Source organism: Barbus barbus, assembly GCF_936440315.1.
Source record: "Barbus barbus genome assembly, chromosome: 11".
NCBI lineage: Eukaryota > Metazoa > Chordata > Actinopteri > Cypriniformes > Cyprinidae > Barbus > Barbus barbus.
In genome coordinates this window covers 8,753,007-8,883,167 of record NC_136739.1, presented here as the reverse complement: position 1 = coordinate 8,883,167, position 130,161 = coordinate 8,753,007, and the positions used below count along the sequence as shown (strand labels likewise).

At 36.9% G+C, this 130,161-nt stretch overlaps 4 protein-coding genes across 4 annotated transcripts; all 4 read right to left on the bottom strand.

Annotated features, from left to right (window-relative positions):
- Positions 1-16,973: 16,973 nt before the first annotated feature.
- Positions 16,974-78,723, bottom strand: LOC306876709 (N-chimaerin). The gene is made up of 13 exons (XM_079428064.1): positions 78,381-78,723; positions 75,620-75,658; positions 75,236-75,291; positions 57,753-57,784; positions 57,499-57,612; positions 49,902-50,190; positions 30,582-30,659; positions 27,819-27,903; positions 22,311-22,484; positions 21,508-21,585; positions 19,326-19,463; positions 18,772-18,877; positions 16,974-17,989 (listed from the first exon to the last, which is right to left on the bottom strand). Exons 1-13 carry the CDS (start codon positions 78,439-78,441, stop codon positions 17,818-17,820), a joined length of 1,422 nt encoding a protein of 473 aa, XP_079284190.1. The 5' UTR covers positions 78,442-78,723; the 3' UTR covers positions 16,974-17,817.
- Positions 78,724-83,237: 4,514 nt separating this feature from the next.
- Positions 83,238-109,255, bottom strand: LOC306876722 (cyclic AMP-dependent transcription factor ATF-2-like). The gene is made up of 7 exons (XM_079428089.1): positions 109,135-109,255; positions 106,791-106,905; positions 103,746-103,832; positions 99,451-99,618; positions 98,345-98,551; positions 90,210-90,315; positions 83,238-85,086 (listed from the first exon to the last, which is right to left on the bottom strand). The coding sequence occupies exons 2-7, from the start codon at positions 106,851-106,853 to the stop codon at positions 84,869-84,871; spliced, it is 849 nt and encodes a 282-aa protein (XP_079284215.1). The 5' UTR covers positions 106,854-106,905; positions 109,135-109,255; the 3' UTR covers positions 83,238-84,868.
- On the bottom strand, positions 107,691-112,159 carry LOC306876727 (cyclic AMP-dependent transcription factor ATF-2-like; the record flags this gene model as incomplete). Its single annotated transcript, XM_079428095.1, has 5 exons — positions 107,691-107,873; positions 109,135-109,260; positions 111,667-111,785; positions 111,871-111,967; positions 112,112-112,159. The coding sequence occupies 5 exons, from the start codon at positions 112,157-112,159 to the stop codon at positions 107,691-107,693; spliced, it is 573 nt and encodes a 190-aa protein (XP_079284221.1).
- Positions 112,160-113,367: 1,208 nt separating this feature from the next.
- On the bottom strand, positions 113,368-118,488 carry LOC306876728 (ATP synthase F(0) complex subunit C3, mitochondrial-like). The gene is made up of 5 exons (XM_079428096.1): positions 118,422-118,488; positions 118,161-118,235; positions 117,298-117,372; positions 114,462-114,652; positions 113,368-113,935 (listed from the first exon to the last, which is right to left on the bottom strand). Exons 2-5 carry the CDS (start codon positions 118,197-118,199, stop codon positions 113,821-113,823), a joined length of 420 nt encoding a protein of 139 aa, XP_079284222.1. The 5' UTR covers positions 118,200-118,235; positions 118,422-118,488; the 3' UTR covers positions 113,368-113,820.
- Between the last annotated feature and the right edge of the window lie 11,673 nt (positions 118,489-130,161).

The following is a 130,161-nucleotide window of genomic DNA, read 5'->3' as shown; positions in this document are numbered from 1 at the left end:
GAGAAATGTTGTGTAAATAAAACAGATTTACAGTGGTCTGGACACTTAAAATTCCTGAATGTCATTGAATTAGATACTAAATATCAGTGCAGGAGCTTTTCTCAGAACACTTTTCTGAGTTATTTTGCTCAGTGACTTTTAATCAGCAGGTGTTAAGTTTGCTTAATTTGGAAAAGCATGCTATAATATTTTATATCAATCTATTGAAGTTATAGCAATGTTCACACCACTGGTGTAAAGAATCACACAGCCATTATAAAGTTTGGTAAGATTTTTTTAATGTTTATTATTTGACCACAAAATACAGCAATATCTGAAATATTATTACAATTTATAATATCTAGATTCAATTTTAATTTTAAGATTAAATTTTCCGCATTATTACTCCAGTCTTCAGTGTCATATGATCCAAAATAGCAAATTTAGTATCTTTGATCATTTTTTAAGTGTGGTTTCAGTGTCTAAATCCTTTTGGGATCATGTCATGACACACTATATAATATTACAGTAATGTAATTTAAGCCCTAAACATTTATGCAGTGGCTAACCATTATACAAATACATCCCAAGTCGTCACATATTGACGCTTTGGATTTGGCGTCGCTTTTTGACGCTAAAGGTACCCCTTTATCGTCATATTTCGACGTGAAGGGAAGCGTAATTTTTCGGCGTCGATATGCTAACGCGCTATTGGGAATTTTATCTTCATAATAAGGTTGCCATTATTGCATATATGTAGAGGTGTGATTTTTGAATGTAAACAGTCAAAATAATGACTTACCCAACCCTGCCCCTAAACCTACCATCAGTGAAGAAAACGCAAGATATAGGAGGCAGATGCAAGTACTGGCATAATTTTTTTAAAAATTATTAATATACGCTAAGTGTTTCCTATTTAAAAAAATTACCTTCCCTTCACGTCAAAAAGTGACGCGAAAGGGGTACCTTGAGCGTCAAAAAGCGACGCAAAAACCAAGCGTCAATATGTGACGAGTTGGGATGAGACTATGTTACAAATCCAAAGGTGCTTCTTTAACCCTATAAAGCCTGCTGTATTATATTCGATACATTTCTAATGTCTCTAAATGATCAAGATGATCATAATTTTGCTGAAAAACTTTGTTGCAAACAATCTGCTGATTTTTATAAAATAAACGTATAACTTTGATATTGTTTGTATAATTCAAGATGAACATTTCCTGGACTGAAGCCACTTATTAATTAATTAATTAATTAAAAAAAAATTTAAAATCACTTTAAATATAAGGCTTTTGAGGAGTGTTTATTTGTACATTTCTAAATCATCATTATAATACATTGCATTATATGTTTTGCCCCACACAATAAAAACTACAGATCATAAAATAAGCATTTAAATATCATCTTACTAAGATATATTATTGGGAGATATTGGCTGACAAATGATATTTATATGCATTTTATGTAAGTAGTCTATTATACCGTTATAAAGACCTCACTGGTTTACAAGCCATCAGGATTTCATCATACTTTTGGCCATATAAATATCAGCAACTCCACTAATTGCATATTTTTTGCTCAGTTTGGGCCTCGGCACCTAGAATATGACCTCCATATTCTCCTATCAAATCATATGAGCCATATGACATGTAGTTGTAAAGTTTGGCTACTTGAATGTCTAAAGTGGGCTATCAAATTAAAGTGTTACTTCACAATCCTCTGGAGTAATCTGAGGCACAATATTGTTCATGTTGCTCAACCTTTGGTTGTAAAGCCTATTGCTTTAACTGCTACGCCACAACACCCCACTGTTCAGTGTGTGAACTGCAGATGGCAGCAGTGATCGAGATATTGCCATGAGTTGACTTGAGTTGTTCTGCTGGTATCAAAACATTCATCTAAAAATGGTTTAAAGTTAGTATGCAGTATGCAAATCTTCACTGCATGTAAAACTGTATCCTACAATGCAGTGCATTCAGTTTTACCTTCCATTTCAAGTGTGATGAATGAACAGGAAGTAACATCAAACATAACGCAAGATGTTTTCTTGACTCATTATTTAGAAAAAGGAGAAATACTACCAAAAATTGGATTTAAAAAGATAAATCACTAACATCACACCATTAAGGTTTTATTGTACACTGCATACTATTTAATATACTTTAAATTGTAAAAGTAGGCAAGTACTGAATTCTGAACCTTGCCTTCTGGATAAGAATAGAATAAGGAAGTGTAGCCTATATACGAGAAGAGACAGGATGAAAAGGAGAATGGAGACAAAATTACAGTCTGCCAGGAGCCTGGCTCAACACCACCCTCACTGCAAGCCATGCCAACCAACCAGAGAGCCACCAGCGCAGGGCTCACATGCTCAAGAGCCGTCGTCAGGGAGAAAAAGCCCAGAGTGTGTGCGCATACTGATAGAGAGACCTCAATTATCCTGATGGAGTCCTCCCATCCCATACACACCGGACAGAGCTCAACAATACTCAGCAGTGTCTGTTTATGAGATGGTGATCAAGCTTATTTGGGAAATGATCTGGTCTCCAAATCAAGTCACCAAACTCTCCCGCACTGAACTCTGGTCTTCTGGATCTGTCCACATCTTTCCACTGCAGGGATTCACATCCTCCCATTGCTGAAGGGGGCTTTTCTTTAATCACAGAAGATAATAAACACTGTTTTCGGATTTAGCTTTACAAATTCTTTAAGATGTTTACAGAATTGCTAATGCAATTCATGTCATAAAAGTCATTAGAATTATTTTCCCTGAATTTGTTTATCCAGTAGGATCTTTGTAGATTCTAAGAAGATACTTAAAAAAAAAAAAAAATCTTTTTAGAATTCATTCTTATTATTTATGACTGAAAATACACTAGAATACTTTACACATCTTTTAGGATATTTTGACAGCTGGGATAAAACTTTGTTTTGAGACATGAGCAGAAATATAATGTAAGGTTTTAAACTCTTTATTCTGATGGTCAGTAGTGTCACTGGTCAAATGTGCCTGTCAGTCCTCTGTCGTGTGTGTCATATGTTCCCGCCTCTTGTGTCCATATTTGGTTTGTTTCCTGTCCTCGTCTAGTGTGATTATTAGTTAATTCTTGTCCAGCTGTGTTTGTCTCGTTATTTATGATTAACCTGTGTATTTATAATCCTCTCTGTTCTGTTTGATTTCGTCTGGTCTACTTGTTACTCCTCGGTGTTCTTGTCTGCCCTGCCCTGATGTCATTAAAGACTGTTATTTTGAGTTCCATCCTTGTCTCCGTGTTCCTAGTTCGTCCCTGCTGTGTGTACCGTGACAGTGCCATCACAGACAGTATCTGTGGCCAAATATTTTTTCTATAAGGAAACGAAACTATAAAAGGTCAACAAATTTCCTATACAGCTCTGCCAGCCTCATATGTCTCATATACGCACTCTTTCTTTCCTCTGTCCAAAAGATATGTACACTTTGTCTTGTGTTATCTTTTAAAGGATGGTAGGCCTAATGCAAGCAAAATTTCAACTCAAATCAATATTTTGTGTCAATTTATTTATTACCCAGTAAATGCTGTGTAACTAGAGCCAATTACATAGCATTTGTTTTGGCCTATAAATACTAGAAAACAAGAAATTTTGCTCAGATGAGAGCACAGTTTGAGGAATGTGACCTCTGGTGGTAGGGAGATGCTATGACGGGCACAGAGCATCACTAATAAACCATATCAGCTGCTCAAATAGCTACTAAAACAGATGTCCAGTTTAGAAAGATTTGTTTTATGTGTGGAAATGATCAGAATTAGAAAAGTACCTGAATCACCAACTGTCACAGGGCATAACTTACTTTCACACATTTGCAGCATCAGAATTACACTCAAGCCTTTCTAATGTAGCATTATATAAATGAAAGCATGTCAAAATAATAACAGCTAGATTTTTTGTACGAACTGTAATGACTATGCTGTGTATTTTACCCAAGCAAAACAACAGCAAATGAAATTATTTCACAGTAATTTTGTACCATCATTTGGCTAAACTGTTTCATCTTTCCTTCACATGAGAAAAAGGAGGCAGAAAGGTTAACTTGTCCTCTCACACTCATTCTTTGTCATTCCTCTAGTGGCTGATCTGAGAGCAGTGCTCTGTGGACGCAGTCTGTGCCTTTTTTGATGCCAACTGCTTTGGCGCACCTGCCAGCTGCCAGCAGTCACTACAGATGAAACCGTCAAACACAGTGAGGGGCCATACCTCTATAATGTGCTCTCATTTATAGTCGTCTTCTGTCTGTTTTAGAACATTCAATATTATTACATCATACAACAGTTTATATTATACAACTGTATTGTGTCGAATATTGAATCCCTACTCGATTCTTATTTCTTGCTACCTGATTGGTCCCTTTCCTAAAGCCTACCACAGAGTATGAAAATCAGTCCTCAAATTTGAATGACTTTGTAGTTATCAAAGAGTGAAATTTCATGACAATTAATTTTTTTTATGACAATGACAATGTTTGAGAATTTCAGGCAGACTGGTTTTTTCAGTGACTTTCTGCAGGTTATATCAAAACACCAGAAGGTGGCGATAATCGAATGTCTTTGTGTGTAAGTCATTGAATCATTCACTCAACTGATTCATTCAAAACTGTTGATCTACTTATGAATGAAACTAGTTACTATGGAGGTGTATAAAATTGCATGCTCCCTAAATAGGAACTTATTTTGCATAAGTAATTAGTTCACATCCATTAAAAATATGAAGCTTGAATGTGTGTAGTATTAATTCGATAGATGCTATTTACACTAAGTGCAAATAGCGATGGATGATATTTACACTGTGTAAATAGCAATAGATGCTATTTACACTCAGTGTAAATAGCAATTAGATGTTACACTAAGCGCAAATAACGTTTTTTTAGCAATAGATACTATTTACACTAAGTGCAAATAGCAATGGATTCTATTTACACCAAGTGAAAATAGCAGTATTTTTTAAAGATATGCTTTTTACACTAAGTGCAAATAGCTATAGATTCTATTTATGTTAAAATAGCAAGATTTTCTGCTATTCATACTACTTATTGCAAATAGTGGCAATTATCTGCACCTGTCGTACTGTCGTACATTATAAAACAGTATGCAATAATAACGTATTTAGTGCAAATTATAGTTTTAATTCAAATTATTAAATGCATGCCACCTTATTGGGACAATAAAGCCCTCCCTACACTTACCCTAACCCTACCCGATACTCTTATTTTCAACTTTTTGATTATTTCCTTCATTGTTTTTTATTTAAAATAAATGCCTTTCTGAAAAAAAGTTCGGCAAAAGGTGGGTTTGAACTCGGGTCGATGCGTCAAAGAGCATGTATCTTACCATCTCTGCACCACTGAAACTGATGTTGAATTGGAATAATTTTTTTAGTGTTGACACGTTACACGTTCACACGTTAGTGGGCGGAGTTAGTGTAAATAGCCTTTGCCAACAAGACGGGCTATTTGCACTTAGTGTAAATAGACAATCCGTTAATTTAATTGTTTGTTATGCGACCTACCAGTGTCAGTTGTGTTGCTTCACTGACATTCACAAATCCTCTCCTGTGGCAACATGAGATAGTGACATGTTCATTGGATGTACACTGCAGAATCTCACCAGAAGCAGTAAGTCATCTGGGTAATGTTTCATGAATACTGTGAATTCGGACATAGGATTTCATATACTGTTTTTGGTCTACTATATAGTAGGGAATTGCTTGATTTCAGGTGCAGACACTGTCTTAATGAGTGAGTCACTGAATCATTCACTCAACCTATTCATTCAAAAACACTGATCCAGTTAGGAATGAAATATATCACTATCTTTGTGAGTGAGTCATTGACTACAGGCCTATTTAGGAATGAAAAAAAATTAAGTTATTGAATGATTTACTCAACCGATTTGTCCACCTGACTCATTTCATCACTATTGTGTTTTACAGAGATAATTAATGGTTCGTTCTGCTGTGGCATTGTTTGGAACTATTTTATTTAATTGAGACAATGCTGATTAACTGGCAGTATCGTTCCTAAAATATTAACTTAATATTACTCTTGTTATTATTATACTGTTCCATGAAAGCAATATCAAACTCATAATTAATTATACTGTATCAGACCTACATAGGTTTGTGATATTTGGAACAACAACACTCTTATTCATGGTGTGATATTATTGAAGTGACGCCTTATTGTCCCAATAAGGTGGCATTTGACAAAACGCATTTGTGATGTTACATGTTCAGATAAAGTTATGGTGTAAATAAATCTGATATAAATGCAAATCTCTTTTATTTTTAAATATGACATATTTATAAAATATATATATATGATATATATATAGATGATGGTGTGCTATGATGGTGGATCTAATCTTCATAAACCAACTTGGATTAGAGTCAGAGGTGTAAAAAGTACACAAACATTTTACTCAAGTGTAAGTAAAGATACTCAGTGAAAATTTTACTCAATTAAAAGTACAAGTACCTGGCCAAAAACCTACTTGAGTAAAAGTAAAAAAGTACAACTTTAAATTGTACTAAAGTATTCAAAAAGTAGAAGTACTTTTTTTTCTGACAGACATACAGAAGTCTGGTTAAAGGGAGAAACCGAACCAAAATGCAATGGTACAGGTCAAACACATATATCTAGTGCAGCAATAACAATTAAAATACAGCACAGCGGAACACACAAAAATTGTAGGGAAAGGGATTAAAAGGAAACTCCATCCTTTCCACCCTCATGCCATCCGATATATATGTATATGTGTGTGTGTGTGTGTGTGTGTGTGTGTGTATATATATATATATATATAATGTATATACAGTGCCCTCCAAAATATTGGAGCAGTAAGGCCAATTCCTTTATTTTTGCTGTAGACTGAAAACATTTGGGATTGACATCAAAAGATGAATATGAGATGATAGATTAACATTTCAGCTTTTATTTACAGGTATTTTCATCTGGATCTGATACACAACTTAGAAGATAGCACCTTTTGTTTGAACCCACCCATTTTTCATGTTACCAAAAGTATTGTAACAGATAGAATTAACATAGATTAAAGTGAAAAAGACTTAATATTTAGTTGCAAATCGTTTGCTTTCAATAACTGCATCAAGCCTGTGACTCATTAACATCACCAAACTTTTGCATTCTTCTTTTGTGATGCTTTTCCAGGCTTTCACCGCAGCCTCTTTCAGTTTTGGGGGGTTACTCCCTTCAGTCTCTTCTTTAGCAGGTAAAATGCATACTCTACAGGGTTTAAGTGTGGAGATTGACTTGGCCAGTCTAAAACCTTCCACTTCTTGCCCCTGATGAACTCCTTTGTTGTTTTGGCACTATGTTTTGGGTCATTATCTTGCTGCATGATGAAGGATCTCCCAATCAGTTTGGTTGCATCTTTCTGTAAATTGTCAGACAAAATATTTCTGTAGATTTCTGAGTTAATTTTGCTGCTGCCATCATGTGTTACATCATTAATGAAGATTACTGAGCCTGTCCCAGAAGAAGCACAAGCCATTACATTACTTGTGTAATGTGTACTATAATGTACACCTGTGTACACTGTTTCAGATGAGCTTGTATGTTTGGAATCATGAGCAGATCCTTTCTTTCTCCAAACTTTAGCCTTTCCATCACTTTGGTCCATAAAATCAGTCCATAAAACTGATTCTTTCACAGCTTTTATGATTTGTCTGTCATCAACTACTGTTGTTTTCTCAGTCGATCAGGTCGTTGTTGGTTGCTGGTGTTGCTGGTGTCGCTGGTGGTTTCCAAACTCTTGATTTCTCCATGCCCTTTGTTTTTGCTAGAGCTCTAACTGACTTCCTCTTTTCTTTTAGCATCCAAATTGCTTGCTTTTCTGTCAAAGTCTGCTCCCTCGTATTCATCATGGTTTGTGTGTCATCATCGAATGCAAGATTCAGAATACAGAAGTAATGGATATAACTGATACGACACATTCCCTGCTTTTAATATCTGAAGAATTAACCCTTGTGCATTAAAAAAAAAGTTACACTTAGGTCCATAGTGGAGAAAAATGTCCATGTAAAAAAAAACCGGTCATAAAAATTGGAAGCTTGGCAGCAGAGACTTAAGTGTGTTCTCATTTTAAAGAACCCATTGCAGATTATTGTTGAAGTAAAGAAAGTTTAAAAAGTGAAACCAAAAAAAAGTTATACAGGTTTAAGTTTATGAAAATGATTTATGAACAATATTTTATATTTATATTTTATATATGAAATATGTTGAACTCTAAACCTGCTAGAAAATCAAATCCATAAATCTAAACAAGCTGTGTTCCAAATTTGAGGTTGATATCTCAAAAAATTAACTTTCAGTAAAATTTTGTTTGGGCGCAGTACCACATTTTCCCCATTAGATAACAGCAAAACTCTGCTGGTGCACACAGTGCTTGGGTTTGTGATTTGCAGTAGAGTTTCTCTCTCAATTTTTACAAGAACACACACATACACACAATTTTTTATGACACACATACAAACCACACTCTGACATCCATACCAACACACCCACACAATTATAGCTGCATTGTTTATTCAATTGGCTCTATAATATGCAGAAGCAGAAAACAGGAATAAAGCAAGTATTTGCTTTATAGACCCTTTATAGACCAGAGTGAAAGCCTATTAACAAAAATTGCATCATTTTACAGTTAAACGGTACTGTGATTAAAAATAGCTGTTTTAATGGGTTTCAATGGGGACATTTTTGTCCAAAAGGCACTGTGTAACAATTTTGTGTACCTAGTGCATAAAATTTTAAGTTAAGAGTTAAGTTTGGTCTCATTTTAAAGAAGAAGACCCATGGCAGATTATCATTGAAGTAAAAAAAGTGTAAAAAATGAAACCAAAAAAAAGTTATAGAAGTTTAAGTTTATGTAAATGCTTTATGAACAATATTTTATATAAAATATATATTTTATGTTACATGTTGAACTCTAAACCTGCTAGAAAATCAAAGCCATAAATCTAAACAAGCTGTGTTCCAAATTTGAGGTTGATATCTCAAAAAATTAGCTCTCAGTAAGATTTTGTTTGGACGCAGTACCAAATTTTCCCCCATTAGATGCCAGCAAAACTCTGCTGCTGCACACAGTGCTTGGATTTGTGATTTACAGTAGAGTTTTTCTTTCTCAAATATTACAAGCACACACACTCAATTTTTTATGACACACATACAAACCACACTCTGACATCTATACCAATACACCTACACAATTATAGCTGCATTATTGATCCAATTGGCTCTATAATATGCAGAAGCAGAAAACAGGAATAAAGTGAGTATGTGCTTTATAGACCCTTTAAAGACCAAACCTGAAAAAATGGCACCGTCTGGTAAAAAAATTAATTTTGAAGCCTTGCCAACAGAATGAAAGCCTATTACCAAAAATTGCATCATTTTACAGTTAAACGGTACTGTGATTAAAAATAGCAGTTTTAATGGGTTTCAATGGGGACATTTTTGTCCAAAAGGTGCTGAGTGTAACAATTTTGTGTACCTAGTGTAAAATAGATTTATTAAAGGAAATGAGGGTGGAATATAAAAATTCCAATAAAAATACACACCTGAGCCAAAATGTATGTAGTTAGCATTAACACAGGCAAAATTATCAAAAAAAACTAACTAAAATGTACAAAAATGTCCATAAGGGTGCACAAGGGTTAATGCAACAGGACATTTAATGCAACTGATCACTTAGAAAGACCTGTGAGGCAACTGTTCCAATACTTATGATCACATCAGATAAAGGGATGAAACTCTAAAAGTGCTGAACTTCTTAGCAAGTAAAACATCTGTGCTGAATCACCCAGTAATAAAATGTGACATTCTGTAGTTTTGTCTCATATTCATCTTTTATTCATATTTGTATATGTCTTGACTCCACAGCCAACAGAGCAATTTTGTCTTTACTGTTCCAATACTTTTGGAGGGCACTGTATATATATATATAGACATTCATTTATCAGATGAACTCAAACTAAGATCTAAATCATCTAAACTAAATCATCTTTCTTCGTATAACAAGTATAGGACGTCCAAATATGACACTTCAAAAACTACACAATGTGAATATGACAGTAACTCATACAACCCCTTTTAATGAATCAGTCTCTTCTTAAGTGAAACGATAGGCATATGTAAGAAGCATACAAATACTAATATTTTAAACTTGACCGTTGTGTTCACTTTGTGTGGTTTCTGAAGTGGTCCTGTCCCCTTGCATGGACTAAAAATCTTTGCTTGTGTTCATCTGAAGAAAGTAAGACATAAACATCTGGGACGACATGAGAATCTTAATTTTTGGGTGAACTATCACTTTTAATAACAATGTGATGCAGAGGTTAGAAACATATTCCAGACAGAATGCAAGAATGGGTTGAATTAATGAGGAGAGTCATAGAATTAAAACATACAACATTAACATTTTGAAAGGCCACTTTTTTGTGTTGTCTACGTCACTGTCTAAAAGGAAAATTAATCTTTTAATTGGTCATTTGGGGCAATTTTGGGCTTTTTCTCAGCAAATATTGCTACATAATTATTTGGGGGAAAAACACAACTTTGCTTCCTCAGATTTGAAGGTGAACTTTGGAAGGCAGACATTGACCTGATGAAAGTCATAACTGAAGTATAAATGTGTGCTTGATGCGTAAAAACAATGATCACAGGTTCTCACATTAGGCACACACGTTTGAGCTTGAGTTTACCATATTTAATGTGCATAAGATAAAATAAAAATGTACTTTTGAAGTTGAAATGAAATTGTAAGGAGTAAAAAGTACTGTTTTTTCTTCAGAAATGTAATCAAGTAAAAGTACAAGTCAGTTTAAATTGTACTTGAATAAAGTAAAAATCCCCCAAAATAATACTTAAGGACAGTAATCAAGTAAAATTACTCAAGTATTTTACACCTCTGATTAGAGTAAAAATGTACACTGGTCTGTTTTCAGCACGGTTACCATAAAAATACTGTGGCATATGAATATGCTAATCATATATACACCACTACAGCACTTTTTGTAAGGGTTTTGTCTTTGTCACTGAAAATGGCTCTTGTGTGTGAATATATTTATTTGAATAGGAGTGTTTGGCATATAAATGCATTCACACACACTCACACACACAAACACAGGGCTGAAAATTGTGTATCCTATTCCATTACCTCACAAATGTGATTGACTGGATTGATTTAGATTTTCATTTTCCAGATAGCAGCGTCTAACATCCATTTCACCGTCGCCCGCCTCCAACACAACCTACCCCCACCCGCAGACCCGCTGTCCTTGCTTATACGTCTCCCAAAACCACAATATCACTGGCTGATGATCCCAGTAAATGCACAGCCCACCACTACAGACTTACATCTATTGCTTTTTACCAGCCAATCTCCACAAGGAAAGAACCACCCCCACCCCTGCGCCGTCTGAAATCCTCCCCCATCCTGCTGAGCTGCTGATGGGGCGAGCGTTCCCCGTTCCTCCCCTTCACAGGACACACTCAACACCGTGCTTCATTCATCTTACTTAGACCCGGACTGTCACATTTGGCAACCTCTGAATTAAGAGAGATCAGTACTCCACCCGCCCTTCAGCACCCCCACACGTGTCCCCCGCAAATATTAAAGCCATTCGACCTTGACCGAGAGGAGAAGGCCATTCAGAGGAGTCAAACGCAGAGCTTTCTGAAGCGCACCGGCAGAGCCCTGCGTCCCAGCAGGGGCAGACAGCATGCCCTTTTCTTAATGTGCTTTTTTACATTTGATTAAAAGGCTTGTAAAAGCTGACTCTAAACATGGGGACCATGCTGAACATCTGTTAGCCATGCTGGGAGAGTGAACTCACCCCCGTGTCCTCTTATGTCCTCAGGCTGGATTAGAGTTTTCTCTCTGGGCATTGGAGTGTAATTGGATATTTTTCATTATTGTTTGTTCTTCTGTCAACAAAGACATGCGTTAGAAAGGCTGCCTGTCAACACCGAGCACTAGGAACATTATATATACACATGTTAATGGCTAAAACCAAAGTACTTAACTGTGTAGGCTACACCAGGATATACATGCTTAGATGCTAAATGTTATAAAAATCTGTGCATTATAATACATGCAATGGGTAATTCTCAGAAAGTTATACCTTTTATGACATATTTGTGTGTTTAAGGCTTACTACTGAATTAAATACCCTCAAAATGATCTAAAATGAAAATTAAAAACTTAAAATGTACTATTAATACTATTATTAATTAGTAGTAGTAGTAATAAAAATAATGATAACATTATTATTATTAATAATAATATATAAAAAATATATTTATAAAAATAATATTATTAAATTAATCAAAATATCAACTCATGGTAATAATAATATTAATAAATAACAATGATTATTAAATAAATCAGAATATGAACTAACTTGCACGTACCCACATACAGCATATAAAATTAAAAAAAGGTTTTCTAGATTTTATTGATTTTAAAACATCAATAACAGTGCTTTCACTGTCATGATTATTTATTTTTTCTTATTTAGCAATCTGTGCATTACAGTACGTACATGGGTAATTCTCAGAAATGAACATTTTATGACACATTTGTGTCTCACTTTTGAGACACATTTGTGTCTCAAAATAATATACAATTAAAACGAATAACTAAATTTAAACTTAATATTATTGTTATTGTTAATATTATTAAACTATTCTAAAATTAATTTGTCTGTCCCCATATAGAAAATAATAATGAAATCTTCTTAAATGTGACTTTCTTTGATATGAAAACACTGTGCTTTCAAGGTCAGTGTAGTATTTTCTTTTTCTATTTCTGGATATTTGAAGAAATGATTCAAGTTTGAATTTTTCTGACACTATGTGAGGGACTAACATTATAAAAGTCTTTTTTTATCACATGATTTTTCTCTAGCAGAGAAAATCCATTTTTCATTATAGCACTTATATTGGCCTTGTCACGTTCAATATTTCCAACATTTTAAAGGAAAAAAATCAATATTTTATGGGGGGTAAAAAAAAAAAAAAAAAAAAAAAAAAAGAGTTAATAGTGGCACAATGATATTTACTGGCTAGGGCAATAATGTTATATTAGCCATAATGACCCATAACTTTCAACCCTAAGACATTTTGAACAAGTAACAGGACTAGCAACAAACATTTTCTAAAATAATGCTGTCAAAATGTGTGCTTTAGAAGGCACATATAAACTAGCGGATATGACAGGACTCTACCCAGTTATTATTATTTTTTTATTATTATTAATATATGAACTGCAAACATTCGTACTCAATAGAGTAGCCTAACAATAAATAACATACAGAAGTTTTCAAGGTTGCTACTATATGTTTAGGTTTGGAGGTAATAAAGAATTGATCATTAATTTGTTGACCACTAATGTTATTGTGGGGTGGTGGTGTAAATTTCTTTTTCTTTCTTTCTTTCTATTTCCAATGGTCCAATTACCTAGAATGGCTCATGTGTGCATGTACTGTATGTGAACCTGGACCACAAAACCAGCCATAAGGGTACATTTTTCAAAGTTGAGATTTATACATCATCTGAAAGCTGAATAAATAAGCTTTCCATTGATGCATGGTTTGTTAGGATAGGACAAGATACAACTATTTGAAAATCTGGAATTTGAGGTTGCAAAAAAAATCAAAATATTGAGAAAATCGCTTTTAAAGTTGTCCAAATGAAGTTCTTAGCAATGTATATTACTTATCAAAAATTAAGTTTTGATATATTTACAGTTGGAAATTTACAAAATATCTACATGGAACATGGTCTTTACTTAATGTCCTAATGATTTTTGGCATAAAAGAAAAATCAATCATTTTGACCCATACAATGTATTTTTGGCTATTACCAAAAAGCGACTCAAGACTGGTTTTGTGGTCCAGGGTCACGTATGTTGAAGAGTCAAAGTTGTCCTTTGAGGTTGAGCATTTGAGGTCACTCCAACACCTCAGGTTCAGTATTCATTGTTAGCATTTGCCTATTTGAGCGAGCACACCATGCGTGGAAAGTTGGAATTAACGTCAATCAGCGCACCGAGAAAGGTCACTTATTTCATGGATCACACACAAGCACAAATACATATTCCATCTAACTGTAATTTCTTTTGCAGCCGTGGCACGTCTTTTGACACATATGGAGTGTAAATCAAGCACTGTGGCATCACCTCCACAGCAGCCAGCCAGAAATCACCTTCTTATTCAGCAGACTGACTCTTTACTTAATGGAGATGGATTACTAATTTACACAATAATTCCCCCCATAAATTATACTGTTTTGGTCCATTTTATATGGAGTCAGTGGTGTGAATCAGAACTGTGAATATAATCTGTTCAAACCACAGACAGAAAATGATACAGTCAGTCTGTTATAAAGTTGGACAGTCTTGTGTCTGAATCTGACTGCAGAATAATAGGAGTCTGATCACACTCAGCTTCATAAATGCCTCTGGTTTTGGCTTTATCTGTGATAAATACCGAAATGTCATTAAATCAATTTTGTCAACTGATTCTGGAGTGATTTGGGTATTATATATTTGTTTTACTACAGTACTGTTTAAAAGTTGGGGGTTGGTAAGATTTTGTAATGTTTTTGAATGTGTTTTCAGAAAAAAATACAGTAATATTGTGAAATATTATTCCAATTTGAAATAACTGTTTTCTATGTCAATATATTTAAAAATGTAATTTATTCCTGTGATCAAAGCTGAATTTTCAGCGTCATTACTCCAGTCTTTATTGTCACATGATCCTTCAGAAATCATTCTAATATACAATTTTATTATTATCTATATAAATATTATCTATATTATCAATGATGAAAATAGTTGTGAAGCTTAATATTTTTGTGGAAATTGTGATATATGTTTTTGATTTGTTTTGGTATTATTTGTTAAACATAAATTTCAGCATTTATTTGAAATAGATTTTTTTTTTTAATAATGTAAAACTATTTACTATTATTTCAAATCAATTTAATGCAGACTTGCTAAATAAAAGTATTTAATAAATTATGAATGTTATATACTATATATTGCCTGCAGATTTAATTTTGTGTATTGTGAACATTTGTTTTTGCCCCCATTTTTCAGAAACTGAAAGATCTAAGATCACATTTTAGAGTGGCCTAAGGCACACCTGTGCAATAATCATGCCGTCTAATCAGCATGTTGATATGCCACACCTGTGAGGTGGATGGATTATCTCGGCAAAGGAGAAGTGCTCACTAACACAGATTTAGACAGATTTGTGAACAATATTTGAGAGAAATAGGCCTTTTGTGTACATAGAATAGAGTTCAGCTCATGAAAAATGGGGGCAAAAACAAAAGTGTTGCATTTATAATTTTGTACAGTGTATATATAGATATTTAAACCCTTAGTTTAACATCATAACAATGAGGGATAGTATTCAAATAAAGGTCACAGAACCCAAAAACACTGGTAGCCATCAAAGCTCGTCAAGCTTCATGTATTTCCATTCATGCGTACCAGCGAGAAGAATGGGAGATAATTTAATGGGATTTCATGGAAAATGAAGGCTCTGCAGCTGACAGAAAGGTCACGAAGGAAGGACAGCCGACCGACCTGAAACACAGGCTGTCAACTAAAGCCCTGAGCTCAACACACAACCTGCTCTGATATAATGTGATATAAATCCTGACAGCATTTTTGTTACTTCAGGGCGAAGCCATGCAAGTCTCCTCTGAAGCGATTTGCATGTACATCTAGCAATTAAAACACGGCCGTGAATGTGAAGAGGGTCCACCGCAGGACCACTCATGTCTGTGTTCATCTGTAAATAAACCAGCATGATTGAGACAGCCCTGCAGGGCTCAGGCCTCTTACATCAACCGTCACTCCACATATCACACACAAACCCTGCTGCAGCAAACTCATCTATGACTAAAAAACATACAATTACTTATAATTATTCTCAGAATATGCTGCACACAATAGGGCTCCAACATCTTAAAAAGCCATGTTTTATTTGTTCTCAGAAAAAGGCGCAGTAGAAGGAGGTGGTTTGTTCAGCATAACAAACTAAATATTATATGAGATGCTTTACTTTCTATTTCTTGAATAGTAGGAGTGCAATTTTTTTTCAAAGTTTAATTCCCATGTGGGATTATTTTCTAAAAATAAACATTAAAGATCAAAATAGAAGGAATTCAATATGAACGGGTACAGAATTTAAGTAACAGATTTATCCTAAATTAAGCATTCAGTAGTAACTATTTAGTATGCGACCAAATATTTTTTACAAAACTTTTATTTGCCATAAAAGATTTTTGCTTACAATAATTTGGGTAACTAGGTCGAGCGATTTAACTTAACAAATGCATTCAACACAATTTGTGTAAAAATTGAGAAAGTGAACTGCAGTCATCTTCCCATCATGTTGCGGACTGTCTATGATGATGTCACTTCCTGGGTGTCACAATGGAGTTCAACAGTGCCCGCCTCCTTTTTCACTGTCCTTGGATTCTGAACTATTTTTGCCATCGATTTTTTTCCATAGGGATTTTTTAAAAGTCTTTGTCAAATAGTTATAAGCCATGAACCAAACCAACCATCTATGAGGCGAATCGCATTACAAATTCGAAACAATTAAGCACTGCAAAAAATGTAGTTTTTCAAAAGAAATGCCACTGTTAAACATTATTTTATTTTTTTAAAGTATAAATAATGTAGGCTGAAGGCTTAAAGAAACACTCCATTAATTAACAAGCTCGCAGCTCACAGTAGGTCTGTCTATAAAAGTTTCTAAACTATTGTGAAAAATCAAATCCTCTATTGAGAAAATAAATGGGATTGTTTTCTTGGTTTCCTGGACTGTAGCACTCCATATGTAATCATTTTCAAATATTAATTAACATAAGATAACATTTCAATGGATAGATTTGTTAAGAATTAATTGACCCAGAACACAGTACTAAAAGTAAATTTTAATAAATTAACGTATTCATGCTGAAATCAAATACAAAAACACAGAACCAAAAAACATCAAGCAGTCATGTGAGCGTAAGAGTGTTTTCTAAAGGCAAGTCTAAGACCAAGGATCCTGAAATGTACACGGACTGTAAATATTCTTCCTGTCTACAGCAGAAGTCATTTTGACTTTCAACATGTGAAGGCAGAAGCAGAGTCAGATCAACCTGACGGAAGGAGTAAAAAACAACCAAAAATAAAAACAAATCACAGATTTTGAAAAACCCCTGCCGACACTACCTGCTGAGCCATAAATATGTCAAAGATAAACATTCATATACATGAATAGCAAACCTCTATGAATAAGTATGAATGATGACTGAGGATTGTCTGAACAAGAGTTTATATATCATGTGAAGAGATTATTATGCCTGCACAATGTCACCATCTTTATTTATGGCTCTTCAGGTAAAGTGTCTCCAAAACTGACAATATCAAATTCACAATGTTTTACAAAAACAAAACAAAGATGCCTGTTTGGAACAGAAACACGGTCTGCCGGACTCCACCGCTTATGACGCGACAGAGCGATGCCATCCCATAATAATGCTGAGGTACGTCTCACCCTTCAGCTTCAGCGACCCCCGACAAAAATGGGGAGGAAGACATGCAAGATACAGGAAAAGAACCCATCAGACAGGGAGAAGTGTTAGTAAGTACTGGTCCAAAAATGCACTATAATACAAGAGTCCTTCATATGGGAGTCCAGACTGAGTCAGAGCAGAAGAGCGCAGCGCAGAGCTGCGGTAAACAGTATGGAAGTGCATTCACGACAGTGATGCTAGAAGAGGATGTCTTCATTCTTGATGAGTAACTCCACCACCTGCCTCTGGTAGCGGATGTCGTTCAGAGCCGTCATGGCGTCCAGATCGGGCGCCCGCATCAAAGTCGGGCCGAACACGATCCCCAGATTCTCAGCGTTCATTAGGTTATCCTTCTCGTTCTGAGTTACCCTGCACACACACACACACACACACACACGAGTGTCAATAAAAATTTACTTTAACTGTACTTTCAATGGTACGACACTGTAAAAGCGCTACACTAAAAACCTATTCATTGGTCATCATCATGTTTGTGAAGGTTTGTGAATACTGTAGAAAAAAAGCGCCGTCCTGAGCGCTGTTATGAACGCGCTCAGGACAGTTGGACATTGTGGTGGATCAGAGGTAAAAAAATGATATAAATCCTGTTCAGTTTCTTGCACAGACCAATTGTTTTATGTCTTTAGACCTCAATGTATCGTCACGAGCCGCAGGGTTTAATTAGGTTTTGTCTGTATGTTTTTTTTTACTCTCATAACCGTGGGTCCCATTGACTGCCATTATATGACTGACAGACTACAACGGTTTGAGTTAAAAATCTTTGTGTTCTACTGAAGAAACAGTCACCTACATCATGGATGCCCTGGGGGGTAAGCAGATAAACATCAAATTTTCATTTTTGGGTGAACTATCCCTTTAAATTAACGTTTTTGCATTATTTTCGTGTCGTGTGTTTCCATGATAGTGCTTTTTTATTTACACGCATGACACTGTGCAGCTATTATATTAATATTTACCTACTCAGCTTGTGAAAAAGCTACTTGTTATAAAATTATTGTGAATTTAACATGTCTCTGATTTACCACCTGCATTATTATGGTGGTTATCAGTGTAATTTACAGGTACAAAACACATTTTGTTACTTCAGATGGAATATTAACATTATATTAATATAATTATATAATTCTCACCTCTTTAAATGTGCCATGAGGTATCGAAGTGTTTCGCAGTGAGCGGGAGGCATCTGCTTCAGAGCTTCATGCAGAGCTTCCAAACGCTCATCTGGGTCTGTCAGCTCTGACACAAACAATCAAACAACCAGGTCAAAAACAAAAAACAGCAAGACTTCTGGATATCAATTCTGGATATTATATGAGCTGCTTTATTTTCTGTTTACTACATTTGAGGTCTGTAGTTTTCTTTAACCCCGTACCAAAATTTGGGACAATTTTGAATTTTAAAACTCTGATGTGATTATGTTCAAAGAACAAACTTTAAATAAACATGAAAATTGTATTTACAACAATGTTTCAAAAAACTGTTCTGACAATTTTGTCATTGGCTCATCACATGGACACACAGCTGGAGGATTCATGCTGTTCTGTGTGCACAGCATAGCAAATATCTCTTACTTTTGATGAATTCAGCTTTTTTATTAAATAAAAGGAGGTGAAATATGGGGAAAGAGCCCGAATTGAGTGTCAGGCACATTGTCTAATGGAGAAATGTGGAGCGTGTGACTCACTGGCAGCCTCAATGAAGCGTGGATATGCGTCATACGTGATGATGGGGATCGGCAGGTCCCTGAAGTAGAGTTTAAGAGCACCTGTGATGACATTGATGTCTTCATAGACGTTCACGGAGATGTCTGCTTTCTCTCCATCTGAACACATTCACACACAAACACATTTCACCCTCAGCTCCAGGGAGAGTCAGTCCTCTGCTACTGGAAGCAATGCAATGGGAACTGCACTCATCCGCACTCTTGTTTGGCTCCAGGGACTGAGCATGAAGACATTTAGCTAACTTTATCTTATTCTGATCTTGTTAGAATACTTCTGTACTGTGATACTGCATGGTGCAGGTGTTATAGTGTTATTATGCAATATAACTGCTTCTGTATTCCAAGCTTCAGTGTTATTTCAGTATTATAGTGTTATTACAGCACCGGTCAAACATTTGGAGTCATTAAAATTTCTCTGAAGACTGCATTTATTTGAACAAAGGTAAATCAAGTAAAATTGTGAAAGATAATTACAATTTAAAACTTATTTTTTTCTATTTTAATATGAAAATACAATTTATTCCTATGATGCAAAGCTGAATTTTCAGCAATTATAATCTTTAATCAAGCATGTTTTATCGTGTCTCACATGATCATTCAGAAATCATTCTAATATGCTGATCTGCTCAAGAAACATTTATTATTATTATCAGTGATAAAAACAGTTGGTGCTGCACTGCTGCTTAATATTTTTGTGGAAATGGTCCTGATGGAATTCATCTTTTTAATCAAAGGAATAAAATACATTTTATTTTTAATATTATTAAAAAAGAAATTGCAATAATATTTAATAATATTACTGTTTTTATCAAATAAAGGCAGCCTCGGTGAGCAGAAGAGACGTTAAAAAAAATTAAAAAATAATCTGAATTATTCAAAATTTCGACTGGTAGTGTTTACTATTATAATATTTATTAACATTTTCGAACTTCCTTGTAAAGCTGTAATCATTTATTTATATGGTTTTATGTTTATTGTTATTTTTTTAGTTTTAGTAATTTTAGCACTTAAACTTATTTTTTTTAAAGTTTTCATCTATCTATCTATCTATCTATCTATAGATAGATGAAAACTTAAAAATATTTTTTAATGATTTGGTGCTGTCAAATGATAAATCGCATCCAAAATAAAAGTTTTTGCTTACACAATACATGTATGTGAACTGTATATATTTATTACGTATATATAAATACACACACATAAAGTAAATATTTTGAAAATGTATTTACATGTATATTATATATAGATATATTGAACATATACACACATATACATATATATTTATTATGTATATATAAATACAAACACATGCGTCTGTGTATATATATATATATATGTGTGTGTGTGTGTGTGTGTGTGTGTGTATATATATATATATATATATATATATATATATATATATATATATATATATATATATATATATATATATATATATATACACACACACACACACATATATATATATATATATATACACACAGACGCATGTGTTTGTATTTATATATACATAATAAATATACACATTATACACACATATATTATGTAAACAAAAACTTTTCATTTGGATTCGATTAATCGTTTGACAGCACTAATATATTTATATTTAATTTTATCTGAGATTTATTTCAATTAACAAAAAGCAAAAATGGAATAATTAAAAACAAAAATAGTAAAATTCATATAAAAACCCTGATGGATCAAATAAACTAATAAACAAATAACTGTCTTTATGAGAACTCTACTTGTACTGAATTTAAATAAACTGCAGCCGTCACAGCATCCAGTAGAAACCTGTAGAGATCGCATGATTTCTTTCTCTCTAGCTTGTTCATATCCTCATATCCGGAATGAGAGTCCTTATGAAACAGTAATGCATCTTAATACCAACAGATGGGCGAAAATCCTCCTACAAATGTGCCACTTTAACATTTAAGCAGCTCAGACTATTTCGCATTACATAAACTCACAGCTCTATACGCAAGACAAAGAGTGACCTAAAAAAGCAGCGGTGAGCATGTGTATGCGATTCATCAGGATTACACACACAGATACGCGTGTAGGCATGTGTGTGTGTGTGTGTTTAGGAATATGGGGTTGTGACGGATCAGTATTGTACACAATCAGACAAAACGCCACTCACCTCTGTCAAACGATAACTTCACATCTTCAATTAAGTCACTGAATCCAGAGATTCGATAGAGACCCTCCGACTTCAAACCTGAGAGACAAGACGTTTGAAGAATGTGTTATACTGTACATATATTGCTTTGCTGAAGATAATCATGTGTAGCACTGTCAAGAGCTCTGAACATTTTGCCTGTTAAACTAAAAGATTATTTAGTATTAGAAAAACACAAGATATCCTTGTGAAAACAAAAATTAAAAACACGAAACAAACAGAAAACACACAAAAAATAAATAAAAATAAAATAAAAAAACATGATCACAACACTGGCTATCTGATCTTGTGAAAACAAAAATTAAAAACATAAAACAAGCAACAAAACAAAAGAAAAAGAAAATAATAGGGGAAAAAAATAATCTAACACTAGCTATCAGCATTAGCAAGCAGTTTTTGTTTATTAGAATAACCCCTGTATATCATTGACCATGTTGTGAAAAATAAACAAAAAATAAAAACAAAACAAAAAACACAACATAAAAGAACAAAAGACAACAAAAACTTAAACAAAACTCAACATAAAATATTTATAAAATAATATAAGCCACAGGCCATAACAATGTTTATCAGTGTTATCAAGCAGTTTTTATTAGAGAAGCACAATATATCACTCACCATGTAAAACCAAACCAAACAAAAAACAAGTACACAACATAAAACACTTATAATATCAGCCATTGGCCATAACACTGGTCAACAGTACAGGCAAAGAGTTTTATATCTGCATCGGTGTTTAGTGTAAATCAGAGTGAGTGAGTTACCTCGTGATTCGATCTCTCTTATGCACATGTCCACGACCATGGGTCGTTTAGCGTTATGAGCCTTGACGAGCGTGGTGAGATCACAGCTGTAAACCTTCTTCACGTGCTTCAGGTCCGGTTTGCAGTCGTTGGGCACCATCTTAGAGCACTGCTTATGGACATTCAACCCACAATCTGAGAAACACACACAAAACACAAATACACTTCAGCCAAACAACCCATCCTAGTCTTCATTTCATCATTTCTGTCAAAACAATGGCTAAATCAATCAGTAAATCCACTGTGTTCAGTCATATGCTGAAATCACTGAATAAGTATGTTGTGTGTACAAGGTAGCGGTTTCGACACCGATATTATCGATCCTGAGGTGGATATGCTTGCTGAGCATGCTGAGCTTTCATTCTGCTTAATCAGTGACCTCTCCTGACCTCTTATCAGTGATGCCAGCGCTTCTGATTGGCTGCTGGGGATTTCAATAGTGTCACCTTGGCGATGACAGAACATGCCAGGAATACAAATGGTGCCTTATAAAATATGCATGAGCAATTCCAGGCACCTAATAGCTTCATAACCCTCAAAAGTAAATCTCTGAGAACCTGTGAAAAAATGAAATAAACAATAGCTAATTTAAGGGATGGTTACTGTAAGCTAAAAATACAAATTGTGTCATCATTTGTTGTTTCAAACTGTATGGAAGCCTGTTTCTGACACTGAATAAAAAATGTATTGTGACTTTTTCATCTCACAATTCTTAATTAATAACTCACAATTGCGAGTTTAATATCACACAATTCTGAAAAAAAAAAATCAGGATTGCGCCTTTTGAATCTCTCAATTCAGATTTTTTTTCTTCTCAGAATTGAGATATATAAAATCAGATTTGCTTGATATAAAGTCAGAGTTGTGTAATATAAACTCGTAATTCTGAGAAGAATTTTTTTTTCTCCCCTCAAAACTCGACTTTATAACTCGCAATTATGAGTTTATATTTTAATTTTGAAGAAAAAAAAAATCAGAATTGCGATATGTAAATTCACATTTGCCAGGAAAAAAAAAAAAAAAGAGTCAGATTTGTGAGATTAAAAGTCACAATTACCTTTTTTAATATTTTATTTAGTAGCGGAAACGGGCTTCCTTTCTTCCTTCTGTGGAACATAAAAGAAAATATTTTTAAGAATTTAGGTAACCAAACAGCTTCAGTGACCTTAACTTATTGTGTTTCTTGTTTGCACAATTGAAGTCAATTGAAACCAAAACTATGTAGTTACCAACATTCAAAATAAGATTTTATGTTCTGCAGAAGAAAATAAGCTCTGCAGGTTTGAAACGCCATGAAAGTGAAAAAATTATGACAATTTTAATTTCTGGTGGAACTATAAAACACTTCACCAAATATACATTTCTCCTAATACATAAATGAACGAACGAATGAACAAACAAACAAACTGTTTTAGGAAACGAAGTAATGTAGTTGTGTTTCTGTAAAAATAAGTAAACACGAAACTAAAAAGCTGAATCCATCAAACACAAGCGGAATATGTAAATTGTTACAATTTACATAAATGTGACAATTTATGCAAGAATTAATTGTATGAACATTTTACACAAGAATGAGAAATTTACATAAAAACTGTATAAGAATAAATTTATGAAAAAAAAAAGAGTTTTCAAAACACAAAACAAAACAGAAAACATGTTCGTTTATGGGACAAACAGATAGTCCCGCCCCCAACTCATGCTATTGGTTGAGCCTATGTTATGTTGAGTTTCTAAAAAAAAAACAAAGAAACAAACAGCAATACTTTTTGATAGTGTTTCACATTCTACTAGGAAATCAATTATAGCTTAAATGGTACACTATCAAAAAAAAAACTAGACAAAAAATCTTTAAATTAGTTATTTTAAACAACAAAAACTAACCAACCCCCAACTGCACCCAAGCAACCAGGCCAAACGCACACAAGAACTCGCATGACATATGTAAATTTAGGCAAATTACCTGATTAATATATAATGTGGCCTACTAAATGGGCCAGCTGCTTCAAAGCAGGTACCAGAAGACAGAAAACAGAAAAAAAAGAGGAAGAACGCAGAAAAACAGAGACAAGAAGCAGACAAGTAAAAGATGCTCAGTGAGCCACATTGAAAACAACGTAACCTGGAGGAAAGAGAGAGATATGGAGTGCTACTGCTCTTCAGATCTGTACTCAAACATAATGGTGGAGTGGGCAGTGATTGTCAGTCCCGCGGGCTTCACCAGACCTCATTTCCTGCAATAAATGGGCCAAACGCTCTGCTCCCTCTCTGACTGCCTGCAAGATTCAAACCCACAAGACTGTCATTCTGAATCACTTCATCAGCCTTTGACTGTCTACTAAAGAACAATTACAATTAAGGATGATGAAAAGCAAAAATCTTAAATCTTAAAATGCATGTGCCACTTTCTTAGAAATATAATATTCATAAATATTCATACTCCGTTTTCATACAAAAAGTTGGATTTAATGACTAAAAATGGCAAGTTACACCTTCCTTCATGAATCTTACTGTACACATCTTTACATTGAAAAGAAATAATGATTATAATTTGTTTTTTACAAAAATATTTTGGCAAGGTGCTGTAAATGACAACTGTAAATCATGAACGATGTTTTAGTGTCAAATTTCAAATTTAATTAATTTTTTTTTCTAGAAAATTCGAGATATTTTTTTCTCCCAAAAATATTTTAGAACTGCTTCATTTGACATTTTTAGACAGATTTTTTTTTTTTAAATAAAGTATCAAAGATGTTTTCTGTAAGCATGCATTTTTAGGTCATAAAGAGCTTAAGAGGGGATGCTACAAAGATGCTACAAAAATAATGCTACATCTTTGACCCCAAATTTTTATCTGTAGCTGGCGGCTGATTTCCTTTTTTACCTCAAAACAATAAGGAATAATCTCAATAATCTCCTGGAATTAGAATGAAGTCTAATTCAAACCATTGAATGCAAATAATGAATTATTCGCTGACACTTATTGTAAAGATTCTGCGGCGTGTGATTAAAAAAAGGCCCCTTGAGCGACAATGTCGTCCTGAGACTTCAGCCATGCAGAACTGTAATTATTTTGGAAAAAGAAGAGTGAGGTTTATGATAAGCGGAGGAGACAGGCGCTAATAGAGAGCACATCTCTAATGCATTCAATCCGTTAACTCTGGTCTGCAGAGGCCTTGTTCAGCAAAGTGGCGTAGAGGTGACCCCTGGGCCACATGTAGACAGATACATATCAGGACACGCATACATACAACAAACACATCTCCGCTTGAGAATGAGTGCATGTAGTTTAAGCCATTAGGACAGCTAAACTAGCCAAAAGATTTTCTTTAGAAGCACTATTAGATGAAAAACGGGTTTTATTTGAAGTCAGTATATAAAATTCAGCATAAAGATATTAAATGACATGAATGCACACCTGGGTTTGCAATGCATCCTTTGCAGGCACATTCCTTTTTAATAATTCAATGGTCCAGAGTCAATTATTCTGCTTAAACCACAGTTACAACATAGATATGTCAATATAATGCATTTATCTTAAGACATTTTCTGGTTTTATCATGCATAGGCACAGTTACATTTTTACTTGCCTATGCATGACAAAATTGTGTAAAAAAAAAAAAATTTCTACACTACAAAGAGTAAAGCATTATGCCTATGTTTAATTCATTAGGAGCATCCATAACACATTATAAAGACAGGCTTTAGTTAAAGTGTTACCCAAAGGCATTGTAGAGGCAAATATCTTGAGCTAAATTCAGACGCTGTCTTCTGAAATTCCCTCTCACACTCACTGTGTGACCCAGTGCTGCGACGAGCCCTGAATTTTAATGTGTGTGTGTGTGTCTGTGTGTGTAAAGTGGAGCTGGTTGTGAGCTCTCAGCCCCTCTTCTCATTATAAAGACATGCCAGCTTTGTTTTCAGTCTCTGCCATGATGGACTGGGCCGAGGGGGAGGGGGGCGCTTTATCCTCTCATGAGGCAATGTGGCACAACATGCCAGGGCACTGGGGCTGGCACGCTGGCAGACACCCAAAATAATAGCTCGGAGTCTCGCTCTCACAGACAAAAAGCAAAAGAAAGAAGAAAGCATGTCAGATCACAATGCTGAATGCAAATCTCTACATCAAATGAGATTTCACTGTCCTAGATTGTGCTGGCATCACAGAATGAGAGAGAGAGAGAGAGAGAGAGAGAGAGAGAGAGAGAGAATGATATGGGTAGAGGTGAGAAAAGGAGGTGGATACAAGTAGCGTAAAAAGGGTCTCAGAATAAGGGATTTTGAACACAAGCTGCTTTCAAAATAGCTTCATGCATTATTCATGAAGCCAGTTCATGAAAACGTGTGTCGCTCACTTTATCCTATAAATAAATCATTAAAATACAAACAAGCAGCCACAATATCATTCCTCAAAGAGAAAACGTGAATTAAAGAGATATTAGAACTCCTAATATGTATTTTAAAAATCCTGTTTTGCACAGAAAAACAAAAAAACAAACAAATGGACATTTTATATCTTACATGATCATGAAAACAAGGACTAATCTATAGTAGCAACAAAATAATAAAATATTAATTAAAACATGATTAAAATAAAGCACTCAAATCACTATTCATGTAAAAAATTGCAAGCACACAAAGTAAAATGATTTAATTTCTTTTAAAATAATGTATCTCTCAATAAGAAATAAAGCGTAAGTCTTCATCTGTCTGTTATCATCAAAATGTTTTCTCATTTCAGCACTCAACCGGTTTCTTGCAGTCTACGCTGCCTCCACAGGCTAATGAGCATCCACATACACAACAGCCAGAGCAACACACTGACCTATATGAGCTCTGATTGTGTGTGTGAATAAACACATATTCAACTCTGCATGAGCATCACAGCATATGCAGGAATCCTCACTTAACCCCCTTAAAAACCCCCAAATCTGTCCTACTGTCATCAGATGAAGCTATTGAACACTTCAGAAGGGGTTCAGCGGGTGGAAGTTAATAGCTTTAAATTAAATTACATTAACAAACACAAGGGTGTAACAATGTACACCATTATAATCACGGAGAACCCCCCACTTTTAGATTTTTTCACGCCAGCATCTCAATAGATTATAGAAATTGTTTCCTTTTTGAATTGTTTCCTACAGTCTTAAAAATAAAGGTTCTTTTTGGGCATCTGTATTTCCATGAAAATGTTTTTCACACCAAGAAAATTATGGTTCTTTTAAGAATTGAAAGGATGTTTGGGGTACCAAAGATGTTCTTCTGTTGCATCACTGTAAAAAAAAACCTTTAGGAACCTTTCTTTAAGAGTCTCTATGTGAATGTGTGTAAATATAAAATAATAACAATATAATAAAATAAACATGTTATAGTCAATAAAAACATAATAAGGATGTAATAACTGTAATAATCTGTACTTGGTGGAAAGCATGTTTTCTATGGTGATTTTGCATTGGGTGTGTGTTGATTTACCTGCACATTTGACTCCCTGAGCGATGAGTCCCCACATGAAGTTGGCACAGTACTCGCACCAGTGTGGCCCTCTGAAGGTGTGTACCTGCAGGACAACACGCAAAAACAATTCAACTTCTGCTCCTCTGAGCGGTTTAAACCTGCTAATAAAGATGAATGCATGATTAGAGACATGAGCAGTGTCAAATCTGGCTGCTGTTGAATCCAATCACAATTAATCAACAGCCAAAGAGAGAGAGGGGGGGGGGGGGGGGGGGGGGGGCATTAATCAGGAGGAAAGCCTTGCTCTCTTGTTCTCTCCTCTCCACCAGGTAACAGCTCATCCAATCAGACACGTATAAATGCTCCTGAGGGACGGACCCCTGGCTCTCTCAGAGCCCTTCAGGTCTAGCAGCAGGAACTGCCAGGGTTTACTATCCTAACTGCACAACCATCTTACAGTAGATGATGAAATCACTGTACATCACACTGACATCAACATGAGAAGTGCCCTATTTACATATAAAAGAGGCCTGAGGAATTTAAATGACTGAAATTCACAGAGCTGGGGGATTTAAGAGTTTATGGAAAAGAGGAAAAAGAAAAGTATGATGCTTACTGGATCATCAAAAGAAAGCCTTGCTTATTTATGAAATATATATTTATGGAATAATTTATATTACAATGGCTCTCAGTATTCTATAAAAATAATACTTTATTCTGATTGGCTAAACGTTATAACTCACTGTTGCCCATGGCAACTGATTTTAAAACTTAAATCAATATTTATTTTATTTACCCAGTAAATAAATTATATTCTATATATAAAACATGAATAAAGAGAAATTCAAATCTCACTTAATAAATTCATATATATATTTTTAAATGATCTAAATTAACAAAAAATATAATTTTCAATCAAATTGTCATTTTTTAAATATTATTATTCCTAATCAAAAATAAGAAATAATGAAACTATATAAAATTATATATTATGTAAACATTATATATACCCCTATATGTACATACACTAGTCAACATTTGAGCTGGATAAAAAAATAATAAATAATACAATTCATGAAAGATGTCCTAAAACAAGAACACATTTTAGTTTTAGGACAACTTTGATTAAATGTTTTGATCCACTTCAAATGTTGACTAGTGTATAAATATAAATTATTAATATAAAAAAAGTAGTTTTAATAAAAAAAATAAAAATTATATATACACATATATATATATATATATATATATATATATATATATATATATATATATATATATATATATATATACACACACACACACGTATAACAGCATTTTTAAATTCTGAATAAAAATAGTATTTTTAATAAAAAAAATTATTACATATAAAACTATTATAAAATTATTACATACACATAACAACCCCCACGTAGCCTTTCTTTTTTACTAAATGACATGCAAGTTGTTATTTACTGTTCATTATCCCACTATACCATGTCTAGTATGCGAATGTGTGTAAAAACAGATGGTTCTATGACTCTAACAATAATAACCTGAATCTTTAGTAATTTTCACTCTACTACTGACAAAAGCAGCCACTATCCAGTATCTGAGCATCAATTACCATACGACAACAAGGGAAAAACGCAAGCATGAGAGAAAGCTAGCAGCAAAAAGAGCTCTTTATGGAGTCAGCAGTCTTTGAGTGTTTGCGCACCTCTGTCTCTGGACTCTACAGACAAACTGAAGCTGAGAGGGGGCTGGGGGCTGGGGGGCTACTACCTGCTGATGACAGAAGCCAAATTAGGTAATGCCGTTATTTTTACCAATCCTTTATCAGTTCCTAATCTCTCCATCTGTCAACCGAAACAACCTCCTTCGTGCTCCCTTCCACTCTCATGCAAAAAGATGATGTTTTTATTTGATTTGTTTTTCAGAACCTCTGGCTGAACTGCCTCTAAATAACGTCATAAACAGACTCGCGGCTTACAGCATCTTAACTCTTCCAACGTCTCCTGAAACCTGCACTCGCTGCCACAGCAACAACACACCCCTCGGGACGTATTTAAATCACACTTGGGGAGAATTTGCATAACATGCTATGACATAGTCGCTCTGAAAGTGAGTCACAACAACACAACACAGTCGACATTTCAATGAATCATAGTAAAATTGAGACGCAAGTGAAGCCATTATGCAAAAAATTACAAAAATATAAAAATGATAAACCACAAATAATAATAATCACCAAAAAGAATTATGGGTAATATACCAAAATTATTTTTTCTAATCCCAATAGCAAATAGTTTTTGCTCTTATTTAAGCACAAATCAAAATTAATTCAGCAAGATTTATGCATGAAACAATAAATAAATCCAGTAATCATGTACCAATCATACTTCAAATGATTTGTGCAGTATTTCTTCTTTCAAGACAATTAAAATCACAAAAAATATAAAACTGACAAAACATTTCAATCAATCATGGCAAAATTGAGGCCAAATGTAATTTTTTTTTTTTGATTGACCACAAATAATAATATTACCAACATTATATACATTATACAAAGAAATATTACCAAGATTCTCAAACTCACTACAATAAGCTTTATGCATGAAACAAGAACAAAATATCCAATCAGGTTACAAAAATAAACTTTTTCGGACAATTCTGACATAAAAATTGACAAAAAAATGCAAAAGCTTGACATATTCCTTATTTCAAGTCTTTATGCAAACATAATGATTTCAAGTAAAATAATCCCATTAAAGCAGGCCATAAGCCTTTGTGGATCCTTACCTTGAAGTTGTGGACTTTCTCGTACTTGGGCGCCCATTCGCTCTCCTTCAGCGTAGCTCGACGGACCAGCGATGTGAGCTGCGAATAAGCAAAGAGTTTGAGAGGTTGCCAGAGAGTGGCCGGAGGTTTCTGGGGACTCATCTTCATCCCCAGAGCAGCGGCCACCATCCCCTGCTCCTTTCCCTCTGCCTTGGCCTTGTGCACTAGAGATTTCTCTTCCTTACGGAGAACATAGGACTCGCGAGATGGCATCTCGCACGCTTGAGGAGCTACTCCACACCAAAGACAACGACTAAAGAAAACTTAAGCACAACTCCGAGATCCCCTAACAGATTGTTCTACATCTTTTGCCAGAGATCTGAAGATACCAAAACAAATAACCAATGTGAACGTCCAATTAGTCCAAACAGAGTTTCTTCAGCGAGTGTGTGAAGCCCCTGCGCCTGGCTCTCTCTGGGCATCTATATGCAGATGAGATGAGTTGTTGAGTTAATCCCGTCCTGCCTGCGAGCAGCAGATATCCTCTCTGACACGCTGCCTCAAAGAGAGCTTGAGGAGGGTGACGGGGACGACCCAACCACAGTCACACTGAATTACATAGCTCCAATCAGCCAATCCCAGCAGAGTCTGTGAGAGAGCTCACTCCGCCCCTACAGCAACCAATCCACCGCATGAGTGGGCAGAGAGAGAGAGAGAGAGAGAGAGAGAGAGAGAGAGAGAGAGAGAGAGAGAGCAGAGCGAGAGAGAGAGAGAGAGAGAGAGAGAGAGAGAGAGAGAGAGAGAGAGAGAGAGAGAGAGAGAGAGAGAGAGAGAGAGAGAGAAGGGGGAGATAAGGAGTGGGATGGTAATGAGAGGTGAATGAGTCATGGATCAGCTCTGAGCTCATTCTCCTCTAATAAAAGCACAAAGCCACCACACCAATCCACCATAAACACAACCCACCATAAACACAACCCACACTGAGGTCTGCACGCCTTGAAAAAAGTTTCAACTGCGATTGCAAATTTGAAAAGAAATACAGGTTTGCAGCTTGTTTATAAGGCTTAAAGATTTTGTGATTATGTATCAGCTATAAAATAATCAAATAAAAATGACAATATTTGTTGTAATATTTATGGATGTCAATTTATTCTAAAATATTTCAATATTAATCATCTACAACAATAACAACAACAATAGCAGCTATTATTATTAAATAGAAAAGCGTATTTAAGAAAAATATAACTTTTTTATATAAATATTCAAGGAACAAAATAAGAAATATTACTATTGTAAATATTACTATTAGTATTCACTGTAAAATGAAAAAAAAGTGTGTTTAAGAAAATTAATATAATTTACAACTGTAAAATTGCATTAATAATTATTGATGTCCTAATTAATTTTTAAATGTCAAATATTATTTCATTTTTAGATGTAATTTTTTTTTTTTTACACAAAAACGGCTAAATAAAGACAAAATTAGAAATAGTACAATTGTAATATTTCACTGTAACAGAAAAAGAGTATTTTTTAAAAATATACTAATTAATAATATTTTTTATTTTATATTGCAAGTGTAAGATTACTATACTAATAATTACTCAATTAAATAACATTTTTCATATTTGATTCATTTTCAAATGTTCAAACATTAAACAACAACAACAATTTTTTAAATAGATTTTATTATTAATTAAAAATATAAACATGGCTATTACTAAATATTACAAATGGAACACTCAATAATAATAATAATACGAAGAAGAATACAAAGAAGGTTATTACTACTACTACTGTAAAATTACAATATTTAATACTTACCAATACCAATATATATCTTAATTTCTTCTTTTTCAAATGTTAAACTATTAAACTTCAATTTTATATACAGATGTAGAGATGGAGCTTGTGTGGAGCAGCATTTATTGTGAACTAATCCACTTTGAGCTGAAAACACTGGCGGATTTTGAGCTGCTCACGTGTAAATGAACACAGTGCTGCACTTCACACTTAACACACAGCACAGCGCATATATTCATATCATGACTGAGTTTTCATTTTAATTAACTGTGTAGCCTTACTAAGTACCTTATCACACAGCTCTCTGGAAAACGTAACTGTAAATGCTCAATTGAGTAACTGCGTCGTCAAATATTTCTGTATAATTACGCAAACCTGACCGTTGCCCACAGTAACCAATGTCCTAACTATTTCATTGCTAGTTTCAGATCTCTTTTATCACGCCAAGACATATGAAGTACACAAGAGATAGAACATTTTCCTTCACACGCAAGAATTTCAACTCAAATCAATATTTCAAGTGCCATGTATTTATTTACTGTTCATTGAAATAGGTTTGTCATAAAACATTAATAAAACACCAGAAAAAAGTGGATTGAATTTCTATATTGGACACGGGGATTCACCGGGCCTAAACCTGCTCACCGTGTGTGAAATGAAATCAACTTCCTGCTTCATACAGACGCTGACGAGTCCCTCCTCCCCATCACACACACACACGATCAGATACTGCAATCTGCCTTCATAAATCACAATGACAGCATCAGCCAAATGACTCTGGATCTTCCCCAAACAGATCAGACAGAGATTATGTCTAAACACTGTCTCTGTTTGTGTGCTATTATTAAACTGCACATTATACACTGATACACTGATATATTGGCCAGGATGATTATCTGCCTGATATTTGGAAAGGCATCGGTCAACAACTGCGCCTGTCTTAAAGGGGACCTATTATGCAAAAATCACTTTTATAAGGTGTTTGAACACAGTTGTGTGGCCGCAGTGTGTGAAAACAACCAGCCTATAAAGGCTAGTTCACACTACAGGATTTTAAGCCCGATTTGCAAGTTAACGAGCTCGCCGACAGGTCGGGCTGTAATCGGGGGAAAATCAGCGGGTGATCGGCACTCCGCAGTCTTTATGTGTGAACTACACAACGATGCATCAAAGACGCTCGCTGATGCGTCGCCGACACATACAGTGCATGACCAGATTTTCTGATAAGCAAAACAAGCCCTTTTAAATACCTCAGCTTATTGCCGTTACCGTGGCAGCCAACAACAGCACAGCTTAACCCTCCGCACATATTTATATTTAGTTATATTGAAAAAGTTTCAATTCAGTCTTTTTCACTCATGTATTTCTATGAAGACTGGGCAGCTGTCGGGAAAGATGGCAGATAGCAGCTGCAGCACATAACATACGTGTTCTGATTGGTCAGATCACCTGTCAATCAAGCTCTTTGTGAAAGGTTAATTCTCGCGCGTTTTCATGACAAAACGTGGTTTAGGGACCGAATAGAGTAGTTGGGTGACAGAGTTGTTGTTAGCTCGTGTAGTGTGTAACCCCTGATTGCGGCTCATTTACATAGAGTAATGTAGTGTGAACGCCACAACGACTAAAAGACAGACAATCAAGTCATGTAGTCTGAACAGCACAGCGATCTGCCGACGTGTAAAGTCGTGTAGTGTGAACTTGGCTTAAAGGGGCTATGTGTAGGTTTTTACTTAAAAAACTTTAAGATAGAGTTTTCATTTGTCCATTTATGAGCCAACCATAATGTAATAGGAAGAATGACACCTTGACTGTCCACCACGGTTGCCTCTATCAGCCTGTAGGCTCAGTTGTGTCTGGAGGAGTCGGGTCCGAATTGGCGCGAAAATTCACAAAATGTGACGTCATGCGCATTTCTCCTCTACAGCGGCAATCGCTAGCGGTAGTGTTTGAAATGGACTCTGAGGACAGAAAGAAACGACCAGCCTCCAGCACAACCCAGACACCCACGGAAACTCCTTGTAAGCTTAAAAAAAAAAAAAAAAAAAAAAAAAAACTCTTCTAGTGCATGAGAACGAGCATGAGACTGGCTGCAGTTCCTCTAACGGCCACTGGTGTCAGTAACTGTTAGAAATTTCAGAACTTACGCAGTGCTCCTTTAATGTTAAAAATCCACCCTCTCATTTTTTTTTTATAAAACCAATAAATCATAAACAGTCGCTCCAAAAGAGCCGTTTCAGATTATCCCTTTGTTCACGTCACCGAGGGGAAAAAGTCCCTCCCATTTGTGATGCTGCCCTGTAAGCATAGACACAGCCCTGAGTGAGAAGCTGTGGTCCACCTCCGCCATTACTGATTACTTGCTGTAGCTGCTGGAGATATGTCAGCGCCAAAGAGGCATTTCAAGTGTTGTGTTTTGGGATGCACTAACGAACACCGGAGTCTCCATAGACTCCCTCCATCTGAGCCACTGAGGATACTGTGGTCAAGTTTCATTGTCTAAGGAAATGTCCCGAAAAAAATCGGTAAGGTCCCCAATACGTGTAGGGATCAATGCCATTGCTTCGTGCGCGAACGTCTGCTCCACACAAAGTAAATATCACACGTTTGTTTTCCAAATTGCCCTTCTGAAAGAGCTTCTTGACACTCTGTAAGGCTAATGATGCTAAAGCTACCATTGTCTCTGTCTGTTTTCAATGGTGCTGCCTTCATGAATGATCGTGAATAGGAATGTGGTGGTTAAAAGTTGCATATGAAAGCATGAGTTCGCTTGAGTTTGTTGAGCTCATAATCACAAGTGGTGATAGCATGCCATCAGTGTTAATTTTGGCAGGCATTTTTGATTTAGTCTTAGTCTTTATCTTGAGACGAAAATGCTTAATAGTCTTAGTCACATTTTAGTCATTTGAGTATCATAGTTTTAGTCTAGTTTCAAAAAAGTCATTGCATTTTTGTCAACTTTTAGTCATTACTTTTAGTCAAACTGCAGTTACCAACATTTATTTTGGTAGCTATTTTATATGTAGTATTCAAACAAAAATAGTCATCAATTCTTCTCTCTTTAGACCAAATCAATTAAGCTTAGTTATGAGAAATTTGAATCAAGGATTGAATTTGGAAAAACTGGTATTTTTCAGATACAGAAAACTCTGGAGATTTCGGTTTGTGTTTTCAGGCGGCAGAGGTTGAGAATACATGCGTTTCAGTAGCTTGTGTGTAGTAAACAAAACCGCACGTCTGCGTCACTTGTTCATTCACACAGAGGCACGCAGAACATGCATGATTCACATTTAAATTGTCTTTTTGCAGCTTAATATTCACAGACATTAGTCATAAATCAAGATGCGTTTGGATTTAAGTGTACCTAGTTTTGATTTATTCATCCAAACTTTGGCCAATTCCATGACATTCCACGTTATGTTTAATACCCAATTAAAGCAATCCAAATCAGTTCTCACCAATGATCTGAAATATTAAGTATATTCAGAACAAGTCATTTCTGCAGCTAAGTTTCAATAAATGCTCTTTTCTGACTCAAGTTTTGAGCTCTGAAATGTACAGTATATGATTCATAGTACAATGAACTCTTTAATCTCAAAAAAGCAAGCGGAATTTGCATTGCCATGAAATCTACTATCACCCACTTCTCATAAACAAAAGCCTCATTTTAGCAAACCCGAACCACGCAGAAACTGGAATGAAATGTTCTGCTTATGTAAAATGTTAAATGTGCTGTTGAGTTTGCATGATAACAGTCCTGACCTCATTTCCTGTTCATCCCTCCATCCTATCACACCCTCCGCTCACTCTCTGCTTTTACTGAGCAGCATACAAATGTCAATAACATCAACATCATGAGTTTCAGTGTTTCAACAGGCTTACAATCATCTAAATGTCTTCATTCCATCAGTGCCCTGAAACACACTTGAGTTTGAGACAGTTTCTTCAGTCAGAGCTGCAGTGATGTGGGTGGTTGGTTATATAACGTTATATAAGGATGGAGTGATGCATAATCACAGTGCAGGCGATCAAACGGTGTGGCAAACACTCACAGCACCATATATGATGAATGATTGCAGACCGGAACTGGGAGGCAGGTCTCACCACGCACATCATCGTCATCATCCTCATAACACGCATAACAACAGGGATGATAAAGCTGGTACAAACACAGATACAATGCTAATATAGCATCAGAGACGGTTCATATATCACACTACTGCTCATACAAACCCCAACCTGAGCTATGAAAATAATTTTTCAGTTTCATTATAGGTTAAGCTCATTCAACAGCATTTGTGGCATAATGCTGATAGCGATAAACAAAACAATAACTGACTTACCGCTGATTTTCTTTAAAAACCTCAAAATGTAGGCTACAGTGAAACACTTCTAATGGAAATAAAGAGAGACAATTTACTTGCATTAATTCTTCAATTAAAATTGTATTTGATATGTACAGCTGTGTATATCATTGTTTTAGTGTTTATAGTACAGAGTTGACATGACATACCATTTTTGTCATGTGCGCGATTAATCGAAATCGAACCGCAATCACGATTTGAGATGTTGCGATTTACTAATCGCAAAGCCTGCGATGTGGACGCGATATTCTCTGTCCCAGATCAAACGCAAATGCATGACAGCCAGCCTTGAGTGGCAGTCTTACTAACCAATAGAGTAAGCGCACCTCCATTCTCCCCAATCAGCAATGTTCTAGCCAACTGCGTAAATGTCCACAATTTAAAAAAATAAAAAAATTATACAAAGCGCGCGTGAGTGGGATTATGGCGTCTACAAGGCCAGATCAATAGTCAGGCAAAGTCAGTGGTGGGCCGTGCATTTTATACCTAGGCCTTCAATGGCATCATGTGTTTTAAACGTGTTTTAAAGTTGACCTAACAATTTAACAAACTCCAACTGCTTTTCGTTTTCACGAGTCTCCCCGCCAGTCTGACAGCATGCTGCGGGAGGAAAATACTAGTTAGCACAGCTTTACCGGGAAAGCGAGCAAGTAACATTAAAAAAAAAATCACATTAGACAATGACGAAAAATGTACACATGTGTTTTAACCAGTGGGGATTTCTTTAAGACTGCAAGGGAAGCTCGGCTTCCCCTATAATGTCAAAAAATTAATGGTCAAACATGTACTATTGTGTTAACATTTTATTGATTAAAAATGCGTTAGAACACGTTCATCTCAGAGACGAGTTCGTTCAGAATCAGCTACATATAGCAGGTAACTCGATTTCCTTCTCATATAGTCCCGTAGCATCAGTGTATTTGCCTGTTGAAGCCCAGCGTCCATTGACTTCAATGGGGCTGCTTTGAACAGTTTTTTTCAGTGCTTCAAAACTAGACGCTCATTGGATAAATGCTGCGATTATGTCCCGCCCCCGGACGCTCAGCGTCTCTGGGGGTGAATGGAGGAGTGGGCGGGGCTGGACTCCGGGCTTCTGCGTGATGATTGGAGGGTTTGTCGAAAGACTGCATCTCCTTTTGATTGACAGCGATGGTTTCCTATAAGAAGACGCTGATGCTGAAGCTATTCAAGCCAGTGTTGCCAACTTAGCGACTTTTCAGACCACCCTAGCGACCTTTTTCCCCAAAAGTGACTAGCGACAAATCTAGCGACTTCTTTGACAAACCTTAGCGAGTCTCTGTGATCGCTGGTACTGCCGTAAGGGCGCGAGGTCAGCGCGCACGCACCTCTTTCTCTGTTCAGTGAGCGACTGAGAGGAGCGCGTTCAGTTCAAATAGATATTATGTTGCTTCTCTAATTTTACATGCAAATATAGCCGAAATCACAGCACAGGAATTGTCTTGTCTTGTCTTGTGTGTATTATTTGATTTCATCAGACGACGGCTCGATTATAAATTAGGATTGTTGTGCAGACTAACTTCTTGGGAGGGAGAGCTGGTTATGTATTCTTAAAGGGCTGCGTTTCAGTCACTATTTCATATTTATCCCGTTGACTGACAACATAAACAGTAAAATATATAAAGGAAAACAGTTTTATTGAGAATTTGGCTGCATTAAAATACAGTATGAGCACAGAGAGACAAACAAATGTAAAAGGTAATATGACGCGATGACGTAATGAATATGCTAATTAGCGCATGGCGTCATCTGGCGACATTTAGCTACTTTCCATCGAACACACTACAAAAAGGAATTTTGTAATGGTTTTAATGGAAACCATAAGAATTTCTGTGATGGTTTCTATTGTTTTTTTCAGCAGAGTAGCAATACCCATACTGTGCTGCACAGCTTGACTTTGCAAAATTAAAATCGCAATCAAATCGCAATGTGTCAAAAAAAAAATACAAACAAATAAAAAAATTAAATAAAATCGCAATAAATATTTTCCCCAAATCGCACAGCTCTATACTGAAGACTGGAGTAATGAGGCTGAAAATTCAGTTTTGATCACAGGAATAAATTACATTTTAATAATATTTCATAATATTACTTCTACTGCATTTTTGATCAAATAAACCCATTATTGGTGAACATAACAGACTTATGTTTGTTTTTTAAATCTTACGACCCCAAACATTTCAATGGTTCTGTACATTTAAGGAGGGACAACATATTATACAGTCTTTGAATGTTGTTTTTTTTTACTTGGAGCAGCAACCACTTAGAAACCAGCTAATACCACAATGCAACACCCTAAAAATATTCATAACACCTTAGCAAACCGCATAGCAGCACCCTGGCTAATATCCACAGAGTGTTTTGCATAGACAAGCACAAAAATCTTTTGACTGAATTTTCATACTTCAATTCCACGCTACAAAAGCAAAACAATAACTGCAGATTGAGTTAAAATTGAGTTATGGGTCTCTTATACTATGATAAGACAGATGGGCGTCCTGTGACAGATGGGTTCGCCTAAACTGATATCCATAACAAAATTAATGATTTGATATCAATTTCAACAATCACAATTGAACCAAAAACAATGTTTTTCTCAGTTCCAGTGTTGTCACAGCTACTGTGTTTGGCCTTCGCAGGCAGTGTTGATGTTGTTGATGCTGTACAGCAGTGAAGTGCACACTGCCCTTGAGTTTACAGCCGTTTACTGCTGAATTATGAGACACGAGCCCGGCTTCTTTATCTCCATCTCTCTCTCTCTCCTAACTTTCTTGTTCACTTCCTCTGACTGTCACACAGTGTACTGCTGATCGATTGCGTTACGCAACATTCCCATCTCCCCCGCATGACAGGAGAGCAAGGACAGACACAAACATACACTAGAGACTCGCATGGACCAGGAAAGTGTTTTTAACCCATACCTGTATCACAATGCTTGTTCTGATACAACTGTAATCCATTTGATGTAGTTGAGATTTCAGCTTTTCACAGGGACTAAATTTAGTCAAACGGACAATCTTTAAAACCTCAACCTTTTGAAATAGTCATGGGGTCTGAAAATGTTCTTCCCAACCACTAAACTTCAAAACAGTTGAATATTGTGCTGAGACTAAAGCCTATCAGTGTACAAACAAAAGCCAGCGAATGGAAATCTGATCACTTAATCACTGTATATATGTCCTGATGAGTTAAAGGATGCGCTAAATAGGTGTGAATCTTTAGTTTGAACAGTCAGATCAGATATGTCGCTGCTAATAGGGTCAAGACAATTACTACGGTAATTACTGTGAAACCTGTAAGTGCACATGAATGGCACTTAGAGAAAATGGAGCGATACGAGAGATCATTTTGCTCATGAAAACTTTATTTTAGCAAATAAAAATATGTTCTGCTTCTGAAATATGTGAAGACAGATCATTTCCAATTTTGTCGATTTTCATTATCAATAATAATCGATTTTATCGATTAGTTGTTGCAGTCCTATATAGCACATTTCATACACAGTGGTAATTCAAAGTGCTTTACATAAAAGGAAGTGAAATAGTCATTAAAATAATAATCACAGCAATAAAAACAAGGAATTAATAATAATAATAATAAAATCACAACAATAAAAAGTCAAAATTACAAGAGAAAGTCAAAGCACTGTGAGATTGAAATATTTTGAGAATAAAGTCAAAATTACCAGAACAAAGTCATAGCAATATGAGAACAAAGTCACAGAAATAACATATGAAATAAATAACTAAGACTTTATTCTCATATTAATACAACATTGTTATGGTAATTTTGACTTTATTCTCAAAATATTAGGAATTTAATCTCACAATGTGATGACTTTATTTTCGTATATTTTGACTTTATCCTTGTAATCGTATTTTTTTTCTTTTTTACATGACACTAAAATGCCATTGTACAACTGTGATATATATATATATATATATATATATATATATATATATATATATATATATATATATATATATATATATATATATATATATATATATATATATATATATATATATATATATATATACACACATACACACACACACACACACACACATATATATACATATATATATATACATATATATATTTACTTTATATGTATATAAATATACATATATATATATATATATGTATATATAAATATACATATATATGTATATATATGAGAAAAATATATAAACTTTAAATTGATGGATAAAAGTATTTTATAGTAAAGATTTTGAAACTTTGGAAAGATGTTGGCCCAATTACAGGATGTTATTAACCTCAAACAGGTCAAAAAACCCAACAGATGATTCACTCTGGCAGATATATCAGTCCATCACTAACCCACATATACAAGAGCATGCTATTTTTGTAAAACCATCAGAGGTTTGCGTTATACAGATCACGTCAAGTGTGGCGTGTGCATGTTTCCTGCACGAATGAACAGTGTTTTTCCAGACTGATGAACATCTGCGGTGATTTCTGGAAATTACAGCACTCCTAAAACACAATTCCTGCCTGAAATCATTCAACCTGTTCACACACTGAAACTATTCTTCAATCTCAAGACATACACAACTCCTACATCAGAGCCCTCTTCACTGATGCACAGTGTTTATCGGTGTTAGAGAGGATATCTAAACAAGCCAGCTTAATATAGAGCTTCATTCCTGATTCGTAAGCACACAATGGAAAATTCTAGCGCTTTAGCGCTAATATTTACTGCTGAGCGCAAAGAGGGTGAGGAGGAAAAAAATATTAATCAAACAGAATACTACAGCTACAAGTGTAACAGATAAACGGATGTCATGAAGAGCTGGTGTTATTCACATTCAAGGGAACTTCACACAAGTGTGACGTGTAAGATATGACGTGACCAACACAATATTTCACCAGAGACTATGGCTATGATTATTAGCCAAACTGGGACTTTCCATTGACACACACATAGAGACGCACTGGAGCTGCTTCTGCTTTAGCTTGATCTAATGAGCCCTGCGGCTCTCTTACTGCAGCAGTTACGCCAGTGACAAGTCAAAAATAATCATCATGGAGAGATATTCACACTCACAGACCTCATTTTGCATATGGAACCTCAGACCACCAGATCATTTTATGCAATATTATACGTCATAATGCTAGTTAGTAGATCCCTGGAGGAAAATGTAAAATATATAGTGTATAGGGCAATCTAATGTAAACAAAAAGTATTTGGATATTCAAGTCACACTTTAAGCAAAACAATTTACGAAATTATGCTTTAAAGCAGGTTTCCTAAACCCTGGTCACACAAATTGAGAACTTTTCATGCCATTTTAACTCTAATAACAATAGCCATGTAAAATAATTTGGATAAAAACTTTAAAAAAGATTAAAAAAAATTTTTAAGTAAATATGCAAAGGCCAATAAATTAAAATATTTACTTAAAATCTCATGGGGTACGTTAAGTTAACAACTTTATTAATCCCACAAGGGGCAATTCAAGTAGGGTAGTAGCACCATATAGAATACACAAAATATCACAGATGATACAAAAGATAAATAAGTAAAAAAATAGAAACACAACCCTACAACATGCTTCATAATTAAATTAAAAAAATAATAATAATAATTATTAAGACTTTGAATTGCATATCTATTTGATGAACATTTAATGCTTCTAAATCTTCTTCCAGAGGGCAGTAATTCAAAGTAAACCTTCAAGGGATGAGAGTCATCTCCCGTGATACTACGAGTTTTCCTTAGCATTTGTTGCTCGTAGAATTCTGCTAGACTCCGCAAAGGCACACCAATCATTTTTGAGCTAGTCCTAACTAAGGTCTGCAAACGATTATTGTTCCTATAAATAGTGACAAAGGAAAACTGGGCATCATACACTATGTGACTGAAGATCATACACTACCAGACTTTAAAGTTGTTCTGATCACAACGAACTCACACAGAAACGTGCGCCCTGTTGCTAGGAGACGCATGACAAATTAAATCATATGCGTTCTAAAATCGGCTGAAAATATCAAACATGTTTGATATCCTCCGACTGGATAGAATCAAAGTCTGAAGCTAAAAAAATGTGGGATTATTGTTCCTATTAGAGAGAGAGTGAGGAGTACCAGCATAAAAAAAAGAAAAACTCAAGATACTCTCAATAAAGGTAGTATAAAAAGTAAGTAAATATATAAAAAAACATCTTAATGATGGATTTGGTTTTTTTTTTACAAACACAGCTTTTCTCTTCACCTGACCTCAATTGATGGACTGGAGTGATGTGGATTATTGTGATGTTTTTATCAGCTGTTTGGACTCTCATTCTGACGGCACCCATTCACTGTAAACTAGGATCCATTGGTGAGCAAGTGATGTAATGCCAAATTTGTTCACATGAAGAAACAAACTCATCTACATGTATATATATATATATATAGTATCTGATGACCTGGGGGTGAGTATATTTATCAAATTTTCAGTTTTTGCTGAACAATTCCTTTCAATGTTAAAAGAATAAACATACTGTATACACCCACTAAAAATCACCAGCTGATTCAAAGACAAAGGATTTTAATTTTTTTTTTTTTAAATGAAGTTAGTTCTGAGAAAAGCTTTAGCAGCACTTCAACTCACATGCCACTTTGCATCTAATACAAAATTCACAAATTCAGCTTAAGTGTTGATATATCTTTTGAGGTCAGCGTTGATAAGCAAGGCCAGAGAGGTGTATTGGTTCTTTTTTTAACCATGTGATAATCTTTTAACAAGCCTAATGAGGGTGAATAGAGGATGACCGCTCGATACTGCCAAGATACACAACCCCAACCGCCATCAAACAAGCAATCTGCTCTCAGTCACTCACGCAGACTGAATGCTCGGTCTCTGTCTTATTAGCAGAATCTTACTGTCCGTTAAACAGGCCGTCTCCGTCTCTCTCTCTACAATGTGACCGTTACACTGCCAAACAAAAACAAAGCAGCTGTTTGGTTAAATTCAAACATTCTCAGCCAATCAGAAGGAACTGCAATGGCTTTGTCTGCAATGACTGAATAAATACGTCTTCAATCGCTTGCTGGGCAGTGAAGCGATGATCATTGTAACCAATCACAGTCATATCTGTTGAGCATGTGAACACATTGGCTAATCAGCAGTGTTTAAGAATCAGCTCAGTAGCGCTCAAATGTTAGCAGGAAATTGACATTTTTAAAACTTTCAGTACTGACTGGTCCTGAAGTCGGTATTTTTGACAAAACTAGCTTAAGGCTGGAATACACTACATAACTTTTAAAATCAAAACAGATTTTTAAAACATTAGGCATCATACATCAGACTTTAAAGTTGTTCTGATCACAACGAACTCACACAGAAACGTGCGCCCTGTTGCTAGGAGACGCATGACAAAAGAAATCATATGCGTTCTAAAATCGGCTGAAAATATCAAACATGTTTGATATCCTCCGACTGGATAGAATCAAAGTCTGAAGCTAAAAAAATCGTGTCTGTGACCATCGTACACTACGCGATTTTCTGTGGAATCTGTCAGCTGTAATCTGCAGACTGGCTCTGACCTTCCTCAACTAGCGTCAACTTGCTCAGTCTGTAAAATCAGGGCAAAAATCGCGTAGTGTATTCCAGGCTTTAGATGCATACAGCTGAACACAGTCTTTTAAAGCATATTCCATCTGATAGAACACGGCATGAATACAGATGTTCAATAGATGTGCACTCGAAAGTAGGGGTGTCAATCGGCACTGGTTTCACGATTCAATTCGATTACGATTATCATGTCAACGATTCGATTCAGCCAAGCTCAAATTTAAAAATAGAGAGTACATTTTTAATACTCGCATAACAGGCGTATGCGAATGACGTCAGTAGGCTATAATCAATTATGGTCTATTAATGCATCAATGCAGAATCGTTCACATCCGCATCGAGATACATCGATGCCATGATTAATTTCGACAACCCTACTCAAAAGTTTCTTTCTCTCTCGAAGTTATGACTGATAAAAATATCTTTGTACAGTGTTACCACCTCAACGTGTTGTTGCGAGCTGAGCATAAAGAGAATTCTCGGTTAGAAAATTCTGGACGTGCGCAAACTATGCTGATTAGGAGTGGGCGATATATCGGTAGACACGATTAACCAGTAGAAATTTGTCAACCGGTAGAGATTTTGGACTATAGTCTCTATTGTGGTTACAAGCTCACGTGATGTTGCTGTGTTGTGTCACGGAAAAGTATTGTTTGCCTGTGTTTTTAAGCATTGCAGTTTAAAAACAAGTGATTTTAAGCCGCTGAAATGCAATCTGAGAGCTGTCTGAGAGACACTTATGTGTGTAAAAATGCTCGTCTTTGCATGTATCCTCGGAAAAACACAGTAATTTAGGTCTTAAGTGAAAGCAAACAGCTGAGAAACTAAACAGTGTAACATTTAGAGTTGGGTATAACGCTACTTAGTAACGCGTTACTGTATTCTAATTACTTTTCCTGGTAATGCAGTAATGTAATGCGTTACATTTAAAATGTATGTAATTTGATTAGTTTCTAATTTCAATAAAATTGCATTACTTAAGTTACAAATGCAAAAATAAGAAGTAAAAAATAAGTAGTAAGAATCATGTTTTGCGCATCAGTATGCCCTTTAATAAATCACCAGAGATTGCAAGCTAATGCAGACGAGTTCAACAACATTCAGATGTAATGAAAGTTTGCCTATCATATTTCAAAATGTTGCACTCGATTTCACACATTTTATTCTGCCATTATAGTTTGGAAAAAGTTCAACAAGTGAATGTGTTCACGTTTGTCACAATAACACTAATATAAATAAAAATAAATGAATCATTACAATGAGATCCGCTGGATTAAGATGCATCGGCATCGCATTCTTCTTTTGAGGTAAATTTAAGGCTTATTCCTCACAGCGGGTCTTCAAAAACTAAAAGTAGCCAAGATGAACTTGATGAATCTTTCTTTGTTTACAGAGGCGATGTGGGTGTTCAAACATTCGCGCGTCTCAAGCCTGGTTTCACGTGGATGATTTTATAGCTCGCAACGTGAGTGGGAGTGATCACATTATAGATGAGCTCAAGACTACCTAACGTTGGTTTCATACAGATTATTTTATCAGAAAATACTTGTTTTCGACATGACCATTTAAAAATAGACACTTCAAGCTTTTTTAAAATACATTTCTCATGTATGTGTGTCGCTGAGTTTTCGTTCGTTTCAGGAAGATAGTCGCTGAGACTGAGAATGTAGAATGCTCTCTCTATTTGTTTTCTTTATTTTACAAAAGCAAACAAAAAGGTTGTTGATATTGCAATATACTGTATGTTGATATTGTGTACAAATAAAAGTAGACATTTTACAGCTTCAAACTCTTATCTGTACGATCACAAATTATGAAACATTAAGTTCTTTTCGCTGTTATCAGGAAAAAGCGAAGTGATGGTTGAAGTTGCTGTTTTAATACTCTTGTAATTTTTCAGTATATTATACTAATGTCATATTAAATTAATGAACGAACTATGAGTTTCACTTTGTAGTGTATTTTTTAGGTTTGATAACTTGAAAAGTAAATTAAACTTGGAAGTAACTTGAGCGTAAAGTAATTCGTAATTAGATTACTTTTTGAACGCAGTAATCAGTAATGTAATCAAATTACATTTGCAAAGAAGTAATTAGTAACTTGTAGTGGATTACTTTTTTGAGTAACTTACCCAAAACTGGTAACAGTATATTGTATCCGGGCAGCTCTTAAAGTGACAGCAGTCCAATATTCCTGCTGTTATTTTCGTGACCCTGTTACTCATTACATGTAATGTATTTACTGTAATAAATTAGTGTAATAAATAAGTCATTTATGCATAATTACATGCAATCAACACTAAAAAAAACCCCAATCCTAATCTTACAGTAAGTAAATGTTCTTAAATAATAATACAAATACATAACTACAATTTGACAAGGACACTAAAATAAAGTGTAACCCAACTTTGGTCTTAAGGGTCAGGGAAAGCATGGAAGATATATATATATATATATATATATATATATATATATATATATATATATATATATATATATATATATATATATATATATATATATATATATATAAAACAATAATAATAAAAAAAATAATAGGCTAAGGCTGTTTAAACACCATGCATCGTTCAGCCTAACCCTCTAAAAATTACAACACACCAGTCTTGTAAGGGCAGAAATGAACAGAAACATTGCTAAAGAAAGTGCATAACCACATTTTACACAAGTGTTCATTCAACACGCTCTAAATGTCCTACAGCAACCAAGGCAATGTCTCTCTTTACTGTCTCAAGTAAACATGAGAAAAGATGCCATCTTACTCATGCAGCGCTCACTGGTACAAACATCAGCTGATATGCAAATACTTTCATAACTGTTTCAACTCATGATGATATGGCCAAAATATGTCTAAAAAAATAAGATTAAGTAAGAATCCAAATAGATAAACTGAGTGGCTTTTGATCTTTGGACTGAAAAGTGTGTGAAAAAGTAGAGTGGATAAGCAGTTTTTGTCCGGGGTCGTAACACAATCAATTAAGTAATAAAACTTCTCATCCGAGGACTGATATTGAAGGTTAATGGTCAAAAGCCAGCACTGGACACAGAAAGGCTGGCAGAGTTTTTTTTTCTTTCATTATCTGTGCTCATATTATCAAAGACAGTGTGTTAATCATACCTGCTGGCCTCCAGGATATGACTGTCTGTTACTGTGACATACTACAGTTCTGCTGAAGACGTGCTGGTCTGGATACAGTCACACGGAACAGACGATCCCACAAACACACTGCACTGGGACATTTATGAAACAAAGCATATCTGTTCAAAACAGACCTGACATCAACAGAACATCACATATCAGATTAATACACAAACACTGTCATCATAATATTTATGCCCTTGAAAATGGCTTTCCCAGCAGACTGAGCCTCAGTGAGGACCAGTGACAAGCCGCTGTGAGTAATTACTGCACGTTTAAATCATCCCCGATTGTCTGATTACATGCATGAATTAATGAAGAGATAAATTCAGTCTGTGCATCTGTCAGCTGCTCTTCATTAACTCGAGACAAATCACAGCTGTACAGAAGGACAAAATCACCCACACACCTGCTTAAAGGGACAGTTCACCCAAAACTACAAATTCTGTCATAATTTATTCACTCTCATGTTGTATCAAACCTGTATGACTCACTTTCTTCTGCAAAACACAAAATAAGCTATTTTGAAGACTTTCGGTTCCCATTATACGGTAAAAAATACAATGTAAGTCAAAGGGAACAAAAACTATTTGGTTACCAACATTTTTCAAAATATCTTGTGTGTTTTGCAGAAGAAAGTCAGTCATACATGTTTGGAACGTCATGAGGGTGAGTAAATGATGACAGCATTTTCTTTGTTATTTAACATTATTTTTAGCCATTTTGCCACTCTTATGGGGCAGTTGATGGGGATGGGATCAGGAAATATTGTGAGCTGGACTTGACCTTGCATTGCCAGCATGAGCACAAACAGCTTTCAAAAGGCTTTTAAGATGAACATGATCAGTCAGATCACCTTAATCAGCCATTCATCTTGGCCAGAGTGTGCAGTTATCCTCTCCATTACACTTGTCATAGTGGGAAATCTGTAATCTTTCAGGGTTTAGTGTCCTGCTGAAAACTGAAGTGACAATTAATCGTTCCTTTATCTGAAAGCTCACAGCACTATGGGATGTCTTGTCGTCATGACAGCAGCTCTTCTATCACTCACATCCAATAAACAGATGTTTTCTACTCTTGTGAGTCAAAATGCTGATCATTCTAAATATTATAATAATAATATAATAATAATTTGTTGCATTTATATAGCGCTTTTTAGGGCTGCACGATAAATCGCATGTGATTGTCATGCACATCTTGTCAGTAAAGCCGGTTCTGTGAATAGTAGTAAATCTCCATCACATGCTTTCAGATGGAGTAGCATTTAATACACAGAGCCGTAGATCGCTGACAATATCGTGTTCATAATCACAGATGACGCACATTCGATTATGAACATGATATAGCATAGCTTGTCAGGAACTACGGCTCTGTGTATTAAATGCCGCACCATCTGAAAGCATGAGATGGAGATTTACTATTAATCACAGAACTGGCTTTACTGACGAGATGCGCAGGTTCATCCCATGGGATTTATCGTGCAGCCCTAGCGCTTTTCTAGACACTCAAAGCGTTTAACACTCAAAAAGTTAATCAAAAATACAGTAAAAATAGTATACTTATACAATTGTAACATTGTGAAATATTATAATTTAAATAAACCTTTTTCCATTTTTTATTTTTATTTTAATGTAATACATTTCTGTGATGTAAAGTTGGATTTTTGGCATCATTACTCCAGTCTTCAGTGTCACATGTTCCTTCAGAAATCTTTCGAATATACTTATTTGCTGCTCAAGAAACATTTCTTATTATGATCGATGTTAAAAACAGTTCTGCTGCTTCATATTTTGTGAAAATCGTGATAGATTTTTTGTAAGTTCAAAAGAACAGCATCTACTACAAATAGAAATCTTTTGTAACAGTGTAAGTGTTACACTGACCACTTAAATAGCTTGTATATGTATTTAACTACTATTTATTAGTCACAGTCACCGATAGTTGACTATTGTTTCAAATGGGTAGCTTTGGGTAGCTTGACTATAGCTGGACAGTATGCTGTCATTTAGCATAACGGTTCCAATGAGGAACACATCTCAAGCTTTCAGGCCATAAAGCAAAAAACTAAATCAGAGCACCACCAGAAACCACAAGAAAACGGGCGATAATCAGCCTGACATCTGGAGAAAAAAAAAGATTAAAAAAAAAACACCATTTTGCCAAAGCTCATATCTTTCTTAAAACAACAAACACAACCAAACTAAGAATTTAATTGGGAGACCGAGATGGTGCACAAGACCATGATGGCAATGAAGGATCATTTCCACAGTAGAAAACATATTTATAATCGCTATAACTGAACTCTTCATCCCTGTCACAAATATGGCTGAAGCAGAGGTCATCTGAGGGCAAAACTCATGAAATATCATGACAAGACAAACACAAATAGGCATGCTGGGTAACGGCATTGCAGCATCTCACCCTCTCCTCCAGGCCGGTCTCTTCTCCGGCGGCGTCCTTCCCGTCGGGTATGTCTCTGCAGACGGGCAGGGCTTTCTTCAGTGCCGGCTCGCGGTTCAGGGTGGTGTAGCCCACGTGCTCATAGATGGGGTTGATGGTCATCTTAGATATGTATTCGGCGGCTTTGGTCTCAATGTACAGCGTGATCAGGCCGTCCGTTACCAGGTCGTGGATGGACTCGAAGCGCTTCTCTCCCACAAAATGCTTCCCATCATAAAACAGACGGAAGTTTCGGGTCTGATTCCCAAAGCTGAGAGAGAAAGAGAGTGTGCGTTGGACTCGAGTGCTGTAACACACAGCTGTGAGACGATCCACAGAGAAATGAGACACGGACACACACACACACACACACAACATCTCTGGATGTATCAACTTCCTGTACTTTGGTTTGTAGTAGTAATGAACCTGGAGAGTAACGAGCTCATATGTTGATCAATATGAAGACCTGATACTCCCACACACACACACACACACACACACAGAGAGAGACAGTTCATAGCCCAGTTTACACATACATTTAAACATCTATTCTACATGGTTATCACTGTATTTTTAACCATTTTACCTATTTTAAGTTTATCTAGGCTTTTGCACCAATTATATTTAATATCCACCCTTCAATATTAATTGATCTTCCACCCAACAGGCTGATTTTGAAACATCTGTTTGTACACAATCTGTGCTATTATTGGCCAGTATTTGAATATTAGTTTACAAAATTCATAATCCAAATGCAGCTATTCAGGTCATCTGCTGAAAATTCCTATATTTTTTCATTCCGTAATATACAGCAGAAGAACAAAATATCACAATGTCGCTTTTTTTTCCAATATTGCGCAGCCCTTGTCAAGTCAAGTCTGCTTTATTGTCAATTCTTCCACATGTACGGCACATACATACAGAGAATTGAAATTGCGTTACTCTCAGACCCTTGGTGCATACAGTTAACATTTAAGACACTGACAGTAGACGTTCTAATACAGATAAATACAGTTTAAACATATGTACATACAACTATACAGATATACAAATGAGGACATTGTAGAAAAATAAAGAAAGAGATAGATAAAGTGGCATAAGGCACATGGCAGATAGAGTGCAAACCAGTTAAATAAAACAAAACTGTGCAGATATATGTGTATATGTATAGAGTGAATATATATAGTGCAAGAGGAGCTTATCAGTCTGAGGACATTGTAGAAAAATAAAAAAGGAGATAAATAAAGTGGCATAAGGCACATGGCAGAATAGATAGAGTGCAAACCAGTTAAATAAAACAAAACTGTGCAGATATATGTGTATAGTACTCGTGTAAACTGAATTAATTTTCATATCAGGTTATTGTTGAATTCAAATTGTCACTGAGATGAGAATTTTGATGCTGAAATCTTTCTACTAGAGACCTCATTGTCGAGGGCCAAGTTGCTGAATTCTGAATAGCCGTTGATGTGTAGATGTGGGCGGTCATATATTAATATTTGACATCACGACCATGTTCATTTTTGAACAAAGAATCACTAAATTACCAACAGTAATTTATCCAAACTACTCACTTTCTCCCTCACTGTTTGAATTGAAAATATATAAATTTATAGTCAGAGATTCATAATATAATTCATAATTGTGAATGTAAACAGAGTGGTGGCATTTATAAAGCAGTTTTAGCATACATAAAACAAAGAATGAATGTGCATATAATGACATCGTAACAAGTTTTAGAAAATGAATATTTGTATTTAAATATTTGTATCAAACGGTATTAGAAAACAGCGGTTTGATCCCTGAATCTCTAGGACAATCTTTTATAACCTGATCAGAGATGGTAATGCTGTTATGAGCCACTGGAAATCATAGGACAGCTGAGGTTTTATAATGCATGTGCTTCCTGTTGGAGTTTGATTATGATCCCACAGAGACTCACACACACAAACCTAGACTTACACACAAGCACACCCAAAATCAGATGCAGACGGATCTGAAAACACTTACAGATACACACAAGGAGTTCATATAAGAAACAGCTACACGCACACACACAGAGGTTTGTGTGACATCAGAAAGATACACCACACACAGAAACAACCACATGCACAAAGGCTAATGTCATTAAAGCCTGATGGCAATAGAGCTCTTTGATGTTAAAGCTTTTGCGCACAGGACACAACAGCTGCTTTCTCTGAGGAATCACATGCCTGAGAATGAGCACAAGAGAGCGGCTGAGACACACACACACACATGCGCACACACACGCACGCACACGCACGCACACACACGCACACACACACACACACACACGCACACACAGAGAGAGAGAGATTTTGGACTAGAATGTCAGCACGTGCAGTGTGTAGCAGTGTGTGGCCAACCGTCTGCTCAAGCGAACAGATTAAAAGGGATTATCTCGAGACTTTTTGTGTCTCGGACACACACACACACACAAACACAGCTTTTACAGCACAATTTTTACATTAACATACACTTCGATTCATTGTTTTTGAAAGAAGTCTCTTATGCTCATTAAGGTTGCATTTAAATGATTTGTTTAAAAAAAAAAAAACTAAAAACAGCAATAGTAATAGTGCTGTTAAATATTATTACAATTTAAAATAACCGTTTTCTATTTGAATATATTGTAAAATGTCATTTAATCCTGTGATCAAAGCTGGATTTTCAGCATCATTACGCCATTCTTCAGTATCACATGATCCTTCAGAAATCATTCTAAAATGCTAATTTGATGCTCAAGAAACATTTCTTAATAATATCAATGTTGAAACCAGTTGTGCTCAAAATATTTTGTGGGGGAGTTGCAATCAAAAGAGAAGTGCTTGTTTGAAATACAAATATTTTGTAATATTATAAATGTCCTTCCTGTCAAATGTTCTGTGTATTACCCACGTTTACACATCAACACACTGCCAGTGCCTGCTAAAAGACACAGAGTCACAGTGTGCAGACTATAACCGATGATAACAAAGGCTGTTTATACAGAGTATTCATGAAACAGAAGTAAAATCAGCTTATTTAATTCTAGGGGTCAGTGAGAGGCTGAAACGTGACATTGCCCTAAACCTGAAAAAAGTAAACACTAAAAAAGAAAAAATTGTGTACAACTTGATTTAATATATGAAACTTTGACCAATATTACACAAAAATGGGTAACACTTTAGAATAAGGTTCCATTTATTAACATTAGTTAATGTATTAACTAACATGAACAAACAATGAACTTTATTACACTATTTATTAAACTTTGTTAATGTTAATGAAAATACAGTTGTTCATTGTTTACTCATTAACTAATGTTAACAAACACAATTTGTGAATTTAATAATGCATCAGTAAATGCTGAAATTAACATTAACTCCGATTAATAAATGCTGTAGAAGTATTGTTCATTCTTATTCTAAAGTGTTACCCAAAAATGTAAAATAACGGCCTTTTTAAAACCCTAGTGATGACTGAACAGCAAAAACCAGCCGAAGTAAACACGCATCATACTAATCCGATTAGGAGACATTAGTCTCTTCAAGGACAGACTTCATTCCATACGCAAAATAATGCTGGACAGATTTGTGAGAAACACAGCACATTTCTCAAACCCGTATGCCCTTCACTGTGCTGCTCCACATCCAAACGAATCACACATCAGCCAAACACACAGGGGTCGAGACGAGGTCAAGATACGGCAGAGAGACTGGAGAAAGGGTCGAGATCTAGGTCACAGACGGATGGGATACTAACACAAGGTTTTGATCATGAGAGGTTACAGGGGCAAAAGTTTCAGACACAAATGCTGAGGTAGAACAGAAGTGAGCTGTAAGGTTAGTTTTGCACAGGTGGTTTCTGGGTGTTCCTCAGAAATGAATCTGACAACATTAGCAACCAGTCAGTGAAACCCCTAATAATCTCAGTTGCTGCATAGAACATCTTTATAGAGGTATTTTACTCACAAAATTTGGAAATGCAAAATTAACTGGAAGAGTAGTTTGAAGACCAATTTTGATGTTGGCTTGACAAAGTCGGGTCTGAAAGTTTGAAATCATTTTTAAAAGCTTAAGTTTGAAGTTCAAAAAATGTTTCTAAGATGTTTCAACATTTGCTGATGTTTTAAAACAATGCTATAATATTTCTAGCATATGAATATTTCACTTTTTTAACGTTAGCTAGTGTGTAATGTTGCTGTTTGAGCATAAACAATATCTGCAAAGTTACGACATTAAGTTCAATGCAAACAGAGATATTGCAAAATTTCGCTCGAATTGAGGGGGGATGTGGAGGAATGGCATCCCCCTGGTTGAAAAAAAATGACAAGCATCCCTTCAGTTAAACCACCATCCCATCTTACCTTCCCCTTTAGATTAATAATGTGTATTATGTAAAACTTATCATGCAAATGAAATTAAAATAAAGTTAAAATTCTCTAGCCTACCTATGATAATTCACAAACTAAATAACGGCGATTGGCCAATCAGAACTCAGTACTGTACTCAGTACTTCAAGCTGTGCACAAACGGAAGCATGTTTTCTTTTTTTTTCATGCAAAATGGTCCAAGCGCAACTTTTGAAGTTCTTTAAAACGAAGACAAAAGAAAATGTATGATTTCTCCTTGATTAAAACTTAAAGACATTCCCTTGACATAATGTTATTGTGCTGTATGTGTGACTGTGAGGGATTGAGAGACGATAGGACTTTGCAAAATCAAACAAAAACACATCTTGAAAGCATTCACTGTGCGATGAAGCCTATTAGAATGCAGTTAGAATGCCCTTATAATTCATGAATAAATTATGAATTAAGGATGCCTTATAGAACCCATGTATGAGTTATGTTTTTATATTCATTGCACAAGCAATGTACTTTTCTTAATATCAGCACATGCGCGCGTGCACAAATATGCTATTAATTTTATACCAGTGTATAGCAACACTGTTTTGTTTCTTGAATGAATCAGTTTTTGAACGAATCGAGTGAGCCAGTGATTCAACGGTCCATTCAGATGGGCACACTTTTTTAGTTTCTAACTGAATCGGCCGTTTTGAATGAATCGTTTGATTTGAAGGATTCAAATTAGGGCTGCACGATTATGACAAAAATCATAATTGTCGATTATTTCCCTGAGATTGTAACTGAGATTATTAATAATGATTATTTTGAACAGATTTATGCCATTGTTTGAAGCTTTATGCCATATTTTGAGTTAATATTTTGAGCTTTTGAGTTGGGATGCAGATGTACATTTGACAGTACCATTGTGAAAACTGTAACAACCTCATCTTTTATACATAATCAAAAGAACAGCACCTCATTATCATGGTAAAAAAAGTAGCCTAACTATATGGCTTCTATGGTGTTTGCATTGAAAAACAGTAACCTAAAGACATTCAGTCAATTACAAATCCACATCAACTGATAGAATTCATTTAGTATCGAAACACCACAGTTGTGTTGCTGGGAGACACAACACTTCTGCTTTGGCTTTAAAAAATTGCGAACTTTGTGTCTGCCTCACTCACAATGAAGAACTTCCATGCCGACGACATGTGTACATGCGGATGTGAGCGTAAGTGTGCCGTCAAAACAGGCCAGCTCGTGAGATGAGGTGTATTAGATTTGAAGCAGCAACGCGCAAACCGATCAACGCGCAAACCAGCGCTCTCTCCACCCTCAATACCACGAGTGAGGTGCCCTTGAGCAAGGCACCGAACCCCCAACTGCTCCCCGGGCGCCGCAGCATAAATGGCTGCCCACTGCTCCGGGTGTGTGTTCACGGTGTGTGTGTGTTCACGTTGGATGGGTTAAATGCAGAGCACAAATTCCAAGTATGGGTCACCATACTTGGCCGTATGTCACTTCACTTCACTTCACTTCACTTCACTCAAACTCTCCTTCTCACCGTGCATTAGGACGATGTAGATTTTTCTCATTGTGATGGATGATTAAGGGAATTTGGGCTTTATTTTCCCTCCTATTTATATTTCTGTGAAACAGGAAGCCAAGGCTGTATAACTTCATGTTCATAATCACCCTGGAGTGCTCAAAATTGTGAATATGAATGGGAATATATTTCAGAGATATTTCACTCATAACAATTTCTAGGGGTGCCAATAATTGTGTCCAACGTGTATTTGAGAAAAACATTTATTTCATATTGATATTTTCCCCTATTTTAAATTCTTATCATCTAATGAAAGGTTAGATTTTTGTGAATTTTTAAAATAAAAGATCAAAAGAATTAATGCAGATTAATTTTCACAGCCTTTACCAAGGGTGCCGATATTTTTGGACTGTACTAGCATGGCAACACATTACTAACATGAATTAACTTGTTGCTAGCATATTTCTAGCAATTAACACATTGACAGCATGTTTTAACACATTGCTGACATGATTTAACATACTTAGTATATTTGTAGCATTTTGTAAAATGTTCCCTGCTAAAAAAATAAAAAAATAGAAGGTTTTAGTTGGTCTTTCAGCATAGTCATGGATGGTTTCCAGGCTGGTTTTAAAGGGGTTTTGACCACTTCTTTAGCTGGTCAGGCTGGAAGACCAGCTAAAACCAGCTACTTCCAGCTTAGGCTGGTTTTAGCTGGGGAGTTTTTCAGAAGGGTTAATAATATTTTGTTACATCTTGTGTTGCTAGCATGTTTTAACATGTCTCTATTGTGACGAGTCGGCTGCCTCCCCCCTTATTGTCATCACCACCCCGTCCCGTATTCGCCGCCCTTCACCAGGCTCCCGACGGGAGTGGGTGTGTGAGAGAGGAGGGGCGCTGAAACAGCCAGGGCTGGCGGCGTGTGATGAGGCACACCTGATGTGAATAGAGCCTCATCACCGCCGCCGTTTAAATGCCGAGCGCGCCTCTCCTCGAGAGACCGGTCTCTTCCCCCGTGCATGCACGCTGGTGTCCTCGTGGGTCCAGGAAGGGAGCGTTGAGGGATTTCCTGCCGCCGCCAGAGACGCGAGCCGCCGGACCCGCAGTCCTGACGCCGCACTCGTGATACGGCCGACGGGCCAGGATGCCGGGCCGTAGAGTCCCCCAGAAGTGCCGCGGCCAGCAGAGGACGAAGCCGCGAGCAGAAGCCGCCGCCCCTCGCGCCCCGGACCAGGAGGGGAGAGCGTGCGGCCACCGGACTCCGCCCCTTCCCTGGACCCTTCCCTCCTGAACACTGCCCTCCTTCACAAGCCCCGCAGCACAACAAGGACACCAGATCCCTGTTTATTTTGGACACTTTTCCCCCTTTGGACACTTTATTTTAATATTTTTGTTTAATAAAAACCTCTCCGAGGCCTGATGCCACTCCCACTGTGTCTGTCGTTTGCTCCTCCCGCCACACTATCATGTTCCTAGCATGGTTTAACAAACTGCAACCATGTTTTAACACATTGTTAACATGCTGTTAATATTACCATGTTTGCTTAATTGTTTTAACATGATGCTATTACTTTCTGTAAGCTGAAGTAGTTACAAAATATAAAGCACACGAGTCAGAACATCCTGAAGAAAAAGAGGAGTCTGGACAGGACAGAGGTCAAAGGTGAAGGTTCATGTACCGTAGAGCTAACGTGTATGTTCCCGGCTGTCTCTGGCTCTCTCGGATCAGATAACTTCCCTCAGCCACACTGAGCAGTTGGTCGGCTTCCTCTCTGGAGATCATCCCATGATACCTTCACAGGAAACCAAATCAGAGAGAAAATATTAATAAGACCGCATTAGGTCTGAATCCTGAAACACTGGGGATTCATGTTAGTCCACACCACACCCATAGAATATGAACTGGGTCTGTAAAGAGTGTAATGAAACTCACTCTCGTCCATAGTACTTCGGCCGGTTCTCCACCTGCAAACACGAGAGAGAGAGAGAGAGAGAGATAGAGAGAGAGATAATTACTGACTAAAACGTTATGCAATAAAATACTTCATTATTGTTCAGGAACGCACACATACAGTCACGGACAAAAATATCGGCACCCTTGCAATTCTGTCAGAAAATGCAACACTTTTCTCAGAAAATTGTTCCAATTGCTAATTTTTTGGTATTCACATGCTTATTGTTTTTGTTTGCACTGCAACAACACAAAGAACATATAAATAAATGGAATGTTGACTGAAGAATTATTCCAGTGCAAAGCAACAGTGTTTCATGAGAGACATGAAATTAATCAAAGCTAAGTGGATTACCACGGACAAACTGCAAAATATAGGGCAATCTAGGGAAGACGCCCCTCTTAGGAGCGGTGTGCATTTACTGATAACGGAACATATTTTGGGAGTTAAGCAAGATGAAATGCATCAACAATAAATAATAAATGGAAATATATATATATATATAATGTTAATTTTGCAGTAGTAATTTGAAAACCATAAGAAAGTCTATCTTGCTCCACTACTGGGATGTGATGACCCCTTTCTGGGACAAAAGCCCTCGGGGGGTCAACTCATCCCAGCTGCTTTGGCAGAATATGTAAAATACATCTGATATCATTTTTAATAATTTATGTCTATGGAAAAGGTTCCATGAATGTAAAAGACTAATCCAATATTCTATGTAAAATTATGCATTTTGACAGTTTAATTGAATAATTGAATAAAACACGGGCAAATCAAATGATGAAACTCCGGTCAAAAATTTAACTTATTCTATTAATTATATATAGACCTTTATTTGCATTCAATGGGAAGTCATAATAGCAATAGACTATGAATTCTGCTCAGATGGCCCGTGGGTTAATACAATTCATTAAATTATTTCGAAATGATACAACAATTATTAAATCAAATAATAAAAATGCCACCAACAACATGCTACTGGAGACCTTCTGATCCAGTTCTCAGGGTGACAGAGTTGGTCTGATAAATCTATATGAATCCCTGCATCTACAAATCCCTCATTAAACAAACAGATATAAACATTTTATGCAGCAAACCAAAAATATCTTACAGAATGCCACAACTGACCAATAAATAACAAGTATTCCAGAGAGCATTACTGCTAATCTGGATTTTATTAAGTATGTAGTAATGTAGTATTAAAAAATATTTAATATAAGATTGATTTTTTAATCAATATGCATTATTTTTGAAATCACATACAGTATATGCGGTTTTTTTTTTTTTCATTACTGTGAACATTACTGTCAGGAAGCACTGCTTTACTCATGCTCGTAAAAAGACATTAAGTCATTTTGTAATAAAAATACTGTTAAATGCACAGTTTTGGACATGAAAAGGAACAACTCATTTTACAATTTACAGTGAGAAAACATTCCCAGAATTCTTTATTGTATTATTTTAGTGTTATGTGTGTTACCATGATAGTGTTGACTAGTATTTTCATGAATGACACTGTGTGCTGTTTATATATTAGCAGAGGTGGGACCAAGTCATTGTTTTGCAAGTCACAAGCAAGTCTCGAGTCTTTGCATTCAATTCTCGAATCAAGTCCCGAGTCAAGACAGACAAGTCCCGAGTCAAAATAGGCAAGTCCAAGTCGAGTTGCAAGTCCTCAACTTTTAGCTTCAAGTCTTAAACAAGTCATTAGTGCTCTTTGCCCAAATTAGTGCCTCAGTATTAATTACCATATCAAATTTATAGCATAATATAATTTATATCAGGAAGTCGGGTAGAATATGTTTTACATAGTTTAATTTCATGTGAGATGGGCCCCCTTAGTAAAAGTACTCAAGTTCAATTTAGGGATTGTGCCAAAATAGGAACAGAACAGCAAAGACAACATAATTTCATAGAAATAACAGCTGTGATACTTTGCGTGTGTGCATAAGGTGTTATAGGTGTTATATCTAAGCCAATGAGCCATTATTTGGAACCTCAATGAAACCGGTTTAAAAACATGAGCAGAAACGCAGAAAGAGCTGCTTTGAAAGAACTAGAAGAAATACCTGCTACCAAACTTTACATGTGAGAGGAAACCTGCAACATGGATGCAGACAAACTCATGAAGACATGCAGTCATTCAAAAATGCTACCATTCTTTATAAGAGTAACAAAGACAAAATGTTGTACGTTAAATGTTAAGTTTATAATATGCATAGTTGATTGCTAAATTTGGGGGCTATGTGCTATACAGACTGATTTACCACACGTGAATTCAATTATTTATCCCAAAAGAAATAAGTGAAATGAGTGCCTGGTGAAGAGGGAAAAAAATTGAGTATATTTTATAGTTATATATAGACTACAATTCACAAATCATTTTGTGAAATAAACACTTCTTCAAATTATATTTTAAATGATCATTAGGCCAACTGCCGCTTTTTTCCTTCAAATTATAGCTACATTTTTTGCAATGATTCAATTTTAAATCTAGCTTAAATCAAAGTTTATCTAATAATTATTTTGCAACAAACTTTAAACCTTTAAAAATATGCAGGTTTACATTTTAACCCATCATTTTGATCCTGGATTTAAGTAATATTTGCACCAGAACTTTAAACTCAGATTTAAATCTTGATTATGGATTAACTTTAAACTTAATGGAGGTTTATATAAAATAAAATGCACATGCAATTAAAACAGGGCAGGGCAGCGCTTTTCACGAACGGAGACAGCTACTACTCTTATCTCAGTTCTTTTGTCGTAAGTTATGCTATTACTCCATTCATTTATTCTAGCATAATATATACTGTATATCAAGTGCTCCCTGAACGCAGTCTCTAGCTTATTGCCAGTCCAGCACAAGCACGCTGCACCCGTCTAGAGTGATAACGACGCTGATCTGATCATAAAGTCTTTCCGAGTCACAAGGCTCAAGTCCAAGTCAAGTCTTGAGTCATTGCTGTCAAAGTCTAAGTCCAGTCTCAAGTCTTCTTTAACTATGGTGAGTCGCAAGTCATCAAATTTGGGACTCGAGCCCGAGTCAAGTCTGGAGTCATGTGACTCGAGTCCACACCCCTGTATATTAGTATTTTCCTCCTCATTTTGTGAAGCTGCTTTTGATGAACTCAAATTCATCATGTGCCTTTCTCTTAACGATCTCTGTTTTTATGTTTATCAGTATGCTATAAAGGTAAAAACTGATTTGAGTAATTTGGTATATTAACATTACATCAAATTATTATTATTTTATTTTTTTAACGGTAAAATTTTTTGTGGTATTTTTCATTATAAGCTTTTCAATTATTACAGCAAAAAACAGCACATCGCCAAAATACTAACATTACAAATCAGAGTGTAAAGACAAAATAACAACACCACCACATAAATACATTTTCCATTATTGTTCGTTGGTGACATTTAACCCTTGATCCGACAATCAGCAGTGTAAAGCCAACACGCAAATAAATTAGCATAACAAACCCCATAACACCCTCCTGAATGATTAACCTTGAGCTTACAGACAATCCAGCAGCACTGAAATCACAAAGCACCCTCATCCTCCTCTCCCTTCCCCCATACAGCCTCTGTTTCTCCCACATTCATCTCTTACAGGAAACACAAACGCAGGGCAATCGAACAGTGGTGTGTGTTTGAGTTTATGGGAGCAGGTTTACTATGGGGATTCTGACTAAAATATATTTGACAACTTTTAACAATGACATGAGAAAAATCAAAAGTCCTACACAATGGGAAAACCAGATGATCACAGCTACAAAAACAAGAAACATAAGACAGCTGAAATATATACATCGAGGAGGAATAAACCGACCGATGCAGCTTTAAAACAAAAACACAACACCAGACACTGAGAAGTGTCAGTCAGTGAATGAATGACTGTTTCTGGGTAAATGGGATGTGGGATGGAATAACACTGTTTCCTGATGAGAATAAAAGCAGAACGTGTTTTTGTAAAGCAAAGTTGTGTGTTAATGTGTGTGTGAAGCGCACATGTGAAATGACCGACAGGGTAATAAAACCACCTAATGATGGGAATCAGCAACACTACAGAGCTAATCAATCACTGAAAGCCAGTGTTTAACAGTCAAAGGGCCTGTGTGTGTGTGTGTGTGCGGAGTGTGTGTGCTGAGTGTGCACTATTTGCTGTATGAAGAATGAGAGCGTCTGATTTCTGTCTGGCTATCAGCAATATCAGCAATGACCAGGTAACATTGGAAAAATTAGCCAATTGTTTCACACATTTTCACCCAATTTCTCACATCATTTATTGTATTAAGTTCATTACGTTTGTTCTCTCCTATTTTGGAAATCAGGAAAAACAAGATATAAAAATTGGCCCCATTTACTAGAATTAATGAGCACAATTCATCACTTCTTGATATTCTAAATAGACTAGATTTCCTAAAAAGAAATACATTTACATTTGCAGTTACAGTAAAGTTACTGCAGTTGTTTTTTAATATACATATAAAAAATTTGTAATCGGTGGAGAATTAAGTAAATGTGCTGTCACATCACACACACGCCATTTAAAAGTTTGAACGAGTCGGTAATATATATATATATATATATATATATATATATATATATATATATATATATATATATATATATATATATATATAGCTTTTTATTTTTTATCGTTTAAAGAAGCCTTCTCTGCTCACAAAGGCTGCATTTATTTGATTAGAATATAGTAAACACTCTAATATTGTGAACTATTATAACAATTTAAAACAACTTTTTTCTATTGTAATATATTTTAAAATGTATCCTATTCCTGTGATGCCAAGCTGAATTTTTAGTATCATTACTCCAGCTTTCAGTGTCACATGATCCTTCAGAAATCATATGCTGTTGCTGATAAATTAATATTTATTAATATCAGTGTTGAAAACAGTTGTGCTGCTTCATATTTTTGTGGAAACTGATACACATACTGATGATTTTTTTCAGGATTCTTTGATTAACAGAATGTTCAAAAGAACAGCATTTATTTGAAATAGAAATGTATCGTCTTTATTTTCAATAAATTTAATGCATATTTTCTGAATGAAAAAAAAAAGTACTGATCCCCAAATTATTGTAGGTCATCAAAAAATAAATAAAATAAAAACACAATAAACTGTCTGGCATGAATTCAGTCAGACTAAAGGAGGTAAACACCAGTGATTGCACCAAGTCCTGCAGCTCCACTTAGTTTCGATCAAGTCTGATCAGTTTTTAGAACCAGCCTACAAAAGAAAGAAATCGTTGTGACAGCTTTATTCAACTATTTTTTCTTTTCCATGTCAAAATCCGACGCGCATTATGACAGCACCACAACACATACACGTTCTTTCCTCAGCTCATAAACTTCTCATGAATGCATGTCAAAATTCAGCCCGATATCACGGCAATTCGTACATATTTTACGAGGTGGCTAATTCGTACGAATGACCTACACCTAACCCCGCCCCTAAACCTACCCATCTCTGGGGTTTAGACAAATCGCACAAAATCGTACGAGTGAGGTCGTGCAAATTCGTACGAATTAGCCACCTCGTAAAATACGCACGAATTGGTCGTGAGATATGAAAATCTGACAGAAGAGTGGAAATTGTTGAGTGAAGTCATTATTTTTGTTTTCTTTGTGCACAAAAAGTATTCTCGTAGCTTAACATTACAGTTCACACTGATGTCACATGAACTGTTTTATCGATGTCCTTGCTTTCTAGGCCTTGAACGTGGTAGTTACGTTGCTGTCGATGGAGGGTCATAAAAAGCTCTCGAATTTCATAAAAAATATCTTAATTTGTGTTCTAAAGCTGCATGATTAATTGTTAAAAGATTGTGACCTTGATTTAAATACCCACACGCTCTAATTTCTAAATGACAACGATTCGCCCATATGTATTAAACCTTTGAAAAAAATCATACCGGAACATTCAAATCTGCATTCATGCTGCCGCTGGCACAGAGAGCAGACAGTTAACATGTTTGGGTAAGAAACAGCTTCACAAACAGTCTTTTCAAATACAAAGTTTTATTTCTGTCTTAAGGTCATTGCACACGGAGTCCGAAATTTTCATCCAAATTTTTTGGACGTTAAAAAAATAAATAAGACCTCACGTTGTGTCAATCACGTTTACACATTGCCTCCGAAACTTTCGTTCGTCATAAAAAAATTCGGACCAGGTTAAATTTTCTGAGTTTTCGCATCCGTAACAAGCATTTTGATAGAAAAGGATGAAAATACGGGGAACAAAATGAAAAAACGCATTTCGGACTCAGTGTGCAATGACCTTTACAGTCATTCATATTATAACAAAAATACTGGATGAAAGTTTAGATATAAACATTGATGTCTATAGTAGCAATGAAAATAGAGCAAGTCATCTACTTGAAAGTAGCTTCAAATAGCGTTTGTGTCGATTGTATCATTTCGCCACTAGGTGGCAAAAAGTGACTATTAAAAAATGTATTTCTCTTTGAATCATTCATTCGAGATTAATTAAAAAACACTGATTTATCCAGTAATTAAATAAGTGAGGTATGAGTGAGTCATTGAATCATTAATTCAAACCAATTTTTCATAATTTTAATACTAAAAGTTGGTGTCTATCGTGTTCCGAAGATGAAGACCTCCAGTCTTACGGGTTTGGAACGACATGAGGGCGAGTAATTAATGACAGAATTTTTGGGTGGACTAACCCTTTAAGTTTCTTGTTTTAATAATGGTTAGTGTGTATTTCATATCCAAGAAAAAATGGTCTAACATCATCCAACATAAATGTCTTGACTGAATATCTAGGTTTACACACATCGCGGTCCTCCTCTCACAGAGATGAAACTCCTCGAAGAGAGAATTACATACGACTCTCACACACAGGGAATGAAGGTTGGGTTTTCCTTCACACACGAATACACATTCTTGGAAAATCAGAAGAAAACCCCTCATATCAAATCTAACTTCTATCATTTCAGGTGTGTGTGTGCAGCAGAAGACACGCTGAGCTCCTGAAGCTAACAATTCACACACACACACAAATCACACTCTGTATGATTTATAAGAGTTTTGAAAAGTGGGGACATGGGGCAATGTCCTGAAAAGTCACCTTCACCTTGTAATACCTGTGTCATTATACAAATTTATGCCCTCATTTGTCACAAAAACGCACACACACACACACACACACACACAGCCAGATGCTGCACCTCTCTACACTAGGGCTACAATACAGCCTAAAACAAAACATGCCTTAAAACATGGTGAGTGCACTGAGAACACAAAAAAACACAAAAAGACATCATACAGTGAACTGGCACTCTATAGAGATAATAAGGTATAAGGTCACAAATGATAATTTTCAATATTGTCACTGGTAAATCATGCTAAATCTAAGAAACGTTAATAAGGATTAAGTTGAAACTCACCGCAATATACAATTCAATTACAACAAGAAAGGACAAACTCACTCTGCACTAATGAAATCTGATAAGGCGGTGAAATCAAAACCTTAATAGTTTGGTCGCAGACTGAATGAAAGCAGCAGGTCAGCAGCATCTGTCAGAGGTAAAGATCATTTCTTTATCACTTACATGGAGGATAGACTGAGGCTCAAAAAAAGGAAATTATTATTTGCTGTGAAATTATTTTTATCTGTATTATCTGTGTGAATTAAGTTACTCCAACCTGATACTCAGTGTTAGAATAACAAAATAAGCACACTGTAAAATGTTCAGAACTTTTACATTAAAATTCTACAGTTAAAACCTGATAAACTGTTACCTTTAACTTACCATATATGGTGACAAATTGCAAATAGTTTAACAATACATTATATCAAATTCTACTGTACAACGAAAGAATAAAAGAACATTTCCAGTCCCTGGAATTGTAGTTTATATGCATGTTTTGTTTCTTCTCAACTTTTTTTTTTTTACCGTAGATTTAACAGGACATTTTTATACAGTGTACACTTTAAAACTGTTCCAGAGTAAAAGCAAATATTGTTTTAAAATTGTTGGTAAATGTTAATAACACTGTTATCTGGTTCCTAAAATCTGGATCCTGAAGCAAAAGCACTATTTGTCATCAAGTAAAAAGTAAACCCAGATGCTTGAGTGAAGTGTCCAGTGAATTGTGTGCTCTGCTGGACTCGGCTGCAGATTGTGTGTGTGTGTGTTTGAGGACTCCGGTCACTGATTTGCATGCTCTGAATGCTAAAAAAAAAAAATTGTGGGGCCTTTTGAAGGGGATTAGACAGGGTTAAACCTCTTGCCACAATAAGCCTCCACCCTGCAAAGGGGTGATGTGCTTTACAGGAGCAGATAAGTGGCCAGCAGCCCAGAGCAAGAAACGCTCCAGAACGAATCCTTAAGAAGCCCTTGAGATAAACATGAAGAGCAGTGTGCATCTGTTTAATGTTAATCCACCGTTAATTAATACGCCGTCCAGTCGGCTGGGGCGGGGCGAGGGGGGATGTGTCCACGTCTGGGGGTAAAATACCTGCTGAATTGTGCTAACAGCAGGCCACCCCATCCCATCGTCAGCAGATCAACATCTTATTAAAACTCCCGCCACAGACGTCTGCGTCTTTGAGAGTCACTCCAGCGTACGGCTTACTGGCAGGAACATGTTCTTTATCATCAACCACAACATCAAAATATGTGAGACCCTGGACCACAAAGCCAGTCTTAAAGGATTAGTTCACTTTTAAAAAAAACTTTTGCTGATAATTTACTCACCCCCATGTCATCCAAGATGTCCATGTCTTTCTTTCTTCAGTCGAAAAGAAATTAAGGTTTTTGATGAAAACATTTCTCCATATAATGAACTTCAATGGGACCCAAACGGTTCAAGGTCCAAATGACAGTTTCAGTGCAGCTTCAAAGGGCTTTAAACGATACCAGACAATGAATAAGGGTCTTATCTAGCGAAACGATCGGTCATTTCAAAAATAAATAAAAAAGTTTAAGTTTTATAAGCACAAATGCTCGCCTTGCTCTGTTCTGTGATGCGCGTTCGTGACGTCACGTAATACACAATGACGTTGAAAAGGTCACGGTTGAGGTAGGCGGAAGTACCGAGTCAGTAGGCTTTTTAATATTAAAACACCCAGGATACGCACACGAAATGGGCATTTTAAACGATAAACTGACACAAAGACATTAGAATATGTGTATATGGTCCTCCTTCTGCACATTTGTAAACACTGACTCGGTACTTCCGCCCAAATCAACTGTGACCTTTTCAACGTCATTGCGTATTACGTGACGTCACGAACGCGCATCACAGAACAGAGCAAGGCGAGCATTTGTGCTTATAAAACTTAAACTTTTTTATTTATTTTTGAAATGACCGATCGTTTCGCTAGATAAGACCCTTATTCATCGTCTGGTGTCGTTTAAAGCCCTTTGAAGCTGCACTGAAACTGTCATTTGGACCTTGAACCGTTCGGGTCCCATTGAAGTTCATTATATGGAGAAATGTTTTCATCAAAAACCTTAATTTCTTTTCGACTGAAGAAAGAAAGACATGGACATCTTGGATGACATGGGGGTGAGTAAATTATCAGCAAAAGTTTTTTTTAAAAGTGAACTAATCCTTTAAGTTGCTGGAGTATATTTGTAGCAATTAGGGTTGGGTACCGAACTCGGTACATTTAAGGGTACGGACCGAATTGCGTCGGTACTACCAAGTACCAATTCACATTAAATCATTCGGTACCAAATTTCGGTACTTGAGAACGCATTTGGGCACATACAAGAGAGAGAGACCCTGTGGCATGATGTCACCCCTGCAACTCTTTAAAACACAACACACAGGGCAAACCCAAACGTTCTGAAGTGTGCTTACATTTCTAGGGTCATATGGTTTCCGCGAAAACGCGGACAGGATGGTGGAGTCCATTCATAAAAACGGAATTTACTCTATAGCGCAGAATGCAACGGAATTCATAAATTTTTGGATGAATAGAAGAAGGTCTGTCACTTAATTCGAATCGCGATATAAACTAGTGAATGTGAATATTAAAACGCAAAAACACGGATTAAATATGAATCCTGCATGTTCCGTTAGCCTCGGTATGTATGAATGGCAGAGACGCAGTTTTGTTTACTTCACAAATACTGAAGCACACATGAACTCGCTGTGATTTTCGGCCTCTGCATCTCACTACATGAACACATGAACTTACAGGCTGTGAGAGTCACTTCATGACAATTTTACTATTTAATTTCATATGTTGTATAGACAGAAACTTCACGGCAACCTGTCAAAATAAACATGCGGTTTAACATGTAACAGAAATATCTTACTCTTGTATTACTTTTGTACAGTATAATGTACGTCTTGATATATTCCATGTACTGACTCATTTAAATAAAGCAATTCAATTATAAAAATAATTATTACAACCACATTAACCACTTAATTGTAGAAAAAATACAATTATTATTAAAACTTTTTTAAAGGAATATTCACACAATTTTTCTACCATATATTAATTTTAACAGTATGTTTGTTTGTTTGCCAAAAATTAAAGTTTATTTGCCAAAAATTAAAAGGGTTTAATTTTCATTTAATTAAAATAAATAAATGTTTAATGCCTTCATTTGATTATCAGAAAAAATAAAACAAGAATTTCTGGTATAAAAATTGTAGGGCCCTATTGTTCAAAATGTTGAAATTGAGAGTTTTGGACTTATTTTTTCACTGAAATAAATGTTTTTGTTGTTACACAGAGAGTAAAGTACTGAAAAAAGGTACCGGTACCATACCGGTTCAAATGTGAACGGTACCCAACCCTAATAGCAATAGCCAAAAATACATTGTATGGGTCAAAATTATAGATTTTTCTTTTATGCCAAAAATCATTAGAACATTAAGTAAAGATCATGTTCCATGAAGATATTTTGTAAATGTCCTACAGTAAATATATCAAAACTTAATTTTTGATTAGTAATATGCATTGCTAAGGACTTCATTTGGACAACTTTAAAGGCAATTCTCAATATTGTTTTTTTTTTTGCACCCTCAGATTTTGAAAGCTTATTTATTCAGCTTTCAGATGACGTATAAATCTCAATTTCGAAAAATTTACCCTTATGACTGGTTTTGTGGTCCAGGGTCACATATAAAGCACAGTCACACTAATAGATTTGTAGCGATACAGTATTCATAAAGAATAGTTCTAATGTTGTGCCTGCCTGTTTTGCTGTTTCGATATACCGAAAGACTCGATTGACCGGTAGAGATTTTGGACTATCGTCTCTATCGCAGTTACATGCTCATGTGATTTTGCTGTGCTACATGGTCACGAAAACTTATTTGCATGCATTTTTAAGCATTGGAGTTTAAAAGCAAGTGATTTTAAGCCGTTGAAACACAATCAGCAACGAAAGAGAACTCTGTCTGAGAGTGTTTCTGAGCGCTGTCAGCGAGGCGAAGTCAGTGCTCATAGAGCACGGGAGTTATTTTTGCCGCTTTATGTCTTGAACGGTTAAATACACACACTTGTATGTGTCAAAATGCATGTCTTTGCAAGTATCCTCGTTATTTGACAGGGACAATAGACAGTCCGAAAACTGCCCCAGAATTAGCTATAGAGCTAAATTTCATCTGCTGTCCCTGGGCAGGAGAATACAAAACAAATTATGTGACAAAAAAACATCAGTATAATACCATTTGCAATAAAATCCCTCCAAAATTTTACATAAAAAATATGATTTCTCACATAGAAACTACAAACCAAATCTCTACAAAATATCCCCTATAAATAATGCAAAGCATCATCCTACAAACAATTCAAAAAATTTTACAACTCAATTTCATTAAAAACACAGAAATACTCAATGGTCACACACCTGACTCGTTTTTAACCATGATTTCAAATGTAACTTAAATTGTGCTAAAGTAGAACACTGTCTTATAGTAACTGGTAAATTATTCCAGTTATTAACAGCCCTTACAGATAAAGCTGAACGACCAAAATCAGTAGCTCTAAAATTCACTGCACAATCACCTCTAGACGAAGCTCTAGTTTGTCTTATATTTTCAGTACAAGAAAAAAAAACTAATTCCTTTAAGGGTGAGGGTGCAAGATTGTTAACAATTTTGTACATTAGACAACAATTATAAAACGCAATAAAATTGTCAAAAGTAAAACCTGCAAGGTTTCCTATCGAATACTTTTAGAGCACGTTTATAAAAAATATATAAAGGTCTAAGAGCAGATTTTCCTGCTTGCGACCATGAAGTAATTCAATAAGAGAAATTAGAAAAGATCAAAGAATAAAAAAAAAACTCGAGGCTTTTATTGAAAGTTGAAAGAATTTAAAATTTCTAAATTGAGGTGACACTGCACAAACTATTTTTCGAACATGCTTTTCAAATGTCAAATGAGAATCTAAAATAACTCCAAGATACTTAATGGTGAAAAATTACAAATTGTACCAGATTTTAACTAATATAGCTGGTTGGACCTCCTCCTTTTTAATTTTAAAATACATACATGCACTTTTACGAACATTTAATGTTAAGCAGCACTGAGTAAACCAATCTAAAATTATTGTCATTGCAATAGATAATTTTTGTGCCACCTTTTCTTTTGTTTTGTCGTGTACATAAATCACAGCGTCATTTGCGTACATTTGAATATGCACATCAGGACAAACATCTGGAAGATCATTCAGATACAAACTAAAGAGTAATGGCCCTAGGGTTGACCCCTGAGGAACCCCTGTGGGACAATCTCGTAAAGAAGATATGTATGTATTAATCCGGGTACACTGTTTCCTTGATGTAAGATAAGACTCCATCCATTTTATTGTATCTTCTGAAAAATTCAAATGTGATAATTTAGATAATAAAATAGTGATTTAGTGTATCGAATGCCTTTTGTAAATCAAGGGCCTTTTTGTAAATCAATGTTACACTGTGTTAAGTGAAAGCAAACAAGTGTAACAGTATATTGTATCCAGGCAGCTCTTAAAGTGACAGCAGGCTAATATATTCCTGCAATCTCTCATTCATGTTAATCAAACAACAAAAGACAGAAAATCTCTCATTGCTCCTGACTAAATCACTTTTACAACTTTAATAAGTAATATATACAGTATTTAATTTACACAGTGTGCATTATAAATAGCTTTTATTAATTTGATTTTACTTTATACAATGCATGCAGCACTTCTTTTTTGTTCTACTGTAGTTTTTTTGTCCTATTGCTAGTAATTCATTTCTTACTCTTATTTAACTGATTGTTTGCTTGTCTTCAGTGAGCTTGAGTTTTTTTTTTTTAGGCTAGTATTAGTCTTTTTGTGATACTGGGCACTGGTGACAAGAATTAAAAATCAAATATGAAAGTTTTTGAAATCAAAAGACATTTTTTATAGGGGTCCTATTATGGGGGGGGGGGGGGGGGGGGGTTGTATGTTGCAATAGATGCTATTTACACTAAGTTACATTACAAAACAGCATGCAACAATAACTTAATGATTTTACATTTTTAATTTCAATTCAAATTATTAAATGGATGCCACCTTATTGGGACAAAAGCCCTCCCTACACCTACCCTAACCCTACCCGCTACTTTATTTTCAACTTTTTGGTTATTTCCTTCATTTTTATTAAAAAATAAATGCTTTTCTGATGTGATTTGAAATTTGAAAAGGGGGGAAAAACGTTCGCCAAAAGGCAGATTCGAACCCTGGTCGATCGTGTCAAAAGGAGTGTGACACACGCTTTACCATCTGCGCCACTAAATCTACCGACCGATGACCGTCTTTAGTAATGTTGACTAGCCCAATCACACGTTGGTGGGTGGAGTTAGTGTAAACAGCCTCTGCCAACAACCGGGCTATTTGCACTTAAGTGTCTTTTTTTTTTTTTATATTCCCAATAGTTAAACAGTTGCCCACAGAAAAAAGAAAAAAACTTCCCACGCATGTTTGGGCATAAAGAGATCTACAAAGTTACAAATCTCAAAAGTCCACTCCAAAGGGAGATATTTCGTTTTTAAAAAATCCCTGTATTTGTGATATCACAAAAATAAATCCCGCCTACGGAAATTCAAATGGTTGGGGGTAGGGGGTCGACCGATATGTGTTTTTCAGGACCGATGCCGATACCGTTTATTACAGACCAAGTAGACCGATAACCGATATATTGAACCGATATATGTCTGGTGTAAAAATGAAAATGAATGTCAAAATTAAGAATAACAAGGGCTCTGACAAAAACGGCCTTCCCTAGTGTTGGTTGCACTTCTTACTCTTGTCTTCCCCCATGCATCCATCTACAATAAGGGTAATATATAAAGAGAGAGTTAAAAGTGGGGCCACTGTATGCTTCATGATTAAGCCTATGAATACTAAATACTAAAGCTAAACAGCTTGGGGAAATGTAAGTATTTGGCTTCAATAACGTACATGCTAGAAATGTATGTGTAATAGCATAACCTCTCATAATTCTTCATTAATTATTTTCGGTTGACTAAATCATAACCTACAAGAGGGGACTATTAAATTCATCATCTAATGCACATCAGTTGATTAATTTAAAAAGCGCAATGTATATAATAAGTGTAAATAATTTAATTGTCTTCATAGCTCCATTGTAGAAGTTGCGAAGAAGCTAACTATTTTAATGAACAGTGTGTGTGTGTGTGTGTGTGTGTGTGTGTGTGTCAAAACCGCGCGTCTGTGCCATTCACATATACAGAGACACGCCGAACATGCAGAATTCATATTTAAGTAGTCTTTTTGCAGCTTAATGTTTACAGATAGTCCATATCATGAGTCGATTTAAGTGTACTGACCTACTTTTGATTAATTCATCCAAACTTTGACAAATTCCGTGACTCCACGTTATACAGTAAATTCCATATGACTGGATTCCGCGATTCCCCCTGCGTTTCCCCCATCTCGGAAACCATAAATAGATAATATTGAGGTTTTTACAACTTCAGTGTAGTGGATTGTAATTTATTGCAACTTGAGCAAGGTCTGCTGCTGCCTTTGAGAGAGAACTGATGCGTGATGAAGCAGCACCAGTTAGCAAGCGCTTTCGGTGTGAGAGTGCCTTTAGTCTTCCACGTTGATTGGTCGGACTCCTGACTCTCAACAAATCAGATGCGCGGTGGGCGGAGACTGCTCTAGGCCACAGAGTGGTGAGTTCCGACAGGCTGCATCAGAGCCAAATAGCGCGTTTCAAAATTAAATAATTTTATCGGCACATCGGTTTTGAAAATGACCGACACCGTTTATCATTAAAATGCTTAATATCGGTGCCAATAATCGGCCAGGGCGATAATCGGTCGACCCCTAGTTGGGGGGTGGGGAGAACGCTTGGTTGAGTACTGCACGTACAAAACCTGGTGCGGGTGTTTTTATATCACTGTATTTCTGATGGAAACCGAATGTTTTCAGAAAATTATGGATGCCATTTTCATTTCATCTTGCATGTGATGTCTGATAATGCAGCGTTTGTGTGCGGAGCTCTGCTTTGTGTACAGCGTTACAGAGGAAACCTCGCTCTATACCACTCCAACAGCGCCACCTGCTGGCAGATAATTAATTTGCATATATGTGCGGCCACAAAAAGTGTAAATCTGTGGGATTATGGTATAAATAAATTCAACTGTATAACAGTTTCACTGCAATTCATGTTATAACAGGGGCGTAGAATTAGGGGGGGACGCCAGGGACATGTCCCTACCAATATCCAGTGATTGTCAAACTGTCCCTAGCAATAATTTTGAGAAAGAGAAAGGGCAATCTATGGCTATTATTAGCTCCCTATATAAAGCATACGGACATAAAAAGGTTGTGCGAAAAGATACACAATCTTCCAGCCTAGGAAGCCTATAAGGCCTTATGAACATTAACAATAATTTGGGACAAATATAATGTGATTTTATGGTAAAAATATGTAAGTGGGAAAAAAAATGTAATACAATAATTTTTTATTGGGGATAAATTGTCAGGAAAATAACGTCACAAAAACAGTCCTTTAGTTTCATTCGAAAATAAATAAATAAACAAACCAGCACAGTATTTGTTGCGCTGCCTATAATTAAAATATTAAATAAAATAATGTCACAAAAATCATGAAAATAATGTCGCAATGCAAAATAAAAAATGTTATAAAATAGGTGTATTTAAGGCCCCTTTTTGCCAATTTGCTAATGCTTTAGTGAGTTGCATTTAAAAGGACAGAACTGATTGGATTATTCTCTGCTTCCAGCACAATCCTAACAGTAAAGAAGATTTTGAGCTGAAACCACAGTCCATGGTGTTTCCTTGGATTACAGGTAATAATGCTGTAAATAATGTTTCTTGCACAGAGCAATCATTTCGCTTCATAAGACCTCATTAACATATCGTCAGGAACCACTCGTTTTCATTTTTTTGTTCTATGATATGCTTTGTTTTTATTCGCAAAATCATGCTGTCGCTGACTTGCATTTTATGAATCACCAAGGACAATGGTTTCAGCTAAACTGTTCAACTAAAAATAAAAAGTAACCTACATCGTGGATGGCCTGAGGGTGATTAAATTAACAGCAAATTATCATTTTTAGGTGAATGGTCCCTTTAATTCTGATTTGAAAAAAAAATCAATATCATAAATACCGATATGATCAGCAACATATTACGAATCCCTGATATCATCGTCAAATAATCTACCAAACAGCAGCTAATAGTGACCATCAGATTTCATAATAAATGTTTATCTGTTAGGAAGCTGTTGATAAAACACTTGCAGACTGTGAGGGGGAGGGCATGAGTCTAAATGTTTGGCCTCATCTCTAAACGCAGCGCTGGACCGCAGGCAGTTTCCTCCAAAAACACAAGATTATCATGATACAGATGAATAATTCAAAAGCACCATCTCTCTCGCTCCTTAATTACTGCCACTAATATCAGCCTGACTAATGGAGCAGTGCTGGGCGCAGACTCTGCTCGGCTGCTTCTCCGGTCTTTATATTGCATCTCGCCTCTGGAGGTTACTGCAAATCTAGACCATCATGCAATTAAGCGATGCATTTGTAATTCAATGAAGATGGGTGCCCTAAATTACATCCTGGCTGAACTTAAAACATTTACTATGCATAAAAAAATAAAAATCAACAAACTATATGAACTAAGGGTTATTACTGAACAAAACTGCACAGGACATGGTCAACAGAAGCATTCTGATTAGAGGAGCCAATCCTGACATACTAAGCTAGCAGCTTACTGTTTAGTCAAGCATTTGTTTTCCTCCAGGAGGCGCTTGGAGGCTCAGAAAACAGAATTCAAATTCTCAAGTCATGTTTTGGTATTTTAGAGACATATATCCAAAATTGTTAATTTATACATTTGTTTAAACCTGTATATTTTCGAAGAGCCTATTTATGCAATTTTTCAGATCTAGCGGCATTATCATGGTTAAGGCTTTATCACTCACCTCAGATATGCAGGTGACTCTGCGTGGATGTGGGGCCTCTTGCTGGAGCTGGTACACTATTACAACAAAATATCACAAGCATTTCATGAGAGGAATATATTCCATTTTATATAAAGAAAAATAATAATACGGAATGTAACTATTTTGAAAATTAAATAAATGGCATCTAAATCCATATATCTATATTATATATATATGGCTTCTTTTTCTTGCAAGATGCAGTTAAGTGAAAAAAACTTAATTTGCTGTCCTCTCCAGAGTACAGTCCAGATATGATCATTTACTTCTCTAGCAGAATGATGTTCACCTGTGAAATATTACGTCAAACTAGTTGTTACAATAAATACTTTATATAAGACTTTTTATATGTTGCTGTACACTTACAATAGGATTTCCACACAGGCGGTCTGTACTCATCATTATCTGAGAGAAAAAAAAAGAGAAAATTAAATTCATAAAAATAATTCAAATTCATAAAAATGACACGTTATGTATTTTGGCAGTGCCTAGACAATAACTTTAACATTTCAGCAGCTTGGCCTTAACTGGATTTATTCATTATTTTAACGTCCAGTGATCTGGCAGCATGTAAGCCTGAGTAAACTTCACATGAACCGCACATTTCTATGTATTGGCTGTGTGAGACCGTCATCTGCTGGACAACAGTACAATTTGCAGGGGTTTCTTTGTTGAACATGTCTTTTTTGTTTGTTTTCCTGTCATGTTTATTACTATTCTATTCCTTTTGTTTTACAACGCAGGTCACAGATTAACTAAATATAAGATTAATCAAACACTTTATTTTATTTCATTTTATTAGTAATACTGTGAAATATTATTACAATTAAAAATAACGGTTTTCTATTTTTATATATTTTAAAATGTTATTTATTCCTGTGGTCAAAGCTGAATTTTAAGCATCAAACCATCATATTAAAATGATTTCTGAAGGATCATGTGACACAATGATGACTGGAGTAATGATGCTGAAAATTCCGCTTTGCATCACACAAATAAATGACATTTATTACAATATATTCAAACAGAAAAGTCATTTTTAAATTGTAATAATATTTCACACTATTACTGTTTTTAATCAAGCAAATGCAGCCTTTGTGAGCATGAGATTAATAAAAATTGACCGGTAACACAATGAACATACTGAAGAACCATCAGCATCTTGCTGTCAGCTTAACAACATTTTCTTCCTGCAAATTCATTCAGAAACATGACTGAAGTTTGTATCCGAAGCAAAATGTTTTTTTTTTTTTTTTTTTTTTTATATGAAACATTTATTTTTATTTTATTAATTTACAAAGCAGCCCACATTCACAGAAAATGTAGCGAGGTTGCTCATTTAGAGAGTAATTCATAATATTATGCTATATTTATTTTTTTATTTTTAATGTCATCATCTGACCACCAGCGATATTCATTTTTGTAATGCCAAATAGGAATCACAGAAGCATGTCAAAAGCACCTAGATACTAAAAATGAAGGATTATATGATAAGCTATGCAATACATTAATAACCAAATTTATGTAAAGATAAAAACAAACAAAATATGTTATACATTAATACAATATTCTATATTATTTTGCGCATTGTGATTCTGAAAATAGTTAAACTGACAGCAAGATGTTGCTGGTTCTTCCGAGTGTTCGTTATAAGATGAATGAATACCAGCAGGAAAACCCTGCTGTAAGCACTTCATGAACAATAGAGCACAGGAGAGGAAGAGGCCCTTCGCATTACGACTGTCTTCAGAAAAACCTGGCCCCGCTCCACAATACTGCGGTCCTGCTCATTACACCAACTCACTCTCACTTTCTCAGAGGAAAGACCCTCTGACAGCTTCCTCTTCCTTTCACAGAAACATCCAAAATAGAAAAGAAAAACCCTGTCTATTATGTTCATCACAAAAGGTACATTCAAGAGTAAGGCATCTGAAAAGAGCCGTATGAGTGATGGATAAGAGTTTAACACCATAAATTCAGATCTATCTTCTTCTAACAGTCACACACTTACTACTGATAATCTGCGTATGATTCAGCACTACATATTAATAGAAAACAGCTGCTTCCTTATGCAGAGATAAGAGCACACATATTTCTTCTCCATGACTTCAACAAGTGTTTGAGGCATATGCTATTGAGCTCATATGTGACCCTGGAGCACAAAACCGGTCATAAGTAGCAGGAGTATATTAGTAGCAATAATCAACATTTACATTGTATGGGTCAAAATTATCAATTTTCTTTTATGCCAAAAATCATTAGGGTAAATGATTATTAAAGGTAGGTTATAGATCATGTTCCATGAAGATATTTTGTGAATTTCCAACCGTAAATACATCAAAACTTAATTTTTGATTAGTAATATGCATTGCAAAGGACTTCATTTGGTCAATTTTAAAGGCGGTTTTCTTAATATTTTGCACTCTCAGATTCCAGATTTTCAAATAGTTGTATCTGAGCCAAATATTGTCCTATCATAACAAACCCTACATCTATGAAAAGCTTATTTATTCAGCTTTCATGAGGTATAAATATCACAAAATCGAACCTTATGACTGGTTTTGTGGTCCAGGGTCACATATTTGAGTAGTTGATATGTAACATATCCATGAGCTTGATTTCATTTCGGTTTTATCTTGAAATTGAAAGTATTGAGAGTAAATTTAGATGCTTTTCATTAACTTCGCGAGTTTAGCCCTATTCGAAACATTCTTGATGTGACAAATAATTTTTAAATTGCATAAGCCTACAATTACTATGAGCTCATAAACATGAATATTAATCGAGTCATCAAAATGAAGACTTTTGATCGAAAATATTTTAGATGAAGCCACAGCATACATGTTCATTTTCGTCCTCGTTCTGGTTTAATAATCATTTACCTGTTGCCATGCACTGCATTATGATTAACAAAGCAAACACTAGAGATAAATAACCTGTTTGCCAGTTATAACGTCAGAAAATAAATAAACAAACCGCAGGATGAAGTCATTTTGACTGAAAATGATACAATGTTGTCAGCCGCAGGATTAGCGGATATCATTGCATCTCTCTATGAAATCTATCGTGTGTGTTTTCTGTTGTCAACCAAACTGCTAATAAAAGCGATCGATTGAGATGGACTCACCGAACACATGGATGGCCATTGCAGTCAGTGATCCAGAAGCACAAACCTTATATCCTAACATCCACAGCTATAAGGAAAGAGCCCGATTCTATGACAAACAACCTTATATTCTGGAGGAGGACAAGGGTTTGATGAATTGCTCAATGTGGGAATGCGGTGTTACAAGCTGTCGCCGAGCTAAACTTTCATTCCCACCGACACCGCGGGAGACGCATGTGCGCTGGGATGAGAGGTGATCCGGTACCGGTGGCTGTATCGAGCGCTTCTCTGGAGCTCTGATTCACTCTGATTCACATCCCAGCACTGAAGTCGCCATCTTGTGAGACCACATGACCTGATCCACACACGCGCGCGCTCTTCCTCAGGGACTGCGTTACCATGGAGACACCCTCTGTGACGAGCACTTCATGATATGAGGCACTTCTAAAACTTTAGGTGTGTTTGTATAAATGTAAAGAGTAAAGACAGAGTAACAACAGCGTTATTATATATTAAAAACTAAATAAGCCTAATTGATAAATTAATGCAGTTTTAGGTTTTTCATCATTATAAGTCCTGTTGCATAACCCAAGTGATTCAAGATTCAAGATTCAAGAGTTTTATTTGTCACATACACAATTATACAGAGTATAACCAGCAGTGAAATGTAGGTCAGGTCCGCTCCAAGGACAGTGCAATTATAAAGAATACAAATATTAAGAAGAAGTACAAACATAAAATAAAATAAAAGATAAGATAAAATAAGATAAGATAAGATAAAAAAATATAAATATAATTTGCAGGTCAGTATGTTGTTGACAAATAGTAATGAGAGGAATGTGCAAAAAATAATGTGCAAAAAGTTGTACAGGGTATTTGAATAGCAGCAATATGAGGTAGAGAAAAATTATGAATAGCTTATTGATATAGTGATATTACATGGAGTCAAGTGATATTATGACACAGAGTTAGAGTTTAGGAGCCTGATGGCCTGGGGGAAGAAGCTCCTTCTAAGTCTCTCAGTCTTTGCCATCAGGCTACGGAAGCGCTTACCAGATGGCAGCAAAGTGAATAGACGGTTACCAGGGTGATTTGAGTCCTTGAAGATTTTAACAGCTCTATTTTTGCAGCGTTTGAGGTAGATGTTCTGCATAGAGGGGAGAGCAGACCCTGAGATGCGCTCAGCTAAGCGCACAACTCTCTGTAGTGCTTTGCAGTCCTGATTGGAGCTGTTTCCATACCACACTGAGATGCACTGAGTCAATACACTTTCTATGGTCCCTGAATAGAAAGTTTTCAGGATTGCTGGTGAGACCCTGAATTTCCTCAGCTGTCGCAGATGGTACAGTCTTTGCCTGGCTTTCTTAACCTGTGTTTGGATGTGTGTAGTCCAAGTCAGGTTCTCGGAGATGTTTACACCGAGGTACTTGAAGCTACTCACCCTCTCCACAGGGGTCCCACTGATCCTGAGAGGAGAGTAGGGCTGCTGCTGTCTCTTCCTAAAGTCCATGATCAGCTCTTTAGTTTTCCCCACATTCAGAGAGAGACAGTTGTCCTGGCACCATGATGTGAGTTTTTCTACCTCATCCAAGTATGCGGTCTCATCGTTGTTGGAGATGAGGCCCAGAACCACAGTATCATCAGCGAATTTGACAATGGATGTGGAGCTGTGAGAGGACACGCAGTCATGCGTGTAGAGAGAGTAGAGCAGAGGACTCAGGACACAGCCCTGTGGGGCTCCTATGTTCAGAGTGATGGAGTTTGAGGTGAACTGGCCAACTTTCACCACTTGATGTCTGCCGGTGAGGAAGTCTTGAAGTGCGCTATCTTTGGAGATAATATATATATTCAATTTGTTGTTATTAAGCATTAGATTTCAGGGTTTCCCAAACTGGGGTTTTGTGAATGAAAAGCTAATAATTAGGCCTAATGAGGTCATAAAAATGAAAAATAAATAGAAAATAAATTATTTTAAAAAGTAACATCAATCAAAATAAAAAACTTCCTAAAAATGAAATGTTTTGTTTACCTGCCTGTCATGTAGGCATTTTAGAAAAGAAAATGTAAAAGGTGAAAAAGGGAGAATCAATCAATTATTAATAATTTCTTGCTATTTTGTGAATATATGTAATCAAGTAATCAATAAAAATGTCACCGTAGTCTGATAACAAGTATTTTAAAATAATTGCTTATTTTTTTAAATCTGATTACATGTAATCAATTACTGTACTACCCCTCTCTCTCTCTCTTATATATATATATATATATATATATATAGAGAGAGAGAGAGAGAGAGAGAGAGAGAGAGAGAGAAAGGCCAGTTTTCATTTTGCAGTAGAGTCTTTTTATCTTATTACATTTAGTCTGGACTGCAAACTTGTGTAAAATGTGACTTATTTTATTGTGTTGTAGATTCAACTCTTTGTAACTATATACAAATTGTCGATTTCATATGTATTTCATATGTATTTGAAAACATATGAACATGATTTTTAGAATCAAATAAGCATGAAGGAATTACTTACTCCTATTCCCAACCCTTCCTCAGAAGGAAATCGTTTGAAATAAGATTGCAGCCTACACATTTTTGCATTCACAACTAGTTTGCATAAACTTAAAATAGATAGGACTACAAATTACCACGAGAGTATGTTGGATTCAAACAACAGTATAAAAGAATTACAAATACACTCTCAGAATAAAAAGGTACAAAAGCTATCACTGGGGCATTACTTTTCAAAAGGTACACTTTTGTACCATTTTACTCCTAAAGGCACATATAGTGCCTAAACTGCACCTAAATAGTAGGCCCTTATTTTTTTAAATACATATTGGTATTAGTACCTTAACAGTGCATAGTACCTTTTTTTCCTACGAATGTATTTAAAAATAAAAACCGCAGATATACTGTATTTATGAATTTTAAGGCAGGCCAGATGTTACAGTGCTGCAAAACGGTTAAAACATTGCAAAGCAGCATGCAAAGATTTATTCCGTGCATTCATATTTTGCACTTATGTACAAATGTGTAAGAGTAAGAGCAGTCTTACACAATACATGTCTCAGTATGCCTTCCCCAAACAATATCATTATATAATTGCAAAGCCTTGTCTGCTTAGTTGGCCATGTGATCCCAAAGCACCCTTTAAAGCCCTGCGGAAGCTTGCACTGGTTTAAAGTCAAACAAACTCTCCAATATGTTCCCCAGATGGTGGTGTTGCCCTGAACTGACAGAAGTTTAAGTGAGTACACACGCTTACAGGAAGCGCACACAATAGCCACCCATCGGTTCTGTTCAGAGGACATGAGACCCTGACACTGCATTTATTGTTCAGCTCTCATTTCCTGCCGTTGAATAAAAGTAAATATACTTTTTTTTGAATACGACAAGACTAAAAAGACGTGCAAGGCGTGTCGTGCGTAGGATGAAGTAATGGTTATTTTTGACTGAAGACATGGTTCTTGTGGAAATTGCTTGTTCATAAAGTATGTTTAGGACCTTGTGACGATGCTATATTTAATTTGCTTGTCATTATATCATAATTATCAAGAGAAATTAATAATTAGAAATCACAACTGAGAATATATAGGTCTTATAACTGCTTTCACAATGCACAATTCAGTTTAACTAGGCTATTACTAGTTGATTCCCTTAAATTATTAAATTTAAAATGAGTCTAAAAGCAATAATGTGCTAAATATAAAGGTACTTGTGACTCAGCTAACCATAGGTTTGACATGTATAACCATGACTGGAAAGCTGAGTCTCATCTGAAGATGCTATCAACCAAAAACACTTAAAGGTCAGTTCACACTATGTTTAGTCCATCTCAGTCTGGTCAGGCTAAAGGTCACGGTTGAAGAAAAAAGATGATGAGTGAGCAATAAGTTAACACACACACACACACACACACACAAACACACAGCGAGTCTGTTCATTTAACGATAGAGTTATCAAACAGCAGGGTGCAGGCCACAAGAATGTCTGACTTGACGAATCGCTCTTCTGACTCGATTTCTTTAACCCATTCAGTTCAAAACTCACCTTGATGCTTAACCATAATAAACCGCACCAAATTCTATATTACCAAATCTTGTAACTTCTGGGAACATAAGCGAATATTACTCAAATGAAAACGAATAAATTATTAGCCAATTGCACTGCCAAAGAAGTTAACTTAAGTTTAAAAAAGCTCAAAATAAAGGAAACTGACATGAAATGTGTATTTAGTCATTAAGACATAAGCACTCATATAGGCCTAAATGTCTGTTAGTTGGTTGCAAACTTGCTAGTAAAGTAAGGTGACAGGGCAATATCTCAAAATCGGCTTACCAAGACAATTTCAGCATGTTGAGTTAATTGCTGAAAAAAGAGCTAATAACTAACCATACTAAGTCGTTTTTTTTAATGATTATGACGTTATGTGTATTTAAGAATTGTAGGGCATATCTTGCCAGCATTGCTGTTAATATATATTTGATTGATTAGTATTAAATAGGCCAACATTCAGTTTCTACACCCACTGTTGTGCATTTAATATTACTTTTTTTATTTACTGTATTTTGAAGAATGAGAAGATCAAGCGGTCATACGGTTTAGGAATGGTCATAATCACAGGGATTATATTCCTTTTCCTTTCAAACACGTATCCAGAAATGAACAAGCAGACTGCCCACAAAAAAACTTACCAGCAAATCAACAGCTCATCCAAATGTTTTGGCAAAGCTGTGACAATACGTAGAGTTGAATTTTCCAGGATTCTCCACTAGATGGCAGAAACTACAAAGCAAAATATCATTCAACTAAGAGATCCAAGACAATTAAAAAACATAATAGTTTTATCCAATGACAAAATATACAGAATGACTGATGCTTTAAATAGCTATTAAAAGATTTATTACAACATTTTATTAATTTATTATAATTTATACATAACTTTCACAAGTTACAAGTTGACCGCCAACACAATAATCATCACATCCTTTTTCCAAAGTGGACCTAGTAAATAAGAAGAAAACCCTCATTGTAAAGCTGCCATTTCCTGGCTGAAAATCTAAGAGTAACAAGATGTTCAACTGCAACAGAGACATGGTTGAAACACTGGTCTAATTCTCTTAGAGAATCAGTCATGCAGGTAAAGCACAGAACAACTGTCATACAAATTTACCTTTGAAACCAAAATCAAGTTGACTTAAAAGCAGAACGAAATGCAGCAAAGTCTTGTAGAACTACACAGTAGTAAGCCAATAGATTTTAAAGAGAGAAGAGGATGATAATGAAAGACTTCATCTATCTTGCTTAGTAATTGTCACTAAGCGCAACATAATGGTAGAACTTAAAAAGACAGTAGAGTTTATATCCGTCGTTGTTTGTTTTGAAGAGCAGCTCCAGTTCCTGTTCAGTTTTGTCGAGTTTAATGCTAAAGACAGAATTGCTGAAAACAGTTCCACAGGTTGTCCAGAGAAATCCTTATTTAAAGGTTTGTTCAGGTGATTTTTTTTTTGTCATGATGATCCTAAGACAAACATAGTACCAGTAGAGATCACATACAATGATTTCATCATAATGGCATATACAATGCAATTACACTGTAATCAGAAAGACAACCAAAGTGAATCAACTAATGAACTTTTCTCAATGTTTCTAAGAGTCAGACACCACAAATACAAAGTCTGCCACTTTTGTAAGTTAAGCAGAAAAAATCACTTATAAAAAAGCATTAAGGTTCTTATCAAAATAAGTCCACGAAAAGCTCTCAGGCAAGTCTATTTCACTAATTCACCTAAAACTTCATTGTAATTAAACTGTAAAAGATTTGTTATTGTACTGTTAATGTTGTAATTTCAATAACCTGCACCCAAATAAATGGCACATATCGAAGTAAGCATTTGAAAAGTCAGCATGGTGAATAATGTACTCCTACAATCACTGCCCAATGAACAATCATTCACGTCAGAAAATCTTCCTTTAGCATGCCAGGATCCATATGAAACATTCACACAACAACACCTCACTATTTCTAGAAGACTGACGATCAGATTTGTTTTAAAGCTACTCCTAAAAATGTGCTGGAACTGCTTGCGTCAAGCACTTAAAACAATGATCGCTTAAAAAAACACACACCTTTCACTCCCTTCATTTGCAAAATATAAAAGGCGAATAAATTATAAAGTGGCCAATTCTTCCATATTTAAGCCTCTGAGAGTAAGTCTGTTTCCTCTTGCAATGAATCTGGAGACATTTGGACTGTCGTGAGCCGTTCCGTCTCGATCCTCAATAAATACACCACCACAAATGGAAAAACAATCAGTACAATGTCTGCATAACCTTTCAAGTGCCTTCCCCGACTACTGTACTCACAACTCTTTGTAAAAATGCGCTGGATTGAAAAGAGCTCAAATGAAAACAGAGGAGAGACGAGACCAGAGTGCTCCAGGGATCTCTCATCTCTCGTCCCCCTCATTTCAACATGGCTGCCAGGAATCAAAGCGACCAATCAGAGGCCTGATCAGCTTCCTGAAGACTGGGCGTGAGAGGAAGAGGTGTCTTCCTCCTCTGTGCTGTGGTTTGCGGCGGGCCCCAGAGCGGGCCTGGATGCGAGGGCCGCTGTGGCTGCTGTGGATGAGCTGACGCCGTTGGATGTGCTGATGGAGCTGTGCTGGATGGCCTCGTTCTGTGGGCTGCTGGCAACGGACATCTCCCCGCTGCTCTCCTCCTTATCCAGCTCTGAAACACACAGCCACCGAGACGACAGACATTAGCAGCTCTACAACGCTTTCACATACCATGCAGTCTATTTAATTATTGTCTAAAGTAGTGTTGGGGTAAATCAACATGAACTTGACAATTCAACAAATTACTAATTATTTTCTTTAATGGAATATTGCAGTATTTATTATAAATGATTTATCCATGCACAATTGTTTTTATTCATGTGTCCTCTAAATCTTTGCTCAAAATAACTTCCCCTTCCTCTTGCTAATGATGTGTTTATTTATTTATTGATTTTTGGTAAAATTTCTAAAGTCACAGCAATAATACTGTTATTGTGAATTAGAGATGCCACAATGAGGAAATTTGACCCTCAGGATCTATAGCGCTTTAATCCATCTATCCCTTTCTTTGAACAAAACGAACGCTTGAAAACACAACACAACAATAATAATACAGTACAACGACAAACTAACTTATAGAACTTATAGAACTTATGTGAGTGAGTGAAGTGACATTCAGCCAAGTATGGTGACCCATACTCAGAATTCGTGCTCTGCATTTAACCCATCCAACGTGCACACACACAGCAGTGAACACACACACACCGTGAACACACACCCGGAGCAGTGGGCAGCCATTTATGCTGCAGCGCCCGGGGAGCAGTTGGGGGTTCGGTGCCTTGCTCAAGGGCACCTCAGTCGTGGTATCGAGGGTGGAGAGAGCGCTGGACATTCACCACCCCCCACCTACAATTCCTGCCGGCCGGGGACTCAAACCCGCAACCTTTGGATTATGAGTCCGACTCTCTAACCATTAGGCCACGACTTCCCCTCCCCCTTATAAACAAAACAAGACAGGTGACATCTTAAGACCCCACACATGACTTTTTATTAAATTGTGGCCATGTTGTGCTAATTGTTCTGAAAGCCTTTATTGTCATTGTATGCACGGCATACAACAAAATTTGAAGCACTGCTCCAGTTGAAAAAAAAAAAAACTTAACACCATAACAAAATATTATGAAATGAATAAAAATAAGAATTACTGAAAAAGACATACCAATTTACATAAAGTGCAATAATTTGAGGTATTTGTTCCCTTGTTTTGATATATTTAAACTGTGTAACATTGATAATAACACTAATTACCGCGGTAAGCCCATGGTGAATTATTTTGGCCACGATAATCATGTAGTAAAAACTGATATCATAACAACCCTAGTTAGCAACAAAAGGGGTTCAAAGTTGAAATTGTTAGAACTAAAGCTAACTGTTAATGTTCTATTTATGTCAATAACAGTTGCTCAGCTGGCACATGCCAACTGAAAGTGCGATGCCATCTTTGCTTAAGAATCACCTGACCTGTAATCACCATGTGACTGATGACTCTTGAGCTGTAGTGCTGACATCTACCGTCAGGCACAAACTGTCTATGCTAAACAGCCACATCTGACCCCCCTGAGCGAAGGTGAGCGAGAAAGCTCGATTCTGACCCCGCGAACATCTGAAGTTCTTTCGCACCGGATGAGTTGCTGGCATGATTGCGATTAAAGACTTTGCCAGTCCAATGCTTTGTCTTTTATTAATCCCTGTGCTTGCTATGTAACCTTTAATTAAAGTTACAATGTCATTTTAAACCAACATCATCAGGGTATATTAGAGGCTGTAGCGTGCGGCCAAACTCGCGCACCCCTCCCTCCGATCCCCTCTCTTTCTTGCCAACTACTGCAGCGACAGATAATTACTGCACCTGATTTTAATGATACACACACAGGAGAGCGGCAGAGATGCGCGGTCCAAATGCCACCAGCTGTTCTACAGTTGCATTGAATTAATTGGCTCCTGATGAGGAAGCGAATGAAAAAAGGCTCGCTCTCGCTCTGACTCGCACCGAAATGCAGACTACCATGATAATTAATATAGCTAATGAAGCAAGCAAGGCTGAAATGGCACTTGGTAATTAATGTGAGGATAGTTGATTGTGTGCGCGCTTCTGAATTGACCGGGCTCCGATCTGGTAACTTGCAAACCTCGCCTGCTCCGTGCATGTAAGGTCGAGCTCAGAAATCATAACTGGGTTTTCTCTTCTCTTCGGCTCCATGTTCAGGCATCTGTAATTACTCCTAATGGTATTAAGCAGGAAAGGGAGTGATATATTATCATACACAGCATTGCATGCTCTGGAGACTGCTCTCGGATCATCTCCGCTGTGAGCAGATGGGGCTTGTGCAATGCTAAATGGAGGCATGGCCTGTCCTGTTTGCAGGGCAGCCTGGGTAATTTTCCCCCACCTGCTACCAGGGCAGAGAGATTAAGGCCAGAAACATACTTTACTTAAGTACGCAATCACAAACGAAAATGCTTTGCCAAGCAGGCTCACGTCAGCCATGTTTTACACCTGTCCCAACCAGGTACAATGCGATTTTCATATATTTCAGGCATAACAGAATGTAATGAAGCAAACAAGACGGGAGCGCTCAGGTGACCGAATGAAACCCGCACTGACATCTGCACTTTTTCACCGCATTAAGACCGTTCTTTGACAGGTGATGACCATCTGTGGCTTCTCCGTCATGCGATGAATGTGGCACAAACTGGCGTTGTTTACAAAGACGGAATGGCACTCTTCTGCGAGTCTCATTTGCACATGTGACTAATATATGACCCCTCACGGAGTTGGGTGACATTGGCAGCATAAACAGGATTGAGGAATGGTTTCGATCATCTCTGTACCCTCCTCTACCTCGCCAAGACCGACCAAATGAACCGCTCCCTGACAACCCAATCTCACCCGACAGCCATCCCGCTCATAATATGCATGAGACCTGTCAGTCAAGCTGCTTAACAATGCCGGCGCATAATGAACTGCACGGCTGCAGCGGCGTATGCCAGTCACGAAACAGCGCTTCTGTCAGGCTCTCCGCTATAATACACTCATTTTGGAAGCAATCATTGTCAATACAAGTCAGCCTCGGGTTACAAAATGAGCCAGACACATGCACACACAAAGCCAGCAACGTATCGGACATGGTGTGATATCAAAGTTATGTACAAAAAGTGCTTACGCACCAGCGGAGCGGCGTGGGCGGCCGTTAAGTTTTAGTGTTGTAGAAGAGCTGCCGGCACATGCAATCTCTTCCACAACCGCTTCTCCGTCCCTGTGACAACAGTTAATTGATATGAAGTGGCTGCATATGGCAGACAAGCCGCAGATCTGCACATTTCAGTAGGTGTCATTAAAGCGTAACGGCTGTAGACGCACGTGTAACAAAAGCAGCCCTCGGTTTCTGAATGACTCTTTATCACTCATCTTAAAGAGGACAGCGCCATATACAGCGGGGATCATTTTCTTAGGGAACATCGCTGTTGTGCAAATATATGAGTCCTCGGCGTTCTGCAGTAATAATGGGACGAGATGAATCTGTTATTTCACACTCAGGGCTAGTTCATATTCCACTTCACATTTCATCAAAAACCCAACTGAACACTCATTAGGAATACCGCTCATCTGTTCTCGTCAAAAACCAACAAAACAAATTTGGAAAAAATGAAGCCATTAACTTTAGAACCCATTAAGCAGATGGGTTCTCTCTCTGTCAGTCCAGAGATGTGTGTTCATTTTCTAAGAAAGAAGAGAAAAGCATTCGGGGAGATTAGATCTGGTTTTGAACCCTGAGCAAAATTTAGAAAATCATTGCCAACTGAGATTAAGGCATTGTGAATGAAATAACAGGATCTTTTGACTTATGCCAGTAAGCAACCACCTAGAACAGTCTTTCTTAACCCTGTTTTTGAAGATAACAGTACACATTTTGTATTTCACCCTTACCCTAGCCATCCATGTCCAGTCTTGGTGTCTCTACTAATGAGATGAATCAGGTTTGTCTGGGAGTAGGGTTGGGAAACACTGCCCCAGTACCCTAGTAGTGGTCCATTTACACATTTTCATTAGTAATATTCTGATTCAGAAACTGCTGTGATCGAATTACGGAGTCAGTTCAGTGAAACCAGTAACACAAACCAGTAACTACAATTTCTGAATCTTTCTGAAGGAATGATTTATTATAAATCGTGTACTCATGATTATAGCCAACAATAACATCAAATCCCAACTCGTGGTCCTTTCTGGCCCCGTTCCAATCTCCGTTTCACTTGACAAGATTGATCTTTGGGAGCAGCAATGGCAGTGTGTTTCCTTATAGTGAACCACTTGGAAAGAAATTGCCAAAAATGTGATTTGTGAATTTAGACTGCAATCATTTGCTGCATCTTCTACATGTCTTCTGTTGTCTGATTGATAGTTTATACTACAATACTAAAAGGTCTTACAGTATAATTGTAAAAATATCCCCCTCTGGGTCTATTTGTCTGTTTACTGTTTATTTTAGAAAGTAAACTTAAGAAACATTTTTATAGTAAATAATATTTCAAGATGAACAGTTAGGTTTAATTTGATTATCCAGCAATTTTTTTTTTTAGAAAAATCATGTTAAAATATGAGCATCAAATATGATCCAACAGGATTTTGAGGACCATTTATTTGTTTATCTCTCGATAATCATTGTATTCCATTATAATAAAAACTACAAATCGTTGATCCTAAAAATAAGCATTTAATTATCAACTTTCTAAAATACGCTGTATAATTGTGAGATACAGAGTGACAACTAAAATTTATATGCATCTTTTGCAAGTAGTCTGCTGTACTATTATACAGATCTCAATTATTTATATTACAAGTTATCAGAATGCCATCTTACTTTTTGGTCATATAAACAACAACATCTGCACCAATTTACTCAGTTTGGACCTCTGAATAAAAATAATGTGCTTTTTCTCTGTCAGTATGAGCTCCATATACTTATTACATCATTCTATATTAGCCATAAGAGTCGGATGTATCAAATATGGCACTCAAACATTTTCCCCAAATTCTGACTATTATTAAATATGTTAAGGCTTTGCAGGGTTAAGAGAGCAGAATCAATATGTTTTTCAATAATATCATCAAACTAAAACAACAGATTTTTATGGCTGTTGTGATTCATAAGTGCTAAATCTTAAATCGAGAGCACTGGAGTCTGATGACGAAGCAAGCTGATATGTCTGACAGTGTGAATTGCTGAGGTCACTCACGGTGGTTTCCTGATTTCTTCTGTAGGAGCGTCACGGGACAGTCTTTATGAGCCAGTAAAAGCTGCTTCAGCTGGGCCACCTCACTACGCAGAAAAGTCACCTCACTCTGCACAGAGAGAAAGCAGCACGTTACCCGTCAAGATCAGAGAGGAATCAACAGAAAAAGATCATTAGCTCTTCTTCATTTAAGCTTTTTTGGGACACAATTATAGCTGCTTAATGGCAGAGTCCCAGGAGAGAGAAACACAGAGAGAGCGCTCCCCTCCGTCAGCGAAACACTGTCGCCCATTCTGGTGAGATTTACTCTCGTCTGCCGTTAGGACTCCCATGGGGCTGTGCTGTTCTGCATGTGCTAAAGACAGGCTGTTTAAAAGCGAAGGTGACTTTAACAGGATTTACAGAGCGCCGAACGGGTGCGAAAAAAGGGCACAGATTTAAAAGCTTTCTCTGTTCCTCAGAAACACGGCCGATGTTTAATGTAGCAGTGTAAACGCTAGCCAGTTTATTTCTTTCCATCTGTTTTATCTTGGCAGTGCTAGTACGGTGTGCAGAGGAGAAGCAGATTTAAACGCAGCTGCTAAAACACTATGGCAGTCTTCACCACAAACTGCCATCTTCCATTACGATCACAAAGTCGGCCTCCCTCCCTCCTTCTCTTCTTTCTGTATTCCACATAACATCAAAATGTGTCACAGATCATTCAGGCTCATTCACCTCCCAATCACAACGCACTCCTTCACCTGAGTATTAATTGCACACACCTGCACTTCATCAGCTCCCTCATCAGCCTGCACATAAAAGTACACACCTCACACCAGCTCATTGTCCGATCTCGTTTCCTTTCGAAGTGGACTGATGCTACTACAGCTACTAACCTGTGTACTTACCTTGATCTCCTACTTACCCCTTCTCATCTCCGGCGTGTTCTTCACAGCTCTACTCCATCGTCTGTGTCTCCAAGGATCTCCACGAGTGTGTCTCCCCTGTCCAGGATTGTGAGGTGTGTGCTCCATCTCCCCTATCCACGAGTTCCTGTGAAAGCAAAGGATATTCCATTATCACCCTCATTGTACTGCTATACCTGTTCATTGAACTTGTTACTCACCTCCATCAGCAAACCGCTGACTCCACCGACTGCAATAAAACTCACCTGTTGCATTCCAACCATCTGTCTGAGTCTGCTTCTCTAACAGAAGATTGGACCAAAACCGAGGGATACGGCAGGATGAGTCAGCCCGATCCATTCCAGGAACTCGTGGATAATCTTCGGCGAGTTCGCTGCAACCCCACAACAACTCCGACACCACCTTTTCAACACCGTATGTGATTGCCAGTCCCATGGCCAAACCGGCGCCCTTCTCTGGTGTGGCGGAGGAGTGCAACGGATTTCTCCTACAATGCTCACTCACTCTAGAAATGCAGCCGCATCTCTACGCTACCGACAGAGCCAAGATAGCTTTCATCATTTCCCTGCTTACAGGACGAGCGCTCCAGTGGGCTTAGACCATCTGGGCCCAATCCGGTATTGTGACACAATCTGCTAACAGTTTTATTGAACATTTCAGAGATGTTTTCGGCCAGCCGGCCGAGCTTCATCTGTTGGAGAGCAATTGTATCATCTTCGTCAAGGATCTCTGTCTATAACTGACTATGCTCTCCAATTCAGAACCCTTGCAGCAGCCAGTGGCTGGAATGAGCACTCGGTCCTTACCACCTATCGGCAGGAACTGGAACCAAGAGTGCGGCTGCAGCTCTCTGAATACGATGACTCCCACGGCTTGGAGAGATTCATCCAACTCTCCATCAGGTGTGCCAAACGTATGCAGTCTTGCTTCTTGGAATCCCAAAATTCTCCCAGCTCTGCACTCCTTCGCCACCCAGCGACTCTCAGCACTCCAGAACCAGGTCACGAACCCATGCAAGTTGACCTAACCCGTCTTTCTTCCACTGAACGGCAGAGGCGGCTGACCCAAGGCCTGTGTTTGTACTGCGGTGCTGGCGGGCATGTAATCTCCACATGTCCAATTCGTCCTCCTCGACCGATGGTGAGTGTTATAAAGTCAGTTGTGGCTAATATGCAGCCCCTCACTGCCATAGTAATCCTTACTGCCTCTAATGCCTGTGTTCCAGTATATGCCCTCCTCGATTCCGTATCAGCCGGGAATTTCATCTCCGGAAGCCTCTGCCGCCAACTCAATCTCCCGATCACAGCGACCAAGCCCACCTACAAAGTCCAGTCGATAACAGGAAAACCCCTCAGTCGTAGACACATCAAATACAGTGCTGGCCCCATTCACCTTCAAGTTGGTCAGTTGCATGAGGAATCCATCCATCTCCTGGTTCTGGAGGGATCCACTGCTGAGATCATTCTTGGGCGCCCTTGGTTCGTGTAACATGACCCCGTCATCTTATGGAGTACTGGTGAGGTTCTGAAGTGGGGCAACAAATGCTTTCCTGACTGTTCCCCTCTGACGCTGACCATCAACTCGACCTCCATCGAGAGCCCAAAGGAGAAACAGTCAGTTGATATTCCAGCTTGCTACGCCCCCTTCAGCGACGTGTTCTGGCCGGAGAGAGCCTCCCAGCTACCTCCGCACCGGCCATGGGACTGCGCCATAGATCTGTTACCGGGATCCCCGTGGAAGAATTTACCCACTCTCACTTCCTGAACAGAAGGCCATGGAGGAGTATATTGAAGAGGCTCTTCAACAAGGTTACATCTGCCCTTCAATGTCCTCTGCTGTTTCAAGCTTTTTCTTTGTGGCCAAGAAGGACGGAGGCTTGCGGCCTTGTATCGATTACCGGGCACTCAATAAGATCACCATCAAATTCTGTTATCCTCTTCCTCTCGTCCCAGCGGCACTCGAACATCTCCGTGGAGCCACCGTCTTCTCCAAGTTGGACCTCCGCAGCGCGTATAACCTCATCCGGATACGCGAGGGGGACGAGTGGAGGACTGCCTTCATTACCCCTACTGGCCACTACGAGTATCGGGTGATGCCGTATGGATTAGTCAACGCCCCCTCCGTATTCCAAGACTTCATGCATGAGGTTCTCCGGGAGTTTCTCCATCGATTCGTCCTCGTCTACATTGATGACATTCTCATCTACTCCCGGAGCATGGCCAAACATCGCCACCACGTTGCGGAGGTCCTGAAACGCCTGAGGGAATTCCAACTGTTTCTCAAGGCAGAAAAATGTTCCTTCCATCTACCCTCAGTGCAGTTCCTTGGATACTACATCGATAGCAGTGGCATCCGGATGGACGAGAGGAAGGTGGAAGCCATTAAGACTTGGCCCACTCCTTCTACCATCAAGGAACTCCAACGCTTTCTAGAATTTTCCAACTTCTATAGAAGATTCATACATGACTACAGCATCATCACCAGCCCACTCACCAACCTCCTGAAGAACAAGCCCAAGTCTCTGTCCTGGACACCTGCCGCCACTGAAGCCTTCGAAACCCTCAAGGAAGCCTTCACCAGCGCTCCACTCCTCATCCATCCCGATCCTGGGAAGCCCTTCCTAGTAGAAGTAGACGCTTCTACCTCTGGAGTAGGAGCAGTCTTGTCTCAGCAGCAGGGGACTCCAGCCAAACTCCATCCATGCGCCTTCTCACGCAAACTCAGCCCAGCGGAGATAAACTACGACATCGGCAACAGAGAACTTCTAGCCATCAAACTGGCTTTGGAGGAATGGAGGCATTGGTTGGAGGGTGCACAGCATCCATTCATCGTCCTCACAGACCATAAAAACCTTCAATATCTGCGTGATGCTAAAAGACTTAATCTCCGTGGGTGAAAAACCGGCCCGGTGGGCGCTGTTTTTCACCCGCTTCAACTTTACCATATCCTATCGTCCCGGTCCCAAGAATGTGAGGGCGGATGCTCTCTCCCATCTCTACTCCCCAGAAGAGGTCTGCGAGGAACCAGAACCCATCATTCCAAAGGAAATCATCGTCAGCCCCATCCGGTGGAATCCCGAGTCAGACACCCCCTCCAATGTCTCCACACCTACTCCGCCGGGCTGCCCACCAGGCTTGCAATACATCACCAGAGCACGACGCACTCCACTCATTCACTCTGTGCACACATCTCTGGGCACTGGCCACCCTGGGGCCAACGGCACTCTCTCGTTGCTGAAAGATCGCTTCTGATGGCCCAATATGGCCAGGGATGTGAGAAGGTTTGTGCATGGCTGCTCGGACTGTGCCATTTGCCAGCGGGCAAACTCCTCCCGCTTCCCCTTCCCAACCGACCTTGGTCACACCTAGGAGTTGATTTCATCACTGATCTACCGGCCTCTGATGGTAATACCTGTGTCTTCGTTGTCATTGATCGATTCTCCAGGTCCTGTCGTCTGTTACCCCTCAAGGGTCTGCCCACAGCCATGGAGACGGCTATGCTTATGTTTAATCACATCTTCCGTTATTATGGGATCCCTGAAGACATTGTCTCTGATCGGGGACCGCAATTTATCTCCAAGGTATGGAAGGCCTTTTTCACTCTCCAAGGTGTGGCCGTGAGCCTTTCGTCGGGATACCACCCCCAGTCGAACGGGCAGACGGAGAGGAAGATCCAGGAAATTGGCCGCTTCCTCCGAACCTTCTGCCATGGCCACCAGAACTCTTGGAACCAGTTCCTGGGCTGGGTCGAGTAAACGCAGAACTCTCTTCGCCAGCCATCCACTGGACTCACTCCCTTCCAGTGCGTACTCGGTTACCAGCCTCCTCTATTTCCCTGGTCTGGAGAACCATCCGATGTCCCATCCATTGACTACTGGTTCCGAGAGAGCGAGAGAATCTGGGACGCCACTCACCATCATCTACAGCAGGCAGTGCGCAGGCGTAAGATGACAGCAGACCTTTGAAGATCCGAAGCTCCCACTTACCAACCTGGACAGAAGGTCTGGCTGTCAACAAGGGACATCCGTATGCGTCTGCCCTGCAAGAAGTTAAGTCCCAGATACGTTGGCCCCCTCACCATCACCAAACAGATCAACCCGGTCACCTACCAGTTGCAACTCCCTCCTCAGTACAGAATTCATCCTTCTTTCCACATTTCTTTACTCAAGCCTTACCACTCTCCTGTTTCTACCTCCACAGAGCCTGGCCCGACAGAGGAACCCCCTCTTCCTTTGATTCTGGTGGACGGTACATCTACAATGTCAAGGAGATCTTGGACTCCCGACGCCATGGTGGTCAGCTGGAATACTTAGTGGATTGGGAAGGATATGGCCCGGAAGAATGGTCTTGGTTTCCCAAAGACGACATCCTGGACCCAACACTTCTGGAGGAATTCCATTCAACCCATCCTGAATGACCTGCCCCCCGAGGAAGAGGTAGACCACCACGACGTCGGGGTCCTCGGCCCTCAGGAGCAGGCCGTGGAGGAGGGGGTACTGTCACAGATCAGCCAGGCTCATTCACCTCCCAATCACAACGCACTCCTTCACCTGAGTATTAATTGCTCACACCTGCACTTCATCAGCTCCCTCATCAGCCTGCACATAAAAGCACACACCTCACACCAGCTCATTGTCCGATCTCGTTTCCTTTCGAAGTGGACTGATGCTACTACAGCTACTAACCTGTGTACTTACCTTGATCTCCTACTTACCCCGTCTCATCTCCAGCGTGTTCTTCACAGCTCTACTCCATCGTCTGTGTCTCCAAGGATATCCACGAGTGTCTCCCCTGTCCATTATCACCCTCATCGTACTGGTATACCTGTTCATTGAACTTGTTACTCACCTCCAACAGCAAACCGCTGACTCCACCGATTGCAATAAAATTCACCTGTTGTATTCCAACCATCTGTCTGAGTCTGCTTCTCTAACAAAATGCACCCACGACTCCAATTGTCTGGAGCTCAGCTTGACCACAGGCTATTATTATTAGTTACTACAAAATAACTCATAAGGCTCAGGGGCTGTTAAATATCCTAAAACAAGACGGGTGGACTGGTAAGGTGTTTAACTGCCATGTCAATATCTCCAGCGCAGTGTGGCCAGTGGCTGATAGATAAATATTAACAAAATATTAGCAAATAGCCTATATTTCTGGAACGTGACTGATTAACTGCGGTCATTTTGTGGTAACAAATGTAGCTTAAATTTGACTGTCGTTCCAGGCAAATTATTTCCTACGTGGCTGTCTTGTAAAATATTAAGCAACACACTCTGATACAGACATCTCTTAATTGTCCAAAAAGACAAATTCTTAAAGGGTCATTGGATCTCCATTGGATCATAGCTGATATGATTCTTTTGGGTCTTAATGAAAAGTCTATAACATACTTTGGTTAAAATTTCTCAATTGTAGTGAAAAAAACAACACCCTTTTTACCCTGTTAAAATCAGCTCTGCAGACATCAACCCGTTTTTTTTGCATGTTGCTTTAAATGCTAATGAGCTCTGCTGACACCGCCCCTCTCTTCTGTGGGGTGACGAGCCATGCTCTGAGAGACTGTTTACTTTAGCTGCGAAACTTGCTATCTAGCATGTTATTAGGAAAGGACATAAACAAACGCATTTAGGTAGACCGGGGATTGGCGCATTCCCTTCAAAAACAAAAGTAACGTTAATCCTCTGCGTCTTCAGTGGCTCAGATTTCGGGAGTAAATGACGACTGCTATATTCATTATTACATCCAACAAAAAACACCTAAATTGCTTAATCGGAGACATTCTTGTCTACCCATGCTCCGGCGTCTAAACAATGGTGGACTGATGACAGCTCACTAAGGGGGGGGGGGGGGTCTAAGGTAAGACGGCCTTGTCAATCAACTATCGTGAGAGCGGCCTTCGTCCATGTGACGTCACACAGACAAGAAGCTGAAAACGGCCCGATTTGAAAAAGGGGATATTATTTTTAGGGATTAAATAAAAACCACTGGGTGGATTTTTATCATTATAGGGTAGATTTGTACACACACTGCCAACACACATTTATGTAAAAGTGAATTTAGCATCCGATAACCCTTTTAAAATTCCATTAATTAACATGTAATAGGCCAAAATATTCATCTATGTCTAGATCTCATACAAACGAAGAAAGGAAGAACCATTTAACGTGCTGGAATTTAGCTACAAGGTATTAATAATTGAAATGTATACAGTGATGTTATTATGACCAGTGAACTTCCAATGACATGAACATCTAAACTGACATATGGCTTCAGGTACAGTTCTCCCATTCTGACTCTCAACAACGAAATGTCTAAAATCTGATGAACTGTCCCTTGTGCTGTTTTCAGAGAGATGGTGAGGCAGTAAGATCAGGCCATTGAAGTGTTTAATGTTTTCACAGACCGGCTGCATCCATAAAGACAGCACAAGGGGGATGTTTGGCTCGAGTGCTGCCGTGCGCTGGTCGGCAAACCCTGACACCTCGTTAAAAAGTCAGTTAAGGATGATGTTAACGTAATTGAGCATCATTAGAGCTCTACGCTCCGATCAGCTTGGCCAACGGGGCAGAGAGGGACAATTAAACCAGCCCCATCAGCGCTGATAAATGCGCTCATATTAAACACCTTCTCTCCGAAGAAACATACTGTCACGCTCGTTTTCAGAGTCCCAAGCATTCTGTTCTACACCCAGCACCCTTCTTCGCTTCTCCATCTGTTTCATGTTAGTTTATTCCTTCACATAACCCACAAATTAATCGCCCTTCCCCCACCCCGTCACCAAACCACTGCGCTTTGTTTAAACGGACAAATAAAAAAGACAGCGCAAATAAACAGTGGCAGATCTCATTAAATTGTCTGGAACGTGCCGGCGCCGAGCCGCACTCTCCGTTATCAGCAGAGACAACGGTTACATGAACTGTTGCGAACTTGTCAGTGGCGGATCCTAATTGCCTGCTACAAAACGGGGGTTGAGAAAGAGACGGCTTTCCCTGGGAGAGTTCCAGGGCAGCTCACAAATGCTCCGACAGAACAGACGACACGCTTGTGTGCCGATGACATCTGGAGGAAACGTCTTTATTGACAGGGCCATATCGATGCAGGAGACTCCAACAATCACGCCGTGGCTGTCATGCAAACACACTTCTTAATTTACATTAATGACTTCATCACCATCTTTGTCTGGCTCTCCAATGCACACGGAAATACACTCAAAGATGTGTGTGTGTACCTGTAGCTGTCCGTTCATGCTGCTCAAGTCTTCCGCTTTTTTCTCCAGATTCTGCACCCAGACTTTCCTCTTTTGCCTGCAGCGAGACGCAGCCGCTCTGTTCCTTTCCAAAAACTTCCGCCTCTTCTCATCTGGGTCCTCGCTGGTGGTTCTCCGCCGCCGCCCACCTGTACTGGTGGTGTGCTGGGCCGGAGGGGCGGGAGACACCTACACAGGCCGACAATCAAACACGAATCAAGAATTAAAATCAAGGGTTGCACCTGCCAAAGGATGACGAAGACAGAAAACGTACTAGACTTAAATGCACCATGGAAATGTGTGTTACGGTTGATAATTTTTTTTTTTTTCAATTTGGATTATTATTGGTACCACTTTACCATAAGGTTGAATTCATTTACCTGCATTAGCTAGTTATCATGACCTTACAATGAGCAACAATTTCTTAAAGCATTTGTTAGTCTACATTAATGTTAATTTATACATCTAAACTACCATTTAAAAAGAAAAAAAAATGCTTTTAATCAGCAAGGATGCAAAAGTGACAGGAATTATACACTTACAAAAAATTATATTTCAAATACATTTCTGTTAAAGAATTGAGAAAAAATCAAGTATCAAGTAGAGCAACTGTTTTCATAAAAAAAAAAATTGTGAGCTGCAAATCAGCATATTAGAATGATTTTTGAAGGATCATGTGACACTGAAGACTGGAGTAATGATGCTAAAAATTCAGCTTTGATCACAGAAATACATTACATTTTAACATATATTAAAATAGAAAATAGTTATTTTAAAATGTAGTAATATTTCTAAATATATTGCTGTCTTTATTGTATCTTAGATCAAATAAATGCACACTTGGTGAACACAAAAAAACTTTCAAAAACTCTCTCCAAACCCAAAAGTTTGAACAGAAGTGTACTTTTCTTAATTGTTAATTCATACTAGCTCATAATCCATTAATTACTGTTAAATTTGAAATTTTAAAATGATATAAAATACATAACATTACCATTAATTGTTAACCTGTTGTTCTGTGTTAGTTATATGATACCTACTCATTTGTAAGAGACATTTAATACAAGAGAGCACTGTTTAACACATACAGGCGTTTCTGTCGTGGATGTAGCCGGCTGCTGTAGTGACTGTGGGCGTGGCTCCTCAGCTGGAGGTGGGGCCGGGGGCGGAGTCTCACTGGCCGAGCTGCTCTGGATGTCACCTGCATCGCCGTTGGTTACCTGAGGGATCTGCTGACTGAGGGCCGCCTTCAGCTTCTGCAGGTGAGAGACAGGTCAGAGGTCAGGTCAACATCTATTACTAACTTCTTGTCATCTTAGGTGACTTTAATACATTGTTTTAAGAAGAATATACCTAATTTTTCTGCTTGCTTTGTGTCTAATTTCACATTTACAGGTCCTAAATGTCACATTCAAAACACCGAACTTTGATTGCCCATGTTAAATGTCAGTCAGAGGGCCCTTCCTGACTAAGTGGGAGGTTCTGGCCACAATAAGCTGCAATGCTGCAGTATGCAACAGACTTTATGCCGACAGTCAAAAATCTGCCTATTCGCATAACGTTTAACCATAAAACCTTGCTCTCTTCAGCATGTTTGTCTATAGTTCCAGCAGCGAAATGAGGAAAACATGGTGCTATCGCTCTCTCTCTCTCTCTCTGGCATCAGGAGGCTAAACTACATTAGAGAGAGGTGAGAACTGAAGATTAGAATAATTAACTTCTGCGGAAAACCAGAGGCAAGGATTAAAACAACATATTCATCACAGCTTTAAACAGATGCTTCCCTCAGAGCTCTTCCACAGGAGTAAGAGCTGTCGTAGCTAATTCCCTATTCCCTGGAGATGCCTGTGATTTTCTCTTGTCAGGGAAATCTGCCTTTCCCTGGCGTACTGTAGCATGTGCAGCATAGAGACCTCAGCGCCAAGAACTTTTCTCTTCACTATGAGCAACCCCCGATAATGACAACACTAGGGTTTGACCCAGTTAAAAAATTTATATTCAATAAAATAAATATTTTGCTATTCATGCATTGACTCTCAATAGCCACTGCACTAACATTGATTCAAAAGTTTAAAGAAGCACTAAAATGATTTATCAAATGAATCTAATAATTTATTGAAAATGTATTTAATAATAAAAAAACTAAATTCATTATTAATAAAAATTATATAATTATGTGACAATGAAGTGATGATTACACAGAGGCTTTAAATAAGTAAAATAAAATTAAAATAAAAAACTAAAATATTTTTTAAATAAATATAAAATAACTTAATTTTTACTATTTTTGTTTTTACCAAAACATATTTACAAAAACATTTTAAAAACCACACAGTCCAATGCAGTGTCAGTTCTATGAACATTTGAGCAATAATTTAGATAAATCAATACATTTAAATGTCTAATCCTCATACATTTTGTGCAGTGTTATTTTAGCATTATTGAGACACAATTATTGTTTTTATTATAGTTATATTTTCTGTTTAGGATTTAATAGGTTTTAGGTTTCATTTTAAGCTTTAATAACTGTGTTTTTGTCATTTTCAGAAGTTTTTTTTTTATCTATATAAATTTCAATCATTTTTATTTTAGTTTTAGTTATATTAGTACATCAAGTTTAACTAAATTTAAGTTATTTAGAAATGCTACCTTAGCAACCCTCATATATATGTATATATAAAGTTACACTAAATACGTATTTTGACATTTTATTTCAGTTAATGTGAAACATAAACACAAACAGAAATCCAGTCTTCAGAATGACAGATTCTGAGAAGTTTTATTTCTCCATAGAAAATTCTTCTAAGCTGACGTGGTTTTTTAAAAACCCTTTGTAGGAAACCATGATGTGGCCCGAAAGCAGTCAAGTGCGAGGGTTAACAAACGCCCCCACAGCAGGTGAGGTGTGTAACCATGGCCACAGGGACAGAGGATGCATTAATTGTCATGAAAAAACAAGAAAAGAACATTATTTTAACAGCCATCCTCGGCAGACCAATCTATCTAGCAAATTAGTTTATAGAGCAACACTCTTTCCGAATTCCTACATGACTAGAAAGAAATTATTCACATGGAACGAGTCACGCAAGGGCTGAGCGAACAACTGAAAGAGAAAGAGAGAGAGAAACAGAGGGACTGTGAACAATGTGTGTGGGGCCAGTCAGATTCATATTTCATATCTGCCATCGGAGCCCCATCAGAGCAGTAGCCCTCCATCTCGAGGGTTTTATTCAACCATCTGCTCCTTTATTACTTATCTTTATTTTGCAACTAATTAACAGCATAATCTTCTAAATTCAGCAAGTTAATTATCATTATTGTGGTCTTTGCAGCATCATCAGTCCTTGTAAAGTGCCATGTCTGTGTGGCAGGGGAGCGAGAGAGTGAGAGAGAGAGAGTGAGAGTGAGAGAGAGAGAGAGAGAGAGAGAGAGAGAGAGATAGATGAGGGGGTGTTTGCTTGACGAGGGCTCATTAGATGTTTTCTGATGAGTTAAGGTTTTGTGCGTGTGCTTCCTGTAGAGGGAGGTTATCTGTGAGGTGTATGAATGTTTTATGTGCGTATGTGTATGCTGATGTGGTGCATGTTATGAATGTTTGGTCATGAGGTAGATGTGCATATGCTGGTGTTTGGATGCAAGCATGTACCAATTTGGTCATATGCTTATAAATAAATAGGGTACAAAGCAGGGCTTGAGACTCTTAAAAAAATAAGTCTAATTTTTAGTAAAATTAGGTCATTTCAAGAGCTCACGTTAAATATTATGTGGCATTTTATTCAAATTTGGGAAATGACTGAAAAACTTTTTTTTTTTTTTTCCAAGTATGGTAAAAGGGTTGCAGCCTTAGCCCCTACTGAGCAATAACTTAATTTAGCCCTAAACTTGACTAGTTTAAATGTCACTGACCCTTGGCGCTCTTTATTCGTTGCTTTTTTCTCCATCACATATAATTTAAATTATATACCATTTGAAAGCTTAAAACCTAAAAATTAATCCTTTGAAAACCATTTTGAAATCGGACATTGCGTTACCATGGAAATTGTACTTTAAAATCTTTACATTTTTATACTTTAATATTTTATAATGATTCCAATTCTGCAATAATCTGCAGATTGTTGTCTTAAAAAAAGTCCAATCTTAGGTCTGTATTCCAAACGTTCATGAACTATAACAATTTAAGCCCAAATTTTGGTCTGTAATAACTAATAAATGTATATTTCCCATTAATGAAAGAAAAAAACATTTGTTTGATCACTTTTTTTTTTTACAGTAACTTTAGGAACAGGGTTAAATGGTTGAGCTGGAGAAATGCACATGGCACATATTTAAAAAAAAAATGAACGTTTAAGTAAACATAACTATAAACATAACATAAACAACAGTTTACATAAACTACTGGTCAAAGGTTTGGAATAATTAATATTTTTTATGTTTTTGAAAGAAAGCTCTTCAGAAGTCCTTCTAATAATCATTCTAACAAGCTGATATGCTCAATTATTAATAATGATTATTTTCATCAGTGTTGTGCTGCTGAATATATTTGTGAAAACCATAATACAATTGTTTTAAGATTTTTTAAAAGAACAGCATTTATTTAAAATGGAAATCATTTATAACATTAAAAATATCTTTACTGTCACTTTTGATCAATTTAATGCAGCCTTGCTAAACAGAAGCATTCATTTCTTTCTTTCATTCATTATTTTTTAACTTACCCAAAACGTTTGAATGCATCACACTTTTCACAAAACTATTAAGCAAAAAGAAAAAAAGAAAAATGTTTCTTGAGCAGCAAATCATCATATTAGAATGATTTCTGGAGGATCATGATTCATGTGACACCGAAGACTGGAGTAATGATGAATGTCTGAAAGCTTTGAATGTCAGAAATAAATTACATTTAAAAAAATATTTGAATAGAATAGTTGTAATAAATGAACTGTAATAATATTTCCGAATAATACTTTTTTTTTTACATTTTACGTCACAATTTTTTTTTTTTACAAACAGAAAATACATTTGAATATATATTCAATTACAAAACAGTTGTTTTTAAATTGTAAAAATATTTAACAATATAACTATTACTGCATTTTTTAAAAACTATTTCTCTAAACTTTTGACCAGTCCTGCATGTACATTTCTCTACAAACAGCTGATCTCTAGATTTCAAAGTTCATGTCAGCATCCACTGCTTCAACAGTCCAGAGAGATGCCCTCTTGTGCTCTTGTACAGGAACTACACAAAGCTCAATGTTGTGTCAGTGTTGTGGACTGTGCATCCTCAGTCCCTCTGAGCTGAAATAAAATCTGCTTACACTAAAATATGCTTGCAAATGAGGTGCATGTGGATATATATGTAAATGAGAGGGGCGTAAATTACCATCTTGGTTTCTGATTGGACAGGCTGTGGAGAGGAGGGGCCAGGGATTCCAGGGACACTAGGCACTATGGTGACTGGTCTGACCAGCTGAAAACACACACAGAAAACATCAATACATTGTCTCAAACACACTAAATAAGAAACATAAAAGAAGCAAACAGAAATAAATAAGACACAAACATGCCCCTCATTATCCCACAAACACACAGTAAGGGCTCAGCACATATCTGTGGCTAAGCTTCTACTATGAGCAATGAAAACAAGAAAACAAAAATGTACCATGTACAATAATGTAGCAGATAATAACACCACAGTATTTTTATATTTCCGTAACAAAAATAATAAAAAGGGCCTCCTGCCAAAGGGGGGCGAGGACTGGAATTGAGAACCGCTGCCCTAACCATATAGTAAATACATGTAGTTAATTAATATTACTCAGTACTTAAATGTATAATTACACTGTAACAAGGACACCTTAAAATAAAGGGTTGCACTTTATTTTACAGTATGTGTACTTACATGTACTTACAGTGTACATACCTAAGAAAGTACTGGTAATATAAGGTAACTACATGGAGTAGGGGTCCGGTTTAGGGGTAGGTTCAGGGTAAGTACCTAGTTTTTACCTAGTTATTGTAATTACTAAAATAAGAACATAGTATGTACATGACAGGACATTAAAATAAAGTGCTATCAAATAAAGTGTAACCTAAATCCTATAGAATAAACTGCTGTAGTTATTAGGGAATATATTTCTTTGCTTCTTTTTTCCCCATCTCTCTCCTCCCTCCTACTGAAAGCCTACGGGTCATAATCATATGCTGCTCAGTGTTCCACACAGATCATCAAGCACACACACACACACACACACACACACACACAGGGTCTGAACTGCCCCAGACACGTGTGTATGAGTGATAATGTGTCTCTGCATACATTACCGCACACCTCACGGGCTGACGTCATGAAAGCGGCGCAGTGTCCTTCATCCATGAAGACACATTTAAACACACTCAACCGTATTTAAGAGTACTTAGATCACTTCCCAGCACACTCATGATGGATTTGTGGAACCTGTTTACATCTGGTTAGGGGACAGATTGCTTTTTACATATGTGGTAACATGCGTCGCAAATGTGTCTCCTGTGACCACTTGATTTGAAGGGGACGGTTTTTAAATAAAGGAAAACATTTGATTCGGAACATTCAAAGTTGTTTTAGTCAAGCCTCTGTGTTAAATGTATTTCGGATGTGTGTGTGTGTGTGAGACAATAAACGGCTGTGGATCACATCTCTGACAAACAGCGGCCAGGATAAACCCATCTACTACATCATAATTCTGCAGCACTGGAACACAAAGGAGATGACCTTAAAATGTCTAATTAGCCAAAAAACAAATCTGCCCTCTACAGGCATTTTGGACGTGAACCAAAAAACTCCAAAACCTAGTGAGCTGCCTATTTAGAAAGCATTTAAAGGCATCACAGGTGAATTCGAAAGGTTTTTCCAATATTAGTCTGGTGTCTAATATACCTTTGTTTAGAAATTCTAAGCCGACATGTCCTTCACAGACAGAATGAATTCTAGTTCAATTATACTGTTGTCAAGGTTTCACAAAACAGTTTTTAGTCTAGTTAATGTATAATGTCTAGTTTTCCACCCTCTCTTAGAATTACAGAAGTCATATCATGGAAAAAGATATTACAGAGTTTCCTGTACTACACACTGTAACTCTCAACGTCCTGCTCAGTCCAAAAAGAACATTTACTGAAACCTACGATACAATGTTTCAAGCTTTATGGTGTTTCTGGCTGTGTAGTAGCCTTCTGAAATGTATTTTTGAACAGTCTCTGATCATGTCAGTCTGATCTTAATAGCACACATCTTGTTATTAGAGGTTGGTGGTTATGTTAACAAGCTCATTGTTGTAATGTCTATCAAACTTTTAGTTACCCGTGTCAAGTCAAAACCATGTCAAACTTTTTGGCCCTTTTTTAAAATAAGCACAGTTACGGAGAGACATGGAAACTATAGGAGAGGAGAGAGTGCAGCAGGACTGGGAAAGGATCTGAAACCCTATTTTCCCAATGCGTTATAGCAGCATATGTTGAGGCCGCTCACAAGGCTATGCCTCCAACACCATATAAATTTCTGAATGACCCATTTTTGTTGCAGGGTTTTCACAAATAGTCTGTGTGGACTGGAGAAAGAGTTAAAATTGTGAACATTAGGTTTTGTTTACATAGCCAATACCAGTCTTTAATTTAAACAAAACAAAACAAACAAAAAAAGGAAAATCATATTTACTATGTAATGATCACTTTAAAAACAAACGCATTGTTGGTCATCACTGTGATATTTCACCCAAAAATGAAAATTCTGTCATTAATTACTCACCCTCATGTCATTCCAAACCCATAAGACCACTTCGGAACACAAATTAAGATTTTTTTGACAAAATTCAAAAGCTATTCGACCCTCCATAGACAGCAAGAGAACTACCACATTCAAAGCCCATAAAAGTAGTTAAGGACATTGATAAAATAGTCCATGTGACATCAGTGATTCAACTGTAATGTTATGAAGCTACGAGAATACTTTTTGTGCGCAAAGAAAACAAAAATAACGACTTTATTCAACAATTTATTTTCTTCTGTGTCAGAAGCATGCGTGTGCATTCTTCTGCATGCAAACAAGCTGCAGTGAATCTACGGGTTCTACGCATGTGTCGCGTTACTCTCGTGAACGTGTCGAAGACTGACTTAGAAGAGAAGAAATTGTTGAATGAATTTGTTATTTTTGTTTTCTTTCTCGTAGCTTCATAAAATTAAGGTTGAACCACTGACTTGAATGATGTCCTTACGGAGGGTCAGAGAGCTCTTGGATTTCATCCAAAATATCTTACGGGTTTGGAACGACATGAGGGGGAGTAATACATGACAGTATTTTAATTTTGGGGTGAACTGTCCATTTAATAATGTAAACTCATTGTCCAGGAGCTTTCTATACACACTACAGAGAAAGGAGTGTGTGTGGGATACTCACAGGAATGGCAGTGGGTATGTGTATGCTGGAGCTGGCGATGGTGGCTGGAATGGCGACTGGCATCGTCTGACCGTTAGGCAGCTGCAGCAGAACCGGAAACGTGCCAGACACTGGACTGAAGACAGACAGAGAGATGGGGGAAACAGAAACAAAATTCATACCAAATGTTACATTAACATAATTGTGGTACATAATTTTTATGCAAAGGCTTGTAACATAAATAGGCTACAAAAACAAGCTATACATGCTTTAAAGTCAACATGCATGCATACATGCTTTTGTCATGTGACATTTTTAATGAGGAGAAACAGGAGGGGAAATATTTTTTTTCCCATCAAGAAATATATTAAATGGTAATTAAATGTTTCTTATCAGAACTGAGTCAGAGGTGACTAAGAGTCAATCACATTCACAATGCTTATTTTTAATATCTATAGTTATTTAATTTTTATTATATATATTATACTACTGTAAATTACATAAAAACTATTGGCAAGATAAAGAAAATAGAGATATAAAGCTGTTTAGGGCAGAGCAATTATTACATTTTAATTACATATTACAATTTTTTGTGATAAATCATGCAACAAAAAAAAAACTATTAAAGCAAACAGTGTCAATCACTTTGTGTTCATATTGACTTTAAGTGATAAGAACATAAACAACAATAGATAGAATTTTCTCTTCAATTGGTGTGTGAAACAAAACAAAAGGCTCAAACAAAACCTGTCTGATGGTCAATTCTATGATGTAAAAGTAAAGGCACATGGATCACAAGCAACGAAATCATAAATTCTCCAAGTAAATGAGTGACAAAAACCAAACACCGAATGAGGTGTAAAAGGAAAAAAATTATGGCAAACTAAGAGAGGAACAGAATAAGTAACATTTAGAAGTTACTTACACTATCGGTCTACTAGAGGATGGGACCTGGGTTATAACAGAGCTAGATGTTGGAGATGGGAGAGCTTGCTGAATAACAACACCAGCCTCATTGCTGGCCAGTAGTACATTGGGGACTTGGAGAGAGGCAGGACGGACTATAGTGGATGGAGGCAGAGAGGTCGGCTGCAAAGAAACCTCCTGAAAACACCACACGAGAGCCAAGCTGCATCAACCGCTCACACAAAACTACACTGTCCATTACTGATCTTATACTGTTTCTGACTGTGTTTGTAGCTTTTACATCACAGGGAGCACATTCATTATTCATCAATGAATTAAAAGACTACAATTTGTAGTGATCTACAGTTGATGGATGAGAGAGGGCATCAAAAAAATTACTTCACTGCAATCAAACGTTTGGGAGTAGGTTTTTTTAATGCTTTTAAAGTTAAGTCTCTTATGCTTTCCAAGGCTGCATTTATTTGATAAATATTATTACAATTTAAAATAATGTTCTACTTTAATATTTTAAAATGTCATTTATTTCTGTGATTTCAAAGCTGAATGTTCAGCATCATTACTCACATGATCCTTCAGAAATCATTCTAATATGCTGACTTACTGCTCAAGAAACATTTCTGATTAATATCAATGTTGAAAACAGTTGTGCTGCCGAACATTTTTGTGGAAACTGAGATGCATTTTTTTCTGAATTGTTTGATAAATAGAAAGTTCAAAAGAACAGCATTTATTTTTTTAATACAATTGTATCAATTATTGATCAAAAGTTAGTTTATGTATCAATTTATTTCTTTTATTTAAAAACAAAAAATACTGACCCCAAACTTTTGAACAGTAGGGTAGCTACTGTAATTAAGAAATATGTATATTTTCAGCATTTTGAAAGCTCACATTAGAGACGACAAGTAAAAAAGATCACAGAGCACTCAAAGTGACTGTTTATTCACTAAAACTGTTACAGCTTCAATCTTAAAGTCAGAATCAGCATATTTGCTGACTTAGGAAGGGAGTATCTTTCTCACACACTCTTGAGAACAAGGAGATTTCTTCATAGAGCTACTGGAAGGAGGAAACAAAATTTTTTTTGTATCTCTATGAAGAAATGTATTTTCATCTAAAAGCCAGTAGCCCTGGAACAAGCTAAATCAAGCAGCAAACACCTTTCACTTGTGGAATGAGTGGAGAAGGCAGTCACACAAACATGGACTGCTAAAAACATAGGCTATATAGGGAAAACTATGACAACACAGTTCTGTACAAAATGAGCCTAGGATCCTCGAGGTGGACTTTCCCTAACATTGCTCTACTACAAGCTCCTTTGCATGAAATATTCTTACTAAACACCTTCAAGTAACTACCACACATAGAGGATCTAAAAAAAGTCCTACCCATTACTGCAAGTGTTTATGCAGCTCTATAGCAGAGTCCTGAATCTCACCTTGTCGTCAGTGGTTGTTGACTCAGGGTGGGGAAGGGGGCTGTCTCGGTGGGACTCAATGGGTGTGTGCTCCACTATTTTGTTTCGAACAACAGGAGTCGCAAGGGGAGACAAGTCCAGAGGCAACTGCAATAACAACATGCAGATCAATGTTTGATTACGCACATATATAACAAAATCAGCAAGGGAGGAATGTGCTTTTATCCACTGGGATTGAACAGTATTTAAAAATGTTTACATTTTGTCATTTAACAAATGCTTTTATCCAAAGCGACTTACAAATGAGGACAATGGAAGTACTCAAAATCAACAGAAGAGCAATGATACACAAGTGCTATAACAAGTCTCAGTTAGCTTAACCTAGTACATGTAGCAAGGGTTTTTTAATTATAGAATAAAAAAAATTTAAAAGAATAGCACAAGCTAGTGTTAGAGGCCTTTTTTGCTTTGGTTAATTGTATAATAAATAAAAAGAATAGAAATAGAATACAAAAAGAATAGAAAAGCTACAGTCAGGTTTTTTTGTGTTTGTTTGTTTGTTTTTAAGAAAACAAGCAGTTGGTAAATGAATAGAGTGCAAGTCTAAAAGGGGCAAGTTTTTTTGTTTTTTTTAAGAATAGAATTTGAATAGATAGTGCTAGAGTTAGAGGGTCAGATAAAGATGGAAGAGATGTGTTTTTAGCCGATTCTTGAAGATAGCTAAGGATTCAGCTGCTCGGATTGAGTTGGGCAGGTCATTCCACCAGGAGGGAACATTTAATTTAAAAGTCTGTGAAAGTGATTTGTGCCTCTTTGGGATGGCACAATAGAGCGACATTCACCTGCAGAACGCAAGCTTCTAGAGGCACATAAGTCTGAAGTAATGAATTTAGGTAAAGGAGTGCAGAGCCAGTGATGGTTTTGTAAGCAAACATCAATGCCTTGATTTTTATGCAAGCAGCTATTGTTAGCCAGTGCAAATTGATAAACAGAGGTGTGACGCGGATTCTTTTCGGCTCATTAAAAATTAATCTTGCTGTCGCGTTCTGGATTAATTGTAAAGGTTTGATAGAACTGGCTGGAAGACCTGCCAAGAGAGCATTGAGATAGTCCAGCCTGGACAGAACAAGGGCTTGAACAAGGAGTTGTGAAGCATGTTCCGAAAGAAAGGGACTGATCTTCTTTATGTTGAATAAAACAAATCTGCAGGACCGGGCAGTTTTACCAATGTGGTCTGAGAAAGTCAGCTGATCATCAATCACAACTCCAAGATTTCTGGCTGTTTTTGAAGGAATTATGGTTGATGTGCCTAACTGGATGGTGAAACTGTGATGAAAATGGGTTTGCTGGAACCAAAAGCAGTTCTGTCTTGGCAAGGTTGAGTTGAAGGTGATGGTCCATCCAGACAAACTGAGATGCTAGCAGCTATCATTGGATCATCAGGATGGAATGAGATGTAGAGTTGAGTGTCATCAGCATAACAGTGATATGAAAAGCCATGTTTCTGAATGACAGAGCCTAGTGATGCAGAGAAGAAAAGTGGTCCAAGAACTGAGCCCTGAGGCACTCCAGTAGTTAGGTGTTGTGACTTGGACACCTCACCTCTCCAAGATACGTTGAAGGACCTATCTGAGAGGTAAGACTCAAACCACTGGAGTGTGGTTCCTGAGATGCCCTTTGCCAATAGGGCTGACAGGAGGATCTGGTGGTTAACCATGTCAAAAGCAGCGGCCAGATCCAGCAAGATAAATATTGAAGATTTGGAATCTGCTCTTGCCAGTCTTAGGGCTTCAACAACTGCGAGCAAAGAAGTCTCGGTTGAATGTCCACTTCTGAAACCAAACTGGTTTCTGTCGAGGAGGTTGTTCTGTGTGAGAAAGGCAGAGACTTGGTTGAACACAGCTCTTTCAAGTTTTTTTGCAATGAAAGGAAGAAGGGAAACCGGTCATAGTTCTCTAAAAGAGATGGGTTAAGAGTGGGTTTCTTAAGTAGTGGGGTAATACGAGCCTGTCTAAATGCTGAGGGAAAAACACCAGTGTGAAGGGATGTGTTAATGATGTGAGTGAGTGCAGGTACAACTACAGGAGAAATGGCTTGAAGGAGATGAGATGGAATAGATAAGCGGATAAGTAGTAGGATGATTACAAAGTATGAGTTTGGAGTAAAGAGAAGGATGTGAACGAGTTTATGTTTGCTGGTATGATGTGCTTGACACATTGTGGAGCGGAAAATTGTGCACTGATGGTTTTAATTTTATCAATGTTAAAAATGTTGATGTTAATCATTTTATTAATTAAAATGTTATTTTAAATTAGTTTCAGAAGTTACATTTTATCAAATAATCAAATAATCTTGAAAAATTACATTTTAAAACAAATTCAAATAGAAAACATTTATTTTATATTGTAATAATATTTCGCTATATAACTCTTTTTGCTTTGGTGAGCATAAAAGACTTGTTTCAATAACTTAAAATATCTTAACCTCAAATTTTTTAATGACTGTTTATTTGCAAAATGATCACACAGCTGAGTTATAAATTGACATCTTTACCTTTTTAACGTCATCTTCCGTGGTCTTTTTAAAGTCATGCTCAAACGGGCTGGTGAGCTCGTTAAACAGCCCGACCTCCTCACAGTTCTTCAGGAAGCGAGTCGGTGTCGGTGTCTGGTCTGCAACAGTAGCCCATAAAGCCATGAATAATAATAGTTCATGTTCATTTGCTTTTATTGCGACCTGCTGACTTCTCAGACTCACCAGCAATGATGACACTGTCATTGCGTGTTGGACCAAATCTCAGGGTCATCTCATGCTTGTGTTTATGCACCGCCAGGTGGTCTTCATTTGTGAATCGCTGTTGCAGACAGACAGTCATTATGTAGATGTATGAACCATACATAATAGTATGAAACAGAAAATGGACAAAAAAGCATGTAATTTAATTGGAGTGTATATTTAAATATCTGTTGGTGCTTTGTGTGTAACAGTGATCACATGCCTGTCCGCAGCCAGGAGCAGTGCAGAGAAATGGTTTATCATCACTCATATTCACAACTTGTCTGCCACCTGATAACATGAAAAAAGTCAAACTTGCAATTTGTCATTCATTTACAACATAATTTAAAGCAACACCTAAGAACAAAAACACGTGATTTATATATCAATCAGCATTATTCAATATTCATAATCCTTTATGTTGTGTCAGACCAAGTTGTCAAAGCAGGTTTCCCAGGACATAAATAAGGATTTTATAAGATTAAAAGCAGAATAACAGGGATTATGCATCACTATCTGTATAATATAAATGTAAACACTTGACATTGGCATCTATGTGTTTATTAAACCACTCAGTAACTCACATACAGTATTGAAATGTGCTGTAATGTTCAGGCTAATGCTCATTGATAACAGGACAACCTATTGTCACTTTCTGCTTTAAATCCCTCTAAATAACACTGTATCTCTATATCCTCACAGAGCCAAACTCAAAGCGCCTGTGTCTTTAATCACAAACCTGCATTTCTTTAGTGTATTTCCAGCGACACCAGGACTGCATCATCACCAAACAGATTGTTTACATCAGTCTCAGCAGGCAAATCTATGATTAGCCTCATCTCTCATTCATTTCAATGGGACCTCAGCTAGCTGTTAGCATGCGTCGCCATATTAATAAGAAAGAAACACCGACAAGCTTTGAATGTGTCATAAAAATGCATTTTATGGTGTTGCATATTCAGACGATTCTGCTAGTCACCCGAAAGCTTGTGTAAAAAGGCGCGTTTGTTTATAATTACTGTGCGTTGACGCGCTTACTCACCCGCAGGCAGAACCCTGAAGAGCCAAAGCCCACTTACACCACCTCTCGCGAGAGTTAGAAACTCCGCTAAACTCTTTGTGTCGAGATTCTCGCGAGAATTAGGCACTCCGCTCAACCCAGGGACAAGCCCTTTAAACTATAATCTCGCGATGAATAAATGCTCTGCTGACCCCTTCAGAGGGAAAGCACATTGCCATTTCAAATCTCGCGACTGATGAGCTCTGGTTTTGAAAACTTAAAACTCGTTTAATATCCGATGTAACGCATGCCTTTTTAATGTAATGAATAATATTTGTGTATAAGCAAAATATGTTTCACTGTAGCTCTCTTCGCAAGGTTAGAAACATCTGTAGCGTCTTTTTCTAGGTGTTAGTATACCATGAAAACGGTGCAGGTAATATTGTGTGAATAAAAATAAATACAGACACCACAAAAAATACGTAAACTGTGATCTAAATTTATTTAATGCAATTTACAAAAGCAACTGAAGTTTTAATTGGCTTTGAACCAACTGCTATAAATTTACAGTCATATTATCGACCAGCAGTTTAACCCCTGAACACATCTAAATGGACCCTTACTGTCTACAGACACATTATCCCTATTCTGACGTAGAGAAAGTGCTATCAGGTTCTTTATTTTCATGGTGAGTTTCAGCTTGATATGCCAGTAGCACCGATGGAGCAGTTGCTTTTCTCATTCAGTTGGCATGAACAGGATTGAGGGTTTAAATAGTTGAACAATTTTTAATTGTTACATGATTTCTTTTAACAGAGTGGACTTTATATTCATACATTTTCTCTCGCAGAGACCGACAGCAAACGTTTTGGTAGCAACAGCAAAAATGTAGTCACAACTATACTAAATGTGTTTACGTAACTAGCAAATTTTCACATAGCGAACAGGATCAAGAAAGCAACCATCAAACAGAAGAGCCCCATGGCTTCAGACAGAGCAAAACCCAGGATGGCGTAAGAGAAGAGCTGCTGCTTTAGAGATGGGTTCCTGCAAAATAACACACAACCATCTTACTAAATCTTGCTTACATGGAGAGACATTTACAAACATCTGGACAATGTAAGATCCATAACACTTCAATTACTTTGAAATGTCTGACCTTTGTTGGAAAGTACTTTCTATTCATAAAAGTAAAAATCAGTTTCCACAAAAATATTAAGCAGCATTATATTACTATATACATTACATATTACTATTAATATTTTCAGCATTGATGAGAAATGTTTCTTGATCAATAAATCATAATATTAAAATGATTTCTGAAGGATTGTGAGACACTGAAGATGCGGATGCTGAAAATTCAGCTTTGATCACAGGAAGTAATAATCAAACAGAAAATATTTTAAATTATTATAATATTTCACAGTATTACTGTTTTTACTGTATTTTTGATCAAATAAATGCAGCCTTGGTGAGCAGAAGAGACTTCTTAATGAAAATGTAGTGCATAATAATGTAACATGAAATAATATATTATAGTGTGAAATTAATACATAATTTCAATGTCTCTTACCTGGCATAGCCGATGATGAGGCTCCCGAACACTGTTCCGATTCCAGCACCGGATCCAGCCACTCCCACGGTGGCAGCTCCTGCTCCGATGAACTTAGCAGCGGTGTCGATGTCGCGGCTCACAGCGCTGGTCTGGAAGCTCCTGAGGGCCACCTGAGTGAGGACCGACTGAGGCAGGACAGAGGCGCTGACCTACAAGAGGAAGAGAGGACTTACTTGACCTCTACACGACCCGAGAGTTCGGCCTACCACCTACTGTACCATAACAGCAATTGCCAGAGAGCTCAAACATGATGTCTAATTCAATGACAAGCAATCACTTTTCTGACCGGGGCAAGTTAACAAGGTGCAGAGCAGTTATTACAATTGTTTAAAATACCTTAAAGAGACAGCCAGAAAAAAAATAAAAATTGTCATCACATTTTGTTAATCTTTGAAACACATTTTTAAAGGGGGTGGTTGACTGCTTTTTTTCTAGGCTCGATTGTGTTGATGGGGTGTAGTCTAACATGTGTTAATGCTTCATTTTCTTTAAACGAAAACGAGAGGATTCAGAGGATGGCGCAGAACTTGTGCAAAAACGGCTCTTAGACGTTTCAGAATGTTTTCTCATACTTTTAGATACGCTGTTATTTGCTACTGCTTCTGTTAGCTTCTAATATACAGTTTTATCCTGATTAAAGCTGTAATACAACAGAATACATGATTGCGTTGTAGCATTTTTGTAAGAGTAAGAAGTGTTTGCCAGCAAGTATTACTCGCTACCACTGCAACCACTGCTTCTTGTATGTGAAAAATATCTGTCTAAAGTATATTATTGGAATACAGTTCACTGATGGAGCTGAGCTGATGATCTCAATGAAAGAGAGAGATGCTGAGCAGAGCAGGGGGCGCGAGGAACAGGATTGAGAACCGCTGCTTTAGAACATTGATTTTGAACCTTTTGAATCATTAGAAGACAGAATCGTGATTCATTTATTAATAGATTTTTTCATGCATCCCTAGTTTTGACTGCATTGCAACAACTCGCCCTCTTCTCTAAAGTAGTGCAGCATGACCCCGTCCCCTTGATTGCATGTTCGCGGGGGCGGGAAATCACAAACCCGGAAAGTAACTCGTTGTAGACCCTACAAGCTGTTTTTATAGGCATTAAAGGAACTTTTTTTGGAAATAGGCTCATTTAGGCCCTAATAGGGGGAAGTCGTGGCCTAATGGTTAGAGAGTCGGACACGTAATCCAAAGGTTGTGGGTTCGAGTCTCGGGCCGGCAGGGATTGTAGGTGGGGGGAGTGAATCTCCAGCGCTCTCTCCACCCTCAATACCATGACTGAGGTGCCCTTGAGCAAGGCACCGAACCCCCAACTGCTCCCCGGGCGCCGCAGCATAAATGGCTGCCCACTGCTCCGGGTGTGTGTTCACGGTGTGTGTGTGTGTTCACTGCTGTGTGTGTGCACGATGGATGGGTTAAATGCAGAGCACGAATTCCGAGTATGGGTCACCATACTTGGCCGTATGTCACTTCACTTCACTTTCCAACTCCCCAAGAGTTAAACAGTTGAGTTTTATCGTTTTCGAATCCATTTAGCCGATCTCCGGGTCTGGGGGTAGCACTTTTAGTGTAGCTTAGCATAGATCATTGAATATGATTTGACCATTAGCATCTCACTCAAAAATGACCAAAGAGTTTAGATATTTTTCCTATTTAAAACTTGACTCTTCTGTAGTTACATCGTGTACTAAGACTGACGGAAAATGAAAAGTTGCGATTTTCTAGGCCATGATATTACGCAGCGCCTGAAAGTAGTCCCCAGCTGGGTAACTAGTTATGATATAGTTATGGGACTACTTTCAGGCGCTGCGTAATATCATTGCACCTGCTGCATCCATGGTAAGGCAGCAAATTACGCCGGAATGGGAGTATAGTTCCTAGCCATATCGGCCTAGAAAACTGCAACTTTTCATTTTCTGTCGGTCTTACTACACGATGTAACTACAGAAGAGTCAACTGGGGAGTTGGAAAATGAACCTATTTCCAAAAAAAGTGGAGTGTTCCTTTAAACTGCCATCATTTTAAAAGACGATATCTCAGTTTGCACTGAATTTTTAGCGTCGTAACTTTGCAGATATTGTTTATGCTCAAACAGCAACATCACACACTAACTAACGTTAACAAAATGTGAAATCACAATCAACCACCCCTTTAAATAAATCCAGAGAGGTTTCTGTCCTTCCATACCAAAACTAAGAATATTATTGAAAAATCTCAAAAGTGCTGTGAAGTTAATAAATATTAGTCCTAGGTCACGATTAATTGCATCCAAAATAAAAGTGTTTGTAAATGTGTGTGTACTGTGTATTTTTATTATGTATATATAAAGACACACACATGCACGTATATATTTAAGAATTGTTTATTATATTAAATTTATTTACACGAGTATAAATATATAAATACATGTAAACAATTTCAAAACATATACTGTGTGTCTTTTATTTTGGATGCGATTAATCATTGCCCAGACCAAAAAATATGAAGAGCTTTTTAATCCAAGTCATGTAAAGAGATACAATCGCTTTATATGATGAACAGATTTTATTTAGGCTTAACAAAAGTATTTAGAACAAGATGAGGGTGGAAAAATGATGACAGTGTTCATTTTTGCATGAACTATCCAAGTAACATGCTTGCAGTGGATCAGAAGAGCTCCATTTCAAAGAATCAAGCAGATCAAGTTACAGTTTATCTTTTGTGTTCTTTTTACTCGTACATCGTCTACAAAGCATGCCATTTAAGAGTTACTATAAATGAAGAGAGATATTTTGAAAGTCAAAAGGCACCTCTGGTTTGACCTCTGGTCTGGAAAGCACAGCAGCAGAAACTGGCCTGTATAGGGACCTGGATCCTGCACGCACCTAAAACACACATAAAAACACTGTGTTAATGGATTATAGAAGAATAACCTAAACACTTTTGTGAAAAAATGGTGAATTCAAACAGTGGTGAACAGTAGTTAACTGTCCTCCCAAAGGCACGTATTCAGGAAAAAGCCAGTTTCTGAAGTATGTCCACAAGTTACGGCTCAAGGTTCGCTACAGGACAGATGTTTGCTGGCGGCAACACTGAATTATGAAGACATTTATATTAGAAGTATTAAGTAGTCTTCATGTAGGACAGATCCATTAAAACTCACCACCATAATTGTGTCAAGTGTTAACCAACAAGGCCAATACCAACAGCCTGTCTATTACAATGGGCTGCTAACTTCCATTGTGCCCTTGATAAAGACAACTCCAGAGGGCTACCCCTGCAATAAGTTACTCCAAGTTACCAAATAACTCAAATGAATCTATGAGGTGGCAGAGATTAAACAGGACAAGACGCAGTTTTATGCGCATCTTATTCAATGCATACAGATACAACAAGAAATACCAGACTGGGTGGCACAGCCATCCACTGACAAGATTAATGTGTTATTAACCAGCCCAGGGTTTGAATTTAACCCGTTATGCGAGCTCAAAACTTTGAAACTGAAGCAAAAGGTCAAAGGTCAACTATAACAACGCGTGACGTTTTACGTTAAGGCTTATAAAGGCGTCTCGAAATGAATGAGTTACTGAAGTTGAGCCTGCAGGCCGCTTTCAATCACACACAGCTGCTGAAGCGCAATAACAGTGTTTTTCCAGAAGGAGACTTCACTCACCAGGGCAGGTGTGGAGACGAACTTCGCGCAGGTGAACATTTTGAGAGGTGAGTGGTTTTGAGCGGCCTGGGACTTCTGTAAGACAAAATATGAGGTCAGAGAAGATTTGTACGAAGAGCTGGAGAAATACGGCTGTCGTACGCAACGATTGCGTGTGCTAACACTATCCCGGTCAAACCCGCAGCTCTGATATCACACAGATTGAAGATGAATGTAGATTTATGTGTTCTGTTTGAACGCAGTCGTTCCTATTCAACTCACCGAAGGCGGAGGTCGAGAACTGCGCAGGCGCACAAGCGACCATGCGCGAAGACCCGGATATTGGCGTGACGTCAACGCAAGGTCGCTGCTTTCGAGCTTTATTGGAAAGCGCTCAGAGACAATTCACAATGCCACAGAAATCCAAAATAGTTTTGACTTGATCACGAATACGCCAATATAATAATAATGTATTGCCATAATATTGTGACCTTGGCCTGGAGCACAAAACCAGACATTAGTAGACTGGGGTATAGGTCTATTTGTAGCAATAGCCAAAAAATACATTGAATGCGTCAAAATGATAAATTTTTCTTTTATGCCAAACATCATTAGGATATTAGTTTGAGTTTGTTTAATTTATTTATATAGCCCATTTAATAAGGACAGAGCCGACCAAAGTGCTGCACAGAGAGATAGAATTAATGGAAACACAAATACACAACACTAAAATATTCACACAATAAAACGGTTTACAGCAGTTACTCCAGCCCAGAAGTCTTTTTAAAAATATATGTCTTGTAAAGATTTAAAAACCTGAACAGAAGTGGCCGATCTCAATCAAAAAGGCAAGTTAACTTAGGTACTGCCACGAAAGTTAAGTAGTCTAAAGATCATGTTCCATGAAGATATTTAGTCAATTTCCTGCTGTAAATATATTAAAACTTAATTTTTGATTAGTAATATACATTGCTAAGAACATAATTTGGACAACTTTAAAGGCGATTTTTCCCAATATTTTGATTTTTTTTTTTTTTTTTGCACCCTCAAATTCCAGATTTTCTAATGTGACCTTGGACCACAAAACCAAAATTAAGGGTCAATTTTTCGAAATTGAGATTTATGCATCATCTGAAAGCTGGAGAAATAAGCTTCCCATTGATGAATGGTTTGTTAGGATCGGACAATATTTGGCTGAGATGCAACTATTTAAAAATCTGGAATCTGAGGGAGCAAAAAAAAATCAAAATATCGAGAAAATCGCCTTTAAAGTTGTCTAAATGAAGTCCTTAGCAAGTTTTGAAATATTTACAGTAGGAAATTTACAAAATATCTTCATGGAACATGATCTTTACTTAATATCCTAATGATTTTTGGCGTAAAAGAAAAATTGAAAATTGTGACCCATACAATGTATTTTTGGCTATTAATACAAATATAACCGTGCTACTTATAGTTTGTTTTGTGGTCCAGGGTCACAGTTGTATTTTTGTACAAAGATCGAAAGCAGCCTTAAAGTTTTTCAAATGTCATGAAATATTTATTTTTTTAATTTTATTTGTTTATTTATTTACTTGATGTATTAATTATTATTAATATACATAACAAATCATAAGTGGACACGCAAATCTAAGCAAATTGGAAAAAATAACTATATATATATATATATATATATATATATAAGTTATAATTATATATAAAACCAAATCATGGATGTTATCATCATTTTTTATTTGAGGATTGTTTTTGAAGTTAGAAGCATCAAAAAATGTTTGAGCTGCATATAAATCTGGATTGCATTACAAAAAATATAGCCTACAGAACTTGATGGCCTAATAAAACATTATTGAAAAATTTAGAGCTGCTGCTTTTTACGAAAGTCCAATTCTGCCACATTAGACAAAAATCATGCTTTATTGATAATTGATATATATTAATAATTAATAATTTATCATTTATATTAATAATTATGACTTAAAAGTAAAAAAGCTAGACTTAAAATGATAATTAAGTGACACAAAAATGCTGACCAAAACCTAATAATTATGGTATAAAAAGTCGAAATGATGACCAAAAAAAAAAACAGCTTTTTATGTCAGATTTGATTACTTTTATGTCATAATTTAGACCCTTTGTGTCCTGATTTACCAACGCATGATTTTCTTATATGGTGGAAATGAGCTTCTGTGCTTTGAGTAATACTTATTATTTAATGTATAGTCCTGTTATTAAAGATTTAGAAAATGCAAACATTTATTTAGATCTGTTCAACAAATAAAAAACAAAAAATCTTTCCAACCAGGCAAATCTAGATTACAGAACACAGTAGATTTACATGATATACTTCTCTGGTTTCTCAGATGTAGGCAGTGCTGTCCCAGAGCAGCTTTCACTGAGCGTCTGCTTAAAGCTGGACAGTTTCACATGCAGTATTTGTCTGCTTGAGGGTGATGAATGGCCTGTGGGTCCATGGGCTGTGTGGAGATTCAGGTAATGAGTGCACTGAAACTGTAGTGCAGTCCGTCCTCCTCAGGTGTGATCAGGTGAGAGACTCTCAATCGCTCCTGCTAATACAGACCGCAGACACCTGACACACGCGGGGTCCACAACACCCCACAATTATTATTTTGTGCTGCTTCACTATCACTACACTGTAATAGAAGTCATGTTATGCTATTTTATTTTCAATTAACTTTGTTAAAAAGATTTGCTTATAATGTGATATGTTAAACAGCAGCTTTGCATTTAATTTGATCAATTAATATAAGACTTTGATAATTAAATATCTAATAATTGTATTTATCGAAGAAGTATGAAGTCCATTTCTGCCACATAAAAAATATGCTTTGGTAAATCATAATTAAGACACAAAATGTTGAAATTATGACAAACCAAAAAGTTTGAAAAAGTCCTGCTTATAAAAAATTAATAAAACATGACAATCTGACAAAGACTGACAAAGTTGGTTTTATTCCATATATGAAATTCAGATTTTTCATTTTATAATAAAGTCTTTTAACTCATAATTATGACTATGTATGACATAATATATGCATTTAATTGAAAAATGTGCATTTTATGTAGGTGGCTTATGTTTTATGGTAACACCTTACAATAAGCTCCTATTAGTTAAAATTTATGCATTAATATCATTAATTAACAATAAGTAATACATTTGTTATGGTTTTGTTAACGATAGTTAATAATAACAATTCATTAGATCATTGTTCATTATTTTTATAGTAAATGCTGACATTGATATTAACTTAGATTTATAATTGCTTTAGTAGTATTTTTCATAGTTAATTCAGGTTAACTAATACAGTTAACTAACATTGACAACCAATGGAACCTTATTGTAAAGTGTTATAGGGTTTATAAAGTGTGTTTGTGTATATGTTATAGAAAGCACAAAAAAAATCTAAATTAAGATGGTCATTATCATAGTAACTGAACAATAGCTTGATGGACTGTTTATTATCTGATGTTCAAAACATTCTAGCAAATGACAGAGCATTCAAATCTATTTTATAGCACTATTTTAATTTGTTCTGTAAAGGGGATGCTTGCCCGTTCCCCGTGTCCCCTTTCCAGCAGAGGGGGTCAGTGAGCACCCTGCACTGGACCACCATATACTCACACTATTTCTGTAGCATACAGTCTGTGTACTATGCTAAGTAGTTTTCTGTATATGTAGTACCAGGATGACAGACTACATTTACCAACATGTGCACTGACAAATAGTACACTGCATACTGTATCCCATAATGCAATGCACTCAACCTGTGAACCATAAAAAGTGATTTAATCTATCTCTCAAAAAAGGTTTAAAGCGGTCACTTGGGCGGCGCACTTTCAAAAGGTACTTAGTGGTTCTTTGGGGTGATTTTAAGGTGCTATATAGCACCACTGCCGTACAAAGAACCTGTTAAGCCCCTTTAAAGGTTCTTTACAAGCAAAAGAACCACCTCTTATGGTTCTACATAGCACCATTTGACAAAGGTGCTGTATAGCACCTTTAAAGATATGGTGCTATATAGCACCAAAAGTGGTTCCCCTATATGATTACGAGCCAAGATCCACTTTTAGTGCTATATAGCACCATTTTTTTTTTTTTAGAGTGTATGCTATACTGTTTTTTTAACATATAAATTGGATTTCATGTGTATGTGCCTTATTTTCATTGTTTCATGTGTGTAACGTTTTAGTCTTTTAAAATGTATATGTTTTTTTTTCATATAAATATTTTAAACCAGGAATACAGCCAAAATGAGCAGAAAAGTGCTTTTATGAGGAAGCCTATAAGACAGATTATTCACCAGGGAACAATATATGGATTTTTAATTGTCAGACTTGCAGTTAGTCTCTCTTTCAATGTCAGTACGATCGCGCTTATCCTCTGTTTACCCTCTTGATCACTTTCTTTAGTCTATATTTCCAGTTCTTTATGGTCCTCTCAGCACTCCTGCACCTCATTCTCATGCTTGACTGTCTGTTTTTTTTCTTTACTACACATCCCTTCCCCCTTCAGCGAGTTGAACATCTTGAGAGGGTGTATTTGCATGCGGCCCTCATCAGACAGCACACACTCTCACACACACGGGCGGCTGATAAAAGGCATTGACCCCCGTAACCTTTGTGAATTACAATTTGTGCCAGCAGCACATCCTGTCAGAGGAGTGGGCACCCATGGAGCTGTATGTTTGTGTGTGTGTGTGTGTTGTGCAGTTGTTAGAGAGGAAAAAGCCTCGTGCGGGTTTTGGTCAACACCTTTGACAAGCTGTGAGAGGCGTTCAGCACACTGACAGCACCGGCAACAGAGAGAAACGCGCACACACACACACACACACACACACATTAATGTGTGTGCTACATCAATACATAAAGACAGGCCCTGCACATGCAGATGGGCCTACATGCTCCTGCTTCACACACACATTCAGGAAAAGATTTCATAGGAGGGACTTTTAACACTGGAACCAACACACAATCAACCGCTTGACTGATGCTATATGCCACTGTACGATATGATATATGATCTTCATTATATTTACCATCACAGGACATACCTCTTAAATGTATGTTTTTAATTAAAAAAAAATTTTAATTATTTAATTTAATACTTTTAGAATTAAATATATTTATACACTCACTGGCCGCTTTTTTAGGTACATCTTGCTAGTACCATGTTGGACCCCTTTTGCCTTGAGAACTGCCTTAATTCTTAGTCGGCTGCACATCCATGATGCAAATCTCCCGTTCCACCACATCCCAAAGGTGCTCTATTGGATTGAGATCTGGTGACTGTGGATGCCATTTGAGTAAAGTGAACTCATTGTCATGTTCAAGAAACCAGTCTGAGATGATTTGAGCTTTGTGACATGGTGCATTATCCTGCTGGAAGTAGCCATTAGAAAATGGGTACACTGTAGTCATAAAGGAATGGACATGGTCAGCAACAATACTCAGGTAGGCAATGGTAAACCCTACATTATGGGGACAAAAATTGTTGGTCCCCATGAGGAAACAAGCTTATAAATCATACAAAATGCAGTTTTTTGAAAATCTAAAAATGTAGAAAGGTTTGTATGAGAGTTTAGGTGTTTTTTTTTTTTTCATAAAATAGTATAGTACAGTAATAAATATTTGTACAGTATATAGAAACCCTTACACCTATGGAGAGTTCCCATAAAACATGGAAACCCAATGTTTGTGTGTGTGTGCGTGCTTGTGTGTGTCCAGAAGTGGCCCAGCTGGCTCTTCTCTCAGGCTGTGTGGTCTTAGTGGACACGATTGGCTCCTGTTTGAAGAGATTCAGAGATCTAAAGGTCATTAGTATTCTTCTACAGATTGATTTTCTGAGCTGATCTATAACAGCACTGATCTGTGTCTGCCACAGTCTGGAGAAACGCTGAGATCAACACAATAATCCATTCCTCTCTTCTTCTCGCTGTCTTTCTCCTTAATGAACAGTATACACTATAAAAACAATATAGTTTAACAATACAATTTTCTGCAGTGAAAACAAACACAATGTGAACTGTCTGTGTGTATGAGAGGAAATTAACTCGCAGCTGTACATGGCAAAGTTGTTGTTTTTTTGGACTACTTTTTACTAATTGACAGTTGGATGAAATTAGAGAATTACTATCTATTATGCAACCAAAAATTAGATTTTTTTTTGCTGCATTTGAGATGATTTCAGAAGTCTAATTTGCTGTATTCTCACTTAATTTCATACTGACCCACAAAATAAATTGTATACATCCCTATCCCTCAAATGCTCCATGAGAATAGTAAGCGACCCAAACCCAGTAAACATTTTTTTTCAAGCTGCCATAACACACACATACACACAGAGCCCTCACTGACATGTTTATTACGCATGCAGGGCAGAAGAGCAGCCCAAGAGCTCTTTATCCTACTAAATATATGCTCCACACGTGACTACCTCCTAACATACCTTATTATTATAAAATGATAAGGCATCAATGCATGTATACTTAGCTCAGTGAAGAAATAAATCCACTACCGCAGAGCTCCATCATAATTAATTAAACTTAAAACTTATTTGATTTCATTCAGAAACATATTAACGTTTAAATTAAACAGAAAATTGATTACTTTAATATTTGCACGGACTGTTTATTTTAAACCTTATTAAATGATAGTGTTGTTAGCTTAGCGACATGGAATCAGCAGCTTTGATGTTAACAAGTCAGTCACTTATGAGATGTCAAGTCACTTATAATGTTTCCTTAGAAGGTTCATAATCATTTAATAGACACACAGAACTGATGCAAACCGCTTGTAAAAAAGAAGTGTACTTAATTTTTTTGATGTGTTGACTAACATACTAAACTATTTACTGTAGTGTTTTATTACATTGTAATTATACATTTGTAATAATGAAGTTGCAAATATATTGAAATGCATACAAGTTTCAATAGAAATTACACTGAAGAACTAATAGAAGTATTGAAATGACACAAAGATGTACTTAATTAAGTGGATCAAAAGCACTCGAACTTTCAACCAATTGCATTTAATACAAATTTTAATTAAATTGAATTAGTTAGTAAAAAGTGTCTGAAAAAATAACATTGTTTACAGTTAAGTATATTATTTCGCAATAAAAATATGCTTCTTTTTCACAATGGTTTTGGGCCCCATATAACCACAAATCATCTTCCACAAAATTAATTTCTGTTTGTCTAATGTGATGCATCATAAATCCTTATAATTTCACCCCAGTGACACCTACGCTTCATAAGACAATCCACAAGCTCATATGAGTCTTTAATACTCTGAGTAACACAGACAGACCGCAAGACGAGAGACAGAACAGTGTTTTCTCTTATAGATGTGAAAGATTCCCCTAGGAGCAATGAAATGTGTTTTTGACTGGAAACTAGAAATACTCAGGCATAATAATACGAATATCACAGAGTGAATCATCAAGCCAATCGATGCACTGAATTCATTAAGCTTGAGGTGAAAAGAGAAAATGACCTGGAGAGGCAGAGATGTTGTCACATGACCTGTGTGTGTGTGTGTGTGTTCACTATTAAGTGTTATTGAAATCAAATAGGCTGCAGGGTGAGGAGAAAAATAGCTCATGGTTTGACTAGAAAAACCACATGCTCTTATCCACACACTCGGTCTTTCTGAGATTTTCTGCTCAACACCGAATGAATCGTTCACCCAAAAATGAAAATTCTGTCATTAGTCATGTCAAAATATAACGCACAAACTGTATCACTTGCGAAAAAGAAACACACTTCAGTATATTTTTTAAAAAGGAGCACTCCCATGGATAAATATGCCTTTAAAGAATATACTTAAGTGCAAAATGAATGGGTTTTCAGACACTAAATTGCACGTTAACTGCAATGAAAATGAAATGGGGAAAAAAAAAACGTATAGGTTTGTAACAACATTAAGCTGAGTAAATGAATTATGTGAAGTGAACTCTTTTTATATATATGGTCCTATATGCCTGCATACATCTGCGTGCGTCGATGGGAGTGTGGCTGACAGGGAGCCGAGTGATGATTGGTTTACAGATGTGCACTTCCCTTCTGCTCTCCAAGGTGAGCTGGATTGATGACGCCGGAGTTTGATGGCAGAATTCTGTGCTGTTTAATCTCAGCCACTGCAAGCTGATTAGAAAAAAAACGGATAATGGAAGACGCATGACCTCTCCGCTTCTCACCAAATGGCGTACGATCGCATTAACACTCAAAACGCATGAAGATGGGTCTTTTGAAGACCTCTTGAAGGGAGACGGAATCACACATGAAAATGTGTTTTAAATCCACGTATTCATGTCTTAATTGTGATTTCCCAACACTTAAGCGGCGGCTTCTTCAAAGAAGGTGATTCACACGGACTCGCTTTGCGCTGAACCTTGGGTAGCGAGACCAGGTGTCATTAACATGTCAGTCAACATAATAACCTGTCGAGCTTCTCTGATTTTTAATGGCCTGACCTAATGTCAGAGAGAGAGACAGAGAGAGACAGCCGAGGTGTGTGTGTGTGTGTGTGAAGCCCTGTGCTGCAGAATGTCAGCAGCAGATTCCATACTCAGCAAGTTCCGGAATGCTCAATTAGTCGCTTTTATAGGCCCCATTAATAAGCATTAATTTTCTCTCCTCAGATATGAGCACAGTCAGTTTGCTCAGGGCCGTTTGGCAGAATTGAGCTCTCACACAGACGTACTCTAAATCCTTCAATACCTCCTATAGTTCAAACGCCACCACACAACTTCATCTCGTCTGTGGAAATGAAGAACATATCATCAAGCTGTTAAAAAAAAAGATATATATCTGCTTTATATATCTGTTTCTGCTTTTAAAGTTGTGCAGTGAGGTGGTCTCATGATTATGGTAAAGCAAATGTTGATTTGATCCCAAGTGGTGGTGAACTGTGAACAAGAGAGAACATTTGCTGTTTTGTAGACCAAGAGAAGCTTGACTTTACGAGACTTCAGAATGGAAGTAACTCAACTTTTTTTTTTAACCGTGCTTATCATTGTTGTTTGTCATATCACACAATATGACACCAGTGATATCATGGCTATACTTTTTTCTTTTATATCATACTATATAATATGCACACTACCATTCAAATGTCTGGGGTTGAAATAATTTATTTTTTGTATGTTTTTGAAAGAAGTCTCAAATGCTCACCAAGGTTGCATTTATTCATCAAAATACAGTAAAAACTGTAATATTATGGAATATTATTACAATTTTAAATAACATAACTATTTTCTATTTAAATATATTGTAAAATGTCATTTATTTCTGTGATGTCACAGCTGAACTTTCAGCATTATTACTCCAGTCTTCAGAGTCACATGATCTTTCAGAATACAGTCTAATATTTTTGTGGAAACTGACGCTTTTTTCAGGTTTATAAACAGTAGAATTTTTCTTTGGTGTCAATTTTAACCAATTTAATGCATCCCATTAAAAGTATTATTTTCAGTATTTACATTAAATAAAGAAACAGAGCAAAACAAAACGATCAAATCAACTCAAATAAAAACTTAGGTAAGACTCTGGTCATGACTGAAAGTTTTGAAAGTATGTTTTAAGTCATGAGTTTTGACATGATGCGAAACCTAAGAAACCCATTGAGAAGTCATTGACATAAATATTTGCAATGATTTCCCTGGAAAACCATGCAAAAGAAAAGCAAAATAAAAAACATATTTTGCTACAACGCTGCCATAAACAGACTAAGTTAAAACCTGTAAAGTCATATTAGTTTACTTCAGTCTTGGTAGCACTTCCAAACTTGTCACCTTTATCTTGTCGCCTTCTTTACCTACTCTGTGTGTGTGTGTGTGTGTGTGTGTGTGTGTGTAGCTGGGCCCAGTTAATGTGCATAAGTGTTCTAGAAAAAATGTGATTGGCTCTTTATACTGAAAGGCGGGGCTTCCATTCCTAGAGCTGCCAGATCTGTTCACGACCTGCACCTGGATTTAGTTTTCTTTCTTAGAATCGGTGGCAATCACTCTGGAAATATGTCAGATTTGGCCCCATTGGCCTCTTACATCACATCTGATTGTGTCTAGTTTTATGGCTCTGTCTATTCTGGCTGTGTTTTAAACCCAACTCCCCTCACATTAATGCAAACAGAATGGCGGTACGGGTGGTCCAGAAAACATCAGTTCAGCATCACCTCTTTTAATCTGTCAGACTGTCAGAACCTGCAGCGACTGTGACCTCTTAGTGTGAACACGCCGGACCACACTTTGTTGTTGATGGCAGGAAGGCTCACCTGTAATCGGCCACCAGCCACGAAATCCCTTGTTCTGTGATCCACTAGCCGGTCTGAACACGCACACATGTGCATGAGGTGTGCTCATACTAATTACAAACAAATGTGGCTGTTCTGGAGTTTGTCAAAGTCACTTTGCAGGCCTTTCATGAGCTCAGGTGAGTGCCATGTAAAGGCTTTTATTTCAAGCTTCAGGACAGATTTATGTAACAAGCAATTAGAAGCAAAGAAGGTCAGAAACTGCAGGGAGACCTACGTGTATAAACGGTGGAAAAAGGAAAGATCTTATTGGTCAAAAGCCAAAAAACTTGAAAACAGCAAAAGTACTTAATATATCCTTGTGAAAAAATGCACTTAATTGTATCGAATGTGCAGTAAGTTGTGTATGTTAAATCGTGAAAGCATATTTCTTAAAAATCTTACTTGCAGAAAATATAATATTATTGAAATAAAAACTCGCTTTTACAATTGTTTTAACCATCTTTTGTCATTCTTTAAAAAAAGTACACATTTTGATGTATTAACTAACAGTACTAAAGCAAAAAAGTACTTGATTATAGTTAACTAGTAATATCAACAACATTACATTAAGTTAATGTTCTGAATGTAATAAAGTAGAAACTTCGACATTACAAATGTGTAATTAAAAATAATTTCAACACACAACATACATTAAAATATATTTTAGCTTACCATAAATGATTGTCAGTACATTCAGCAGTATTTCAAAGACAATATAATTATGAAATTATTCAGATGTACTTAAGTCCTATTTAAAGGGACAGTTAACCCCAAAATTGTTATATATAAATACACGTGTGTGTGTGTGTGTGTGTGTGTATATATATATATATATATATATATAAGAACAAATATACTCTCTCTCTAAAGATTGTTTGGTTATACCATGCATGTTTTTGAACAACTTGACAGTGAGTAAATTACTAATTTTTCATCTCTTTAAGTGGGTCAAAAAAGTCACTCTTAAGATCAACTGCATTTAATAAATGTAAAATATAAAACGTTTTCATTTAATTATAAATCATTATATTCAAAATATTATATTCAGTTAACACTTAAGTATAATTATATCATTATAATATAAAGATAAGTATATTCTATTAAAATTATCTCCATAATAAATACTTTTAAGTTTTTTTAAAGTTTTTTTTCACAAGGGTATGCATAAATACACCAAGCACATTGATTTTCCACCGTCTTCTGTACCGTTAAAATGGAAAACAGCAAGGTGCAACTTTTTAAATTAGATTTTCCACGCAATAATAATGAATAAATGAAAGCAATCTCAGCGTCTGAAAGAGGTGATTTTTACAATAACGTCTGTATTAGGACTAATGTCTGTATTTGGCGGAAGTGGAGTATAATTAATCTGGTGGTAAATAAGAAGCGTCCAGTCCAGCGAAAAAAAAATTAAACACCAATCAAAGTCTATTTCTCTCATCATAATTCCTGATCATCAGCAACACCTTTCCGCACGTAGCATTTAGCCTGGTAACAAATCTCAGATTTTATTGACTGTCTCAATTTGTTGCCTTTCATATTTCATATTTACTGCTCTCCCCGACACAATCCTGTTTTTTAAATAGGTAACCGTGCCATTTCTGATACGTAGCATAATTTATTAGACGTGGAGGTATGAGAGTGCTGGTCTGAGACGCGGCCTAATTGATGGCAGGCGAGTCTGAGGCTGTGCGACTCCTCGCAGAAAATC

Bases quoted from the DNA above. Each gene is read 5' to 3' on its own strand.
- LOC306876709 (XM_079428064.1), bottom strand. From the start codon at position 78,441: ATGTTAGGATATAAGGTTTGTGCTTCTGGATCACTGACTGCAATGGCC. The intron at 30,660-49,901 runs GTGAGATGCTGC...GCTTATTCGCAG, and splicing joins AGACCGGCCTGGAGGAGAGG to CTCACATCGCTGGTCCGTCG. The intron at 27,904-30,581 runs GTAAGGATCCAC...GTTGTCCTGCAG, and splicing joins AGAAAGTCCACAACTTCAAG to GTACACACCTTCAGAGGGCC.
- LOC306876722 (XM_079428089.1), bottom strand. From the start codon at position 106,853: ATGCCAGTCGCCATTCCAGCCACCATCGCCAGCTCCAGCATACACATA. The intron at 99,619-103,745 runs GTAATTTACGCC...TCTCACCTGCAG, and splicing joins TCCAATCAGAAACCAAGATG to AAGCTGAAGGCGGCCCTCAG. The intron at 90,316-98,344 runs GTACACACACAC...CTCTCTGTGCAG, and splicing joins GCATGAACGGACAGCTACAG to AGTGAGGTGACTTTTCTGCG.
- LOC306876728 (XM_079428096.1), bottom strand. From the start codon at position 118,199: ATGTTCACCTGCGCGAAGTTCGTCTCCACACCTGCCCTG. The intron at 117,373-118,160 runs GTGAGTGAAGTC...TGTGTGTTTTAG, and splicing joins TCGTCTCCACACCTGCCCTG to GTGCGTGCAGGATCCAGGTC. The intron at 113,936-114,461 runs GTAAGAGACATT...GTTATTTTGCAG, and splicing joins CTCATCATCGGCTATGCCAG to GAACCCATCTCTAAAGCAGC.